The sequence below is a fragment of the Populus alba genome, chromosome 10 (genome assembly GCF_005239225.2).
Source record: "Populus alba chromosome 10, ASM523922v2, whole genome shotgun sequence".
Lineage (NCBI taxonomy): Eukaryota > Viridiplantae > Streptophyta > Magnoliopsida > Malpighiales > Salicaceae > Populus > Populus alba.
The window spans coordinates 10682065-10824819 of NC_133293.1; the positions used below are offsets into that span (position 1 = coordinate 10682065).

General features: G+C 33.7%; 13 protein-coding genes and 1 pseudogene across 18 annotated transcripts; 7 read left to right on the forward strand and 7 right to left on the reverse strand.

Moving 5' to 3' along the window:
• The first annotated feature begins 8075 nt into the window (after nt 1-8075).
• Nucleotides 8076-12056, forward strand: LOC118046586 (uncharacterized). The gene is made up of 7 exons (XM_035055559.2): nt 8076-8336; nt 8558-8675; nt 9012-9100; nt 9237-9283; nt 9409-9497; nt 10061-10194; nt 10923-12056. Exons 1-7 carry the CDS (start codon nt 8226-8228, stop codon nt 11616-11618), a joined length of 1284 nt encoding a protein of 427 aa, XP_034911450.1. The 5' UTR covers nt 8076-8225; the 3' UTR covers nt 11619-12056.
• Nucleotides 12057-15097: 3041 nt separating this feature from the next.
• On the reverse strand, nt 15098-16341 carry LOC118046585 (glucan endo-1,3-beta-glucosidase). Its single transcript, XM_035055558.2, has 2 exons — nt 16238-16341; nt 15098-16074 (listed from the first exon to the last, which is right to left on the reverse strand). The coding sequence occupies exons 1-2, from the start codon at nt 16308-16310 to the stop codon at nt 15113-15115; spliced, it is 1035 nt and encodes a 344-aa protein (XP_034911449.1). The 5' UTR covers nt 16311-16341; the 3' UTR covers nt 15098-15112.
• A 1403-nt stretch (nt 16342-17744) lies between these two features.
• Nucleotides 17745-21592, reverse strand: LOC118046584 (heat shock 70 kDa protein 8). Of its 2 annotated transcripts, XR_012170880.1 has the most exons (3): nt 21283-21592; nt 18217-20032; nt 17745-18130 (listed from the first exon to the last, which is right to left on the reverse strand). XR_012170880.1 is itself a non-coding variant. In XM_035055557.2 (2 exons), exon 2 carries the CDS (start codon nt 20028-20030, stop codon nt 18312-18314), a length of 1719 nt encoding a protein of 572 aa, XP_034911448.1. In that variant the 5' UTR covers nt 20031-20032; nt 21283-21592; the 3' UTR covers nt 18154-18311. The 2 variants fall into 2 exon arrangements, 1 of the variants encoding a protein (XP_034911448.1); XM_035055557.2 differs by lacking the exon at nt 17745-18130 and having other exon boundaries at nt 18154-20032.
• Nucleotides 21593-26591: 4999 nt separating this feature from the next.
• On the forward strand, nt 26592-32793 carry LOC118046583 (amine oxidase [copper-containing] alpha 3, peroxisomal). Its single transcript, XM_035055556.2, has 5 exons — nt 26592-27543; nt 30487-30871; nt 30969-31082; nt 31188-31726; nt 31840-32793. The coding sequence occupies exons 1-5, from the start codon at nt 26768-26770 to the stop codon at nt 32045-32047; spliced, it is 2022 nt and encodes a 673-aa protein (XP_034911447.1). The 5' UTR covers nt 26592-26767; the 3' UTR covers nt 32048-32793.
• Nucleotides 32794-33377: 584 nt separating this feature from the next.
• LOC118046582 (amine oxidase [copper-containing] alpha 3, peroxisomal-like) lies at nt 33378-34624 on the forward strand (annotated as a pseudogene).
• A 761-nt stretch (nt 34625-35385) lies between these two features.
• Nucleotides 35386-38718, forward strand: LOC118046581 (primary amine oxidase 1). The gene is made up of 4 exons (XM_035055555.2): nt 35386-36546; nt 36623-36736; nt 37220-37764; nt 38314-38718. The coding sequence occupies exons 1-4, from the start codon at nt 35422-35424 to the stop codon at nt 38474-38476; spliced, it is 1947 nt and encodes a 648-aa protein (XP_034911446.2). The 5' UTR covers nt 35386-35421; the 3' UTR covers nt 38477-38718.
• Nucleotides 38719-39096: 378 nt separating this feature from the next.
• On the reverse strand, nt 39097-46217 carry LOC118046580 (primary amine oxidase). Its single transcript, XM_035055554.2, has 5 exons — nt 45432-46217; nt 40477-40861; nt 40262-40375; nt 39638-40176; nt 39097-39539 (listed from the first exon to the last, which is right to left on the reverse strand). Exons 1-5 carry the CDS (start codon nt 46214-46216, stop codon nt 39335-39337), a joined length of 2028 nt encoding a protein of 675 aa, XP_034911445.1. The 5' UTR covers nt 46217; the 3' UTR covers nt 39097-39334.
• A 2735-nt stretch (nt 46218-48952) lies between these two features.
• On the reverse strand, nt 48953-55327 carry LOC118046624 (primary amine oxidase). The gene is made up of 5 exons (XM_035055618.2): nt 54517-55327; nt 50292-50676; nt 50079-50192; nt 49455-49993; nt 48953-49353 (listed from the first exon to the last, which is right to left on the reverse strand). Exons 1-5 carry the CDS (start codon nt 55299-55301, stop codon nt 49149-49151), a joined length of 2028 nt encoding a protein of 675 aa, XP_034911509.2. The 5' UTR covers nt 55302-55327; the 3' UTR covers nt 48953-49148.
• Nucleotides 55328-64558: 9231 nt separating this feature from the next.
• On the forward strand, nt 64559-68564 carry LOC118046623 (thermospermine synthase ACAULIS5). The gene is made up of 10 exons (XM_035055617.2): nt 64559-64990; nt 65989-66055; nt 66172-66266; nt 66393-66495; nt 67113-67201; nt 67303-67459; nt 67560-67635; nt 67750-67808; nt 68022-68158; nt 68246-68564. Exons 1-10 carry the CDS (start codon nt 64845-64847, stop codon nt 68382-68384), a joined length of 1068 nt encoding a protein of 355 aa, XP_034911508.1. The 5' UTR covers nt 64559-64844; the 3' UTR covers nt 68385-68564.
• Nucleotides 68565-92027: 23463 nt separating this feature from the next.
• On the forward strand, nt 92028-94452 carry LOC118046622 (uncharacterized protein C24B11.05). The gene is made up of 8 exons (XM_035055616.2): nt 92028-92188; nt 92283-92348; nt 92452-92549; nt 92637-92674; nt 92787-92874; nt 93007-93216; nt 93330-93395; nt 94067-94452. The coding sequence occupies exons 1-8, from the start codon at nt 92128-92130 to the stop codon at nt 94238-94240; spliced, it is 801 nt and encodes a 266-aa protein (XP_034911507.1). The 5' UTR covers nt 92028-92127; the 3' UTR covers nt 94241-94452.
• Nucleotides 94453-98247: 3795 nt separating this feature from the next.
• LOC118046621 (photosystem I reaction center subunit II, chloroplastic) lies at nt 98248-99152 on the reverse strand. The gene has a single exon (XM_035055615.2). It carries the CDS (start codon nt 99018-99020, stop codon nt 98415-98417), a length of 606 nt encoding a protein of 201 aa, XP_034911506.1. The 5' UTR covers nt 99021-99152; the 3' UTR covers nt 98248-98414.
• A 1239-nt stretch (nt 99153-100391) lies between these two features.
• LOC118046620 (probable linoleate 9S-lipoxygenase 5) lies at nt 100392-104969 on the reverse strand. 3 transcript variants are annotated; one of them, XM_035055613.2, is made up of 9 exons: nt 104571-104968; nt 103800-104089; nt 103089-103329; nt 102548-102886; nt 102357-102442; nt 102164-102271; nt 101740-102044; nt 101382-101645; nt 100392-101286 (listed from the first exon to the last, which is right to left on the reverse strand). In XM_035055613.2, exons 1-9 carry the CDS (start codon nt 104812-104814, stop codon nt 100518-100520), a joined length of 2646 nt encoding a protein of 881 aa, XP_034911504.1. In that variant the 5' UTR covers nt 104815-104968; the 3' UTR covers nt 100392-100517. The 3 variants fall into 3 exon arrangements, with proteins under 3 accessions (XP_034911504.1, XP_034911505.1, XP_073267926.1); XM_035055614.2 differs by having other exon boundaries at nt 103800-104086; nt 104571-104967; XM_073411825.1 differs by lacking the exon at nt 102164-102271 and having other exon boundaries at nt 104571-104969.
• A 12317-nt stretch (nt 104970-117286) lies between these two features.
• Nucleotides 117287-122639, forward strand: LOC118046612 (vacuole membrane protein KMS1). Of its 2 annotated transcripts, none has more exons than XM_035055604.2 (8): nt 117287-117822; nt 118296-118507; nt 118798-118876; nt 119318-119617; nt 120699-120844; nt 121380-121496; nt 121806-121985; nt 122154-122639. In XM_035055604.2, exons 1-8 carry the CDS (start codon nt 117756-117758, stop codon nt 122328-122330), a joined length of 1278 nt encoding a protein of 425 aa, XP_034911495.1. In that variant the 5' UTR covers nt 117287-117755; the 3' UTR covers nt 122331-122639. The 2 variants fall into 2 exon arrangements, with proteins under 2 accessions (XP_034911495.1, XP_034911493.1); XM_035055602.2 differs by having other exon boundaries at nt 117288-117822; nt 120687-120844.
• Nucleotides 122640-127781: 5142 nt separating this feature from the next.
• Nucleotides 127782-135158, reverse strand: LOC118046610 (protein TIME FOR COFFEE). 2 transcript variants are annotated; one of them, XR_004687206.2, is made up of 13 exons: nt 134777-135158; nt 134206-134682; nt 133941-134122; nt 133536-133848; nt 132987-133389; nt 132826-132886; nt 132616-132705; nt 132234-132492; nt 132017-132083; nt 131854-131920; nt 131380-131739; nt 128412-131283; nt 127782-128081 (listed from the first exon to the last, which is right to left on the reverse strand). XR_004687206.2 is itself a non-coding variant. In XM_035055599.2 (12 exons), the coding sequence occupies exons 1-12, from the start codon at nt 134871-134873 to the stop codon at nt 128884-128886; spliced, it is 4776 nt and encodes a 1591-aa protein (XP_034911490.1). In that variant the 5' UTR covers nt 134874-135158; the 3' UTR covers nt 128235-128883. The 2 variants fall into 2 exon arrangements, 1 of the variants encoding a protein (XP_034911490.1); XM_035055599.2 differs by lacking the exon at nt 127782-128081 and having other exon boundaries at nt 128235-131283.
• Between the last annotated feature and the right edge of the window lie 7597 nt (nt 135159-142755).

The window sequence follows — 142755 nt, forward strand, 5'->3', positions numbered from 1 at the left end:
TTTGCCTTTTACAACGTTAGAAAACACATGGCTTCACCCTTTCCGCTGCAATTCAGAGAGCTATAATGAAGAAAAAGAAAAAAAGGAGAGGAAATATGGGCCAATTCCATCAGAAGGATCACAGATATACCTCTATAATTCTCACGAATATCATGTAGCTGGTTATAAATACTGTATTACATGGAGGTGGTCATTTCTCTCTCTTGAGCCATGCATGGAAGTGGTTCTGTCATCTGGGGAGATTTATCGACTTTTTGCAGGGGTGATTGCTTGTCATGTTTGTATGTTGGTCGGTGGAAAAGCTTTGCGTAACTTTTATTTTTCACTTGGAGGTTTTACAATTAAAATTTTGGGGAAATCTTAAAAACCGCTTTCAATCACATCAGTATTTTTAATTTTGTCCTCTCTGGTTCTTCTATCGATTTTGTCCTTTAAGTTTGAAAATTTTTCAATAAAATTTTGTTATTTATATTTAATCATAGACCCCATTCAAATCACGCATTTCTAAGAAGGAAAAAAAAAAACCTTATCATGCACGCCTGTTACTCCCGCGGTATCTTACATGCTCACTGGGTTTACAGGATGTTCAGTGAGCTGTGAAATTAATCGTGGTGCGTGTAAGTTGGCCCGGATACCCATGTATATATATATATAAAAAAAAACGTCATTTTATAGAGAAATTGGTTTTTTTTTTTTTTTTTGTCAAGGAACTCTGATAGAAGGACGCCCCAATGGAGTGATTAAGATTATTTAAAGAAAAAATTGATATAAAATCTGTTTGGTGACAAAATTGATGGTAATCCAGTTATTGGAAAACATTTTTGAGGTTTGCATAACATTACAGTAATTCAATGTGATAATCCTCATTTTCTTTTAATTCTAACCTTAAATCCAAGCCAGTTAAACACTCATTAATTATAATATTTTATTAGAAGTATTTTTGAAAATTTTTAAATTTTAAATTTTATTTATTTTTTTTGTTTTAAATTATTTCTTTTGTGTTGTCAACTGGTTTTAATGTATTAATATTTAAAATATTTTTTAAAAATAAAAAAATATATTATTTTAATAAATTTTAAAAATAAAATAAAAATTAAAAAACACTTCCACTGCACTTTGATATGTACTCCAGCCGTATATCTTAGGAGATATTTTTTACCCATGTATAGCATATAGCTAAACAGACTCTGACAACCTTCCACGTTAAGTTTGCTGGTCTTGGAGCTTCGCTTATAGAGTCCACTTTAAGAAAACAAAAAATGTACACGGTCCATTTATTTCTTTAGCAGATAAAATCACTAGCTTTCATTATATGTCCGTTGTAATGTGGTTTTTGATTATTTAAAATATTATTTATTTAAAAATATATTAAAATAATATTTTTTTATTTTTTTAAAATTATTTTTGATATTAACATGTTAAAATGATTTAAAAAAACTAAAAAAAATATTAATTTAAAGTAAAAAAAATAAAAAAATTTAATATTTTTAAAAACAATTTTAAAACATAAAAACAAATAATATTTAAAATTTGATAATAGCAACGTCACGTTTATGTTTTCGTTATTTTTTTCATTACTTCTCAATAGTTTTTCACATCAACAACAATAGTTCGTATTAACTAAAACTCTAAATTCCGTTGCAAGAAATCACAGTATATTCACTATTCGTCGTTGTAGCAATGCAATGACTCTTGTGCCCTTCCAAGAAAAAAAATGATAATTTTATAAATCAGAGGCAATTCGATCTTTTTGCATGACTTGTTATGGGATAAATATTTCAAATTTTAAAATATAGTGAAATCCTGGAGTAAAAAAAATAAGACGTTCACGGGTCCTTTTATCTTCTTTTTTTTTTTTTTTTTTTTATTAATCCCAGAACCTCCAGTAGTAATTTGATTTTTTAAAGTTAATTAATTAATATTAAAATTTAAAAAGTTACTCGAGTGTGGTATCAATGCACAACTTCCCTTTGGGTTGCATGTGCGGTTCATGTTGGCGCAGATATGCGATTTATTTCTAATGAGTTTTTTTTTTCTTTCCTAAAAAAAAATACAGTATAGTCTTTTTTGTTTTTGATATTTTAGTTTTCATCATTATTTTTTATTTTTTATTTTTATTTTTGATCCTTTTATATTTTATTTATTTTTTATTTAGTCCTTCAATTTTAATTTGTCATGTATTATATTTTCCAATACAGTCCTTGTTCTTTTGATTTTTTATTTTTTCCCCCGACTCATTTGTAAAAAATTTATTGGTTTTTAATATTATCATTTGATTCAAGTTTATAGTCTATTATTTTTTCTAATTTGATCCTCGTATTTTTTTTTTTTTTCTTGTTGAAGTTATTTTTCTTTTCAATTTAACCCTTCAATTAAGAATTTCCTCTATTTTATTTTGATTTTCACCCTTGTTTGTCTAATCTTGAATCTTTTTGTGCAATTGATTTTTCCTCTTATAATTTCACCATTCAACATTTGATTTGTTAAAAATTAGGCTTCATGGCTTCTCCATTTACGATTTTTCTTGTCTAATAATTCAGGTCACTGATTTAAAAAATTAAAGCAAATTGACATTTTTTAAACTTATTTTCTTCTTTTTTTGATTCTTCAGCATCATTTGTTTTTATAAGATTGGCTTTGCGGGTTTCTTCAGTTTTTTTTCTATCAGATTATTCTAATTTCATGATCTGGATAATGAATTTTATGAGTTAGCCCGAGTTTGCTCGCCCATTATTACTTAGTTAATATGTCTATTATATTATCTCGAGTTGAATAAGGCTAATTTTTCAATCAATTTTTTTCATTTAATTTTGTACTTTTCATTTTTTTAATGTAAAAAAAACATGTTAGAAAAGCTTTTATATTCATATTTTTTGCTTGAAAAAATAAACTATAGTGAAACACGGGTTAAACAATTAGTCAACAAAACACTAAAAGAGATGACGGTTTCTCCATGCACTACCTCATTAAGTATTATCCATTTCAATAGTGCTTTGAAATTTTATTTTTGGATGTTTAATCTTCATTTCACCAGTTGATTAAGAATATTATTTTATAATTTATTTTAAATAAATTTATTTTAGCCTCATAATCCGGATTACAATTTTAATAGATTAATATGATTTATGTTTTTAACTAAAATTTTATGAGGATTTTTTCAGTCTTATTATTTTTGTCTTGAGTTTAATAGGTTATTATGAGTTGATTGATGTTATATTTTAATGATATTTTTTTAAAATTAAAATTAAAATTATAACCAGTGGCAAAATCACGGATTAAATAGCTAGCATGATCTCCGTTTGTTGTTTCGTTTCCTGAATATTTTCTGCGGAAGGGACATCAGGGGTCAGAACGTGTTTTCATGTTCGGGCATTGCAAATTTCAAAACCAAAATAATGCTCTCACACTCACGCACTCCCTCTACTGTAGTTGATTTGAATAAAGACCCCGTACTGTTTCTGTGCATTGATTTGCATCCTCCGTAAGATGAAAACAATGAAAAACTTTTAAAAGACCCTTTCTATAATTTTTCATACACTTAACACACATCTCTGCATTAACATTTAAAATCAAGGAATTGCCTCCATTTATGCCCAAATAGCCCAACAATCTCTATAGTTACACACACATATATATACACACATTCATCCCTCTTCAAACCAGTTAATTCATAGCCAAATTAGCTGTCTAAAATTCTTCCCAAGTGAGTATTCGTGAGCACGTAAGGGTCAGTTCAATGGTGTTTTTATTACTTTTAAGGATGATTTGAGATGTTAATTAAGTGCTCACCTGAGCAACACACGAAAGATAGGTGAAAGTGGACATAAAGGATTTATTATTTCTTTTTGCAAAGTAACAACGGGGGTTTGTGGTCTTTATCCAAACTGTCTACAAGTTCAGGGAATGGATGCTATAATTTTCTTGTTTTAAAGAAAATAATAATACCCTATGCATATATAATTAATTTTATTAGAAAATCCCCACTTCGTTCGGCCTAGGAAACAAACAGGACCCGTCCATTGTCCGTGCTGTCCAGATCAAACATAACAGAGGACAAAAAGCCCGTAGCAATAAATCTGGCTAATGGCCATTCTTATTATATATTTGCTGACATCGTAGAACGGTTTATAAATGTGTTCCAAATGGTTTTTTTTTTATTAAATTTTAGATTATTTTTATTTTGAATTTTTTATTTATATTTTTGTATTATTTTGATATGTGGATGTTAAAAATAAATTTTTTAAAAAATAAAAAATTATTATTTTAATATATATATATATATATATATAATATTTTACAAAACAATCATTACACTTTATAAAAATCATCGTAAAAGGGTATTGAAGCGGACAAAGAAAGAGAAGGTAGAAGCCAGAGAGGGAAGCACTGTTGTGTAACATGTCGTTTGAATTTAAAAGGTGCAATGATTCATCCATGATAAAAACGTAACTATATTAGTTGGGGTCGTGAGGGAGGGAGGGGATGGCGTTTCAAAATTTGAAATCCCACAGAAAGTAGGTGAATGAAAAACAAGGATTAAGGAAGAAACTTTAGGACAATAGGGCCACGTGGGATGGGTATGAAGGCAACAAAATCATATCCCAAAGTCATCATGCCCCATGTAGCCAACCACACACGTACTTTAATATGCAAACACAACTGGTTTATTTACTTTAAAATAATGGGAGAGAAAAAGGCCTTAATTAGGTGGTAGGGAGGGAGCAGTGGAATCTCTCCCATATTTGAATGAATGTAGACAAACGACAACGAAACAAATCTCTCACTAAACAACACTTTGATATTTAATTAGCACCATAAAGCTTACACCTCACTTTGGAAAGGCCAATTTACCAGCCTAAACTACGCTTTGGCTATCTTAAGCCCCACATCCCCCCCACCCTCCTCCTCTGTTTAAGACGACTGCTTGCTTTTTCTTGTGGAATCGCATGTTTCAACAGCTAGCTAGTTCCTTTCTTTCCTTTTTTTTTTTTTTTTTAGTAGAAACTCTTGTAATGTAACGACAAGGACTAATTTTGGGTAATTAAGTTAGATAACGTCAGTGGCGGAGCCACATAGTATATTAAGGGGGCAATTGCCCCCTTAATTGTTTTTGAATAATAGTTTTGAATAATAGGTATTAATTTAATTATTTTAAATTAATTAAAAATTATATTATTTTTAATTGAATTAATAAAGATATGGAATTAAATTTTTTCATGAGATGAATAAGCAAACATTTTAATTGTTGTTAGTGAATAAAGATTGATATTTGCAAAATTAAAGATTGGTTTTTTTTTTTTTTTAAATAAATTATTTTTTTGTTTTTAAAAATGATTTATCATGATAAATTTAAACTATCAATGTTGATCCATATCCATGCATTATATACAGCATGTTATATGGTAACGGGTGTTTGAAATAAGTTTTGATGAATTAATGTGTATTTTATCATGAATTTCATATGAAAGATTTATAATTATTATGTAACTGAACTTAATTTTATTATTATGCAAATTTTAAAAAAATGATTAAAATGTAAATTTTTTTTTATGTTAAAAGTATTTTAAAATTAATTTTACTTTATATGAGTTAGTATATTTATTTCGAATTAATTTTTTATACATATTCATATAATATATTTGCCCTCTCATTTAAAATATTCTAGCTCCGTCACTGGCTAACGTCGCCCTCCCTTGTCAAACCTTTTATTTTATGCATGCACTCGCTCGGACTAATAAAATAAAACCATGCCGTTTTATGCATGTAGGATATCAGAAATTTAGTATGGAGGGTTAATAAACTGAGTGCTTTCTTCATGTTTTGTTGTTTCATATGTTCAGTACTTCTCATTTGCATTTAACTCCGCAATCATATCTGTATCTAAGGGTTTTAATCTCTTGTTTAGGTCTTATTGTTGATATTGTTGTGATGTATATTCCACCATTTAGGTAGCTAGGACCTGAAGGAAAGGTGCCGATGTAGATTTTGTTTCCACAACAATATATTAAAGGTGCATTTGAAATTGTTTCAAATGTTTAGGTCTTTTTTTTTCCTTTAGTACCTGCCAGGTTGCTTCTTGAGCAATTTATTGATTGCATGTTAGAGAATAATCATCATCTATATATATATCAAGATTCGTGGCATAATTTTTATTCTATTATTTTTATTAAATGGAAGAAAGATCATCATCTTCATTCGCTCTATGTTAATTCTTGGAGTTGAAATAAAAGCTTGATCAAACACCAACATGGGCAATTGCTAGTGTTTGTGCCGTTTTTATCATCATTTCTGTTCTCTTGGAAAAAAATTCTTCACAAGATTGGAATAATAAGTTTTCATGTGCCCGTGTAAATGTTGTTTTTAATGCTTTTCTTTAAAAAAATTTATTGTAGAAAGTTGATGTTCTTAATATTATTTATTTTTATTATAAATTGAAAATCACTGACAGAATTGCCGATTATTTTTTTTGTCTCTTCAGCTATTCCATCTGTATCTCTATAAATTCTTAGTCGGTATTTTTAAATATTGACAAAATTGCTGCATGAATGACAATCTCTAACAAGCAACATGTTGACAATAGAATTTCATCGGAAAATTCGTTGGCATTTAAATTGCTGATATAACTCTGGCCCGAGAAAATACCCCGTGTATGTTTTTGTTTGTTTTTTTCTAGTAGTGTAACATGTTTTTTTAATATATCAGGTAAAAAAGATTATAGACTTGGAGAATTTTCAGGATTTAGTACTTGTCTTGAGCTAGAGGCAAAATGTAGAGAATTAATTAGGTCTACGCCGTAACAGAAACGGACTTAGCTATTGTTTCATTAATTTGTTGCTATTTATGGACGACAAATATCAAGGTTTTGACTTGTGGAATTATGTGCTTAATTAATTACTTGCATTGGATTGTATAATAAATCTTGGACTCGACGCCTCGTCGTGTCTGGCCACTTAAATAACAGCTCGGTCAATTCCATCTTACAAATATCAAATTTGTTCGATGTATATCTTTATTAATAAGAACTGCATAAAACCTTCACGAACATCATACAAACATCGCTTGAACGCAACACACAATTATTCGCAAAAGAAAAAACAACAAGTAGTTTGCATCTCTCGCAACAAAAAACACAGCACAAGGTTAAACGTCCGATTCTGTGGAGGACAAAAGCATGGCAATTTCTACACTGCAATAGTTCAAAGAGGACACCCCCCCCCCTATAATGATAAGGAAGCAATATTTTTCTTGTCTCCGATCAACGACAATAGCCCGTCAATCAATACTACCACTTGCTCGTCCTTTCAAAATAACAGGCCAAATTGCCACGTCTGATTTATCGCTAAAACAACAAAACATATCCCTCACTTTCTTTCCTTGTTTTCTGCCGAACAATGCTGGATAAATGCATGCCCTCTACACTCGAAAAAGAGAGAAGAAATTAAACAGAACTAAGCTGTTCTATTACCCCAGAAGTGGCAAGTTTGTGCCAACAATAATGTTCTCCATGGACCAAAAACATGCATCCAACCACTGGAACTATAGCATGCATGATGCACGCCATAGTCGGCAAAGAAATATCATTGATCTAGACCTCCTATTATTCCGAAATATCCTCTCACGGGAGTCCTTTGATCTCACTAGAGTCCATAGCTAAAAAAAACTACCAAAAGTTATGAAAACAACAGTATCGTACTTGTGTTTCATTAACTACACTGCACCTTTCCTCAAATTTGCTCTTACATTTCTTTTTCCAAGTAGCATGCAGTCAATTCCCCATAAAAGAACTCTTCAAGGGACCTATATAATAAAGAGATACCGATATTTTACTCAATCAAGTGTGAAATTAAATGCATGTCCTAAAAGGAATAAAGCTGGGGTACTAGACAAAGAAAGAGTAGTGATAATGAGAATATTAAAGGATGGTGGCGGTGACGTTTTCCGTTGCGAATCGCTATCAAAATCATAATGAATAAACGGAATAAAATAACACCCGTAATAATTTTTTTCTCACTTAAAATGCATAACGGCGTTATCTGCTATCGTTTGCTATATATAGGCCTCTAAGTCCCTCACCCTCCTTATTCAAAGTTGCCAGTTTCTAGTTCTACCTTAACAACTCTCTCTCTCTCTCTCTCTCTCACTGCAAGTGCAAATTTTTAATGGTAGCGTGAAGCAGAAGTTTGGTATATTGGTGTGTCTTTTGATCTCACATTGTTTTTCTAGAAATGGGCAAGAAAGAACAGCAACATCAACCACAGAAAGATCACAAAGACAATGATAGAGGTGAAGCTGTTCTCGAGCTTCTAAGAAAACATGCTCCACTCACTGTTAAACAGGTGGGTTTCAGTTATTTCACTGTTTTATGCTTCTATTCCTGCGTTTAAACCAAGTGATATTTCACTGTTTACACTGGACTTTTTTCTACAGTACTGAGATCAAGTTTGTTTCTTGATTTTCTTTTTTCAAGCGTATCATTTTGTTGTACTTGATCTGCGGAGATCTCTCTACGGATCACTGTAAATTAACATCTCTGATATATGACACTATTAATTGACAGGAGAAGTTCTGCAACAATGCTTGTGTGGAGAGGTTTCTAAGAGCAAAAGGTGATAATGTGAAGAAAGCTGCTAAGCACTTAAGGGCCTGCCTTTCTTGGAGAGAGAGTATAGGCACTGGTACTATAACCCTCCATTTCTTTTCTCATCTTCTTCTATTCCTTCAAAAAGTTTTCTCTATTTGTCTGCTAATACTCTCTTTTCTACAAGCATATTTGCTTTTTGTTTCGTTATGCCAGTGGAATCTTGCTTTTCTCTGTTTAATTAGTTGAATGTTTGAGCGTTAAAGTAAATACCCTTGTAATTATTGATTCCACTTATATTTCAAAATAAAGAACATAAATTTTGTCACCGTTCAATTTTTTTTTCTTTTTTTTTTGCACAACAGAAAATTTGTCATCGTTCAATTTTTTTTTCTTGTTTTTTTGCACCTAATTCTTGGTTTTGAATGTACAGAGAATTTGATAGCGGATGAGTTCTCAGCTGAGCTTGCTGAAGGAGTTGCTTATGTTGCTGGTCATGATGAAGAATCCAGACCTGTTATGGTGATTTTCAACTCCCCATCTCTCCCACTTTAATAACTCTTTTTTTCTCTTCAAGAAAATAATGTAAAGAGTGAAGAAGCTTGGACAAATTAATTAATAATTAATAAGTTATATTTTTTTGGCACTTTTGTTGTAGATTTTTCGAATCAAGCAAGATTACCAAAAGTTCCATTCACAAAAACTGTGAGTATATCTAACTAAAAACAAAAAAACATACACAGCACTTCTTTTTCTTGGTTTTAGTGTAAAATTTGAATTAGCTTATTTATTTTATTTCTCGTCTTTTTTTTTTGTTTAAAAAATATTAGGTTCACTCGGTTGCTAGTGTTTACACTGGAGGTGGCAATAGGGACCATGCCAAAAAACACGGAACAATTTGTTCTCCTCTTTGATGCAAGTAAGTAGTAGTAGCAGCAGCATCAACTATTTACCAAGCTTTGATTTATTTGTTTTTGATCGACCAAACTTTGAAAATTGAGAAGGCACTTTTGTTGGGGGTGCACGCCGGTAAAGCAGGAAGCTAAGTTCATTAATGAGACCCCAGGCACTCAGATATGTCGGAGAACCGGCAGAGATCTGATATATTCTCAGACAATGTCCGGTCTGCCCCTGAAGTGTCACCTTCATGGTTGCACTATTGGTCAGTTTTTGTAGGGGTATTATCGGGAATTGAAGCCTGTCACGTTATATACTCTCCTAGAAGTGGTCAATTTTGCACTCTGACTTCCTTAAATGTCTTGATCCTCACACAGATGGTACCCAGGATTCTCCTTTTTTGCATCGGCAAATGCCAGCACCATTATTAAATATAATTCCCTGCAATGCTCAGGCTTTAATATATTTAATAGTCATAATAATTGACTGTTCACATTTACGCTTTTTTTTTTTTTGTCAAGAAAAAACACGACTCCCTCATATGTGCTAATGAATGTGCATGTTTTTTTACCCCCAAATGTACAGGCTTTTTCAGGTCAGCATCGGCTTTTATGAATTTATTGCTCGGAACTCTGAAAATTGTGGCTGAGTACTACCCAGGCAGGCTTTACAAGGCTTTTGTAATCGACCCGCCTTCTCTCTTCTCTTATTTATGGAAGGTAAAAATTCAAAAAATCTTGTTGTGTTATGTTTTATGTGTGTGCACGTTTTGGCCGAAATATACACTGTTCTTCCCCCCATTGTTTCTTATTTCATGTTTAATACTATTTGATAAGAAGAAAAAAGGAGAGTATAATACTGTTTAACCTGCTGGATCTGGCAGTAGTGTTTGACCAACTTGTCCTGTGCCTTTCTAGTTACATGGGCCACCAAGCTTAAGTCAAATCTCCTACAACTTTTCAGTACACAAGCTAGTTTTCACACCTGTTTTTCTACCGTTAACTGCGACCTTAATTCATTTTTGTAACTGCTGCGTAAAGAAAGACGAGACGGATAAAAATTCAATTTTAGAGGTTAAAAATATATTATTTTAATATATTTTTAAATATAAAATAAGTAATTGCCATTATATTCTTGCACTTATTATATATATATATATATATATATATGCAACTTTTTAAAACTAATTATATGAACGTTCGAACTACCTGATGTTATAACTTATTGGCATTTAACTAAAAACATTAATTTTTAACTTTAGCATTGAGATGGGGTAAGTTAGAAATGAACAATATAGTTAATTAGGAATTGTGACCTTTATCTATCCCTAATGGTATTTCTATGTGAATTTGAAAACACAGACTACAATTAGGTGCAACTAGTATTGACTAAGAGTGACCTTACTTTAAATTTCCACAAAAGCGTGACTATACTGTCATGGTTGCAGGGTGTCCGTCCTTTTGTTGAGCTGTCAACGGCCACGATGGTGGTATCATCACTAGACTTTGAAGAATCACTGGAGTTCAATGACTTTTCCTCCTACCCTCGAGCCTCCTCCCTCCGATTGGATGCTTCGTCTGTCAAGTCAACGGCTAAGATTGGCTCATGCTCTTCCTCTAGATTTTCCTTCACCGTGTCCCACCATTTTGACTCCCTCAAGCCTTGGCACCTAACTTTGACTGACACGTCGGCATCAAAAGTAGGACCAACAAACCTCTCTTCTCTGGGCCCGGCCCTCATCTCTCCCCTCAACGCTAGATCCTTTTCTTTTGCATCACCAGTTGCCAGAACCCCACGTGGCAGCATGAACGGTGGCAGCTACACTCGGCTAGCCCAGAAAAGTCTCTTCCCATCAACCCCGTTGCCACAGCGTGTCACCACGAGTGACACACTCAAAATCTCTCAACCGCGGACCCCACGCCCCTCGTTCCTCCAATCACCTGCCTTGTTTTTCAAGAAGGAGTGCCACGTCAGCAAGGCAGACAGGTCTCGAGAATCGTTCGTGCCATTTTTGAAGTTTTATAGGAGGCCGTACGATGAGATGATTTATAGGTCAAAGATGCGGCCTCCACTCGGTGGACTCATATCCATTGTCTCACCTCACATCAAACGGCGCCACATGTCAGTATCTCAACGGTTTTAAACATCGCGAAAAAGGCAAAAAAGCAAGGAGAAGAAAAGAGAGTACATAGGCCTCCCACCACCACTACTTTTGCATTTAACTATTATGTGTCAAAAGGTCAATGGCAAATGACACTAATACAAATAATTTGATTAATTATTTTTTTTCCAAGTTAATTACGGTGCATCGATTGACCCAAGTTAAAAGAAGAGACTACGTACGAGGTGGGGTATCAAATCTTGTGCACCATGTCTAATTTTGAGCTTTGTGGCCTAGCAAATTAATTCTATATATCTATATATATATTACGAAGTCTTGGGAGTTTGGGTGGTTAAGCATGGGAAGGAGATAGCGTGGTCGAAACGGTGAACATTATTGCACTGGAAATTGTATGTCACTGTACGGTGAAGCCTAGCATGCTGGAAAAAAGAAATAAATATATATACTCTACCAAGAAAACCATGCAAGCGTTGAAAAAACTCTCTCTCTCTCTCTCTCTCTCTCTCTATATATATATATATATATATATATATATATATATAAATGAGAATCTAGGAATTGTTTTTTGGGTTGGACTTTGTTTAGTTATTATAATTTTGAAAACTTTCATCACGGATTCTTTCTTTGTTTAGCTAGTCAGTTTTGCATTGTTTAATTATGTGATTGGTTTCAACGATGGCAGAGTTGGTGGTAGGAATGTGTGTCGTGCTTTGTTTTTTGAGAAGTCAAACTCAAGATGGAGCTTATGTTTCTTGTTAGATAGCGTGGATTTAGAGAGAAGTAGCAGTGCGTGTCTTGGGAATTGAACTTAACTTGACAAAGCATATTATGCTCGTACATATGTATATGTTTTGGGATATGGAGTTTGTCATGTAATCTTTGTCGTTGAGGTCTCAAGGGTTCTCTTTACTTAGAAGTGACGTTAGAAAGAGACTTGGAGTCTTTCTAATTGGATTCTAATTAATTTCTCTTCACTTCTCCCCATTTTGTTCTTGTTTTTAAGCTTGAGAACAGGTTGGATGTGGACAAATTGGAGGCAGGGTGCTCAGGGCAGTGTTGTGTTTTTGGAGTTTATTATTTGTCCTTCTGGGATTTCAAAGTGTCCCTTTCCTTTGTCTCTTAGGGTTCACAGAAGCAGTAGCCGGTGTGAAGGATAGGCCAGAGATTTTAGCACCCTTATGAGGGATTTTGTTTCTGAGCGTATGATATTGTATATACAAAGAAGACAGTCCAAAAAAGAATTTAGCACAATATCATCATCAATTGGGATTATTATGGTCATTGTCTTGGTCCTATCCCATGTGGAATTTGGGCAGTATAAATAGGTTTCTTGTACTCTTTTTTTATCACCTCTTTTCTTTTTTGTTTTCTTTTTTTGTGGGGTGGGGTGTTTTTTCAACCATATATATAGTTGCTGTGGGATGGTGCGTTAGAACTACGAGGAGATGAGGCAAACTTTGAGGTAAATTTCATAAATTATATATATAACGCTTCACACCACCGTCCACATTTTTTTTTCTAAAAAAAAAAAAAAACATTTATTACTAAATATACAGACAAAGGATTGCTGATATAAATGTAATCTCTAGTACGAACTGGTGGAGATCGGAAAGTAACGGACGTGACTGCCAATATGTCCCTCTGTCCACCCTGCTCACTTGTTTTTTGCACAGGGTGATATGAATTAACCACTAAAATGGGCTGGCAGGCTTTAGAGAGCAGAATGCAGTGCAAGTCACATGAGCCCAATTAGAGAAAATCAAAGCCCATTTGTACTGGAATGGTTAAATTAACAAAAAAAAAAAAGAAAGAAGGGGAAATACTGTAGCATTTCTATTGTTTATCCTTTCACAGTTCTTTGTAGATTGTAATAATGTATTTTTTTTTAAAAAAAATTCATCCTCAATTTTTTTTTTATGTGATTGGCCTATTTTGAATCCAGATTTGAACCCAATTGCATGCTTTTTTTGGAAAGGAATGGTTGAATTGAAAAAAATATAATTAAAATAAAAAATACAGGTAATATAAAAGATAATTTTTAAATTTTTTTTGAAAAATTCATTTTCTTTGTTTATTTTTTTAGCTATTAAATGATTAGTTCCTATAATTTTTTTAAAAAAATTTGGTACCAAATTTTATTTATTTTATTTTTTAGTTTTTTTTTTTTTTAAAAAAAAAAGTGAAATCACTCGCTTTTGGTTTAGAAAGAGAACATTGCTATTCCAGCCATACTGATAGCCTAGTTCTATAAGTTCCAAATGACACGTTGTCTATTGAGGAAGAAGGGCAAACAATATGTTGTCCTCCTATTGAATTAAGAAAAAATATAAATGCCATTGCACAAATCTTTTCTTGATAGGTCAATCGTTTGGCCTTGTTTTTTTTTTTAAAAAAATATTTTTTTTATTTATAATTTATTTAATACCTCTTATCTATGATTTTTTTTCTTTTTTATCCTTTCTTAAATAAGTGATTATTTTCTAATTATATTGGATGTGTTTAATTCTTTAGAAGATTGATATGATTTATCTGTAACTTTTTTTTTATATATTTTTGCAAGGATTAAATATTTATTTTTTATAATATTTTTAATATTTGCATTCTTGCATAGTATTTTTTTTTCCTTTTATTTTATTCAATAACTTTTATATATGTATCGATTTCTATTACAAATAGATTTTAATAAATAAATTCATTTAACACAACTAATTAAATCACCTGTATTGTGATATTAGATATTTTAATCAACATTTATTTTTCAATTTTTTATTTATGTTTTTATTTATTGTTAATGACTTTTTTCATATACTTATACAATGGTTTGTGATTTATTTATGTAAAAATATACATTGAAACATTTTACGTGTTCAATTTTGTTTTTATCATATATGAGTGTTTTCAATTTGATCCTTATTTTTATATTGTTTTATTTTTCATTTCAGCATTCAATCTAAGTTGATGTTGCATTGTTTTTTTTTATTCTTCTCTTTATTTTTATTTTCATTTTTTTATTAATACCTCATTTTATATGTTTTTTTTTTAAAATAAATTTTAAATTTATGCTTTAATTAATACCTCTTCCCTGTTATTTTTTAGCCTTTTTTAAAGAGTAATAATTATATTATATATGTTTAATTTTTTAAGAAGTTAGTATGATTCATCTATAATTGTTTTTATATTTTATATAAATTAAATATTTTTAATTTATGATATTTTTAATTTATGCACCCTTATATTATATTTATTTTTTTATTTAATAATTTTTTATTGATCAAGATTATCCCGAGTTATTGAATTTCTTTTATTTTTTTAAAAACACATATGCTACGTTCAAATATTTTACTTAAACAATAATATGGACCCGCAGTATATGCATTCACCATTTAGTTGATATATAAAATGTGCGAAAAAAACAGCAATTGAACATGCAATCGCTTAAGGAATAGAAATGGTTCTTTTCTTATTTCATACAATCAAGATCAATACAAAGTTACTTCGTTTTCAAAATTAAGAACTCAGCGCCACAACTGATATACCTCAGTGAGGTTGGGATAAAAAGTTCCAAAATTTCTCTCAAACTCGTCCGGTTGCAGATTCTCATTGAACATCTCCGAGATGTAAACTTCCAAATTAATGTCCGCCTTTCTCGGCGTGCATCCCTTTTCAATGGCATGCTTCCTTAGATTAAGGTTGTAGATTCGAGCATTCTCGGTGCAAGCATACGACCCAACACCTGCAGTTGGCCACCCGGTCTCGGCGACGACAAGTTTGACATCCTCCTTTTGCACCACCCTTACCATTGCTGCTACAAATGCATCCACCATAGCATCAAAAAGATTGAAATACTCTAAATCCCCATCTGTAAACACTGGCTTTTGGGTCTGAAATAAGGCATAGTCTAATGAAATATGTTGTGGCTCCGAGACCAGAGCATGGTAAGGGTACAAATTGATCAATAATGGGGACCCTGTATTATACAAATAATTCGTGAGGTTATTCATAATTTTGTCGACCCCATTCACGAATCGACCAGCTGAGGGAGGATAGGAGCTTTCCAGAACCTTACCCCCGACTGCAGTTGTAACATAGATATAATCTACGCTTGCCTTCCTTACTGAATTGTAGAGATTAATAATTGCTTGTGGTACGAGAGATTGAACAACACCAGGAATTGCCTCATTGCCAACACAAATATATCGGAACCGAACACCCTTGTGAACATAAGTAAGTACGTGGTCTCGAAACCATTTGTCTGCAGCTTCCTGGCTAGAAGCTACATGGGCAATTGCTTCATCTGGAACCCCGATGGTTACGACCAAGTTGGTTCCACTTAGAGCTTCTAAAACTTCCGTATTGGCATCATAGACCCGCACTAATGAAATCGCATAGTTCATGTCCTCAGTGAGAAAATCAATTACTCTTTTAGGGGATGGGAGATTATCTCCATTTCTTCCATAAATAATCCCAGCATCCCCACCTGAAAATTGTCAACGGGAAGCAAATTAATACGGTGATATAATGTAATTGCAGATAAATGTGTCACAGATCCAGAGGTTTTAAGGGCATGATTCGATCGTTTCTTAACACGATTAGAAATCGTGCTTATATATGCTCGAGGATTAGTGGGGAATTACTCTCACCTAAGACCATCGAGATGTGAATTGCAGCCACTGTTAGCACCATGATCCACATAGCAATTTTAGGTGTTAACATCTTGAGTTACTGATCACCTGCTTAAACACACTAGAGCAAACAAATAGAGGGAATAAAGTAAAATTTCACACTGAAATTACTCAAGAACTATTAGTAAATAGCAATACGAAAACCTCGACCGCTCTCAAACCCTAGCTAATTATCAAACTCTTAATTAGCAGCCCCCTCCCACTATTTTCCTTACAAATATATATCCTTTCTCACAAATAAAAATCTTCATGAAATATTTAGAATGAGATATGGTACACTAAATTCGACTGGGAAAGAATGTATATATGATGTTTTATACTGGGAAAGAATATAAATCTAATAAACAAAATTCCAAGTTCTTATTTTTTTTGTGGTATCTACAATAATCTCTGTCAAGCAACTATCAGAATAACAAAAACAGTTATCAGCAGTATTGTTACTTACAGAGCAACGAGCTTCTTTCCTTGCAAGGATATATATTCTTCTATGGTAAAGGTCAAAGCATTACGTTTATAAAAGAGGATTTGAATTAGTTCAAACAAACCATTTATACAAGAAGAAGAAGAAGAAGACGAAGAAGGTCAAACAAACCGTTTCAAAATATAACTGCCTAGTCAGATTTTTTGACTTTCGAATGATTGAATGTTTGCCACTTCTCAAATGATCATAATTTTATTGCCAAATGTGAAGAGCTGCTGCATGTGACAGATTAATTCTCGTGAGAAAACAATCAATGAGGAGTTATCTGCAATGAATTACATTAGCTATGTATAACCATGGCTTTGCTAATTCTACAGCAGATTAGATATCATAACACTACCTGTTTTGTACAAGAATACATTAAGATGGGTAATATGCATGCACTTTTGCAATAACAATTACACTTTAACCGGCAATCCATCATGAGTTCTTCATTCCTCCTCATGAGATGTGCTTCGGACGCTCAAGTCCTCGTATTGCGCATGATTCGATGCCATCCGCAGGTCATGATTTTGGCACCTGTTCGAGTAGAGAATTGCACTGCATACGATGAAACATATCAACTACCCAGATAATTATAAAGAGAGGCACCTCTGATTCTCAAGATTAATTTCTCTTTGTACTGTATTAAATAAATAAATCTATCTGTAATTCAGTGTTTTTTTTCCCTGCCTCGGATTCTCAAGGACTTCATAACAAAAGAAGTTCAAAAAATTTGGATAATGGTCCGCACAGTAGCTCACTCCTTTTGTTTTGGATTGAGGTGACAACTGAATGTGCTCTATTATTTACTCTTAATGATCTTTTTGATCCTTTCTTTTATAATAAATGAAATTAAGTGAATTGAAAGTATACAGACCAAGTTGGAGTCTGCAATCTATCCAGCCAGTTAGAAGACTAATTATGAACAATAATGATCACTTTAAACTATTAATCTATACTTTCTAGGCCTTGTTGCAGTTAAAACATATATTTATACTAATTCCAGAATCAGACACCAGGCAATTTTATTTTTTAAATTATTTGAATTTTGTGAGAACAGGCCCATAAGAACAACTCGTATTGGCCTCTTGTGCTTCGTCCAATTTGAGGGGTATAAAATTCAGCCATGACCACTTATATCTCTTGACCACTAATTACTCTGAGATGGACCGTTGTTATTCCCTGTTTCTCTTGACCTGACCCTCACAGAGTATAATGGCGAAGTAGATACAGCCCAGAACATATAACTCCTTCAGAAACTACCCACAAAATTGATGCTGCGTGGTGACAATGATCAAACTGAAACTTCTAACTGTACTTCAGATCCTTCTCCCTTCCAAACTCGTTGAGTCGATATGTCGCAGCTAGATTTTATCTCTATAACGTTCCTGAATCATTTATGTTTATAAGAGATTGAAGGGAAACTAAATAACATCAAAGCCAAATTCTATACATGTATTATTTTATTACTTACAGCAAGCTCACTTTCTTGTGAAAAGTAAACAACTTTTCATTTCGACACTCTTTTATCATCCTAAACGGATGCAGTCTAGAATATCACCCTCGCCTTCACATCTTCTTCTGCACAGTAACCAGATCAAGAGTCGACCCATATGACCGGTTCAGGGCTTCAGCACACCAGCCATGCCCATCATCAACTGTAGGCATCCTGACTTCCATAAACGGTGCCATTGGCTGATCAGTTCCTGGAATCACCACTCCAGCAAAAACTCTGAGCGTATTTGAGGCATCAATGTCCATGCACACATTTATCTCTGGAACTCCTTTGGGTGCAGCTGGGATTCCCACGATCTTGAAATAACCCAGAAGATGATTCTCTTCCACCTTTGTCCCCTCACCTTCATAGACAAGTATTAGAGCTTCGGTTTGGTTATCATGGGTGGTTGTGAATAACAACTCTTTCCTTGCTGGCATTGTGGTATTTCTAGGTATGATTGGGACAAAGCAGTTCCCATCTGCTCTAATTCCAATGCCAAGGGGGGTAGCTTGGATTGTTAACAGATCCAAATTTCCAAAGGGGTCAATGATTCCTGATGCAACTGCTCCTTCTAGTGCTGCCCCACAGACTGCAGCTTCCAATGGATCTATTGCTTTGTAAAGTTCCTCTCTTTTGCACACAGCCTTGACAACGTTTCTTATCTTTGGGATATATGAACACCCGCCTACAAGTATAACATCAGTCAAATCCTCTATGTCTACCTTTGAGTCACGCAAGCACTGTCTTACGAGGCTCTCACACTTTTCAAACACCTTAAGGTTCACTTGCTCGAATTCCTCCCTAGTGACCACCTTATATATCTTGGATCCATTTCCCAAGTCAACATTCACCTGAACACTGCTCTGCGAGGAGAGCTGATGGATTGCATCTTCAGTTGCTACTCGAAGCAACCCCAACGATTTGATCTCGTTGACTCTGTGGTTCAGGAAAAGGCTCTCTGAGTTTGGCAAGAGATACTGCATCATGTTCTGCAGTATGTCTTCGCCTCCAATAGCAGCTCCTGCTAAAGCCTTAATCTGTGAAACTCCTCCAGCAGTGGCAGTAACAGCTACATCACAATACCCAGCACCCATGTTAAATATAAGGGCGTTCTTCTCACTTCCGCTTCCCATATTCTCATGCACAGTCTGTTGCTGCTGCTGTGCATATAACAATGCCACAGCCGTCGGCTCAGGCATCAACCGGAGGATGTGGAGGCCAGCCATGGCACAAGCACGTTCAATCCGTGTCAATTGAAACCTGCTAAATGACACTGGAATGGTTAGAACAACATTTCTTATGGGCTTCTTCAACTGAAGTTCAGCCATGGCTCGAAGTTCAACCAGAAATATTGCAAGGACTTCTTCAGGCGTGGTGGATCTCCAAGCATTGTTCACTAAAGCTGCAATAAATGGGCGAACACCAATATCCAAAGTCTGAACCAAAAATGGAAGCCTTTTGCTTGCATGAACCACAGGATCAGTATCCACTCTACCTATCAGTCGTTTCATGTTGAAAATCGCAACGCCAGATAATATTTCATATTCATGGGAGATCTGATTGCTGACTCCACCTGAAGGGACTTCTTCCTTGAAGGTAACATATGATCGCATCAACTTTTGGTTTCTGGTGTTCTTTAGGAGCTCTACCTCGGAGCCATTCCAGACTGCAATACTGCACTGTGAAGTCCCAATGTCAATTCCAATTGCAATTTCTGCAAAAGCCGGTGAAGATTTCTCCTCCCCAGTGGTTTCACTATCAGATGCCACAGTGTATTTTGGTTCTTCCATTCCTGTATTTTGACGAAGAAATAAGGAAGTTGCTTGTCAAAAACTTGAAACAGATACCCACCCACACACGCAAACGCATATATATGCCCCCGCGAGCGTGCAAGACAAGGATGCTGAGGCAAAATGCCTGAACTTTGAACTTTAACCGTGACATAATTTTTATGTACAGAATCAAGATGATATCAAATCCAACAAAAACATCCACAAAGAATTCCTGTGTTTTTGGTCTATCTTCTGAAAGATAGGTGAGTCAGACACCCTTTTTGATCATTCACGTTAGTATCATTATCTTTCCCACCAATTTTAACAATATGAAAAAAGATGAGGGTATCTTGAAAAGCATTGTCTACTAATCCCAGTTCAAGTTACATATAATGAGGGCATTTAGGCTCTGAAACCAAATAAATAAAGAAAACAATCTCACCAGACATGAAAAAAGTTCTAAAATGAATCATTTCGTGCTGGAGAACCTTTAGTAAGGTAAGAGTATGCTTCGTAGACAATGCAGACATTGTACCTTTTCATTGTAGAACAAAACGAAACTGTACGAAATGAAGCCAAGTTGGTAGCATATGTATATATAAATAAATAACTGATTTCTATCACCAAATAAAAATAATGTATATTAATCCCAAACAAAGGAAATAACTAACTAGTATCTAAAGAGACATCAAGAGCGAGGGCATAATTGATTTTTGAAGGGTAAAATTGCAAACCCGAAAACAATTGAGCCTTTCCTGGCAAGTGGGTTCTTATGAACAATTCAAATTTGAAACTGCAAAAATTAATTCAAGCTTTCAAACATGTAAAGATAAAGTACAGTTCGCGTGGATTTGGTATTTCAGCAAACACCTTTAAGGCATTCTTCATCTATTTAAGTAAATAGACATGAAACGATGAAACACCTAAAACCCATCTAAAATATGACTTACAAAAAACTTCAATATCCCTTGATAGTTGAACATTCATTGTAGAAGAAGCATAAGCTTGCAACCGATTTAAGAGCAGATAAATTCTCACGAGAAGTCATATTTGCTACGATAAACAAAAACAAGCCAAACCCGGTGGCCATTTACTTCAAGGACTTAGGTTGATTTAGTACGTTAAATTTAATAAAACAAAAATTAAGAGAGCAAATACGATCACTAGTTACTTGATGACAGTTTCAGGAAACTAATAAAAATAAGAAACATGGATTGTAGCAAAGTAAAAAAAAAATACAAAGAAGATAATGAGTTCGAGAGATGCTAACCTGACTAGTTTTTCTTTATAGAAAAATAATGTATGCGCAAGAATGTCACAAGGAAAAAGAGAAACGCTGTTGCTATTGATATTGGTAGTAGAGGCTACAGAGGGAAAGAGAAGCAGTTAATAAATAAAGGGGAAGAAAAGTAAGGAAGGAACAATTTAGAAGAGACCAGAAGGACTGAGTCCTTCTGGACTCTGGTGATGAAATGAGAGGGCATGCAAAGGTGGTGAGGTGTCTCCCTCATGTTCTAGACTTTCCCGGAAGGTCTAGAAGCTTTTGAGCCAGATGAGCGTCTTCTTCCCCTCTCTTCTCTTTTAGTTTAACCTTTACGTCTGGGCCTTTGGGTTTGCTTGTTGTGACCAAATTAATCAATGTTCATTAATAGGCCTTTTATCTTTTTATTTTTCTTTTAAAAAAATAGTTTGGGCTTTAAACTAATTTATAGGCCTTTAGTTTTGTTTTCTTATGTTGTTATTTGCGAAAAGCTATTTTTGTGTTATTGGTATTTTTATTTAATTTTACTTATGCATTAAATTTAATATTCTTTATAAATAGTGAAATACGTGAAGTTTTTTTACCTACTCTCGAATACAAATTTATATTTCCCGGTGTTTTTCACTTATGCATTCTTTTAGCTTTGTGATTTATCCCTTTATTCTTCTTGCAAATTTAGCTTTTTTTACTTCTTCTTTTTTCTAGTATAGAGCTTCCTATTTTAGATTTTCTTTAAAATGAAAATCTTTGTACTTCATTGGGTTTTTCGTAAAGGGCCTAGCCCTCTTCTAACTTAGCTGGGCAGGAGGCCTTGTCTCTGTCATTTTCCTGTTTCCGCACAGTTTCATAAGTTGCCATTGTTTCGATGCATTGTATCAGGTGGGCCAGTTGAGATATTCACCTGAGTTTCAAAGCTCGAGCAGGCCCAATAACATCTTTAGCATCAATAATTGATCATGAAAAACAAAAGTTCCGTCGAGCTCTGTGTAAAGGATTAATTTGTATCGGAACTCTTCGTGCCATGAATGAAGAATGGCACTGTAGAACATATTTTGGGTTTGGTCAATCTGCAGTCCCGTCCAAGAGGTGTAACGTGATGATAAAAAGGTTGAGATCTGCACAGTAGATCTCGAGTTCAAGTCAGGATATGCATCTCTTGTTGCCGGGGTTTTACTTGCTCACCTAGGCCCACTAAATATGTTTTCTAGAGAGTGGGGTTTCCTCAAATCCAAAAAATAAAAATCTGCAGTGCCGCTTGAGCCACTTAGGAACTTTGCTGGCCAAGATGCATGGGATTCCCACCTGTGAAGATACATAAAGTTGTTCGCATCTTTGAGAGGAATACTGGAGATATAATGTGGTGGCACAAGTAGACAGCGATTCCAGGCGTAGATGTTCGTGGATTTTAGATGAGGTTTTAAAATAAATAAATTAAAAATTGCTTGGTATCGAATGAATGATGGTTTTGCACAGTAGAAGACTTTAGACCAGAGGTAAGCCTGGTGGTGAGAATGGTGTCAACTGTTGCCGATCATGACGACATTAATGATTTGGAGTTTAAGCGACGTGGTTCGATCAAAGTCACGGCAACTCGTTGATTTGTGAAGCTTATTTCTAGCCTGGTGATATTGGTCACTTGAATATTAATTTTTATTGGTAGTTTGATATATTTTTTTTTTTAGACAGTCAAATTTGGATTTATTGGACAACATGCAATATTTTTTTTTTTTTTTGTATTTTCTTATAAAAAGTAATAATTTATTATAAATCCTTAATTTTATCAAATAATTTTTTAATAATCTTTTTTACCATCATTCCACCAAATTATTTATAAGAAATAGGTAAACCTCAAGTATAATATTAAATTATTGGAATAACATCAATTTCATACCCGAACTATCGTATCAATTTTGTTAACAAATTATTTTTTGATTTCTCAATACAAAACTCTTGTTATATTCCGATGAAAAAATATTAAATCTTGTATAAAATGAAGTTTTTTCTTGTTTAAAAAAATTTAATTTTGATGGAAAGCTTTTAAAATAAACGGAAGTCTTTAAATAAGACTAGACTTTTGATAGTAAAATTAATATAAAAAACAGCTTGGATGAAAAATTGAGATTAAGGGTATTTTTAAAATCTACCCATGAAAACCTGATTTATCGAGGTGAAAATATCATTTCAATATAATTACAAGAGGAACATTTTTGGTTAAGCAACACGCCCTTTATATGGATTTGGATACTTCACCCTTTTTTATTTTATTTTTTATTTTTTTTATTCACATGAAATATTCAAATTAGCTTACGCCGTACCTTTCACCCCTTGCTTCGTTATATGAGTGCTCTTCGATGCCATTCCCAGGGGAAAATGTGATGCTTTGTTATACGAGATAAATCATCACGGATTCAATGATTGATGCAAATAATGGGCATAGGAAAAATCAACGTGGTTAACGCCGTCATGGACGTAACATCAGGCGATGTTAAAAATGGGTAGCATAAGTTTGGTGGGACGTGAAATATGCGTCAGCTATGATAAATTACCGATAAAATTGAAATTCAGAGAGGCCTACGATGAGACATCGAGTGTACTTTGATATCATCGAAAACGTCATTGATTGCCAACACAGTGCTGACATACCTGTAAGTATGCAGACCTCTGACAGATGCGAGAGACGTTTCCAGTCTTGTCTATTCAGAGTCCGTTATTTGAGGTTCCTTTTTTTAGTATAGTAAAATAAAAATAATACTGTCTAGAAAATACTCAGATAGATAATATAATTTAAAGAATTGAATATAAAATCTTTTGTGTCCATTTTTTTTTATCCCTCTTCTTTTCTTTTCTTGTTATAATCTATAAAGTGAAAAACAATCAAAAATCTTAAAAATACATTTAAACTTTAATAACAACATCACTTTTATCATTAAAAATATCTCAATAAATAATTCTAAGAGGTAACTCAACTAATCAGGTCTTTAACTTGCTCCTCAATGATAACGAGTTCGAGTTCTTTTAGGACAAATAAAGGCTTGCATTATTATTAATTTCAGGGTTTGTAAGATTAGCCGAAGTGTGCGTATGTTGGCCCGAATATCCACGTTATATATATATATATAAAACAATACAACAACATAAAAAAAGTTAATAATGGTGAGCAGAAACTACATAAAGTGCCCAAAGGTAAGTCAATCCTAATACTTTTGAATGACTTGTGTGACCCATTTTATTTACCGTTAATGACTTTTATTGAAGTTATTAGATTCATTTCATTAAAATTTTTTTAAAAGTATATATGATGCCATGATAAAAGTTTTAATGTGTTTTTTAGGATCTCTTTCTTTTCTTGTTTTTTTTTTTTCTTCCTATCCTCTCTTTATTATAAACTATGTCAGACTATCTTACAATTTAAAAGGGTAGTATATGATATTTGCCATTCATGAATCACAAGTAGTATCTACAACTCTTTAAATTATATTATTTTTTTAAATATTTGTTAATCATGTTATTTTTTTTCAAAAAAAAAATTATGCTAAAACTATAAAAATTCCATTTTTTTTTAGTATCTATCGGTTTTTTTTTTTTCAAGTAAAGAGAATTTGATTGAGATTGTATAAACTGAAATTTCGATGAATTTGTTCATGTCTTGTTTGGTTGCGTTTCATTTTTTAGCTTCGTGGCCATCGTTGACTCTTACCTGTACGGTGAGGAGAAGTTTTGAGAGCATGGATTTCAATTTTGTTTGAATAATCTAGAATGAAACCGGTATGTTTGCTTGAGATTCTATTTCTGGGTCAAATTCTTAATAGTCAAGTTGCTGACTCAATTCATCAGTTTCTTTTTTGTTAATTTAAACAGGTTTTTATATTTATTTTTCACTAAAAAATTCTTAATTGATAAATACTTTAACTGTTTCATTTTTTTATATATAAAAATATGGTGTGAAAAATAAAAGATTTTTTTTGTTGAAAGATGCAGTTCAATGCACACGTGTTGCGTAATTATGAGAATTATTGTTCTATATTGACGAATCTACCATTTAGTGGGTACATTAAGTAGCTGTTTGAGAGTGTGGCTAAATGCTGTTTGGTTAACCAAAATAAATTGCTTTTTGATGGTGGGACCCATCAAATTATGAGCCGCACCAGAACAGTGGAGCATGGCTCCACTGTTCACTGAACAGTGGAGCCATGCTCCACTATTACAGTTTTAGTGTTTTTTTTTTTAATTTGAAAAACATTGCAATAAGTTTAGTTTTTTTTCTTGAAAAATTAATGCAATTAATTGATTTTACTCGTATTGTTCACGTGAACATGAACAATATTATTTTTTTAAAAAAATTAGTTTAAGGTGAATTAAATTTACTCGTATTGTAATCTCAATTTTATTCCTTATAATATTTTACTTAATTTTATTGCACGCTCAAAAATTATTTTTTTTGTAGTTCTTGTCGAATGAATTTTGTACATAATAAAATTGTAAATGTTTTTTAAAAAATGTGTTTTACTTGAAAAACTAGTATTAATATTATTTAGTAACACTACATAAAAAGAAATTCAGTTTTTATTTTTATTTTAATTGTGTTCTATTTTAAAAAATTAAAAGGAGATCGCTGGATGACGTAACAAAAGATTCAGTTTTGGTTGTTGCGCGCTTAAGAAACCATGAAAAAATATAGTCCTTATTGGATAGATTTCGCATGTGATGACATTGCACATAGTGTAATGGAATAATAAAAAATATTTGATATCAATATTATTTATTTCATGATGTAATAACAGTAGTTAAATTTACAATATTTTAAATTAAAAATCATTAATATAAATATATATATTTTTAATTATTTTATAACCTCAATTTGAAAAGCATTTTTATTAACCAAACACATTAAACTACTTTTTCTTCAACCTCAATTTCAACCACAGTTTTAACCAAACACCTATTTTTTCAAACCAACCTCAACTAAAAGTACTTTTTATAAAACAATTTTTTTTAAAACCACAACCACAAAAGCTACCACAATACCAAACATAAGTAATTTACAGAATTGGCGGGACTAAAACAGTTACCCTTTCTTCAATAGAGGGAGTTCAGTGAAACATTTTGTAGCAGTCAGTATATTTTACCTTCACAGGGCGCAGTAGTAAGTAGAAGGTTGATTATTGTTTTTTAAAATGTTTTTTATTTATAAATATATTAAAATAATAATTTTTTTAAAATTTTATTTTTAATATTATTACATAAAAAATTTAAAAATATATACATATAAAAAAATCAAAATTTATGGAAATTTAAGTCTTCAAGCAAGTCCAATAAAAAACATTATTTTTAACACCGGTCGAGGACAATAGCATTAGTGGCAATTTCAAGCAACTTTTTGGTGTATTTATTTTCTTGTACAAACGAGGACAAGAGATTGAGGCATTGGTCGGGGAGCCTCCAAGTCTTCCATTATAAAACTACTTGACAAATGTATTTTTCACCATCCTGATCTATGGCTTTAATCCCCAACAGTCTAATTCTCCTTCTCCTCTCTACTCTCTTGATCATCATCCCCACTCACCAACGTCAACACCCGCTAGACTCCCTAACCCCAGCCGAATTCTCCAAAGTACGAGCCGTGGTCCACAGCTCCTACCCCATACCGAGCCACACCACAGCCTTTCACTATGTAGGCCTGGAAGACCCAGACAAACTCACCGTTCTTTCATGGCTAAATGACCCCACCGCCAAAACCCCACCTCGCCAAGCTTTTGTCATTGCACGTATTAACCAAACCACTCACGAAATCATTGTTGACTTAACAGTCAACAAGATTGTTTCGGATAAACTTTATGATGGTTATGGCTACCCGTTGCTCACTTTTGAAGAGCAAATAGCCGCCGATGCGTTGCCGCTCAAATACGCACCGTTTTTGGAGTCCATTAGAAAGAGAGGGCTCAAGATTGAAGAGGTTGTCTGCGGGAGTTTTGCTGTTGGTTGGTATGGAGAGGAAAGAAGGAAGAAAAGGATTGCCAGAGTCATGTGTTACTGTTTAGATGGTACTGTGAATGCGTACATGAGGCCGGTTGAAGGAGTTACTGTCACCGTGGATCTTGAAGAGACGAAGATTATAGCATTTAAAGACAGATTAACGGTCCCGATACCAAAGGGAGATGGGACTGACTATAGAGGATCAAAGCAAAGCCCGCCTTTCTTGGCACAATTAAAGGGGATCACCATGATTCAACCTGACGGTCCAAGTTTTACTATCGACGGACACAGAATAAGGTAAGTTCAGGGCAGAGAGCCCATACTTTCTCTTGACTTTATATTAAAAAAAGAAAAAAAAAACCTGTGAGAGAATACGTTTTTATTTTACTTTATAAAATTATTTATTAAAATAATATTTTTTTCATGTTAATCTAAATCAATTTAATATATTATTATTTTAATAAAAAAAATATCACTTTAATATTTTTTAATCAAATTATATTTTTATAAGTTATTCAAATTATTTTTGGGTTTACAAAATTAACTAGATCATATTGGTTCAACCCTCACTTAATTTATACTTTTTTTTCACTAAAAAATAACATTAATAATATCTAAATATTTTTTTATATTCAATAAAAATTAACTCATTTTTTCTAGCTAGTTGTTTCAGCATACACCTACCTCATTGTTGGAAAAGTATGTTTTATGCCTTGTTTGTTTCACGGAAACTGAATTCCAGGAATTCAGTTTCCTCATTTTCCAACGTTTGGCAACCATCCGGAAAGTTAGTCAAAGGAAAGTTAATTCCTTAACTTTTCGGTCAACAAGGAAATTACTTTCACCCGCAGGAAAGTGTTTTCCTTTGCTTATCAAAAAGAAAACACTTTCCTTTATTGATAAAACACATCTTCTTCTCTCTCTGTGTCCGAAAATAATTTATAATTCACTGCTACAGTAGCAGCGAATTATAATTCGCTGCTACTGTAGCAGCGAATTAAAATGCAAAGAGTTGGTTTATTTTATTTAAGTAATGGGTTTTTTTTATTAAATCAAAGTTTAATTAACTTTTCAATTAAACTTTTGATTTTATTAATTAAAATAATCTAAAATTTAATTAAATCAATTCTCCAATTAAACCCTTGATTTAATTAATTAAACCCTTGATTTAATTAATTAAACTAGTCAAGAGTTTAATTAAATTTTTAAACTTCCAATCATGTTACCCTTAACCCAAATTTTAATTCATCCTTCATTTATTTTATTTTTATTTTTCATCATCTTATTTTTTAAAATAATAAAAAATAAAAAGATCAAAATTGGGTCATGACAATTGTAAGTGATTAAATATTTTATATATATTAGATAAATTTGAAAAAAAAATTAATTCATTAATAAATTATTTTCCAGTTCATTTTCCATAACACAACCAAACACTGGAAAGTGTTTTCCAGTTCATTTTCCATAACACTACCAAACATCGGAAAATACTTTCCCGGAATTCACTTTCCAGGAATTCATTTTCCCCGGAATTCACTTTCCAAAAGGAAACCACTTTCCTGCAAACAAACGGAGCATGCATCCTATGGTCAAAAAAGCATTGTTTAGTCTTTATAGTATTTGTTTTTTTACATTTATTTGATCCTTGTAGTTTTTGTTGTGTACATTTCTACTGTAAAACTTCATTTTGCTAATGCTTTAATCCCTAGATGTTACAAGAAATTTAATTTCATCCTTGATGTTTTCAAAGAATCTCAATTTAGCTCCTAAAGTTTTTGATATTTTCATATCCGGTCCTTGTAGCTTTGAATATTTATGTTTTAGTCTTAAAACTTTATTTTCTAAACATTTTAGCCCTTGACTCTTGTAAAAAGTTCATTCTGGCCTTTTAAGTTTTCATGAAAGTTTAATTGATTTAAATTTTTTTTTTTCATTTTTTTTTTGTCCTTCAAGCTTTAGATTTTTGTCTTTTGATCCCAAAACTATATTTTTTTATGTTTTAAGAAATAAGAGAGAAAAAAAACGATCGTTGTATTAAAGAGTTTGTCTTATAAATAAGAATTCAATAAATATAATTTTGCTTTTTAACCATGTTAAAAAAATTGATCGAGATCTGTAATTTTTTTATTTGGTTTGATTTTTACATTTTGTGATTAAATGGTGTTTTAAGATTGAAAATATTGTTATTGAGATTCATAGGGTTTTTTTGTGTCTAGGTGAAAACAAGTTGAAATTTGTATTTTGAGATATAGAAATTCAAACTTTGGTTTTCTAGTCCCTCGTATCATAAGATATGTCTTGGCATACTATATGTCATACACTTTATTTTAAAAAGAGCTTTAATATATCACATATCATATGCTCGTTTTTCTTGCTTGGAAAATAAAACCAGGCATGCCTAGGTTTTATTTCTTTTAGGCGAGGCAAACAAGCCTAGCCTTTTTTTTTAAAATAACACATGTAGTCCTGACCTTGCATATCTAGACACCCTTGGACCATCCTTTGAAGCCTAGAAGCACATGGGCTTTATCCACTTGGTCCTTGAATTCTTTTTATATATGTTAAAATAAAACCCTCTTTATATTAATATTTTTTAATCATATGATTATATTTTTCTTTTTTAAATAAAATCTTTTTATGATAATATTTACAAGTATTTTGTGGATAATTGTATATGAATATAATATTTTTGTATATAAATACTGCACATGAATATTTAATGAGAATAAATTATATAATTTTTTTATCATGAGTTTTTTTATATAATTTTCATGAATTAATTATTTTTATTTATTTTTTCAAACAAGCACATAAAAATTATCAAGACATGATTTTTTATTTTCTTATTTAAAACTTTCTTTTCAAATCATGATAAGTTTTTACTTCTAAGCTTCTAATATAAGAAACATGCTTTTATAATAAAAATAAAATAAATGAATAGTAAAAATGAGATTTTAACTAATAGAATACATTTTTTTTTTAAATTTAGATTATTAAAATTCCTACAGTCATTTATTTTAATTACCTTAGTTTTTTATTGAAAAAATTATATTGTTAATACAAAATACATGTTTCGTCAAAACAAGAAAAAAGTGTAGATAAAAAAAATGAGGATTGTAAGATATATATATATGGTGGGCCAATTGGGATATTAACAAAACATTCTCTCGTCGTCACCGGTTCAACATCAAAATCTCCGTCACTTTTGACAGCATATTAATAATTTAATATATGTATTAGGTGGGCCAATTGGGATTTTCATCTGAGTTTCGACTCTCGAGCAGGCCCAATTATATCCTTGGCATCCATATTTGATCTCCAGAAGCAAAAGTTTCGTCAAGTTCTGTATAAAGGGTTTGTATCTGAGCTGTTCGTGCCCTACATGGACTTAACTGAAGAATGGTACTACAGAATATTTTTGGATGCTGGTGAATATGGGTATGGTCTATGTGCAGTGCCGCTCGAGCCATTTAGGGACTGCCCTGAGAATGCAGTTTTCATGGACGCCTACTCTGCTGGCCAAAATGGGATGCCTGTGAATAAGCCTGATGTTTTTTGCATCTTTGAGAAGTACGCCGGAGACATAACGTGGAGGCATACGGAGACTCTTATACCAGGCAAAGAGGTTAGCCATTTTTCCTGTTTCTTGGCTTGTTTAGTTGGGGCTTTTCATTTTTGCCATGATTTTGTTTGATCGTTTTGACTGAATGGTGGCGGCGCAGATAAGAGAAGTGAGGCCGGAGGTGACCCTGGTTGTAAGGATGGTGTCTACTGTTGGCAACTACGATTACATCAATGACTGGGAGTTTAAACAAAGTGGTTCAATCAAAGTCACGGTAACTCATGAATTAAAAACGAAGTTTTTTATTTTTTGAGAGGAAATGACAAGCGAAGTTAAGGAGCAATGTAGTTAAATATATAATTGATGATTTTCCTTGCAGGTTGGGCTAACCGGCTTGCTAGAAGTGAGGGGGTCAGTATACACCCGCAATGATCAAATAAAGGAAGAAGTCTATGGCACACTATTAGCAGAGAATACAGTGGGCGCACACCATGATCATTTTCTTACTTACCACCTTGATCTTGATGTGGACGGTGATGCAAACTCCTTCGTCAAGTCCAATCTGCAAATGACCCGCGTGGCTGATCAAATGTCGCCTAGGAAGAGTTATTGGAGGGTTGTCAGTGAGACGGCTAAAACAGAGTCTGATGCGAGGATCAGGCTTGGAGCAGAGCAAGGTGACCTGTTAGTGGTTAATCCAAACAAGAGGACCGATTTGGGGAACTCCATCGGCTACCGTTTGATCCCGGGGTCTGTTACTCATCCCGTCTTGTCAGACGATGATTACTCACAAATTCGAGGAGCCTTCACCAAGTATAATGTGTGGGTTACACCATATAACAAGTCTGAAAAATGGGCAGGAGGGCTCTACGCTGATCAAAGCCGAGGGGATGATACCCTAGCAAGATGGAGTCTCAGGTACTGCTATGGTATTAGTACGACGCCGATAATCTTGATTGTTTCTTCTTAACCTCAAAATTACAGTACTAAATGTTAAAATTTTGTTGGGTCAATATTTCTTGTTAATGCAGGAATAGGGGAATAGAAAATAAGGACATCGTGTTGTGGTACACATTGGGATTTCACCATGTGCCATACCAAGAGGATTTTCCAGTGATGCCGACAATAAGCAGTGGGTTTGAGCTCCGGCCAGCTAATTTTTTTGAGAGCAATCCGGTTCTCAAAGTTAAACCGCCTCCAACTGTCAACTGGTCCAATTGCTCAAGAAAGTATGTATAATTGGTCTAAATCAATGGATTTTTTTTTGCCTAAAAAACAAACAAGAACAACATAAAATAAAATAAAAATCCTTCTTCCTAATTGTTTCACCAAATCTATGATTGAATCTGTTTTTTTTTTTTCTCGACTTTTATTTGGGATTTAGGAATGACAATCTTCTTCTTCTTCTTCTTCTTCTTCTTTTGATGAGAGAATTGTCAGTTACCGATATAATTCGCATTCCATGTCCTTTTCGGAACAGCAAAATAATATTATAAATCACATCCATAGTTGAGATTTCTTCGTACACATATATGCTTTGTGTCACCAATCTAGGGCTTGAAATAGAAAAATATTCTTGAACTATATTAGGGCATTCGGTTCGTGGAATTTTCAATTCTGTTAACAATGTGACAATTATTAATTCCAGTTTTCAACGATTTCCATCCAAAGGCAATGCCTTTTGATTGATTTATTTACACCGACATTATGGAATGTTCCCACAATCAAAACGCCCCCCTGCAATAATCGGATGATTTTGCCATCATACAAAAAATAAAATAAAATAAAATCATAAACACTATCTGGGCACTATTTTCTGTCAAGTTTTTGAACTTTCCATCTACTGTTGTTCCAAAGTGTGTCCTCATTAACATCCAAGGCTTCAATCTCCAAGAGTCTCATATTTTTTCTCCTCCCTGCACCATTTTTGGATTCAATTAGAAAGATATAGCTCAAGATGTAAGAGGTTGTGTGTAAATATTTAGATGGGAAAGTGAATTTGTACGTGAGACCAGTTTGGGGAATTACTGTGACCGTTGATCTTGAGGAAATGAAGATCACAGGTTTTAAAGATAGATCAACTGTGCAGTACCAAAGGCTATAGAAGTTATTTTATAGTCTTAAGAGACTAATAGAAATTGTAAAATGAAGTATCCATAAGGTCCAAGATAAGCCTATAAAAGTATTTTGAAAGTATCCATCCTAAATAACCTTCTATTATCTGACAATTTTGGATATGTTTAAGAAGTATTTTGAAGAGTATCAAGTCAAATTCGCGTTACATATGAATTGAATATGAGTATTTGGACGGCTGGGCCATCCCATTTTGTCAATTATTTTGTTTTCCTAATATTTTGTCAATTATAGAATTTCCTTTTGTTTTGATAGTACCACACTGTTTATCAGGTCGGCGAAGTGGGATTTTCATTCGAGTTTCGATGCTCGAGCAGGCCTGGTTATATCCTTAGGGTTAGCATCAATACTTGATCTTGAAAAGCAATAGTTCCGTCAAGTTCTGTTCAAAGGGTTCCTATCTGAGGTCTTCGTGCAATATGGACCTAACTGAAGGATGGTGTCTTCTGTTGGCAGCTACGATTACATCAATGATTGGGAGTTTAAGCAAAGTGGCTCTATCGAAGTCACGGTAATAAACTCCTAAATGATGAAGATTATTTATCTAATGTTTATTCGAGGCCATTGTATTACGGACTTCTCAAACTGTCATAAACCAGCATCACTAATTGCATTGCATTAAAGCTAGGTTTGATTCTAACAGCAAGCTACCCTTAACAGCAAAGTTGCCCATTCTTGTGATTTTTTTGGTGATCGTTGCAAATGACAAGGTTGTATTTGATTCTGTTGGTAAATGTTGCTCTTGAAAATGGCATTTTCTCTAGACGGGCTAGACCTGGCAAACTCTCTCTCTAAACAGAGCTTATTTCCCTCCAGCTTGGTAATAGTGTCCTTCGATGACCTCATGATTCATGATTTTTCTAACAGGCTGGGCTGCCTGGTTTGCTTGAAACGAGGGGATCAATGTACACCCATAAGGTTCAAATAAAATTAAGAGGAAGCTTATGGTACATTCTTACCATGGGCGCACACCATGATCACTTCTTTACTTCCCATCTTGATCTTGGAGTGGCTGGTGATGCAAACTCCTTTGTCAGGTCTAGATTGCAAATGACCTCAGTGACTGATCACAGTCGCCTAGGAAGAGTTGCTGGAGGGTTGTGAGTGAGAAAGCTAAAACTGAGCCTGGTGCAAGGATTAAGCTTGGAGTTGAACGAGCCGATCTGTTAGTGGTTAATCCAAACAAGAGGACCGATATGGGGAGCTTCGTTGGCTACCTTTCAATCCCTGGGTCATTTGCGGGCCCCCTCTTATCAGATGATGATTATTCACAAACTCGGGGAGCCGTCACCGAGGATTATCTGTGGATTACCCCATATAACAAGATTGAAAAATGGCCGGACATTTTGTTGATCAAAGCCGGGGAGATGTTACCCTGGCAAGATGGAGTCTAAGGTACTGGGCACGATACCAATAATATTGATTTGTTGACCTCAACGTAACAGCAGTTCGTTCTAATACTTTGCTGGGCCAACTGTTCTTGTTAATGCTGGAAAAGGGGGATAGAAAAGAAAGATATCGTGTTGTGTTACACATTGGGAGTTCACCACTTGCCGTACCAGAAGATTTTCCAGATGACAATACTTAGCGGTGGATTTGAGCTCCGGCCCGCTAACTTTTTCGAAAGCAATCCGGTGCTAAAAGTCAAACCACAATTGATTTTTGTTGAAGAACCATGAAAAACATCAATAAGGCCATTTCCCTTCTTTCTAAAAGTCCAATGTCCTTGAAAATCTCACCATACAATTTAAGGAATTTGAAGTTCTGCAACTAAATGTCTGGCCGCAAAATTTAGAAAACAATTGGATAAAACTGCTGACGATGTGGGATCCTCCATTTCAGTTCGATGTTAATATGTTGCTGAAAAAACAATGGCTAGCATAAAGCAGCTTACAAAAACATCATTACATCATTACACCATGTGAAATGTGTAGTTCTGGCTTGCTGACAAAGTAGTATTCTAGGATTTTGAACAGCCAAATTCAGCAAATCTTCCAAATCCCAAGTGTTGTGAGATGCTTAGAAGTCTCAACTGCTGCTTTAAGACTCAATGTGGTGTTCACGTTATAATTTAGTACATGGGATTCGCTTGGTGGTTGATTTTAATCGAAACTTTGCTTCGTTAAGGCGGCTTGTAAAGTTGAAACTTCAAGCATTTGACTGGGTTACGAAGAGCAAATAAAGGGAAGTCTGCAAGTCATTATACTCTTCACGATTCAAAAGCAAAGCAAGTCAATTATTCTTGCTCTCAATGCAAGGAAAGGACTTGTGCAAAGGCACTCTGTTTCTGTGTTCCCCTCTTACGAAGTAAGATTAAAAGAATGTAAAATGGGGGCAATCCTTTTTTTAATAATATAGAAGTTTCCAAATGTAGCCTTTACACGGAAGGGGTGATAAAAAAAATTTAAGCCACGTCTCCTAAAGTATATATGGTGTTAAACAGTGAATTGTCTGGTGCTTCCTTTGTTAAAGCAGCATCCATGACTATGAACTTGCTACTTCTAGTTTTTATCCTACAATGCTGCTTGGTAGCTAGCCTTTATCATCCCTTAGACCCTCTCAATCCAAATGAAATTGATCGAATAAGGCTTATTATTCAAAATTCTAGCCTTGGCAATCTTCCGAATCTAACCTTTCATTTTGTCGATCTTGAAGAACCAGAAAAAGGAGATGTACTCAAGTGGCTATCTTCGCCTGAACAAAATAAATCTATTCCTCCTCGTCATGCCAAGGTGGTTATTCGAGTTAGAAGGGAGACTCATGAGCTCATCGTTGACTTGGCCACAGGCACTATCACATCGGACCGTCTCTACTCCGGTCATGGATACCCTCCTCTCGCTTTTATTGAGCTTTTTCGAGCTAGCAAATTGCCACTGAAGTATCCCAAATTCATCGAGTCCATTATGAAAAGGGGCTTGAATTTGTCCCAGGTTTCTTGCGTACCATTCACCGTTGGTTGGTATGGACAAAATGTTACAAAACGAGCGCTTAGAATTGCATGCTTTTACCGAGGGGGGTCAGTTAATGTGTTTGCGAGGCCTATTGAGGGAGTAAGCATGCTTGTTGATGTTGATTCTATGCAAATTACCATGTACACTGATAGATTCAAGGCCCCTCTACCTAAAGCTGAAGGAACAGATTTCCGTTCAAAGAAGCAGCCTCAGTCTATCGCATCCAACGTATCAGATGGCGGGTTTACCGTTGATGGTCACAGGGTTAGATGGGCAAATTGGGATTTTCACGTAGCGTTTGATGCTCGGGCAGGAATTACTATATCAACAGCCTCAATATTTGATGCAAAAGTAAAGAAATTTCGTCGAGTACTGTACAAAGGTCATGTATCTGAGACATTTGTTCCTTATATGGATCCTACCAGTGACTGGTATTTTAGGACTTTCATGGACATAGGTGAATTCGGGTTCGGCCGATCTGCTGACACCCTCCAACCACTAGTCGACTGCCCAGCCAATGCCTTTTATTTAGATGGATACGTGACCGGGGCGGATGGGCAGGCACAGAAAATGCCTCAGGTCATCTGCATTTTCGAGAGATACAGTGGTGATATAGCATGGAGACATACAGAAATTAATGTTCCTGGAAAAGTGGTAAGTTCCTAGTCCAGCAAGTACTTTGTTTGGGGGGACTTCCCTGAATTGTGATTGTAACTAAATTGTTTTGCAGATCAGAAGTGGGGAGCCGGAAATCAGTTTGGTGGTAAGGATGGTGGCTACTGTGGGAAATTATGATTATGTTCTTGATTGGGAGTTCAAGAAAAGTGGCAGCATCAAAGCTGGGGTAAGCTTCTATATATATATATATATATATATATATATATATATATATATATATATATATTGGTGTTCCATAATTAACTGACCTTTGCATTTTATCTCTCTTATTTTTGCAAAGGCACTGTCAAGTAGTGAGTTTTTTTTAAAAATATTATAATTATTATTTTTTAAGAGTGTTTTTTATTTAAAAATATATTTAAATAATATTTTTTTTTATTTTTAAAAATTTTAATTTTAATATCAGCATAAAATTAAAAAACTATATATATATAATATTATTTAAAATAAAAAATTCGGTAATAAAAATACAATAATTATCCCAAAACTTTTACTTCTGTTTGAAACATCAACTTTTTATTTTTTCTTAGAAGCATTAAACTAATGCTACTCAATAGATTTTGATTGAAAGTGTTGGTCTTTTTCTATAATTACATGATTAACAATTCGAATTAAAACATCTCTTCTGCTTCTGCTTCTGCTTCTGTAGGTGGACCTGACAGGAATATTAGAGATGAAGGCCACCTCGTACACAAACAACCACCAAATAAAGGAAGAGGTCTACGGCACCTTAGTGACGGAGAACGCCATTGCCGTTAACCACGACCACTTCCTCACGTACTACCTTGATCTTGACGTTGACGGTGACGGCAACTCATTCGTCAAAGCAAAACAACAAACGGCAAGAGTACCCGCGTTTCACGCTCACTCCCCAAGAAAAAGTTACTGGACGGTCGTCAGGGAAACTGCCAAAACTGAAGCTGAGGCACGGATTCAGCTCGGCTTGGAGCCAGCTGACCTCTTAATTGCGAATCCAAATAAGAAGACAAGACTTGGAAATCAAGTGGGCTACCGGCTAATTACTGGACAGCCAGTTAATTCTCTACTGTCGGATGATGATTATCCACAAATCAGGAATGCTTATACAAAATATCAAGTGTGGGTGACTGCCTATAACAAGTCAGAGAGGTGGGCTGGTGGGTTTTATGCTGATAGAAGCAGAGGAGAAGAGGGATTAGCTGTTTGGACCCGCAGGTAATTTTTGGGACATGCATTTTTATATTTTCCTCGGTAAACGAATTAACAATGCTTTAGAAACAAATCATATTTGGTTTTCATATTTGATATTTTAGGTTCTCATTACTATTAATTTATCATATTTTATGTTATTCTTCAATTTATTATTTTGATAAATATTTTCATATAAATTAATGAAAATATTTGCATATAAAAAAAAACTCATACTATATCATATTTATTAAAAATAAAAACGAAAAATAAATGTTATGTTAGAATTATTTTTTATTTTTATTTTTGTAATAAGTCATGTCTGGTTTGAGTTTTTTATGTGAGGCTATTTCAACTAGTTTTGATGAGAATATATGATGGAATTCCAGAAAATCTGCACTGGAATTCAGTCCTTTATTGAGAGCTTCACTTTTGAGAAATCATGTTGAACGATGGCATGTTTCTGTTTTTTCTCTCTCTTTTTTTCCTTCCTGTTTTATACTGTTTTTAATCAATTATTGTGCGACAGTGGAAAACGTTATCGAATGATTCAACGAGATGTTATTTGATGTGCAGGAATAGAGCGATTGAAAACAAAGACATTGTTCTATGGTACATCGTCGGATTCCACCACATTCCATACCAAGAAGATTTTCCAGTGATGCCCGCACTTCATGGTGGATTTGAGCTTCGACCTGCAAACTTTTTTGAAAGCAACCCATTGCTCAGACAGGAGTAACTTATGCTAAGCAATCCTTTAACATGCTAAAGAATTCTTGGCTTGCCCCCTTGTTAACAATACCAAATTTCACTGTCGTCCAAAAACCAAAAAGAAAGAAAGAAAACCTGACATGGTTGTATTCTTGAACTCAAAACATTACTCAAATGGACAACGTATTAATTCTTTATGAAGCATCAAGTGCAGAAACTAATAGATGCCCTGCTTATATTCACATCTTTTGCTTTGGACGTCTTCTTGATCGGCAGTGTTTGTTAAGAGAATTTTGGTGATAATCTGCAACATTTGCATATTAAGTTGATAATTTCCTGTGGAGATTTGACCATCAGTTTCCAACTTACAAATTAATTTCGCAATACAGTTCGTTTTTATTTCTGTATTTGGTCGTCAGGCTTATTTTTAGAAGTTGGAATGAGACATATCTACATTTAATTTTGTGGTCTTTCTTCTGACCCCACAGCACATAGTGCACACATATAGGAAATAGAAGCCTGGGTTGTGGAGCCTTTTTACCTCAGCCTGAGGGGGGAAAGTGGAATTAATAATAGCAAATGAAGCTACTAGTCATTTGGTTGGCTGGTTAGAATCTCTATTTCAGCAGTTAAAATTTGAAGCCAGCCTTTCTTCTTAAAAAAAAAAGGGAGTTCTTTAGCTAGATGAATTACTTTGTTGGAAACCATATGATTTCTAACAAAACATTGAAACGTTCTAGTTCATCGAGCAGAGCTCTTGCAAGCTTTCTTGTTTTCGATACGGAACTGCCAATAGCAAAGCTCCGCACCACAAATACAACAACATGCAAGCATTAAAGTAGAGACAAATTTATTTGGCATTTCGAGAAACACGGAAGAAAATAGACTATGGTTTGGCGGTGCAGTTAGGCCAACGTACAGGCTTAGGAGGCAACACCTTGAGCACAGGATTGCTTTCAAAGAAATTAGCTGGTCGGAGCTCGAATCCAGCACTCAATGTTGGCATCACGGGAAAATCTTCTTGGCAAGGGGAGTGGTGAAACCCTAAGACATGCCATAATACTATGTCCTCGTTTTCAATCTTTCTATCCCTGCACATCCAAAAACAGAAAATTGGAATAAATTTCGAGATTGAAATTAAGTTAATTAATGACATGATCTCTACTGTTTTAGATTAGCAATGGAGTACCTGAGGGTCCAAACAGCTAAAGTATCTTGTCCTTGGCTTTGATCAACATACTTTCCTCCTGCCCATATTTCAGACTTGTTATATGGGGTGACCCACACATTATACTTCGAGAAGGCTCCACGAATTTGTGGATAGTCATCCTCTAGCAGAAGGGGGTGTGTAGCTGCCCCTGGTATCAAACGATAGCCATGATGGTTTCCAGGTTTAGTTTTCTTATTTGGATTCACAATTACCAGCTCAGATGGAGGCGTCCCTAAGCGAATTTTCGCCTCCGATTCAGTCTTGGCTGTTTCACTAACAACAGTCCAATAACTCTTCCTTGGCGAGACATTATCATTCACATGTTTGGTTACCAAATTTTGCTTAACAAAGGAATTGGCAGCACCATCAATGTCAAGATCAAGGCGGTAAGTCAAGAAATGATCATGGTTTAAGCCGATTGTGTTGTCTCCCAACAATGTACCGTAAACTTCTTCATTTATCTGATCCACGTTGGTGAATGTTGTTGACTTCACTTCAAGAATTCCACTTAAACCAACCTGTTGAGGCATAGAACGTGTTACAAACTTGAGGACATGATCAAGGTTAATTATATATAGAGCCACGCCATTGTCGACAGCTTACCTGAGCTTTGATAGAACCACTTGGCTTGAATTCCCAGTCTATTATATGATCATAGTTACCGATCGTGGCAACCATCCTCACTACTAGGCTCACCTCAGGCCTGGCCTCATTGATCTGAAAATAACGAACACATTTTTCAATCCTATGTATACATATATTAGCTGATGAAATCGAAATCAATGGCTCTAAAATATAACGTCACAAAAAATGTTTACCACTCGGTTTGGAATCCCCAACTCGGTATGTCGCCACATGATATCTCCAGCGTGCCTTTCAAATATGCAAAAAGCATTTGCTACTTTCACTGCTGAACCGTCATGTGCTGCGTAGTAGCCGTCCATGAAGACTGCATTATTTGGACAATCGGCCAGGGGCACCAATGAAGCCGCATTTTGACCAAACCCGAATTCTCCGCAATCAAAAAATGTTTTGTAGTAATATTCCTCGGTTGGATCCATGTAGGGAACAAAGAGTTCAGATATGTGCCCTCGGTACAACACGCTGCGATAGGTGTGCTTTTCTGGATCGTAAATTGATGCCAGAGATATAATTGGTCCAACTCGGACATCAAATGCCAGATGAAACACCCAGTTGACCCATCTGGTTGGGATCAAATTTGCAGTTAGTTGTTTGTTAAGCTTTTCAAAAATATATTAAAATAAAAGGAACGACAAATAATTAATTATCGAATCAGGAAATGCCATGGCCAGCTTCATGTTTTGTTTTTACTTTATTACACAGTAGGGCAAGGTTCGATTAACCAAAGCCGATTGCGAAAAATGCCAGAGATATACTTTTCCCCCCCATTGAAATAACAAAAATAAATCAAGTCATTTTGTACCTTTTCACACAAGAAAAGGAAGAAAACGTGTTTCTAGCTGCGACATGTGGAGAAACTAACATTTCTGGGAAAAAAACAAAGGGATATTATCTTTATTGTATGATTTTAATTTTATTCTATTTTGAGAAGTGAGTTATTGATGTGATCATTAAATCCATTGCTTTTGATTTCGTAAAATTAATCGACAAATTATAGCTTAATATAGGAATTGTTTTAGTATAGTAGGGTATAATTTAATCATGGGGATTTAAATGTTAACCTCAGAGTGGAAAGGGTAAAGAAATTTTGAAGACTGGAAGATTTTGGATCTAAAACACTGTTAATTTGAATTTGTTGACTCTTTAGATATACTAGAAGTGTTCAAATAATCAAAATGATGCCAATTTTTAATTTCCTAAAGCAAAAACAGCTTGAAAAAAATGAAATTCCGTTTTCAAAAAATAAAATATTAAAAAAAAAATTCAAGCCGTTTTTAATATTTGTAGATGAAGGTATTTGTGTTTTTTACATTCTAAATATTTTTAGTTAATATATTTATTTTTAGAAAATAGACACTGTAAACAATTACTGACTCAATATATGACACGTGTTTGTATCAATTTAATTTGAATTAATTTTTAATTTTTAAAGCAAAAAATGCTGAAAATAAAATTCAGTTTTTTAAAATTTCAAAAATTATATTAAAATATGTTAAAAAATGCTTTAAAAAAAATTGTATCATATTCTTTTATTCTACTGTTTATTAATTAAAACTGTACAAGCCACTAAAACAACGGAATAAAACCATATAAATATCATTATTACAACTCAAATATTTTAGTTTAATTATGTATTTGGTATTGTAATAATACATAATGATTTTTAAAAATACTTTTTATTTAAAAAAAAATATATTTTTTTTCAATTTAGATATCAGCATATAATAATCATAAAAAAATATTTTAAAAGATTAATTTAATATTTTTTCAAAAAAAATATCTAAACATAATTTCAACAAAAAAAAAAATTATACCAAATTGAAACAGCCCAAATGAAATCAAAGTTGAAACTAGTGTATGATTTGTCTCTTATCACGTCAGTTTGATTCCTTGAAAGACTTCTAAACTTTTAAAGCAATTGTATTCTCACGAGGACCACGATAAGGGAATTGCGACTTTGCCATCCCTGGACGGCTAGAAGTTTGAGGAACAGCTAGCAACACATCACCATGTACGATATCACGTGCATACTTTGTCTTTCGTACGAGTATTTCGTGGACATGTAGGAGCAAGGGGTTGATCAAAAACAAAACAAAAAAAAAAAAAAGAAGAAGAAGAAGAAGAAGGTTAAAATTATCAATAAATAAGTTAAAAACTATTTTTTCATGCTTAGTATGTTTTGTTTCTTAAGTCAAAAGTTTGTTTTTTCATGTTTAAAAAATAAAACATTTTAGTACTCACATATGTTAAAATTATCAATAAATAAGTTAAAAACTATTTTACAATCATCACAAAACAACACTCAACTGGGATTCGTATTAATAAATAGATTAAAAACACTCTTTACAAAAAAAAGTCTTTGACTATTTGCATAAAAAAAATGATAGCGGCGAACGTCGTTAGCTGTTTATTTCCTACCTACGTCCATCTTTTCCATGCCTAACAAAAATAGACAGATTTTTTTTAGCAAAAACAGTCAAATCATTTTTCTGCAGTACTTACATAGGTTGGATTTCTATCTCACTTCTCCATCTTTGTTGGTGTACGTGATTATCAAGTGAATAAAATTTACTTGGGTTATCGTTCCCCAACCAACGCGGATGGTGAACTCTCTGGTTTGATCATGTGGCTGTTTTTTGATCATGTGGCTGTTGTCAGCCGAAACACTGTAATTTAAAGACACAGAGGATACTTATTTATGGCGGGGACCTTGAGTTGCGGGCTGACATGGCGATCCATTTATAGCCCCAGCTGCTACAGAGCTTAATCAATACCTCCTAAGCTATAATACCAAAGCGTGCATTCTCGCCCTCGGACTGTTGATTGGAAGTTACTTAAGGATAGCTAAACGAGGAAAGAAGCTACGGTATACTGGTCAATATTCTAATAGAATTGGAGGTGTTTTCCACACTTCACCCCAAATTATCAGCTAAGATATAAAAAAAAATTAAGAAAAAAACAATACCAGCTAATGTCACAGCATTTCTAAAATCTATATATGTGAGAGCTCCAAAGGGTAGAGAATTTGTTCAATAACGAAGTGCAAATAATTCATTCAAGGAAAGCAAAAGAACATATTTAGTGGTCACAACAACTGAACTTCAGGCGTACAATCAGCATTGAATTCGGAGGATACCTTCGAGTTTTCTAATCTTTGTGATTTGTGATGTTCGAGAAACGCCTATTGCTTTTTCCAGTGGTCCTATATTTATATATGGTCCTATATATATATATATATATATATATATATATATATATATTATTGTTCCAGTGCTTCTCTGTCTTCCTCGTTGTCATTGTCTACCAAATGAATGGCGATGGAGAAAAAACATTCCCATCTCTTATCTATATTTTTCACTTTCGGTGAAAGTCTTGATCCCAAGTCTATACTTAACCATATTTTTTACTTTCGATGAAAGTCTTGATCCCAAGTATATATAGTGTAATATTGGTGAATGATTTCCATTCAAAATTTTAAATTAATTAATAGATGAGACTTTAAAATATAATTTATATTATTTTTTAATAATATTTATTTAAGTAAAAATATTTTAAGTTTAAAATTTAAATAGATTTACACTTTGAATTTATTTTTTATATATAAAATGAGGGCAGCAAAATTATATATTTTTTTTCTGGTGAGATTAGTGAAACTCAAATTCTAGATCTAATTAACTTTTTCTTTCTTAAAAGAACATTATTTAATTAATGATTTAATTATGAAAGATTTAGGACATTACATTTTTTATTTGCAGCTTTCAAGATGAAATATCAATATTTTTTCTTCTAGAATCTATTTACCAAATATTTTATTTTATTGAGCCGCAACATTTTTAATTTTTAAACGTTAGGCAGAAGCTGTTTAAATTTTAAGCACAAGAGAGATCGATCAAATAATAATAATAAATTCATAAATACAACTATTTCAGTAAGATTAAAATTAAAGTGGAATGCTTTTAGTCTTCAAAATACCACGAATATAGAGTAGTTTTCAAGATTTGTGTATTACTGAAGTACCAACTAAACATCAAACTTGAATTATAACCCATAAAGGAAAGAAAATAGAAAAACAGGTGCTTGTGGTGTGGGTGATTGTCTTGACACAAGCAGTCAATAAATGTTCTACTTACATCGATAATTATTAGGGACACAACGATATATATGGAGTCAACATAGTTCAAACTCCCAGCATGTATATACATATTTGATTTGATATTTCTCCCTACATATGGATCGCTTTTCGAATATATCCAAAATTAATAAATAATAAAATTGACATTAGGATTGCTTTTCGGATACTTGGGTATGCTCTTAAAATTCTTCCGTAGACATATTTGATACCTAACTAACCTCATTAATATAATTTCACTTATTGTTACTATTGAAGATATTTAATAGTTTCAATAGCTTCTACATTATAATATCACCAAAAAAATACAATCTACTTCGATAATAATTGATGAATACGTACTATAAAGAAACAGAAAATATTGCTTTAACGTTCTTAATTATTGCTAGTATATTTTTTCACACGACGTTTTAACAACTTATAGTGTGGTCTAAAACCAATGCGATATAGAGGTTTTTCCATTAATCTAAAAATAACTGAAATAAAAATGCACACTAATCACGACTTATAAGTCCGAAGATGGGCTTTGGGTAATTAGCTTATTTGGATTAGGCTCCTGTCTAATACCTTGCAACTTGACCTACGCTATTCCTTAAATCTAGTGTTTACTTTTAAAATAATATTTATATTAGATTTCATTAATCTGAATATATATATATATATATAGTATTTTTCAAGCACAGAGTGTGTGAATAGATATTAAATTCCTTCATTAATTGAGATCTGAATTTTAAAAAACTGCATTTTCAAATTTGTTTTGTAACCCTAATTTTTAAAACCTGAACGTAATCTTCATATTTTACGTCATATATATACCATGGCCTGATTAACTTAACTTGCTTTTACATTCGAATAGTCATTATAGAACAAAAAATGACAAGTTCTTTCTCCCTTTTTTTTACATGGCCAAATAATTAGAACAGAGGTGTCAAGATGAGTGAAATAACGATGAGAAGAAGAAGAGAAACAAAATATGCACAGAAAGAATAGAAGAAAAAAAACCTGATAGTATGGCCATCAATCTCGAAGCCTGGTCCATTCGTTTGCATGATGGCTGCACCGTTGATACGGGGGCCGAAAGGGGGGTTCTGCTTGGAAAATCTGTAGTCGGTTCCCTCAGCTTTTGGTACCGCAATCTTGAACGTGTCACTGTATTCAACGATCTTCATTTTATCAAGATCGACAACTATTCGTATACCCTCTATTGGCCTGAGGTACAAATTAACGGTGTCCTTGTTATAAAAACATTGAACCTTTACCACCCTTTTAGTTCTCTCAACTCCTCCAAACCACCCCACTGTAAATGTAGAACAAACAACATATGAAACGTTAAGGTCTCTCTTTTTAGTTGATTCGATAAAGGGACCGTACGTTAATGGCAACTGAATCGCAGCTACTTGCTCGTCAGCTGTAAGTAAGGGATAGCCGGGTCCCTTGTAAACTTCATCTTCTACAATGATGCGTTTCGACAAGTCTACAATAATTTCATGGGTTTGTTCATTTACTCGAGTAAAGACTAGGGCCCGGCGAGGAAGGGTTTTGGTGCTGGGTTTCGATAGCCATGACAGAACAGTTGGTTTTTCTGGCTCATCTAACCCTACATAATGGAATGATATGGTGTTGTTTGAGGTAGGGTTGTATGCTTTCTTGACAATGGTTTGGACAAGGGTCAACTCTTTCGGGGATAGAGGGTCTAGTGGGTGCTGCGCACCCTTGTAGCCAGAGATAGGCGAGATAGTAAAGCTAGAGAAGAGTAACAAGAGCACCACTTTCAATGTTGAAGCCATGGCTATGAAGGAACTATGGAGCTTCTTCATCCTTAAATAGGCATTTTGGACTTTTTTTATGAGTGCACGTACGTATTCAGAAAAAACAATATTAGTTGCAATCGTACTTAATTTTCAAATTAGACTAATGTTGGTTGACGTAATGACCCGCCTAACTATGTTGAGTTTATAAGTATGGGACTGGAATTAATGATTTAATCAATCTATAAAATTCAAAAGATCCAATTAAAATCCAAATCTAGATAATCCAGTGAAACCAGTATCTAGCTGTTAGAATATTGTGTGTGAGTGTAAACCGTCCAATTAATTAGTACAGTAGGAAGGATGAGGTTCGATATTAATAGGTTGATCATGTATTAATTACAAAGTTCTAATGAGGCGACAGCAAATCCTGTCAAGAAATGATGGAAGTGTTGAGATATTTGCACAGTTTATTCTAAATATCCAGATTAATTAATTTGAAATAAAGTATTAAGAATAAAAGTGGATCATTCTTTTAAGGAAAAAAAAAACATAGAGATAATGTTTAATATGAAAGGGGGCGTGCTAATATGATTGCAATAGTAGTAGATATAAGACTTTATAGTGAATGATTTGAGGGTTACTCGAGACTCAGTCGAGGTTATGCCAGATAATAACTAAAATATACTCTTTCATATTAATTACACAAGATAAATAAGATTGAATGATCTATGCTGATGAGTAGAATACGACCGTTATTAGGAATAAGATAAACATATATATATATATATGTTTCCAACTGAGAAATCGAAAATTGGATCCACGCCCATCATCCTCGAGATTCCTTATCTCTAAGCTTATCCCCATGTTAATATTATAATATGTATCTAATGTAATAATTTATTGAGAGCCAAGGCAAGCAGTGGAAGAGCGCCAAAACACAGAGAGGCTACTGCATTTATGGCAGCAGCGATAGCAGCCATGAGTAGCAGCTTGGACGGGTGACAAAGGTGATGCTTATTTTTATGTTTTAAAAGTATTATTAAAAATTTTAAAATTTTTTTTGCTTTAAATTAATAATGTTTTTGGTGTTTTAAAATTAATTTAATGTATTTATATTAAAAATAATTTTTAAAAATTTTTAAAAAATTATTTTAATATATTTTTAAATAAAATATATTTTAAAAATCAATTACAAACCACTTGAAATATGAGTGATAAAGAGAGAGGTGAGGCAATTACAAGAGACTGCAGGTGCCAGCTTTGTTCTGTTCTCCTGTTTGTAATTTCTGGCGTTTCTTCTATCCAATAATACTATCTGCCCCGTGGATAATAACAAGTGGTTGAAAACATTTGAATAAAAAATTGTTATTTTTGTATTTTAAAAATATTTTTTTAAAATTAGTATTTTTTAATATTTTTAAAATTATTTTAATGAGTTGATATCAAAAATAATTTTTTTAAAAAATATTATTTTAATATATTTTTAAATAAAAAATATACAAATAAATCTAGACAAAAATCAATTATCCTTCACAGTCCTAATAAGTGCTGTCAGTGCCTTTGGTGTTCCAACAAGTTTCAGAACTAAAAAGAATTCTCATGCTTTTAAATTTGTTTTTTTTTACTATCATAATAGAAAATAATTATTTTAATTTACTTTTTTTCTAAAAAGATTAATAATTGAGAGTAAAACTAAAGTGATGAAAGTAACAACTATACACACACACAGAAATTTTGAGCATAAAAAGGTTTTGCACAAAAATAAGTTAATTAAAGATGAATAAAGGGACCGGATGATGAAATGAGGTAGAAAAAAGAAGGAAAAAAAATTGATATGTGAGTTTCACACGTGAGACCTGTATGAAATAGTAAAATTATACTAGTTTGGGAAAAAAGTTGTGTTAGTCTCGAAAATATAATTTTTTCATTGTGTTACCACGAGAAAAAAACTCCTAATTCTTTGGCTAAAATTGTATCATTGAGTACAAATCTCAATGATACATTTCAATATCCTTAATAATCACTGTTTGTTAATTTATTTATTGTTATTATTTTATTATATTATTTAAATTATTATTTTAACTAATAACTTGAGATTTACATTTTTTTATATTAAGAAAATTATTTAACTCGTAGTAAAGTGCCCATAACATATAGTTATGTTTAAAACCAGTTTGATAAATTATTGAAGCTTAATTGTTTTTTTTTTTCTTTGTTGACATGGTAAGGGATTGCTAAATGAAGGTTTCAGTTCACTCTTATAGATTTTTTACATATGGATTAGCTCAGGCAACACAGGAGGATTTAACATCGGAAAAAATCTCCACCAACCGGCAATCCCAACTGTTCTAATTGACAGAATGTGGTTTTCAGGACGCACATGTCTCTTTTCTTTTTTCTTGACCACTGTCCTCTCAATCTCCTTATCTATCCTCTCCTAATCCCCAGACACAAGCCGTTAAGCACAGTCATCTTCTTCAGAATCCGCCTCAGATCAATTCAAAATTAAAAAAGAAAACGGGGGACCGCCACAGTTGGAATGAGACATATCTACATTTAATTTTGTGGTCTTTCTTCTGACCTCACAGCACAGTGCACAGATATAGGAAATAGAAGCGTGGGTTGTGGAGCCTTGTTACCTCAGCCTGAGGGGGGGAAGTGGAATTAATAATAGCAAATGAAGCTACTAGTCATTTGGTTGGCTGGTTAAAATCTCTATTTCAGCAGTTAAAATTTGAAGCTAGCCTTTCTTCTTAAAAAAAAAAAGGGAGTTCTTTAGTTGGAAACCATATGATTTCTAACAAAACATTGAAACGTTCTAGTTCATCGAGCAGAGCTCTTGCAAGCTTTCTTGTTTTCGATACGGAACTGCCAATAGCAAAGCTCCGCACCACAAATACAACAACATGCAAGCATTAAAGTAGAGACAAATTTATTTGGCATTTCGAGAAACACGAAAGAAAATAGACTATGGTTTGGCGGTGCAGTGAGGCCAACGTACAGGCTTAGGAGGCAACACCTTGAGCACAGGATTGCTTTCAAAGAAATTAGCTGGTCGGAGCTCGAATCCAGCACTCAATGTTGGCATCACAGGAAAATCTTCTTGGCAAGGGGAGTGGTGATACCCTAAGACATGCCATAATACTATGTCCTCGTTTTCAATCTTTCTATCCCTGCACATCCAAAAACAGAAAAATATTGGAATAAATTTCGAGATTGAAATTAAGTTAATTAATGACATGATCTCTACTGTTTTAGATTAGCAATGGAGTACCTGAGGGTCCAAACAGCTAAAGTATCTTGTCCTTGGCTTTGATCAACATACTTTCCTCCTGCCCATATTTCAGACTTGTTATATGGGGTGACCCACACATTATACTTAGAGAAGGCTCCACGAATTTGTGGATAGTCATCCTCTAGCAGAAGGGGGTGTGTAGCTGCCCCTGGTATCAAACGATAGCCATGATGGTTTCCAGGTTTAGTTTTCTTATTTGGATTCACAATTACCAGCTCAGATGGAGTCGTCCCTAAGCGAATTTTCGCCTCCGATTCAGTCTTGGCTGTTTCACTAACAACAGTCCAATAACTCTTCCTTGGCGAGACATTATCATTCACATGTTTGGTTACCAAATTTTGCTTAACAAGAGAATTGGCAGCACCATCAATGTCAAGATCAAGGCGGTAAGTCAAGAAATGATCATGGTTTAAGCCGATTGTGTTGTCTCCCAACAATGTACCGTAAACTTCTTCATTTATCTGATCCACGTTGGTGAATGTTGTTGACTTCACTTCAAGAATTCCACTTAAACCAACCTGTTGAGGCATAGAACGTGTTACAAACTTGAGGACATGATCAAGGTTAATTATATATAGAGCCACGCCATTGTCGACAGCTTACCTGAGCTTTGATAGAACCACTTGGCTTGAATTCCCAGTCTATTATATGATCATAGTTACCGATCGTGGCAACCATCCTCACTACTAGGCTCACCTCAGGCCTCGCCTCATTGATCTGAAAATAACGAACACATTTTTCAATCCTATATATATATATTAGCTGATGAAATCGAAATCAATGGCTCTAAAATATAACGTCACAAAAAATGTTTACCACTCGGTTTGGAATCCCCAACTCGGTATGTCGCCACATGATATCTCCAGCGTGCCTTTCAAATATGCAAAAAGCATTTGCTACTTTCACTGCTGAACCGTCATGTGCTGCGTAGTAGCCGTCCATGAAGACTGCATTATTTGGACAATCGGCCAGGGGCACCAATGAAGCCGCATTTTGACCAAACCCGAATTCTCCGCAATCAAAAAATGTTTTGTAGTAATATTCCTCGGTTGGATCCATGTAGGGGACAAAGAGTTCAGATATGTGTCCTCGGTACAACACGCTGCGATAGGTGTGCTTTTCTGGATCGTAAATTGATGCCAGAGATATAATTGGTCCAACTCGGAAATCAAATGCCAGATGAAACACCCAGTTGACCCATCTGGTTGGGATCAAATTTGCAGTTAGTTGTTTGTTAAGCTTTTCAAAAATATATTAAAATAAAAGGAACGACAAATAATTAATTATCGAATCAGAAAATGCCATGGCCAGCTTCATGTTTTGTTTTTACATTATTACACAGTAGGGCAAGGTTCGATTAACCAAAGCCGATTGCGAAAAATGCCAGAGATATACTTTTTCCCCCCATTGAAATAACAAAAATAAATCAAGTCATTTTGTACCTTTTCACACAAGAAAAGGAAGAAAACGTGTTTCTAGCTGCGACATGTGGAGAAACTAACATTTCTGGGAAAAAAAACAAAGGGATATTATCTTTATTGTATGATTTTAATTTTATTCTATTTTGAGAAGTGAGTTATTGATGTGATCATTAAATCCATTGCTTTTGATTTCGTAAAAATTAATCGACAAATTATAGCTTAATATAGGAATTGTTTTAGTATAGTAGGGTATAATTTAATCATGGGGATTTAAATGTTAACCTCAGAGTGGAAAGGGTAAAGAAATCTTGAAGACTGGAAGATTTTGGATCTAAAACACTGTTAATTTGAATTTGTTGACTCTCTAGATATACTAGAAGTGTTCAATTCAATAATCAAAATGATGCCAATTTTTAATTTCTTAAAGCAAAAAACAGCTTGAGAAAATGAAATTCCGTTTTCAAAAAATAAAATATTTTTAAAAATAAATTCAAGCCGTTTTTAATATTTGTAGATGAAGGTATTTGTGTTTTTTACATTCTAAATATTTTTAGTTAATATATTTATTTTTAAAAAATAAATACCGTAAAAAATTACTGAAAATATATGACACATGTCTATATCAATTTAAGTTGAATTAATTTTTAATTTTTAAAGCAAAAAATGCTGAAAATAAAATTTAGTTTTTTAAAATTTCAAAAATTATATTAAAAATATGTAAAAACCAATTCCTTTTTTTTAAAAAAAAAAAAACTTTTGTATTTTATTCTTCTGTTTATTAAGCCCGTACAAGCAACTAAAACAGCGGAATAAAACCACCCACAGAAATATCATTATTACAACTCAAATATTTTGGTTTAATTATGTACTTTGTATTGTAATAATACATAATGATTTTTAAAAATATTTTTTATTTTTAAAAAAATATAATATTTTTTTTCAGTTTTGATATCGACATATCATAGTCATAAAAAAAAAATATTTTAAAATATTAATTTAATATATATTTTTTTAAAAAATCTAAACATAATTTCAAACCAAAAAAAACATATTATACCAAATTGAAACAGCCCAAATGAAATCAAAGGTGAAACTAGTGTATGATTTGCCTCTTATCACGTCAGTTTGATTCCTTGAGGACTTCTAAACTTTTAAAGCATTGTATTCTCACGAGGACCACGAGAAGGGAATTGCGACTTTGCAATCCCTGGACGGCTAGAAGTTTCAGGAACAGCTAGCAACACATCACCATGTACGATATCACGTGCATACTTTGTCCTTCATACGAGTATTTCGTGGACATGTAGGAGTAAAGGGTTGATCAAAAACAAAAAAAAAAAAAAAAAAAAGGAGGAGGAGGAGGAGGAGGAGGAGGAGGAGGAGGAGATTAAAAATTATCAATAAATAAGTTAAAAACTATTTTACAATCATCACAAAACAACACTCAACTAGGATTCGTATTAATAAATAGAGTGTTTGGTATTAAGTTATTGTAATGGTTATAGTTTGAAAAAAATAATTTTATAAAAAGTATTTTTAGTTGAGGTTGATTTGAAAAATTATATGTTTGGTTAAAACTGTGATTAAAATTAAGGTTAAGCAAAAAGTAGTTTAATGTGTTTGGTTAATAATGCTTTGAAAATTAATGTTATAAAATAATTTTAAAAAAATAGATATTAATATTGATGATTTTTAATTTAAATATTATAGATTTAACTATTGTTATTGCATCATGAAATAAATAATATTTTATATAAAATATTTTTTATTATTCCATTAAACTATCTACAATTCCATCACGTATGAAATACATTCAACAAGAACTATAGTTTTTTTTGGTTTCTTAAGCCCGCAATAATATAATTTAAAATACAATCAGGAACAAAATTGAGATTGCGATTAAATTCTGCAAATGTTATGTCATCAAGCGATCTCTATCTAATTTATGTAGTGTCATTAAATAATATTAAACACTAATTTTTTGAATAAAATAAATTAAAAGAATATATTTTTTATTTTTTATTTTACTAGATACTATTCAGTTAACAATATGTAGCAATGCTACACTCTAATTTTAGCATACAATGTAGCAATACATTGTTGATGCTAATTAATTAGCATTTTTTTTGGAATAAGTCGATATATTAAAAGGGTGCTAATTAATTAGCATGAATACGCCCTTGGACTGTAATCAGTACCTCCTAAGCTATAGTACCAAAGCGTGCATTCTCGCCCTTGGACTGTTGATTGGAAGTTTACTTTACTTAAGTATAGCTAAACGAGGAACGAAACTACGGTATACTGGTCAATCTAATAGAATTGAAGGTGTTTTCCACCCGTCACACCAAATTATCAGCTAAAATAATATTTTTTAAAAGAACAAAACAATACCGGCTAATGTCACAGGCATTTCTAAAATCTATTTGCGTGAGAGCTTCAAAGGGTAGACAATTTGTTCAAAAATGAAGAGCAAATAACTCATTCAAGGAAAGCAAAAGAACATATTTAGTGGTCACAACTGCACTTAAGGCGTACAGTCAACATTGAATTGGAGTATACCAATCGAGTTTTCTAATAATTGTGATGCACGAGAAAAATCCAGTGCTTTTTCCTGTGGTTTTACTAGTATATTTGAAAGTATGGTTATGATTTTTTTTAAAAATATTTTTTATGTCGAAATACATTAAAATTATATTTTTTTTTATTTTTAAAATTAGCACATCAAAACGATTTAAACATAAAAAAAAATTCTAACAAAAAAAAATTAAAAGTTTTAGAAACGTTCCAGTGTTTCTATGTCTTCCTTGTTGTCCTTGTCTACCAAATGAAGGACATGGAGAAAAAACGTTTCCCATCTCTGCTACATATTTTTCATATTCGGTGAAAGTATTTATTAAAGGTTTTAAAATATAATTTATATTATTTTTTAATATATTTTATTAAATAAAAATATTTTAAACTTAAAATTTAAACATGTTCATATTTTACTTAATTTCTATTCAATAAAATAAACAACTTATATTGTTTTCTAAAACAAATTCGATATAGAGGTTTTTCCATTAATCTAAAAATAACTGAAATAAAAATGCACACTAATCACGACTTATAAGTCCGAAGATGGGCTTTGGGTAATTAGCTTATTTGGATTAGGCTCCTGTCTAATACCTTGCAACTTGACCTACGCTATTCCTTAAATCTAGTGTTTACTTTTAAAATAATATTTATATTAGATTTCATTAATCTGAATATATATATATATATATATATATATATATATATATAGTATTTTTCAAGCACAGAGTGTGTGAATAGTTATTAAATTCCTTCATTAATTGAGATCTGAATTTTTAAAAAACTGCATTTTCAAATTTGTTTTGTAACCCTAATTTTTAAAACCTGAACGTAATCTTCATATTTTTACGTCATATATATACCATGGCCTGATTAACTTAACTTGCTTTTACATTCGAATAGTCATTATAGAACAAAAAATGACAAGTTCTTTCTCCCTTTTTTTTACATGGCCAAATAATTAGAACAGAGGTGTCAAGATGAGTGAAATAACGATGAGAAGAAGAAGAGAAACAAAATATGCACAGAAAGAATAGAAGAAAAAAAACCTGATAGTATGGCCATCAATCTCGAAGCCTGGTCCATTCGTTTGCATGATGGCTGCACCGTTGATACGGGGGCCGAAAGGGGGGTTCTGCTTGGAAAATCTGTAGTCGGTTCCCTCAGCTTTTGGTACCGCAATCTTGAACGTGTCACTGTATTCAACGATCTTCATTTTATCAAGATCGACAACTATTCGTATACCCTCTATTGGCCTGAGGTACAAATTAACGGTGTCCTTGTTATAAAAACATTGAACCTTTACCACCCTTTTAGTTCTCTCAACTCCTCCAAACCACCCCACTGTAAATGTAGAACAAACAACATATGAAACGTTAAGGTCTCTCTTTTTAGTTGATTCGATAAAGGGACCGTACGTTAATGGCAACTGAATCGCAGCTACTTGCTCGTCAGCTGTAAGTAAAGGATAGCCGGGTCCCTTGTAAACTTCATCTTCTACAATGATGCGTTTCGACAAGTCTACAATAATTTCATGGGTTTGTTCATTTACTCGAGTAAAGACTAGGGCCCGGCGAGGAAGGGTTTTGGTGCTGGGTTTCGATAGCCATGACAGAACAGTTGGTTTTTCTGGCTCATCTAACCCTACATAATGGAATGATATGGTGTTGTTTGAGGTAGGGTTGTATGCTTTCTTGACAATGGTTTGGACAAGGGTCAACTCTTTCGGGGATAGAGGGTCTAGTGGGTGCTGCGCACCCTTGTAGCCAGAGATAGGCGAGATAGTAAAGCTAGAGAAGAGTAACAAGAGCACCACTTTCAATGTTGAAGCCATGGCTATGAAGGAACTCTGGAGCTTCTTCATCCTTAAATAGGCATTTTGGACTTTTTTTATGAGTGCACGTACGTATTCAGAAAAAAATATTATATAGTTGCAATCGTACTTTTCAAATTAGACTAATGTTGGTTGACGTAATGACCCGCCTAACTATGTTGAGTTTATAATTATGGGACTGGAATTAATGATTTAATCAATCTATAAAATTCAAAGGATTCAATTAAAATCCAAATCTAGATAATCCAGTGAAACCAGTATCTAGCTGTTAGAATATTGTGCGCGCGCGTGTAAACCGTCCAATTAATTAGTACAGTAGGAAAGATGAGGTTCCATATTAATAGGTTGAACATGTATTAATTACAAAGTTCTAATGAGACGACAGCAATCCCTGTCAAGAAATGATGGAAGTGTTGAGATATTAATAGGTTGGTTTGTTTTTTTTTTACTATCATAATAGAAAATATATAATTATTTTAATTTACTTTTTTTCTAAAAAAGATTAATAATTGAGAGTAAAACTAAAGTGATGAAAGTAACAATTACACACACACACACAGAAATTTTGAGCATAAAAAGGTTTTGCACTAAAATAAGTTAATTAAAGATGAATAAAGGGACCGGATTATGAAATGAGGTAGAAAAAAGAAGGAAAAAAATTGATATGTGAGTTTCACACGTGAGACCTGTATGAATAGTAAAATTATACTAGTTTGGGAAAAAAGTTGTGTTAGTCTCGAAAATATTTTTTTTTCATTGTGTTACCATGAGAAAAAACTCCTGATTCTTTGGCTAGAATTGTATCATTGAGTACAAATCTCAATGATACATTTCAATATCCTTAATAATCACTGTTTGTTAATTTAGCTATTGTTATTATTTTATTATATTATTTAAATTATCACTTTAACTAGTAACTTGAGATTTTAAAATTTTTTAATTTATTAATTTTTTTACATTAAAAAAATTATTTAATAAAACGCGCGTAACATATTTAGTTATGTCTAAAACCAGTTTGATAAATTATTGAAGCTTAATTGTTTTTTTTTTCTTTGTTGACATGATAAGGGATTGCTAAATGAAGGTTTCAGTTCACTCTTATAGATTGTTTACATATGGATTAGCTCAGGCAGCACAGGAGGATTTAACGTCGGAAAAAATCTCCACCAACCGGCAATCCCAACTGTTCTAATTGACAAAACCTAGTTTTCAGGACGCACATGTCTCTTTTATTTTCTCTCGACCACTGTCCTCTCAATTTCCTTATCTATCCTCTCCTAATCCCCAGACACAAGTCGTTGAGCACAGTCATTTCCTTCAGAACCCGCCTCAGATCAATTCAAAATTAAAAAAGAAAACAGGGGACCGCCGCAGTTGGGTTCACATGGCCACTGACGAGGACGTCAAGGTAGAAAGCCATTAAATTTTAGTCTCAAAAAACCATTAAAGTTTCTTAGATTGTGAAAGGCAAGTGTATTCATCATTTTTTTTCCTTCTAAAATAGAAATAGATAGGTGAGTTAAGCAATGTCATTCTCACAAACTGATGGATTATCAGCTCTCGATGATTGTGTTGCTGGTGTTGTTTTGCTGGGCGCTAGCCCCACTCTTCCAAGACTTTTAATTACCTGTCGACATTTCTGTCTTCTTATCTTCTTGCCTCGTTTCTTTGACAATATGCTCTCACTTGGAGCTTGGACCTTGGGATTTGATAAGTATTCTTCTTCTTTTTTCGAACTCAAATATCAATCTATACCTTCTTTTTTCTAAACTAAATTGCAATAAAAAATTTAATCAAATCAAACGCTGCTAGCATGTTAAAAATAGCCTCTTCGCTAGAATACTATTAAATCTAATAAAATGATTTAATTTAATCATATATAAAAAAACATATGGAGTCTAAAGAAAAAATATAGAAAAAGAACTCTTGCCGAGGAAAATAAATTATAAAGCTTATTCCAAGATAACTCAATATTAAAAGGCAAAAAAAATAACCTTGGCCTAATCCGAGTTAGCATAAAAAAATAGTGACCCTCGTCATGAGATCAGGCCATTTAAAAGAACATTTAGTTGAAAAGATGACCTTGGTCATGATAATGAAACTCAATTTTTAATAAACCTAATGTTAAATAATAAAATTAAAAAAATTAATTAATGTAAAAAAGATATATATATATATATATATATATATATATATATATATATATCTAGGTTAACATTTCATAAACATGACCAGAGCAATGAGATTAGGATCACCACACCAAAAACAAATTAAGAAATTCAATTCTCAATCAATTTAATATTAAATGATAAAATTAGAAAAAAAAAATTAATTTTAAAAAATAAACCAAAGCAACACCAAAAAAAAAAAAAATTAAGAGAATAAAGACCAAACATAAAAATAAAATGATGAGGGATGGAATTGAAAAAAAAAATTTAATTAAGAAAATGATATAAAAAAATATCAATAAAAAAATAAAAACCAAATTTGATATAAAAATCAAATATAACCAAATATTTAAAGATGAAATTTAGAAAAAAAAATTTAAAAAAACCAAATAAAGAGCAATAAAAAAAAAGGATTGCAATTGAAATAAAAATGAAATGGGAGGAAAACTTTTAATTTTTGCTATGCCAGCATGAATCTTGAAGAGATGAGAGAAAAATATATAAAAAAAAAATTCAAATGCCGAACCACCTTATACACGTCACCCAATTAGATGTGCTACCACTCAAGGTTTCAGAGGATACGGTGGCTGGTCATTTTTTGTTATAGAAGCTACATATATTGCCAAAAGAGTGCGGGTAACTTTCATATGCTTAACGCGTGTTACACAGACACCAATAGTTTTTTAAAAATAATATTTAACATTTTTTAAATATTAAATTGTCCGTGAATTTACTTGTTAAATAAATTTTGTTATTTAGTAATTGTAGCCCAGGTTAATTTGGTAATAGCAAATTGATATAGTGAAAAATACCGTATTATCCCTTATGAAAAGTTATGTGAGTTTTTTTAGAAGATGAAAAATATTCTTTATCCTAGTGATCCACAATAAAATCTGATATTTTTTAGCTTATTGTTTTGATATATAATCTGTCCCGATGCTTCTTTATAACCAAATTCATTAATTTAAACTCCTAAAAGCTTTGATGGCATAGCTAGATAGAAAGAAGTCTTCTACCATTAAATAAGATAGAAAGCTCACTGATATTCTATAAAGATTGAATCTCAGACGGTTTGATACATCCAAAGCCATTTGTTATACTCGAATACACTATCTTATGGTCAAATATAATTTAATTGTCATATTCAACTACGACGACAAAATGTATTTGCACTGGATGGAAAAATACCCCTTCGTCACATGTTTCACAAAACTCAAAACGAGAGAAACTTTTACAATGACTTGTTGTCATTTGGGACATTTGTCCTCAAGTTATCCAAAATCATAGGTTATAATTAAAACACATTATTGACCATATCTTTTCATAGATAGATTCAAAACTCTACAAACAACCTTGAATCTATAAGTAAGCAATATTCTCTTTTAGGTTCAGTGTTAGCTTAAGCACAAAAGGATCTATTTAAACTAATAAAAATATCTGTTTTGCAGGTATTCATCTATCCAAGCCTAAGCATTAGCCTATTAAAGATACCAAGCCTAAGCATTAGCCTATTAAAAGGATGGCTATTATCTCATAAAATAAGGGTTTAATTTAGTAGTTGATTTTATTTTTTATCAAATATATAATTTGGTGTCCAATGAAAAGGTACCAAGCCTAAGCATTAGCCTATTAAAGACCATGACCGGTTCAGAAAAGGCTCAACCAAGAAATACAAGAATGTCCAATCTAATAGTCAATAAAAGAAAAGGAAGAAAAGAAAAGAACATCTTGACGGTGCATTTATTTCACGCTTATGTGTTTTGCGTTGGGAGGCTTTCTCTGTACCTGTTTATGGGCTGGACAACCCCACGAACGAGTCTAGGAGCGAAATTTAGGATTACGGGGAATCTTTTTTATTTTTTTTTAATATCTTTTTATTTAAAAATATATTAAAAAAATATGATATTAAAAATTTTAAAATTTTCAAAAACATGTTTTACACGTAGTCATCTCTCTTTATTCCCGTCTTTCCGGTTCATTTTTCTTCTTCTTTTTTCCCCATCCTTTTGGCGCTGAAGAATTAAGAAAGAAGAAGAGAGCTAAGCAATGGACAAAGACAAAACCAGGAGAAGGGACCATCCAAAAAGTATTCAGCTTGCCATGAAATCAGCATAAGCAAGACATGATGCGCGCGTGCTAATCTTTTAGTTTTTTCTTCCAAGAAAACCTCATCATCTTTGCCTCTCCTTCAAGCTCTTTGAATTACCAACTTCATTGAGAGAAAAAAATAAGATTCATCTCATGTATTGTATTAAAGTCTAAATCCGAGGCGCCTCCACCTCTTCCTTGCTATATTTTCTTTTGTCAATGCTGAGTCCTGGCATTGTTTATATATATATATATATATATATATATATATATATATATATATATATATATAATCATTCAGTAAAACAAGAGTTGTACTCCATATATATAAAGTAATACTCTTAATATCTAATAATTTCTCACATATGCTCAGATTTTCTAAATATTTATTGTATTTGACAATGATATCATGTGTTTTGCCAGTGATTAAATTGGCGCAAATCCTGACACATGCATGACACCTTGACTGCTCTCATTTCCTCTCCTTCCACTTCTCCTCTTTCTTTCATGAACTCGTTTACTTTTCTTTATTTTTTTATTTACTACAAAATCTCTTCAACTTAACTTATCAACTGGTGTTCTTTCTACTAAAACCCAAATCACAAATCGTTTTTCTATAGTTTCTTTCTGTTTACTGGGCTCAAGGCTGGCCTAAAAAGCTTGAGATCCAGAACGATTGACTGGATGGGGTCGGACCTAGGCCAAGAAAACTACATCGAGCCTGACCTCAGCTCGCACCGAACCTAGCCTTGCCTTTGAACAGGCTTGGCTGTTTCGTGCTTGCTTCTAGCGTGAATTAGGTTTCGTGCAGCAACCAGCAACCTCGACCACGATGCCTCATTGTTTGTTTATTTTTTTAAATTAGAAAAATAAATTAAAAATATTATATAATTTTTTAAAAGAAAAGAGTGAAATAACATAATTTATATATGTTATGTTTGGAAAACATTATCTTTATAAATTGTTGTTATTCATAATATTGACTTTTAAAAAAATATATGAAATTGTTAGGAGAAAAAAAAATAACAAAAATATATCAAAACTCCAATTATAATACAATCACTACTATCAAAAGAATATTGTCTAAATAAATTCAACGTACCAAAAAAAGATAATCAACACCCTATTTATCGGCAAATACAAGTAAACCATGTAACATATCCTCGTTATTGTTATCATTATTCGATTTAGAGAGTTTAAGGCATACAGCATAATACTATAAATTAAAAAAAGGTTGGGCGTACATAAAACTCGTGTCTAAAAAATAAAATGCAACAAATATTAAATTTTATTAAGACAAGAGATATTAAAATCTCTAATGCATAGGATTATTTGCAAGGAATCAATTATTATATATCTTGATTCTTTCTTTTCCGACGGTACTTGGAGACTCAAATCTAAAAGAGTAAAGTTCTCTGCAAGAACGCAAATGAAGATTTTAAAATCTTTGTTTAGAGCGCGTTTCTTAATGTGCATTTAACAAACGACAAGTTTCTTAATGTATTTGATCCATCCTGGTACCAAATAAATAAGATTTAAGTTTAATAACCGGTATAAAAAAGATTGAATAAAATTAAATTTTTAAACCAATTAAATATTGAGATATTTATTCAAAAAAAAATCTTAAATCAATTCAGGTTAATCCACCAAACTTACAAATCAGGTTTAAAATCATAATAATTATATAAAAAAATTGTAAAAAACAATCATGAAACCCAATCCTTAATAAACATAATACTGAATGATAAAAATAAAAAAAAACATTTGTAAAAAAAAGACTTGAAAAAATAAATCAAAGTCAACTCGAGCTAACTTTTCAAACTTAAAGAAATTATCATGAAGCTAAATTCTCAATCAATAAAATACTCAGGGCTAAAATTGAACAAAAATAATAATAAAAGTGATTCAAAACAAAACAAATAGCAATCAAATGAATGATGATCAAATTTGATATAAAAATTAAAATGATGAAATTAAAAAAAAAATCAATTCACAAAAGGATTCAAAACAAAACTAATAAAAATCAAAATATTAAAGATCAAATCTAACACAAAAACAAAAGGACATGACAATTTTTAATCTTGAAAGGCCTCACTAAATTCTCAAAAAAAGAAAAGAAAAAAAAAGGAAGGGAAGAAAAAATAGTAGTCATCAACACTATGTATTGACCCAGATGGAAGAGCTCGACACAAAGTTTTCAACATCAATGCTAAAACCAATGCTTAGCCCCGGGAGATACCTCATACGACCCAGTGCGTTAACATCAAAATTGTTTGATTCGACTCTTTTTCTAGCTCAAGTTTGAATTTAAATAATGTGAAAGTTGTTCTGATATGACTTAGTCAACTTGACTGATCTCAAGACAACTTGGATGACCAGTAAAAAAGATGACTTAGTTGACTTAGCTGGCCCAAATACAACTCAATCAACCGGTAAAAAAAGTTTAATTTAAGGACAAATCCGAGGAAAAAAAATCTCTTAACCCAACTTCTTGTCTATTCGAGTTTGAGTGCAGATAATGAAAAATTTTCAAAGATGAAATTGAAATAAAAATAAATAAAATGAGGGATTGAATTGGAAAAAGAAAAAATAAAGAAAAAGGATGAACACTCAAGCTCCATAAAGAATTACAGTTTTTTTAGTACAAATTAAAGAGTAATTGTCTTCTAAAATCTTAGTGTTTATCACATGTTAGCACTGTACAAGGATAATCTAGGAATTAGTCTATTGTTCTGTGTAAACGATCCTTGAGATTTTTTTACTTGATTAAGTGACTTCAAGCTTGCTAAGTATAATAATTCTTTCAGGTCATGGGGTGGGCAAATCGAGTAAGAGATTAGACGAACAGTGACAAAGAAGCCAAAAGCTTATTGGTCTTTGGGACCCAAGGGGCATTGGGACTATCATCATAACTTTCCAAAACAAGATGTGGGTGAATCCATCATCACCCCCTCCAAATTCTATGGCTCTCTGAGTTCGTATAGTAATAGTTGGCCGGCGTGAGCAAAGACCACCAATCCTCCTCAAGCGACCCTCCTCCTGGAGGGCACATCATGCTGATGCGAGTATTGCCCGTGCTGGACCCCACATAAAGGGGTTAAAAGATGAGATGAGAGGTCGACACCTGGCAAAACAGGCATGATAATATAGAGGTAAGTGGTGAGCTCAATAGTGTAAGAGGGGTTATTGTTCGTTTTTATCATGGCGGGGTCGAAGATTTTTAATGTTGCTGGAGTTGTGGATTGTTGTTCTTTGATGGTGACGGTGGTCATTATGAGTGCGCCTGGCATGGCACGCCCCCTCCTCCATCTTTTGAAGCAAGAGAATATGATGATGGTTCCGGCTGCACGCCCTCCTCTCTCTCTCTCAAACCAAGATCATTTGCACACATTTTCGAAGAAAATAACATGGCCAGAATTTTCGGTAATTGTCACTCCTTACTAATCATCATCTTTTATCCTTTCCCTTGACTTTTTCTTGTTCATTTTCCCTTCAAATCTAAGATGCATGTAGCTGCAGTGACATTGTGATCATGTTTCAGGCAATTTGCAATCCTATTTCCAGCATAATTTTACGTGCCATATAATTAAGACATTTGCAAGGAATGCTTTTCGACATCTTGAAGGTATTTCTCTTGGAATGCTCTTTTTTTTTTTTTTTAGAAACAGGTGTGATATCTTTCATAATAATTTAATTAGAAGCCAGGAGTGATTCTAAATTATAATACTGATTTTTATAAGTGACAAATTAATACCATAATGGTCTCTGGTTAGACAGTGGGATCGTCGGGGTGTGTGTGTGTATAATTTTTTAAAAACACTTCTTAAGAATATAACTGTATTACGAGTTTTTTTTTTTTTCATTTTCTTCAATTAACATGAAAAAATAAATTTCTCAAAATAAAATATATATTTTATATAATTTAATAATTTATAGAAATTAAGAAATTTACGAATTTGAGTAAATTATTATTAAATAAACTAACCAAAGAGTTAATTTTATTAAAAAATATAAGAAGAAATTTATTTATTGAATGATTGAGTTTTTCAGGAATATAATTATAAAAAATAACATTATTAAAATATACAAAGTATAGAGAAATACAAATTGGTCATGTTCTAAAAAACAATTGTGAAAAATAATGATCTTATTTTATTTTATTTTAAGCATTGCAATTTTAATTATAATATATATCAAGTATAAACAAATGTTCCTGTATTTTTTTATGTGTTGTTATTCATTAACAAAAAATAAAGAAATTAACTTTGTTTTATATACCATTACCAAACACAATTTTATTTTTTATTTTTGTTATAAGTTCTTTTTTACTTTCTCTATTCTAGCTATCTTCTATTCTAAAATAGTAGTCAAACACTAATGAGTAACAAGAAGAGGATTTGTAAGGAATAAAATTACTTTCTACCAATTACTTTTTATCTTTTTATAATAAATAATTCAAAACAAATTATTAACTTTAATTTTTAATTAACCCAATATTAAAGAATGATTTAAAAAAAAAAATTAATTAAAAAACATAAAAAATAACTCGAGTTCACTCGAGTTAACTAGCCAAACTATAACCTAGGTCATTAAATAGAGATATACTCATAAATAGTAAACCAAAATAAATTAAAAAATATAATTTTTAATAAATTCAATGTTTAATAATTAAATTAAAAAAAAAACTAATTAAAAAAAATCTAAAAAAATAACTCAAGTAAATCAGTTTAGCCCTTTAAATTTACAACTCGAGTTAAGAGACGGTGTAAAACTCATAGGTGGTTGTATGGAATGTTTTTAAGATTTATGTCAATTTATTTTAATTATTTTTTAAAATATTGCAATTAGTAATTGCGATTTTTTAAAATATCGTTATCTTCAACTATGATATTTATCATAACGTTTTACTGAGTTTTTTTTCGTAGGCTAGTTTGGCAAATTGTTAGAAAGCAAAATTGCAACCACGCCAGCAAATCAACCTTAGAGATCACGCACTTTCGACCTTTTCTTTGCTTTTTGTGTGCACATATTTTCGAAAATCCATGAGGATATCTTGTCTATAGCTCTACTTTTCAGTCCTGAGGGACACACCCGCTTCGATAGATTTCACTAGCTCTCCATGCCAAACCAAATCATGCCCTTTTCGATTTTCCTGCCACCTTCCCATTTATATTGTGCAGCCCTGCTACCCTTCTCTCCATCCTTCACTTGATTACTCGCCTCTTTCCTCTATCGCCTTGGCCTCTCACTCTTTCTTGGCTTCCTTGGAGATACAGAAGAGAGAACAATGGGTGACATTTCTTGCTCTAATGGCATTAGCAGTGGCAATGGTGTGAATGGCAAAAGCCATTCATCACAGAATGGTTATAGGAAGAGCTGTTGGTATGAAGAAGAGATTGAAGAGAACTTGAGATGGTGTTTTGCTCTCAATAGGTACATATGAAACCAACTGCTCTATCATCATCATCATCATCATCCTCATCATCATTCAAATTAACAAATTGAAATGGTCGATTTTCCTCTTATTTCTTGACTGGTTTTTTCGAAATTAGGCTTTAGTTTTTAAAATATCTTTATATTTTCTTTACTTCTCCCCCTTCCTTTTATCTTAACTCTCGTGTTCTTAACTTGAAAGGGAAACTTAATTTCCCATTCTATAAGAATAAGTATATCACCGTATCGAAACACCCCCCCTGCATTCTGGGCCATGATGATTCAATCTCTAGGGCCATGCCCTTCCCTTCGAAAGAAAGTAAATAAATAAAGAACCCACTGGTTTTTTATAGTCTCCTCTTCTCTCTTATTTAGTGACTGGGTTTTGCGGTGAAACATGTTTTATTTCAACAAATTTTATGATAGAATTCATAAGACAGTGTCACAGGAGAAGCTTCATGAATAAAAAAGGAACCAATACCTTTTTATTGTGCGAGACAAGGCGAAATTATAGAACAGTTATCATATTTTTTGGTTCATCAAAAGGTCTTAAGTGTTTTTGGGTATCCAAAAGAGAAAAAAGAAACTGAAGTTACTCAAATCTGCTTCAATGCGGAAGCCATTAGGCTAAGGCTATTTCTAAATATAATATGTAATAATACTCTGATATGTTCCCTCTGGTCTCGTTTCAAGGATTTGGTTCTCCTTCAAGCTTATTTGTTTTTGTGTTGGTATGGTGGTTGTTAGTTAGAATAAAAAGAAGGAACCTTAAAAGTTAAATAGTTAATCAATAGGCCAAAGCGGTACATTGTATTTTTTGATTAAAAATATATTAAAATAATATTATTTTTTTTATGCCAACGTATTAAAACTATAAGAAAAACATTAATTTCAGATAAAAAAAAAAATCAAAAACAAACACTCCAAAATCTCCCTTTTCATCGTTGATTCAATTCACATATTCGAGCATTGACTATCGTTCTTCATTTTTGTCGCAGTATTCTGCACACAGGGGCCTCGCGGTATCAGGACATCGCACTATTGGACACAAAGCCGTTTGGCAAGGTCCATATTTCAAAAAACTTCTACTCTTAAGAAGAAAGAGTGCTTTGTATATGTCCAGCTTAAATAATTTTCCAGTATTCTATCGTAAGATAAATTATTTTTGTTCTGCTAAACAGGCTTTAGTCATTGATGGAAAGCTTCAAAGTGCAGAAGTGGATGAATTCATCTACCATGAATCTCTTGTTCATCCAGCATTTCTTCATCATTCAAGGTAATTCTTGCTTCTGTTTTTTATTATTATTGTTGTTGTTGTTGTTTTTGGAGGATTGTAGGGTCCCTGTGTGGTACTCTAGCGTTGCTTAATTTGTAGCGATTGTTTTTCTACATTGGCTTGCAGTCCAAAGACAGTCTTTATCATGGGAGGAGGTGAAGGTTCCACTGCAAGAGAAATACTAAGACACAAGACAGTGGAGAAGGTTGTCATGTGTGACATTGATGAGGTAATTCAATTGACCCACTCTTTGTTTAATCCCCTACTTCCATTACAAGGAATTTATAATGTTAAATAGTTTATGAATTAATCTAGCTATCGCCCACTCCGCTTCGATGAATCAGAATTATCACTTTTACTTTTACTCTTTTTTTTTTTTTCTTGATCGAGTAAGGCTATCTATAATCATTAATCCCTTTTTTTCTTGGTCCCCAAATTGAGGGGACAGCATAGTTATTGATGGCTTAGTTTGTCCAAAAAACTTTATCAAGAAAATGATTATCTATCATTATTATGTTTGTGTTACACTGAAATGTTAGACAATTTCTTTTTTGATCCTATTTTTCTTCCCTTGCTCTTGATTGAAGCTTGTTTGGGACTTGTAGCTCCGCTACATCAAGGAAAAGGGCATGTCGTTTAGGTTCATGGCCAATAAATCAAGCACTCTGCGTTCTCCTAACCACCAATAATAATGTATTGATGAAAATATCAGTTCAACCAAAAAACAAAATAATTATAAGCCATGTGTGACCAAAGACCAGAGTGCTTTATTCACTGCCATGTAATGTAAGGAAATCGCCAGGAAAATTTTACAGCTCGTAACCCAGACTTGTGTCATGGAATCAGGAGGTGGTAACCTTCTGCAAGGCATACTTGGTTGTGAATAGAGAAGCTTTCTGTGATCCAAGACTAGAGGTCATCATCAACGATGCCAGGTTTGACTCTCGATTCTATGTTTTTTGCTATTGTTGTTAAGAAAAAAGTTATATTCTCGTTTCTTCTCGCTCATATATATTGCTGCTGTGAAATGTTGCAGAGCTGAGCTAGAAATTGGAAAGGAGTGCTATGATGTGATAATAGGAGACCTGGCAGACCCAATAGAGGGAGGCCCGTGTTACAAACTCTACACCAAGTCCTTTTATGAGCACACCGTTAAGCCCAGACTCAATCAAGGTGGCATATTTATCACACAGGTACATAATCGTTTCTGGTTTTTGGAAAGGGAGAGACAGAGGGGAAGAGGGAGGATGGAAGAAATAATCATTCACCATTCATGTCCTGTGGATTTTGCAGGCAGGGCCAGCAGGAATTTTCAGCCATACAGAAGTGTTTTCATGCATCTACAACACTTTAAGGCAGGTGTTCAAATGTAAGTAACACGTAAATATTTTCTTACATTTTGTTTCTTTTTTATAAACCAACAAAACTGAAACCAGATTAATGGCCTGGCCAATTTTATTTTTCTTTATTTCCCAACGTGCAGATGTGGTGCCTTACTCAGCTCATATCCCTTCCTTTGCTGATACCTGGGGATGGGTCATGGTATTATACCTAACACATTCTCTTTCTGTTTTAAAAACAATTAATCCTCCACTTTCCAGGCTTCTGAAACGTTCTTCCAGCCTTATGATGATCACTTTAATTAAATAGTTTCAGCACTCATCAGTTCCCTGCAATTTTTACTTAGACACCAGTTTTTAGGCCTTTATTACTGTCAATCAAGACTATACACACAGCTTGTCTTTACCATGACAGGCTTCAGATTCTCCATTTATGCTGAGTGCTGATGAGTTAGACACCAGAATTAAACAGAGGATTAAAGGGGAAAACAGGTATCTTGATGGTAAAACATTCTCATCAGCCTCGACATTGAGCAAAGCTGTCCGAAAATCGTAAGGCCCATGAATGTCATTCGTCTCCTACCTTTCTCTTCTATAATAATTAAGCTCTGTCTAACTTGGAACATTACTTAATGGCAGGCTTGACAGCGAAACTCATGTCTACACAGAAGGAGCAGCCCGGTTCATTTATGGGCATGGCAGCGTCCACAAACAGAATCAACCTAAATTAATAAGAAATGGATTAATGGAAGAAGCGCCTACCAAGAGCACAAAGTGAATTAAGAATGCAAGCAGCACATGTTTTTTGAAAATTTACTCTTGTTCTGTTAATTATATGTTTTTCCTTTTCATCTACCAAGTCGTGTATGTTTTGTTTTCTTTTTTTTTCTTAACTCTTGCTTTTGTAGTTACCTAATGAAATGATTATATAATCGTAACGGGTGGATCTTTGCTTTTATTTTGTCTCAATTTGTTTTTCTAATATGATGGTAGAATGAAATCCTATTACTGAAATTGTACGATTCCAAGAGGCAAGGCCGAGACAGGAGCTTGGTAGGGCCCGGCCGTTGTAAAAGAATTTTTTTAAAATTTTCAGAAAATGTTTTCTGACTAGATATTTTAACTGTGTATTTTTTTATTCTTCAGCTCATATATATATTTTTATAAATTTAAAGATTAAAAAAAACACTTAATAATCATTAAATAAAATCATTTGATACAAACATCAATCATTTTAATGGACAAATTGATGTCAATGACATTTCTTTTTTTAGCATCGAAATTCGGTGATTTCTTTCTCCTCTCTAAATTAGAAACTAAAAAATAATAAAAATAAACTTTTTGTATCAAAATTGAATTTGAAAAAAAAAATTGAGGCATCAAAATCATATAATTTGCATTATTATGAAAATTAGGGTATCAAAGTGTATCTTTCCCAAAATTTATGGAACATTACTTATGTTTGACGTCTTTTTCATGTCGATTTTTATTTTTTCAATCCCATCAATAACTAAAAAATAAAAAATAATTGATGTTAAATTAAGATTAAATTATCTAAAATAAATTTTAAGGATCAAAATAATTATCAAAAAATAAACATGACATCTACAATGATTTATGTGTGTGAACATTGTTAGCGTCTATAGTAAATATCTCACATGTTTTAATATTTAGTATACTTTGACCTCCAGAATAAAGTTTCCTGCTCCGCTAATTGGTGAATAAGAATTAAATTATCAAAAAGACGAAGACACGCTTTAATATATTGTAGTAAAAAAGAGCAGTTAATTACTTGACTAATTCATCATTCAAAAGGTCAATATATATCCCATTTCTTCCTCACCTTCTTGAAGTTTCCAGCCTGTTTCCAAGAAGCAGCGGGGCATGAAGAGATAATTTGACCATCACATGATTATCAATTTATCAGCCAAGAAAAGACCCTTTAACTCGTGGGTGCATGAAATTCCAGTTTGTAAATTACATATTCAGGTGCGGTTTGTTTTTTATTTCCAGTCGCGACTCTAAAATATTTTGATTTTTTCTTTGATTTAAAAATAAAAATAAAAAATTATTTTAATATATTTTTTAAAAAACATTTTAAAATATCATACAAACATGTGTTGTTAGACTAATATGTTGTAAATATGTTATGTTAAGAAAATGAAAGTTTAATTTTCTATACAAGATAGAATCGTGACCCGTCAGTATAGACTTTTAATTAAGTTGGAAATAATGTCCATCATTATATGAAAATTCTTAACATATAGACAAGATAGAATCGTGACCCAACAGTATAGACATGTTTGTTTTTGTGGTAGAGCTGTGTTTTTTTAAAAAAAAAATCTTTAAATTAATATTTTTATTTTTTTATTGTTTTAATATAAAATATAAAAAATAAAATAAATTTATTTTAATATATTTATAAATAAAAAATATTTTTAAAAATTAATCATAATCATAATATCTAACACTATCTAAAAATGTAGGAAGACAGTTGTTGCCAGCTACTTGACAATATGAAATCTAAAAGCATATAAGAAAACATATAAGAAAACTAAAAAAAAAACCCAAATAAAAAAATACAGGTTTTTCCTGTTTTTATGATAAAAAACTGAATCTAAATTGATTTGTTTGAAACCAATTCTGGTTTGAATTTTTTAGTTTTTTAAAATTTTATTTTGTTTATATTTTTTAAAATAAAAATCAAACTAAATTGAAAATGATCACATCTACTAGCATGTAAAAAGCTGCGCCGGCATTTTTTTAAAATAAAAAAAAGAGTTTTAAAGTTTGATTTTATTTTTGGTTATTAAAAGAAAAAAACTAAAATCAACTTTGAAGCTGGATATGGATTTGTTAACTGTAAGGATAGTTTTATATAATATGTTTTTTATTTAAAAATATGGAGTTCGTTAATTTAGGGATTGGTTTTATATAATATGCTTTTCATTTAATAAATAAACATAAAGTGAGTTCATCACACGAAAAACATAAACTTTTTTTATTTAATAAAAAAGACAATCGATATTTACTACTCCTTTTAACTTACTTGAAGTTTTTAATAATGATTTTATTAATGGTATTTAACGTGTTTCTAATTCGGTTATGTTTTATAATAAAATAATTTTCTCATAATAGTAAATTTGAGAGAAAAAAAAAAGTGAACATTTATGGTTTTTCTTTTTATTTGAGAGTGAAAGAAAAATACATGAAATAATATCAGCTAAAATTTAAAGGTCAGTTGAGTAATAGTTTAAGATTTATATTTAATAAAAGATCTCAAAAATAAATAAATATACTTATTAATTTTTTTTATAAAATAAAATTTATCTCCGCTTGTCAAAAACTTTAAGTGCGACACAAACTTCTAAAAATATTTTACTATGTTTATTTTTAAAAAAATTAAGTTAAAAGTATAATATTTTCAGTTAACCCGTTTTCAACGAAGAAGGGGTTGAAAATATTTGACGCTGAGAAGAGCGCGTAAAGTATTTTTCGAATCTCTCTTAACGTAAAACAAAAACAAAAAAAAATCGCTCTGTCTGCACCCTTCCTCTTCGCTACCTCTACTCTCTTACGCCTTGGGCTCTAATTCTAACCAGTGAAGAGAGATCAACAAGTTTTCAATCTCCAGGTAAATCTTCCCCCTCTCTTCCTCATGCTCTTTCTTTTGATTTTTTGTTGTTTGAGACTTTTTTCCTTTTTTTGATTCATGCTAGATCTGCGCTCTAAAACCCTCTCTTCCTTTTCGAAAGGCACGGATCTGAAGCTTACGCCATTGCTCATAAACAAACCATTGTTAACTTTTCAACCTCCACAGCTCCATTTTTGCACGCCTCTCTCTCTCTTCAGCTTTACTAAATATGATAACTGTGGTTTGTATTTTGAGAGTTACTAATTTTTGCTTGATTTCTAATTTAAATGGCTGCATTCTTTGTGTGTTCTGTTTGGTGGCGTAGATTATTTACAGAAATAGAAAATGCAAGAAAAGGAAAGTGGGTAATTAAGTATTAATTAACAAATATAATTCGCCGGCTAGAATTTGTTTCCTGTTTTTCTGTTTGGAACAGAGCATCCCAAAATAACAACTGATGATTCGTTGAACTCTGATATAGAGCGGCGTCTAACACAGAGAGAGAAGGAAGCATGCTTGAGTTCCATGATAATAGTTATTTGAAAAGGCTTGAAATTATTCTATACAACTCTGACAGTGTGCAGAATTCCAGTTTCGGCATGATTTGCAAATACATGAACGCGATTCACGTACAATCGAATATCATAGTTGAAAATCTTATATGGCATTTCTTTGAAGAAAATAATAGTCATAGTAGCCTAGACACACTGAAAAAGTATGGCTATGCATCTGTTCAGCGCAAGTAATAAAATAATGGATGTAGATATGGAGTTGATTCTTATAACAGTCATGATGATATGTTGAGATTTCATAAAAACATAAAACTGATATCACTATTTGATAATTCCTGATGGCACCAGGTCGATCTCAGAAACCAACCTTTCAACATTTCTTGAAGTTCAGGATCCAGGAAACAGTTCTGGTGATTGGAGTTTTCTTATTGTCTATCAGGTGGCAGTTATTAATGGGAAGATGATAGAGAAGTCTGTTGTGGAACAATCTGCAGAACGTTGCTCCAGGGCTACAAAGAACCATGGCTGGTCTGAATTCATGACCCTTACTAGTCTTTTTTCCTTTTCGTTGTTTTTTTTTATATAGGATTAATTAGCAGTAAATTAGCTGGAAAGAAAACTACATAGTGGATGGAGTAAGATATAATTTTTGACGACCAAAGTCCCACATTGGCTAGAAGTGGGGAGGATCATGGGTATATAAGGATGGACAAATATCTCTATTGATACGAGGCCTTTTGGGTATAGCCTAAGAGCAAATCCATGAGGGCTTAGGTCTAAAGTGGACAATATCATACCAATATGGAGATAGGTAGTGTCAATAGTCCCTACAAGTGGTATCAGAGCCATGCCCCAGAGTTAGCCATGGTGGATGAATCCTCGGAATGCCGACAACGGTGGTTGGCCCCAATCAAATCACGATGAAATCCATGGATCAACTCTATTAGTTAGGCGGTGTGCTCCAGATGCTTCATGGACGTGTCCTGACCCTAACACAGCAAAGAGGAGTTGACCTAGAAAGAGCAAACTCTCAAGTCAGGTAATGCTCTACGGATGCTTCATGGACGTGTCCTGACCCCAACACGGTGAAATAAAGAATGAAGAATCCTAGTTGGTAGAGAGTGGATGGATGAATGATCATTTGAGGGGAGGCTTAGTGGTCCTTTGTTCGAGGGGAGGATTGTTGGGTATAAGACCAAAGTCCCACATTAGCTAGAAGTGAGGAGGATCATGGGTATATAAGGATGGACAAATATCTCCATTGGTATGAGGCCTTTTGGGTATAGCCCAAGAGCAAATCCATGAGAGCTTAGGCCCAAAGTGGACAATATCATACCAATGTGGAGATAGGTGGTGTCAATAGTCCCTACAAGTGCCATGAATGTACCGTAGAATCCACTTAACTGCTTGCCAGTGACCCTTTCCCGGATCATGCATATACCTGCTCACTATACTGATAGCATGTGAGATATCTAGTCTTGTACAAACCATTGCATACATTAATGCACCAACTGCATTTGCATATGGAATTTGAGCCATATGTTTGCGCTCTTCCTTTGTGCGTGGAGACATTGAAGCACTTAGCTTAAAATGAGGAGCTAAAGGTGTGCTTACCGGCTTGGTCTTACCATCTACCCCAAATCTCTGTAGAAGTTTCTTCAAGTATTGGGTCTGTGTCAAACAGACCGTGCCTTTTCTTCTGTCTTTTTGAATCTCCATGCCAAGAATCTTCTTAGCTTCTCCAAGATCCTTCATTTCAAACTTAGTTCTCAGTTGAGCTTTCAGTCTATCAATCTCCACCTTGCTATTTGATGCAATCAACATATCATCCATATATAAGAGCAAATAGATGAAAGAACCATCAAGAAGTTTGCAAAAATATACACAATTGTCAAACTGACTCTGTGTGTATCAATGTTCTGTCATGAACTTATCAAATCGCTTATACCACTGGCGAGGAGATTGTTTCAAGCCATACAATGACTTCTTCAGTTTACAAGCCCAATTCTCTTTCTCAGTGACTTTGAAACCATTTAGCTGAGACATGTAAATTTCCTCTTCCAAATCTCCATATAGGAAAGCAGTTTTCACATCAAGTTCGGCTAACTCCAAATCAAATTGTGCAACTAAGGCTAGCAAAATATGAATTAATGAATGCTTAACAACTAGAGAGAATACCTCATTATAATCTATCCCTTCCTTCTGAGCATAGCCTTTTGCTATCAATCTTGCTTTGAATCGGATGTTGTTTTTTCCAGGATTACCTTTCTTCTTGGCATATACCCACTTGCAACCAATTGTCTTCTTTTCCTTAGGGAGTTGTACCAAATCCCAAGTCTGATTCTTGTGGAGAGATTTCATCTCTTCATCCATTGCATTTTTTCATTTTGCACTTTCTACACTTTATACTGCTTCTTTGTAGGTGTAAGGGATTCCATCATCAATCACTGGAAGTGCATAAGCCACCATGTTACAATACCGAGCAGGTTTCTTGATAACTCTTTTCGGTTTACTCGTTGCAATGGATTATTGTTGTGTGGTTGCTGGATTTGTTGCATCTTCATATGAACTTTCATCTAAATCTCCTTCAGTAAGGATTGTCTAAACAGTCTTTATAGGGATGACTGAAGTCTCTAACTCCACCTGTTGTGCATCACCAGACTGTTTTTCCTTCTCCTGTGATTTCTCTTGCTGTAACATGCTAGACTCATTAAAAGTGACATCTCTACTCAAAATCACTTTCTTTGATTCAGAACACCAGAGTCTGTAACATTTTACTCCTCCATTAAAGCCCAAAAATATAACTTTCTTGGCTCTATGATCTAGCTTGGACTCAGTAACATGATAATATGCTGAGAAACCAAATATATGCATAGAGTCATAATCATTTGCAGGAGAGCCTGACCATACCTCCAAGGGGGTTCTTCCATTTAATGCTGCTGAAGGTAGCCGATTAACAATATGATGGGCATAGCTTAATGCCTCGCCCCAGAACACTTTGCTTAGTCCCGAGTGTGATAGCATACATCGAACTTTCTCCACCAATGTGTGGTTCATGTGTTCTGCTACTCCATTTGTTGTGGTGTTTTGCGCACAATAAAATATCGCTTAATCCCTTCATCCTAGCAAACTTCAAAGAAAGGATTTGAAGTGTACTCACCACCATTATCTGACCGAAGAGTCTTAACTCTCCTTCCCGTTTGAGTCTCCACCATTTTCTTCCATTTCAGAAAGATATCAAGGACCTCATCCTTGTGTTTCATCATGTACACCCATACTCGCCTTGAGAAATCATCAATAAAAGCATTCTTTGAAGGTCCCCATACATCTGTGTGAACATAATCTAGAATCCCTTTTGTGTTGTGTATTGCAGTGCCAAACTTAACCCTTGTCTGTTTTCCAAGAACACAATGCTCACAGAACCCATGTTTCCCAGTCTTGGCGCCTTTTAATAGACCTTGCTTGACTAGCCCTTGCAAAGCCTTTTCACCAACATGCCCTAAGCGCATGTGCCAAAGTCTGGAATTATCTGCTTCAGCATCTTCTAAGCTTTGGGAAACAGCTGTTGTACCAGTAACGGTAGATCCATCCAGGAAATATAAGTTTCCCATCCTCGTACCTCTTAAGACAACTAATGCACCACGGATTGCTCTGAGAACTCCACTATGCATGATAATCTTATAACCACTGGATTCTAGGACTCTAAGTGAGAAGAGATTTTTCTTCAAGTCAGGTACATATAGTACCTTTGTTAGTGTCTTGACTACCCCATTATGCATCTTCAGATGGATAGTCTCAATCCCTTTGATCTCAGAAACATCATCATTTCCCATCAACATAACTCCTCCATCGAACTCCTCAAGTCTCGAGAATAAGTGCTTGTTAGGGCACATGTGATAGGAACATGCACAATCAAGAATCCATTCACCAGAATGGTTTTCTGGTGATGAGACCATGAATGCAGAGTTTCGTTCATCTTCATCTCCATCTCGTGCAACGTTCACAGTTGGTTCATCTTTTTTCTTATTACCCTTGATTGGACAATCTTTCTTCTAGTGCCTTTTTTTTTGTGACAAAAGGCACACTCATCTTTTGCAAGATATCGCCTGTTTGATGATTTTCCTCTGGATTTTGAGCGAGATCTCCCTCGCCCTCAAAATCTTATGGGGTTTGTTCTGCCTCTAACTGTTAATGCTTCTGACATTGACTCCTTGTGAACAATTTGGTCCTTCTTCCGGTACTCATTGTTCACCAAAGCATTGGACACATCAATGAATTTAATCTTTTCTTTACCATACAGTAAAGTGGTGACGAGATGTTCATATGTGTCAGGCAGTGAATTCAATAACAGTAGAGCTTTATCTTCATCATCAATTTCCACATCTAAATTCTTCAAATCAGCTATCATTTTATTGAAATCATTCAAATGCTCATTCATGGAAGTACCTTTCTTGTGTTGAAAATGGAAGATCCTTTTCTTTAAGTAGAGACGATTCTCTATACTCTTTTTCATAAACTTGTCCTCCAGTGCTTGCCATATTCCTTTGCGGAGTTTTGTTCTGATCCTTAACAAGACAAAGTGGGATGGAGCTGCAGGCTAACCGATTTATCCTCTCCCAGCTTTTCTCATCCAAATCCTTCGGTTTATCTTCTAGAGTGAAATCCAAATTCATTTGGACAAGCATATTCATAACTTCACATTTCCACATGCCAAAATTACCTTTCCCGTCAAACTTCTCCACCTCAAATTTGGTACTCGATACCGGGGTGTATTGTGGAGGTATACTAGCATTCCCTGCTGATCTTTCTTCTGAAATATCAGCCACTAGGACACCTTTAGATTACAAATGGACTCCCGAAATTGTTAAAACACGCACTTTTATGCTCAAAAAAGCCAAAACAGTAACTTCAGTGTGCTGTTTCCCAAAACAGACACCACGGTTGCATCCGGAATGGTTGAAAATGCTAGGAACAAGCTTGACTCGGCCAAAAACGGGCTACAAAATCACTGAGTTGGCCAAAAAACCAATCTAACCGAGTTGACTCAGGAAAGGAATATTATGTCTCTGATAAAGAATATTTTGTCACAGCCAAGGGAATATTATGTCTCTGATAACGGAATATTGTCATTCTGTCAAGAGAATATTCTGTCACTGCTAGTGGAATATTCTGTCTCTATTAGTGGAATATTTTGTCTCTGATGATGTGTCTAGTGACGTGGCTGTGTGGACCCCTATTGATGACGTGGATGGTGACTCAGCGTCGAGGTGTCGGATGACGTAACTGTCTTCTCAGGCTAGAATTCCGGCAGTGTTTGGTTTTCCCGGCAGATTTCCGGCGAAACTTCAGCGAGCTCTACAGTGCTCGTTTCAACTCCGATTTTGATGATCTTTATATCGCCGGACTCGTATTGACGAGAGGAATCTCTGCAGCTGGTCAAAATCAAGATATGAGAACTTTGAACATAGAGCTGAAAAAACGTGTTTTTCTGTGTTAAGCTTCCCTAATGCTCTGATACCAATTTGTTGTGCATACTAGACCGAAAGCAAACACAAATAAATAACACAAACAAGAAGATTTACATGGTTCCCCAAAATCAAGTACATCCACGGAGGCAGCAGATTATATATTATTGGAGGAATGATACAAACACTCAACTCAACCCCAATACAATCCCAAAACCCAGTGTTTCACTCTTCACTCGATGTTCTCTAAAATCTGCTCACAACTCTCAAAGTTGCACTCACTGCACACTTCCTCTACTCTTCACTCTTGCTCTCTCTTTGTCTCTATTTATGGGAGAAACGAGAGCTTTGGCAGCAACCCTTGTGCAGCCCAATAAATGCCAGCCAACTACAGAATATTACAGCTGACTTTAGTGTATTTTTCATAAGTGATGGTGGTAGGAAATGTTGACATTAACCTTGGTTGGCAGTTGGAGGTTGACATTATTGTCAAGAAAATCTAGACAAATCTCCACCTTAGTAAGATTTTTCCATCCAATCCTCGTGATCAATCAATACTGCCTCCAATGCGCCATATGGCACTGCACCCTAAAGGTGCTTAACACCGAGAGATGTTGATCAAGTCTAAACAATGTTGGAAATTGATCCTTGAGACACATTTTGTGAGCATATCAGCTGGATTATCTATTGTACCGATCTTTTGTAGTAGAATATCCCCTTTATCCATAATTTCTCGAACAAAATGAAATCAAACATCGATGTGCTTGGTGCGGGAATGATGAACCTGATTCTTTGCAAGAAAAATAGCACTTTGACTATCACAATGGACATCCACGTGCTCTTGAACAATTCCCAAATCTTCAATCAACCCATGTAACCAAATAGCTTCCTTGAAAGCTTTTATTACTGCCATGTACTCTACCTCAGTTGTTGACAAAGCTACTGTTGATTGTAAAGTTGACCTCCAACTTACAGGCCCTTTAGCAAGTGTAAACACATAGCCTGTTATGGAACGACATTTGTCTAAGTCACCAGCATAGTCCGAATCCACATAACCAACTAAATTTTGTTCGAGTCTATCATCCCTCTCAAACTTCAAACCAATATCAGTTGTGCCATGAATGTATGCAATGATTAGTACAAGACCAGATATTTCACATGCTGTCAGTATGGTGAGCAGGTATATGCATGATCTAGGAAAGGGTCACTGACAGGCAGTTAAGTGGATTCTACGGTACATTCATGGCACTTGTAGGGACTTTTGACACCACCTATCTCCATATTGGTATGATATTGTCCACTTTGGGCCTAAGCCCTCATGGATTTGCTCTTGGGCTATACCTAAAAGGCCTCATACCAATGGAGATATTTGTCCATCCTTATATACCAATGATCCTCCCCACTTCTAGCCAATATAGGAATTTGGTCGTATACCCAACAATCCTCCCCACGAACAAAGGACTACTGAGCCTACCCTCAAACAATCATTCATCCGTCCACTCTCGACACGTCGGCGATGAGTCATCATTCACGTCATCAACAGGGGTCCACATAGTCACGTCATCCGCCACATCACCTAACAGTGACAGAATATTCTCTTAACAGAATGAGAATATTCCACTAATAGAGACAGAATATTCCACTAGCAGTGACAGAATATTCTCTTGACAGAATGACAATATTTCGTTATCAGAGACATAATATTCCCTTAGCTGTGACAGAATATTTTTTATTAGAGACAGAATATTCCTTTCCTGAGTCAACTCGGTTAGATTGGTTTTTTGGCCAACTCAGTGATTTTGTAGCCCGTTTTTGGCCGAGTCAAGCTTGTTCCTAGCATTTTCAACCATTCCGGATGCAACCGTGGTGTCTGTTTTGGGAAACAGCACACTGAAGTTACTGTTTTGGCTTTTTTGAGCATAAAAGTGCGTGTTTTAACAATTTCGGGAGTCCATTTGTAATCTAAAGGTGTCCTAGTGGCTGATATTTCAGAAGAAAAATCAGCAGGGAATGCTAGTATACCTCCACAATACACCCCGGTATCGAGTACCAAATTTGAGGTGGAGAAGTTTGACAGGAAAGGTAATTTTGACATGTGAAAATGTGAAGTTATGGATATGCTTGTCCAAATGAATTTGGATTTCACTCTAGAAGATAAACCGGAGGATTTGGATGAGAAAAGCTGGGAGAGGATAAATCGGTTAGCCTGCAGCTCCATCCCACTTTGTCTTGTTAAGGATCAAAAGTATGCCTTTTCAGAACAAAACTCCGCAAAGGAATATGGCAAGCACTGGAGGACAAGTTTATGAAAAAGAGTATAGAGAATCGTCTCTACTTAAAGAAAAGGATCTTCCGTTTTCAACACAAGAAAGGTACTTCTATGAATGAGCATTTGAATGATTTCAATAAAATGATAGCTGATTTGAAGAATTTAGATGTGGAAATTGATGATGAAGATAAAGCTCTACTGTTATTGAATTCACTGCCTGACACATATGAACATCTCGTCACCACTTTACTGTATGGTAAAGAAAAGATTAAATTCATTGATGTGTCCAATGCTTTGGTGAACAATGAGTACCGGAAGAAGGACCAAATTGTTCACAAGGAGTCAACGTCAGAAGCATTAACAGTTAGAGGCAGAACAAACCCCAGAAGATTTTGAGGGCGAGGGAGATCTCGCTCAAAATCCAGAGGAGAATCATCAAACAGGCGATATCTTGCAAAAGATGAGTGTGCCTTTTGTCACAAAAAAAGGCACTAGAAGAAAGATTGTCCAATCAAGGGTAATAAGAAAAAAGATGAACCAACTGTGAACGTTGCACGAGATAAAGATGAACGAGACTCTGCATTCATGGTCTCATCACCAGAAAACCATTCTGGTGAATGGATTCTTGATTCTGCATGTTCCTATCACATGTGCCCTAACAAGCACTTATTCTCGAGACTTGAGGAGTTCGATGGAGGAGTTGTGTTGATGGGAAATGATGATGTTTCTGAGATCAAAGGGATTGAGACTATCCATCTAAAGATGCATAATGGGGTAGTCAAGACACTAACAAAGGTATGATATGTACCCGACTTGAAGAAAAATCTCTTCTTACTTGGAGTCCTAGAATCCAATGGTTATAAGATTATCATGCATAGTGGAGTCCTCAGAGCAATCCGTGGTGCATTAGTTGTCTTAAGAGGTACGAGGATGGGAAACTTATATTTCCTGGATGGATCTACCGTTACTGGTACAACAGCTGTTTCCGAAAGCTTAGAAGATGCCGAAGCAGATAATTCCAGACTTTGGCACATGCGCTTAGGGCATGCTAGTGAAAAGGCTTTGCAAGGGCTAGTCAAGCCAGGTCTATTAAAAGGCGCCAAGACTGGGAAGCATGGGTTCTGTGAGCATTGTGTTCTTGGAAAACAGACAAGGGTCAAGTTTAGCACTGCAATACACAACATAAAAGGGATTCTAGATTATGTTCACACAGATGTATGGAGACCTTCAAAGAATGAATCTCTTGGAGGTAATCGTTGATTTGTTACTTTTATTGATGATTTCTCAAGACGAGTATGGGTGTACATGATGAAACACAAGTATGAGGTCCTTGATATCTTTCTGAAATGGAAGAAAATGGTGGAGACTCAAACGGGAAGGAGAGTTAAGACTCTTCAGTCAGATAATGGTGGTGAGTACACTTCAAATCCTTTCTTTGAAGTTTGCCAGGATGAAGGGATTAAGCGATATTTTACTGTACGCAAAACACCACAACAAATGGAGTAGCAGAACGCATGAACCGCACATTGGTGGAGAAAGTTCGATGTATGCTATCACACTCGGGACTAAGCAAAGTGTTCTGGGGCGAGGCATTAAGCTATGCCCGTCATATTATTAATCGGTTACCTTCAGCAGCATTAAATGGAAGAACCCCCTTGGAGGTATGGTCAGGCTCTCCTGCAAATGATTATGACTTTATGCGTATATTTGGTTGCTCAGCATATTATCATGTTACTGAGTCCAAGCTAGATCCTAGAGCCAAGAAAGCTATATTTTTAGGCTTTAGTGGAGGAGTAAAATGTTACAGACTCTGGTGTTCTGAATCAAAGAAAGTGATTTTGAGTAGAGATGTCACTTTTGATGAGTTTGGCATGTTATAGCAGGAGAAATCACAGGAGAAGGAAAAACAGTCTGGTGATGCACAACAGGTGGAGTTGGAGACTTCAGTCATCCCTATAAAGATTGTTCAGACAATCCTTACTGAAGGATGTCGCACCGTCGCGGTGGAGCGGCGACCAATCGATTGAATTTCGGGGTCTTTTTGTTTTATTGTGAATAAAGGAGTCGCCACCTAGTATTATGGTCACTAGGAACCCTAACTGTTCTTTCAAAGATTCTAAGGCAAGAGACTGGTTGCGTAAAGGGAAGGTATTAGCACCCCTAGTACGCCCTACCTAAGGTAAGCTATTTGGTGTTTGGTTTGCTCTATAATTGTTATGGTGTTGGTGTTTTCTAATCCCATTAGTTTTCCTAGGTTTGATTCAAATAAAAAATTATTAGGATAGAAATCAAGAAGATTCCATGTGCCTCGAAAGCTCATTTTTTCCTTAGTATTTCAAGAGTTTGCGACTCGTAAATCGCAAGGAGGAGGGACAAAAAATTTAGAAATCTAGGGCACTAAAAAAAAACCTATATTTTTTAGTATATTATACTCTCACGGCTTGTAAACTGTGGAGCAAAAACAAATAAATTAAAATGTCCTCGATTATAATCAAGGCTTTTTTCAAGGATATGTGCGGATTTATTACTCCCAATAATATTTTGGATATTCATCCTTTAAGGATTTCTATATCCAAACATTAGCAGTGAATAATAGACGAATTCCCCCAAAATAGGATTTTTATATTTTTTGGAATATTGGTCAATACCCTTTGGAATTTTATAAACATGTTGTAAAATCCAAAAATGCAAGAAAAATAATTTTTGTTGTGTTTACGAAATCCATGCGAAACACCTTTGTCGAAACTTCAAATATTTTATATATATATATATATAAAAGAAATTCAAAACATGTTAGGGTATTGGCCGTATGCAACACACAAGAAAACTTTTAAATTTTTTTCGAAACACATAGCATCACAATTAAATGTAAACACAAAAATGGAAAATAGCAAGCCATCATTCATATTACAAGAACTACAAGAAACTTAAAAAACATTCGTAACAAAAATCATTCAAAGCCAAATCAACTTAAAATTCTATACATTGGAAAGGACTAAGCACGTATGGATGAGGGAGCCAAAGTTTTGAAACTGAAATTTTGAAATTAAAATCCTGCTACATATGTCCATGAATCATGACCCATTTTATTTTTGCCAAATCAAGAGGAACTGCCATACTTCATACAAAAAGGAAAAAAACTTGGAACGGCATGTTTGTTATAATTATATTACGAAATAAAAAACCAAAGAAAGCATGGCCGGCTATTTCAATTAAAGAGCATGGAAGGACACTAACAGAAAAGGGAGCTGATGGTGAAGAAACAAACAGCCCCCTTCCCCGGTTCCTTAAATCTGAAACAGTTAAAGAAAGAAAGAAAACGGAACACCAAAAGCTAGCCCTCTTAACATAGTCACTCATCTAAAACTCAAAGCCATGGCAGGAACAAAACAAGGCAAACGTTCATTTTGTACATAGTGAAAAAACCGAATGTGCAAATCAAAGCAAAGAGAAAAGAAAAAGGTGCAACAGATTTAAAGGCAGCAAAGGAGAAGAAAGTTAAGACTTACCTGCAGGTCTCACTGTTTTCTTTTTTGCAGAGGATGAAATAAAACCAAGCAAAACGTTGTTGTCCAGCTTTAGCAGCAAAGCTCCCTCTCCGTCTTGTCTTTTTTATTTTCTTCCCTCACGGTGCTGCCAGAACACAAACAAGAAACTCCCTTTATTCTGCGTTTTTTTTACTCTGCCTCTCTTGCGTTTTTTTCTTTTATGTTTCTGCTCCTTTTTGCTCTCTTTCCGCTCTCTTTTTGGCTCTCTCTTTTCTTGCCCCCGTTAGGTCATTAGAGGGGCTTATATATAGTCTAAATATGTCTCCATTTAGGAAGGATTCAATGCATTAATCCTAGGATGTAAATCCCTACTGATTTGCATAAAAAAAACGCAAAAGGAAGCTACAATATTCTGATTTTGTGCTGGTGCTTTACATCTGATTTCTTTCCAGTTTTAGAGGAGGGTGTGGCTGTTTTCTTTCCTTCCATAGGGTCAGCTGCTCCCTTTAAAATAAGGCAAGAAAAGACGTGGTTGCAGCTCCCAAAATCAGGCATGATGATAAAGGAAAAACAACAAGAATTTGTAGTGAAAAAAGGAAAGAAAATCAGCTGGAGGGTGCAGCTGCAAGGTCTCATTTTCCTTATTTCAGTGTGGAAAAAATCCTATCATTTATGATGATCTAGCACCCTTTCCAGCTTTCAATATCCTTCTTCAATTAAATCCCTCATTTTAGCAATTTTCAATTCAATCCTTGGTCCAAAAAAATCCTTCGAATCAGCCCCGCGAACTTGGGCTATATTCTTCCCGCGGTAGAATTTTCATCTACGCATCTAGGACTATAACTTTGATGAAGGAATCGAAGTGAGATAAAAACTTTTTACAAAACAGAAACTAGCAGTAATCTAGTTAGTCAAAAAGGTTCTTGATCTGACAATACTGAGCATACAAATCTGACTGAGAATCTGCCCTAAGAATAATGATCCCTAGGACCTAATAAAGGTGTACGTTAATTTTTCAACATGTCATGAGTGACAGAATATACCTAGGATGGTCAGATGTCATACAAAACCGAGTCAGAATCAGAGCCTAAGTTGGAACAAAAAATTGCCACAGCAGCAGAACCATTTTTTTTTAGTGCAAATTCTGAGGGATTCATTCAACCTTAAAGACCAGATAAAAAAATGAATTTAACATTATGAAGACTCCTGACCAAACTAAGAAAAAAAACTGATGATTTTGGTAGCAACGGGGAAGGATAAAAACAAAAGCAGAAAACAGCTCAAACAAGGCTTTCAAAAAAATATTTCTTTTTGTACTTTTGTCAATTTTCTAGTGAACATGAGCTAAACTCCTATACTCTGTTCAAAAGAGGCATACACCCTCTCCAGCACGTGGGGGTTCGAAATTGAGTAACAACAAAGGAGATTTAGATGAAAGTTCATATGAAGAGGATGCAATAACTCCAGCAACTACATAACAAGAATCCATTGCAATGAGTAAACCGAAAAGAGTTATCAAGAAACCTGCTCGGTATTGTAACATGGTGGCTTATGCACTTCCAGTGATTGATGATGGAATCCCCTACACCTACAAAGAAGCAGTACAGAGTGTAGAAAGTGTAAAATGGAAAGAGGCAATGGATGAAGAGATGAAATCTCTCCACAAGAATTAGACTTGGGATTTGGTACAACTCCTTAAGGAAAAAAAGATAATTGGTTGCAAGTGGGTATATGCCAAGAAGAAAGGTAATCCTGGAAAAGACAACATCCGATTCAAAGCAAGATTGGTAGCAAAAGGCTATGCTTAGAAGGAGGAGATAGATTATAATGAGGTATTCTCTCCAGTTGTTAAGCATTCATCAATTCGTATTTTGTTAGCCTTAGTTGCACAATTTGATTTGGAGTTAGGCGAACTTGATGTGAAAACTGCTTTCCTACATGGAGATTTGGAAAAGGAAATTTACATGTCTCAGCCAGATGGTTTCAAAGTCACTAGGAAAGAGAATTGGGCTTGTAAACTGAAAAATTCATTATATGGCTTGAAACAATCTCCTTGCCAGTGGTATAAGTGATTTGATAAGTTCATGACAGAACATGGATACACACGAAGTCAGTTTGACAATTGTGTATATTTTCACAAACTTCTTGATGGTTCTTTCATCTATTTCCTCTTATATATGGATGATATGTTGATTACATCAAAGAGCAAGGTGGAGATTGATAGACTGAAAGCTCAACTGAGAACTGAGTTTGAAATGAAGGACCTTGGAGAAGCTAAAAAGATTCTTGGCATGGAGATTCAGAGAGACAGAAAAAAAGGCACAATCTGTTTGACACAGACCCAATACTTGAAGAAACTTCTACAGAGATTTGGGGTAGATGGTAAGACCAAGCTGGTAAGCACACCTTTAGCTCCTCATTTTAAGCTAAGTGCTTCAATATCTCCACGCACAGAGGAAGAGCATAAACATATGGCTCAAATTCCGTATGCAAATGCAGTTGGTGCATTAATGTATGCAATGGTTTGTACGAGACCAGATATTTCACATGCTATCAGTATGGTGAGCTGGTATATGCATGATCCGGGAAAGGGTCACTAGCAGGCAGTTAAGTGGATTCTACGGTACATTCATACTGATATTGGTGATAGACTCGGACAAAATTTAGTTGGTTATGTGGATTCGGATTATGCTGGTGACTTAAACAAACGTCGTTCCACAACAGGCTATGTGTTTACACTTCCTAAAGGGCCTGTAAGTTGGAGGTCAACTTTACAATCAACAGTAGCTTTGTCAACAACTAAGGCAGAGTACATGGCAGTAACAGAAGCTTTCAAAGAGGCTATTTGGTTACATGGGTTGATTGAAGATTTGGGAATTGTTCAAGAGCACATGGATGTCCATTGTGATAGTCAAAGTGCTATTTGTCTTGTAAAGAATCAGGTTCATCATTCCCGCTCCAAGCACATCGATGTTCAATTTCATTTTGTTCGAGAAATTATGAATGAAGGGGATGTTCTGCTACAAAAGATTAGTACCGCAGATAATCCAGTTGACATACTCATAAAATATGTCTCAAATATCAAGTTCCAACATTGTTTGGACTTGATCAACATCTCTCGGTGTTAAGCACCTTTAGGGTGCAACGCCATATGGTGCATTAGAGGCAGCATTGATTGATTACGAGGATTGGATGGAAAAATCTTGCCAAGGTAGAGATTTGTGGAGATTTGTCTAGATTTTCTTACCAATAATGTCAACCTCCAACTGCCAACCAAGGTTAATGTCAACATTTCCCACCACCATTACTTATGGCAAATACACTAAAGTCAACTGCAAAATTCTATAGTTGGCTGGCATTTATTGGGCTGCACATGGGTTGCTGCCAAGGCTCTTGTTTCTCCCATAAATGGAGACAAAAAGAGAGCAAGAGTGAAGAGTAGAGGAAGTGTGCAGTGAGTGCAACTTTGAGAGTTGTGAGCAGATTTTAGAGAACATTGAGTGAAGAGTGAAACACTGGGTTTTGGGATTGTATTGGGGTTGAGTTGAGTGTTTGTATCATTCCTCCAATAATATATAATATGTTGCCTCCGTGGACATACCTGGTTTTAGGGAACCACGTAAATCTGCTTATTTGTGTTATTTATTTGTGTTTGCTTTCGGTCCAGTATGCACAACAAATTGTTGGGTATACGACCAAAATCCCACATTGGCTAGAAGTGGGGAGGATCATGGGTATATAAGGATGGACAAATATATTCATTGGTATGAGGCCTTTTAAGTATAGCCCAAGAGCAAATCCATGAGGGCTTAGGCCCAAAGTGGACAATATCATACCACTATGGAGATAGGTGGTGTCCATAGTCCTTACAAGTGGTATCAGAGTCATGCCCCAGAGTTAACCATGGTGGATGAATCCTCGGAATGTCGACAAAGGTGGTGGGGCCCAATCAAATCACGATGAAATTCGTGGATTAGCTCTATTGGATCGGCCGTGTGCTCCAGATGCTTCATGGACGTGTCCTGACCCCAACACGATGAAGAGGAGCAAACTCTCAACTTAGGTAGTGCTCTCTGGATGCTTCATGGACGTGTCCTGACCCAACACGGTGAAGCAGAGAATGAGGAATCCTGGTTGGTAGAGAGTAGACGGATGAATGATCGTTTAAGGGGAGGCTCGGTGGTCCTTTGTTTCGAGGGGAGAATTGTTGGGTATGCGACCAAAATCCCACATTGGACTAGAAGTAGGGAGGATCATGGGTATATAAGGATGGACAAATATCTCCATTGGTATGAGACCTTTTAGGTATAGCCCGAGAGCAAATCCATGAGAACTTAGGCCCAAAGTGGACAATATATTATCAATGTGGAGATAGGTGGTATCCATAGTCCTTATAGGAGTAACATATAATTTTTGAAAAAAATTAAATTTTTTTTCTTCAAATTAATACTCTGCTCTCTTTAGGTTGGCCAAACATGCATTCATCCTCCATCATAACACCTTCCAATCACAGGTTTTGTTCCATTAGGAACATTACAATTTTTATTTGTAAGGTTACTGTCATGTAGTATAATATGCAAATTATTAGGGACAATGTTGCATCGTCATTTTGGGATGGACAGTGGGTACGACTGACCGTCACCATCTAACAATGACCATGGTGCTGCTCTTTACCTGGTGTGTTTGTTACTTGATAGTTTATGTGGAGGCTTTTGCGGTTAATTAATGTTTAAAAAACAAGTTTTAAAATTTTTATAAATTATGGTTTTTTTTAATTAAGATTTTAAAAGAGATTTTTAAATAAAATTCGTGCAAAATTATAGTATATATTAATTAACTAAATATTTTAAAATTTATAATTGAAATAAAATGCAATCACACGCCATTTGTAGATGTTAAATTACATTATTGTTAACTCTGAGGCACACTTATTAACTAGTATACTAAAAGAACTGAATGATTGTGTTGTTTATATAAAAAGTGAAACTACTTTTTGTACCTTTTATTTCTATAAGCACTTTTTTTTTTCTGATTTAATGCTCTCTTTTTTTTTAATTGAATCTTTTTGTGATCCAATTCTATACGAGAAAGTTTTAAATTGTGGCAAAAAAATAATAATGAGAAAGGATCACCATGTAAACACAAAAGAACGTGTGGCTAATCTCAAATTTGTGAAAAAGTTGCTTTGGTCCACCTATTTTCCTTCCTCCTCCAATTCAATTCTTTTAGTTTTTGGAATTTTAATTGTGATTCAAAATTTATTTTATTTATTTTTTAGCTCATGAATTTAAGGGAGGAGAGAGAAAGTTATTATAAAACAATTAATGAGAAAAAAGTTGTTGATTGAATATATTTTGAATATAAAAAAAGTTGATTTTTGTGTTAATAAGTTTTATTTGACAAGAAAAATTTTATTGATGTGTGTTTAGATCTTTATCTAGTCGACAAAGTTAATCGAGGTTTTGATATATATTTTTTGTGTGATCTTCGAGTTTTTAGGATGATTTGGATGTTGTTTTAAGTTGAGAGATTGATTTATTTTTATGACAAAGATTTCTAATATGTGTTTATAGGTAAAAATAGGTAAAATATTGAATTTTTGGGTAAAAAAAAACCTAGCCTAATTTTTCAACCATGCAAGACTGGACAAGCAAACGGTGCATGCTTGGTTTTATATTTTTTAAAAAAAGGGGTTATTGAAATTTTTTTCATCCCTTTACAAGTGAAAAAAAGGTCATGCACGTGAGTCTGACCTTTTCATTAAATAGGCAAGCGCATTGAGCCACTTAGATCCAACCACGTTGTCTTTATATATTTAGGGTGTTATGATTTTTTTTTATTTCTTTATGTTTTTTAGTTGAATTCAAGAAAATAATAACTTTAAAATACACTAAATTTCAAGAATTTTTTTTTATATAATGAGTTCCTTTTTGTATTTGTTTTTTTTTTCTTAAGTTTTGTTTTCTAGCTTGTTTGCACAAATTATTTTTCATTATCGCTTGATTGCATAAAAAACAAGCTTCAAAAAGTTTTTAGTGTATTGTTTTTTATATTTTTCAATACTACTGCGATAAGATAATGAAAATAATATTTTTTTTTTATGATTTTGATAATTTTTTTCAAAAAAATAAACATTCCAGTAAAACAATTATCAAAAAATAAATCGCATTAATATGCTACATGGTTTTTAATTTTTAAAAAAACCTTTTATTCTTATTTTGAACCGTCTAGAATCTTTTGAATATTTATTATCATAACCTTAATTTTTATAGTTTAAATTTTTATCACATATCCTTTTTCCTCTTCCATGATGTATTTTTTTTTACTTTGCATTGATGTTTTATTACAATCCTCTCTCTTGTTTTTTGAATTGTTAATGCACTTTTTAAAATTGTAGTTATTAGTTTATTTTCATAATGTTTCAAGAAGATTATTTTTATTTATATTTAATTATATTTGTATTTTTATAAATAAATTACATTTTCAGGATGTATTAGAAAAATAAAAGGCATTTGTTCATGGTAAGGAAAAAATAATCTTATGATAATGGATATATAAATAAAAAATAAAATCCAAAGTTAAATACTTACATGCTCGTCGGTCTTTTGTTTTTTAAAAAACAATTAGCTTTTCATTTTAGTTTCTGATTAACATTAAAAAAAATCTTAGTTTTTATCAATTCCTATATTTTTTTAATTTATTTTATTAAGTGTAAATAATACATTTACACTTCTTAACTAGAAAGAAATCATGATATAATAAAACAGATCTATAACATTGATATACTTTTTTACTGCAACAAGAATAAACTTGGAATCCTAAATGCGGTGTATTACATGTAATAAAGCGAGTATAGAGTATAGAATGGATAAATGCGGTATATTTTATAAAGTTTATTTTCACGTAACTTAGAGTTGTCGTGAACTTAAAAAAAGAATTTATTATATATACAATATTTAACACACTATTAATAATTATTAGTGATGGGTCTAAAAATCCCCATGAACAAAAAATTTCTCTTAAAAAAACCATCCACCCAAAAAACATATCATCAAGTATGATAACCTAAATCCAACTCCTAAAAAGCATGGACTTGGATAAGGAGCTTAAGCTCTTGTATCAAGAACATGGACCCGAACATGTAGCTCGAGCCCATGCTCCCTGCAAGGATGCATAGATGTTAGTGCATCCCTTAGTACTCTGGGCTCGGGCTGTCACTCCCGGCCTAACATGTTTGGGTCTAAGTAGCATGTCCGAATTCATTTTCACTTTTAATGGACTTAAGCCTAATACTTAAAAAAAAAATATTTCGGACCCCATGTGAGTCTGTCATTGATTTTATATTGATTTGATGCATATTATTTTGAGTATAATAAAACTTAAAATATAACAAGAGTTAAACTACATTTTAGTCCCTCCTTTCAGCAAAACAGATAAAATTAATAGATTATAAATACACCATGAATCATTCAAGTCAAATGTTCACAATATTTTCTTTCTTTATTGCATATATATATATATATATATATATATATATATATATATATAGAACATCTATATATAGAATATTATTGTACTTTCTCTTTCTATAAAATTACTTACTTTATAATTAAAGAATCCCAACATCCATAAAAAGTGATTTTTTATCGGTATCAGCTACTAATTACATAGTTAACCAAATACTACTGCTACTATAATAGCTATCAGTCACCTGACTTGCTAGATATTACATGTTACCAGTTACCAATCCTGTGGATTTTTCATATTAAGTCATCAGATGCATTGATTATGAAGAATAAATCAGATTATCTAAACTAAAAAATCGGTAAATTATCAGACATTTTAATTTTTTTTCTAAGCATCTTAAATTTTAAGACTCATTAATTAAAATATTTTAATTTCAGATCCAAAATCTTTTGTATGAATTCTTAAATAAAAGTTTATATTAAAATCACTAACAAAACAGAAAATGTTAAATTTTCTGTAAAATGATGTTTTAAACAAAAGAAATTGTATAATTTGGATATAAATATAAACAAAAAAATGTTTAAAATAGGTATAAGTTCATAATATTAAAATAACCTGTATATTTTTCAAGGTTTGTTCTGAAAAGAAAGAAGTATGAAGTCGGGGTAGCAAACACCAAATTTGACGCTAAAAATATTTTTAAAAAATACATCGAAAGATCTCAATGTAGATTGGAGTCGACCGGAGAAGGACAAAACTGAATTGACTCCACGATGCTGTCACGAATGCTTCCACTTAACTTGGTATAAATCTTCGGTTTGCTGGATAATGCTATACAAAACAAATCAAAATTAACAAATTTTATACATGCCGACATAATAAATAGAGTTATAATATTATACTATTTTCTTAATCATATATATATATATATATATATATTATGTTCATCTTTATTCTTGTTTGTATACGAACACTTCACATCACAATTCACATGCTGCGTCGTCTACAAAACAGCAGCTTTACAGGGCATCTTTTACAGGGTACCGTGGAGGAGTTTCAATTTTTTTTAATATATTGATATTAAAAATAAAATTTAAAATATAAAAAATATTATTTAAATATTTAAATATATAAAAATATTTTTAAAAACAACCTTTATCGCGTAACCCAAAACACTAAGCTAAAACAAAAGTAAAAAAAAAATAATCTAATTTAGCTCATCATTCTTTGTTTTGGATGATGAAAAATAATAGGCAAAATTATTAATAATTAATATACCAAGACAGCAACAACTTAAAAATATAAAAAATTATTAATTTTTAACTAACAAAATTAAAAAGTTTTCAAAACTTCTTAAACCCGAAAAGTCGAACATCACAATTCTAAACCCGAAAAAAACGTTTCGAACGAAGGACATTTACCTGCATTGGTACAGCCGTGTGGGCCCTTTTCTACTCGGCTTCAAAGTTCGCAAATCGTGTTTCTTTTTTACTTTTTTTAAAACATTTTTAAAAATTTTATTCCATTAGAGATTTGAACCCTGAGTCAGCAACATCTGTTTCTCCGTATCCCTTATAAATACCCCCTCCTCTTCTGAAGCCGCTGTGGTTTCATCTCTCTTCGACCCCCAATCCTAATTCAGTTCTCTCTCTCTCTCTCTCTCTCTCTCTCACCTGTCACTTAGCCATGGATTATTGCAGCAAAACTTCTTGCAATCCAAGCTCTCCTTTTGATTGCCTCCTTTTTGGTACTTTTTTCTCCCATTCTTGCTATAGCTCTTCATTCTATTCTATCCAAGCTCTCTGATCACATTGTTTTGAACTGTAATTTTTGTAAAACAGATTTGGATGACACTTTGTATTCCTCTAAGCTTGGAATAGCTGAAGCTCTGAGAAAAAATATTGATGGTACAAGCCATTTTCCAATTAATCACATTATCAAAATTTAAAAAAAAAATGATTGATTTTTTTTAAGCACCGATTGGTATGATCTTTCCTTCTTTGGATGTAGAATTTCTTGTTGAGAAATGTGGATTTCCAGAGAACAAAGCTCCTAGTCACCGAGTTGAGCTCTTCAAGTCCTACGGCAGCTCTCTTGCTGGCTTGCGAGTAATTACTTTAACAAAGACATAATATAATCCATCCTTTTTTTTTTCTGCCTTGTTTAATTACTAATGGCTTAAATTTATATTTCAGGCGCAAGGCTATGACATTGATGCTGATGATTATCACAGGTTAGCAAAACCCTAACTCGAATTGTTTAATATCAGATAGACTCTGTTCCCGTTTCAGGACAAGAAAAACCTGGAATCAGTTTCTTAACCACATATATTTACTTATCAACAGTTTCGTGCACGGAAGATTGCCTTATGATTTGATCAAGCCAGATTCTCAATTACGTAACCTCTTGCGTAGCATCACTCAGAGGAAAATTGTAAGCCTCAATACGAAAACTCAAAACAGACCCACCAATTTAACTACTATTCGTGAATAAAAATAAAAACCCTTGTATTCTTGTTTATGCATCCAAGCCAATTAATTAATTGTTTAATATTTTTTACGACAGATCTTCACCAATTCAGATAGAAATCACGCGATCATGGCCCTAAAACGGTTAGGAATAGAAGACTGTTTCGATCAGATCATATGTTTTGAGACGATGAATCCAAACCTGTCTAAATCGACAAGTCCTGATGAGTTCCCTGTTCTTCTAAAGCCTTCAGTAGATGCCATGAAAGTTGCTCTTCGTGTTGCAGATGTTGATCCTCGCCGTACGGTAAGCAACCCTTTCTCAAGGGTTTTTTTGCTCGATCAGTTTTCTCCCATCATAAGTTTCTGTTTGGTGCTTAAGAAAATCCTGAAACGCGTTTCTGCTGTGTTATGTTGCAGCTGTTTTTGGATGATAACGTGCGCAATGTGGCAGCAGGGAAAGCTTTGGGGCTCCGCACTGCTCTGGTAAATTTACTAATCAATCTCCTTGTAACTGAATCAATGAAAAATTCAACCTACTCCTGTTAAATCCAACCTGTCTTTGGCTACTGAAATTTAAAACCAAAAATCCGCCTCACCCTTCCAAATTTTTATCATGCAAAAAAAAACAAAATGTAAATTTTTAACCATTATAAAACCTGATTTGGGATTGATTTGAGGTAAAATTTGAGTTATTGATCTAGAATTAAAAAAGAAATTCAAATGTTAGTGAGTTTCAACCTGAATTTTTTAATTGAATCAAACTGTTTAAGCCCGAGTTAACTGGTGTAAAATCCTGCCAAGCGAATCCGAGTTTTATAAAACGAGGAAGATGATCTCCGGCCCGAAAGCTCAAGACCCTTGACTCTGTGGTGTCAACACGTGTCCAAGAATCATGTGATTAACCGTGTTTCGCGGCGTGCTATTTATTTCATTCGCGGAAGGACAAAGGCCGTACCGCAGTAATGCTGATGCTCAATATATGGCCTGACACATTTAAAAATCTAAAAAAAGCTGCAATTGAAAAACGAGGAAAACAATGTTAGAGCTGTAACAGAGAAGTAATTGGCTGTGCTTTTGTGATTGCTGAATGTACGTTTAAAAATGTTTGGAGTCTAACACAAGTGCTATGGTACTGTCCTGATGTAATTATTAAGGTTGGAAAAACGGTGAAGAGCAAAGAGGCGGATTATGTATTGGAGCATATCCACCACCTAGCTCAGGTGATTCCAGAAATCTGGGGAGGAGGAACGGAAAGCGGTGATCAAAGGATCAGCCGGCCGAGGAGTGAAATGGACGCCATTCTCTCAGCTGCAACCGTCGGAGCCTAAATAAGACAACCAATCAAGACCTCTTTTTCAAGGACTGGGTTGGTGATCCTTACATGTCAAATCTATCTTTCATGTGCTGTGCGTATGTGTTGTTAATTAATGTATCATATGCGTGTTTATGGTTCTTCTGTGTAATATCCATCCATCCTACTGGTTAGCTGTCATTGTCGTCTTTCTAAGCTAAATTAATTGTTTGTGAATTATGGTGCCAATTAAGCTGGCTTAGCTGATAGAATAATTTAAAGTCACTTCAAAACAATCCCGACAATGAATTCCACTCGTTATACGCAGGACAAAAAAAAAAAAAAAAAAAACTAACGGAGAAATACCGTCCAATCCAATCCATTGAATTAAAAAAATAATAATAATTTTTAAGATATAACTCAATTCATCATATTTTAAATTTATTATTTATAAATCATCAGGATATTATAAATCTTAAAATTATTAAATACTTACATGATATAATTGATAATTTTGGAATATTAGGAGACTACTCAAGGTATATTTAAGTTAATCTACAAATCTATAATTAAATAAAAAAAAGAGAGAGAGAGAGAAAGGAAAAATAATTGCCCAGCGAGAAGCTTCCAGCAACGATTGAGCCCTTTAACAGCACAGAGATGGCATTGTGTTTGCTCTGTGACGTAGTTCCATCAATCATGTTTTTGGTACACATGTCACCCGAGAGGGTAGCAGATAGCGATATCTACCATCTTATTAGCTTGATAATAATGAGAGGGTCATCAGTGTGGTTAGAGACGTCAGAATTTAAAATAAAATGTGATCCACGTGGAAGCTTGTACCCATCCTCCAAATCATGGTGGTGGCTGTCTCTTTCGTTCTCTTAGATAATATCAATCACGCATGAATTTTTAAAGATCCTGTAGCGTATTGTTATCGTCGTTGTGTGGTGGTGTTGGCGATAAGGACGGGGACTGAATGGCGTGGCATTATTTGGAGCTCACACTAGGTACGAACTCTGCTTATTTATTATTTATTTTGCTCCTAGATATGTCGATGCAATCTTTCATGGATGCCTGGAACTCGAGCTGTTATTTTCCAAGTTTCAAACACTTAAATCTCTATCATGCATAAGTTCTATATATATATATATATATATATATATATATATATATATATATAAATAATTAAAAAAGAAAAGAAAAAAGGGGAAATTGCATTTTAAGGGCCTTTAATTCTCAAGGATATAGATCCAAGTTGCTTACTGGACCCGCAGTTTGCTCCCGAGAAGCGGGCCCTCTGTGTGAGATCCATAACGGGAGTCACAAACTTTAAATCAAACCGGAGAATCATTCAGGCCATCCACTTTAGCCCAAGACTAGGCCTTCTGCCATAATTAACGACTTCGCTACGTGTCATGGACGCGCTAAACAGATTAGCAGTAGCGACAGTTAACAGATGCCTTCGATTTTGTGTGTGTCGTGTGGAAAATATAGGATTTAAAATATATATATATATTAAACGAAAAGCTATTCCAAAAGAAAATATTAGAAAAAAACAATACAAAGAACTGGTATTGAAAAGGAAAAAAAACATTCGTTGATGCATGACTAACAGAACAGATTAGAAATTTTTATAATCATTTGGAATGGTTTTTTTTTTTTTTGAAAACTATTCACGCTGCAAAAAAAATCCAATTTTTTTTTTCTAAAAACAAGTTATTTTTTTATATTTGATTGGGCTAACTAGCGGTTATTTTCTAGCATTTTTGTTTGCAAGACAAATAAATTGGATATATACCTGATAAGCTGACGGTGGGGTGAAGATGAAACCACAATTAACATGATAGTGGCTGCAGTGGTGTATTTAAAGTAGTCTCTATTAATTAAAGAATGTATTGGTAACTCTCTATAAAATATTTTGTTTCTCAAATACGTAAAAATGGTCTCATTTTCTACATGATTGTAATTTTTTTATTTAATATGGTTTTTCGAGACTGTTAAACGTACCAACGTTTCCCATCAATTTTTTTTTAGAATTAAAGGCAGTAAGGGATGACAAATTGATAACTACATTAGAGCAAAACGGTATAAACAGTGGCGAAGTCAGGAAATTTTGTTCGGGTTCAAATTAAAAAAAAAAAATTACAGGAAGAGAAAAAAATTAAAATTGATTAGTTTTAGAAAAATTATTCAAGAGAAAGCATGAATTTTTGTTTAGGGGCCGGGGCCCTGCTAGCCGTGGCTTCGCCCTTGAATTTAAATCTCTTCTAAAACTTTAAATCATCTGAGAATTCATTCTTTTATTTATAATTTTAAATAAGACCTTCATTCGGTTATATTTGTTTTTTTGTTCGTGACAGCTAGTATTTTTCACTTAAAAATATATATAAAAATAATATTTTATTTATTTATTTATTATATCAAATAATACAAAAACACTAATTATTTTTTTAATAAACAAAATGCCAGCCATATTTCCAAACAAGTATGATTTTAGAGGGATGGTTTTAAAAATCACACTGCGATCAACTTAAATGATGTGATGAGGTTGGCCCCACATACTCTTCAAGTGCTTTTACCATGGCATGGGCATTTCACTTCCCCTTAGTTATTGAAAAAGTTGAAAAGTCAAAGATGGATAGGTTACGAGGTTAGTTTTGAACGAATGAACGAGATCCAACCCAAAATTAGAAGTGAGGGACATTCTCAAATGATATAAGATTCAGAGGAGCTTTGGACCGTTCGCTCAAAGATGGTGAACTTTTTGTTTATTTCTTATTTGAGTGTTAATACCTTTATTCTTCTTATTTGTATATGTGAACTTTGAATTTTTTTCAATAAAGTATTCCTATTAAATTTTATCAAATATATAATGACCTGATTATTAAGTTTATTCCTCAATATAATGACCTGATTATCAAGCATGCACAAATATATCATCTTATTTTTAATCGAGTGTTTGTACTTTTATTCTTTTCTATTTGAGCGTCCATATTTTTAATTCTTTTTTTTTTTTTGTTTGAGTGTGTGATTTTTTTATTTTTCTATATTTAAATGGTTATAATTCTAAAAGATAATATTAATGTGCATTTTGTAATCTTATATAGACCATATTTGTTCATATTAATTAAAATTAAAAATTAAAAAAAAAACAAATAACAATATCAATTTATTCAAATAAATAAAAAATAAAATAGTATGTGTAAAAAATAATTTTTTTGGTCATATTTGACTAGGTAATAAAATAAAAAAGGCAACAAAAAAACGAAATACACATAGGATCTTGATGAAAATTGATATGGACTCGTGCGGGTGTTTGCTTGGATACGTATATAAGATTTAACAAAAAAAAAAATCAACTTTGTTGTATAATGAATTTATAATTAAATTTAGTAATTGTTTAAAAATAATTATTTTTAACCTTTTAAAATTACAAAGGGGGATTTGTCTGGTTCGTTAAAAGGAGAAAGAAATCGAGTCGAAACTTTTTTTTTGTCCAAGACTTTTTTCTTTTCTTTTCTTTTCTTTTAATTTGAATAAATTATTATTCTTTTAAAAAACAATTATACGACTTGTCAAATATAGCCTACATAAGAGTGCAAAACGGATAGTTGTTAGGTTTCAAAATTAAAATCACTCAATAGATAAATTTTAGAAAGTACAAAAATTTCAATGCAATCTTTTGCCATATCTTCAATTACACACTATCATCAAATGCTGTCCTAAGATTTTCACAGTAGTTCTAGATAAAGACTAACCAATTGAAAGGCTGCTTAGACCTAATAAGAAATATACACGTCTACAAGATGGTTAAAAAATATTCTATCATTTTGTTTGTTTTGGGAAAAAGAGAGGTTAGAACTCATAATCACTGGGTTTCCAATTTAATAAAGTTGAATTGTAAGCCAGGGACTAACGTAGAATCTTTCGTGTTCGTGTGTATATATATATATTTTACTGGCAGGGTATACTCTGACGACGCTATCATCATATGGGAGAAGTCTGGCATAAAAAACACTAGAACATGTAATCCTATATAAGTTCATATGAAATGATGTAGCTAGATATATAACCATCTGAAAAGGAGAAGACAGATGTGCACCCACAGACAGGTTTTGCTTCTCTTAAGAGTTTCCTGAGGAAGAGATACAATTACAGCAAACAACCGTAGAGTATTCACGTCATCACAAATACATGATGTTACCAGATCACAAATCATAGACTTGCTTGCCTGTGAACTTGACCTCAATTGGGCTAACGTTCTTTCCGATTGACCTGAAATTTTGGCCCACGCCTTGGCGCCCTGGGTTCACCTTCTCAGGGTAGACACCATCCTTAGGATGCAAGTACTGCACCTCTCCATTGGGGAACACCCTGTAAAACTGGTACTTGATCTTGTACTTGGACCTTAGCCTAGTCCCGAGAGCCAAGCATTGCTCCTTCCTGGCCAGCTTGAGCAAGTTAGGGCCTTCCCTCATGATGGCAGCACCCCCAGTTGGCATTTCAAATATCTGTTCCTTGGGGGAGTCCCATGTTATCACATAAAACTCCTCCACCTGAGCTTTCCTCAACAGCCCACCAGTGCTTCCACCAAAAATTGGTGATGGGGTACTTGGGTCCAACTCTGGTGGAGTAAAGCCCACCGGAGCCTCTTTGACAGCTGTTTCCTCTGCAGCAGCAACCTTCATGGTTCTTTGTGGCTTAACATTAGATACTGGTAAAAAAGATGATTGTTTCCATGGAGCAATAGCTTGGCTGCTTGATTTTAGGGTGGAGAGGGCTGGAGGAGTAAAGAGAGAGGCTTGAGTTGCCATGGCCACGAGGAATTGGAGATTCGAGGGTGTTGAGTGATATGGGTCTGTAGGAGCGTGCTGGTTCAATAAGATGGAGGAGAAAAGATTATTGATGGAGGTGTTTGTGGGATTTGAGATGTGTGGTGTGTGTGTGTGTGTGAGTTTGGATAAGGCGATATGGTCAGACCAATTAATTTCTTGACCTTTGATACGTGGTCTCGCCAGCTTCTTGCGAGCGAGCGCGCGGATTTGGATACGACGGATACGGCCCAGACCAATCAAAATCCCTGGATCTGATACGTGGGGGTCCCCAACATCCCTCTTCTTCGTTCCCTTCTCTTAGCATATCTGTTTCCTGGTGATAATGTGTAGTATTTTCTTCTCTCGGGGTAAGATTATATATTCATTACGATCCATAACAACTGTCAAATGTTGGCAGTTTCGTGTAAAATATGTATTGTAAGATTACATCTTCACATGCTGCAAAAAAAAAAAAAAAAAAGGGTTTATATTATTGAAATAAAAAAGAAGAAGGTCATAGACGACCCAAAACAAAAATTGCAACGGAAAAGGAATGGACCTGAGACAATAGTGATGAATAGAAAGTCCAAAGGCTCGAAAAAAAAAAATGGGCCCAAAAATCAAAACGCACAATAAAAGAAACGGACCCCAAGGCCCGTTAACATTAGATTAGGGAGGCAAAACTCCCAGCTTTGACTTGGTGTGCACATTCTGCTTCGTGGAGAAATCTTCTGTGCTCAATACTCGACACCTGTCACATGCGTCCAGTGGGAGAGGAGACACCTTGAATCTGGTGTAGTTAGAGAGAGCATCGTCCGTTTCCTTTTAATTCTGCCAAAGCATGGCAACGTGGTCCAGTTCAATTCAAGAATGCCAAACTGGCTCTCTTTTATATATATAACCAGCGGAAGAATTATATATGAAGATTTATTTAAGGCATAAAATTTAATTTTAAATAAAAAAATTTATGCATATATATAATAAAACATATCAATTGAAGAAATAAATAATCATTACAATACATAAAAATAAAATTTTAATAATCCAGAACCAAATACAAATTAAAATATTTAATCTTGAAAGATAAAACGTTCAGCCCACCGGTTATGTTCATTAAATTTATTTATTAAAATAATTTTTTTATTGAAGTCGATAATAATAGAAAAACAAATACAAATTAAATTGTTGGAATAAAATAAAATAAAAATTATATAAAATTACATATAATAAAAATATTATTCAAAAATAATTTTATTTTATTTTTTGAAGATAAAAAAATAATTTATAGATGAATGCATTACTAGAAAGGCACACCACACATTTCCTGCTATTTGTAGATGCTTGCAGATGCACTTTACCTTCGACAAATCATCAACGAAAGAAAAACCTGAACGCAAAAAATATTATCTGACCGCCTTTTTACTTGGCCATCACACCATTTTTAAAACCTACTATCTACCTGACTGCCTAAAAGAAATACTAGTTGGATCCAATGAATTAGATTGACACGCTGTTAGGAATGCCCTTGCCGGTGAGTCCACCCTCTCTGGAGTAATCTGTGGTGTTAGGAAAGAGTAGAGTGTAAGGAACTTGTACAGGCCCAACTCTGTTTTTCCATCTCTTGTCATTGTTCATATCCATGATTTTGTTTTCAATTTCTACCAGCTTCCTTCCAAATCTCTCGAATGCTGCCAGCAGTTCACTATCTGAAGTCCACTCGGGAGTGTCTCTCTGTCCAAGGTAAACCTCATCAGTCGAATGTCTTGATAAAATCTCAATCAGTGATACACCGAGTAGGGTTTGTAGCTGGGCTGTGATTGTTTTCAGGAAGGCTGCATCTGGATTTTTCGCAAGCTCATCGTACTCAGGGGTCCCTGGCTCAGGCATGAATCGACGGCTTACGGTGGGGCGGTTAGGGAGGTAGCCAGCATATGGATATTGCCCAAAATTGACAGCTGCATGGAGGGCCGAGGCTATCCATATGATAACGGTGCATGTTTGTGTGACATCAGCGAGTGTCTGCATCTCAGGCCACCATGGTTCATCCTTCTTGTCACCATGGCCGACATTACGGATCTCTGCCCACCATGATTGGAGTTCAATATCACCTTGGATCAAATCATCTGTGGGGTAGTAGAAAGCACAATATTCCTTGACCCATGTTTCAATTGCTGACCAGATTTTTAGCCCATCAACAGCATAGGGATAATCTTCTATCAGAAGTCTGAGGCCATGTGGCTGGCTTGAATCTTGAACTGCCACTCCTCTTGATGATAGCGAAGTTGGATAGATTTTAGTTTGGCTTTCGATAAAAAGTAAAGATAAGAGCGTATTTTTATGGTTTAAGGTTCGGTGCTTTACCTTTTGATGAGATCTGCAGGGAGTGCCTGCTCGGTGAAAACCCAGTTCTTGTAAACAAAAGAAGACATTTCCATTGCATATTTGGCTGGGAAAACAGTTCTCTCCAGTACTCCACCAGCATTGATGAGGATCTGCCTAGCCAAGGCATTTATATTCATCGTGTCACGAAAATGAGGATGCAAGAGCTTGTTGATGGGGTGAATAACACTCAATTGTCTGTTTGTGGCAATTACAAATGGCTCTATTACAGCATGAGTGTTCAGCCTGCAAACATGAGCAGAATCAGCCCGGTGAATTCTTAATTAGAATAAGCTTCAAGTTATGCCATTATGAAATCCCTTTTGATTTGGAATCATACCAGTGGCTAACAAGCTGGTGGTATCCAGAATCATTTACAGCCGCATAAGCTTTGGCCAGTTGCCATACTGAGCCTTCAACACCATGTTCTGCTGGGGTGAAAACCTTGCTGACAGCGCCATGATGGTCCCCTTGTGGATGTGGTAGACTCAACTCAATTGCCAATGGCTTCAATGTCCCGTCATCTTGAAGCAACAGGATTGTTCTAGAGGCATAAGTCTTTGTGCTGGTTGAGTTTATTCGCCTCAGGTATGGTGTCAATGCATCATGATGATCCAATATATACAGCCTGTTGCTTTTGAGTGCCTAAATCAGAAAAATTGAAACATCCATTTTTCAGGTAGACAACCTTGAGTGTTCCTTGATTCTAATGTTGAATGCATAGTATAGATAAGGACGTCAAAGAAATGAATCATGATTAGTACTTGATCTACGGTTAGGCCATTCATGTTCTCTTCTATTAACTCTTTTCTTATTGAGCTGTTCTGATTTCCGTATGCTTTAGGGTCTAGCTTGCTGGCTGGAGGAAACTCCTGCAGGTATATTTTACTAATTTATCAAGCTTTAAAGATCATAAAAAAATAATCATCAGGTAGTCTAATGCAAGTTGTGTTTTACTTGGAGGCGACTAATGATAACTGGGTTGACTCCAGCAAGCATTTCCCGTGCAAACTCTTCATCTGTCCTCCAAGCAGACTTGTCCCCTGAAACCATACCATGAAAACCTCAAATTTCCAAGTACTGTATACACGAAGTGAAATTCTAATTATTGCAAGCTAACTGGGAGAAAAAAGTTTTCATTAGTGCACCTTTGATAACATCAGGCTTTGGGAATTTAAGGAGCCGCTCTCCATCATTACGAACAAGTTCCCTGAGCATCTCCCAGGGGATGTGATCCCTTATTTTATGGAGAGTGGGTTTATTTGGTAGCTTAACTCCCCCTTCATAAAGGTTTAGTACATCTTCAAAGGTGTCAAATTCGTTGATAGTTTTGTCACATAAAGATTTGATCTCCGGGGGCAATATCTGAACCAGGGATTTCAGAGCATAGGCAAGAAAATCTGAAAACTTCAAATGCCCAAACCGTTCATCTCTTGGAACATAGATGTCCAGACTTAAAAGCGGCAATCTTTTTTCAGTACGGGGGTCTGTTAAAATGGTAAAACTAAATTGCTGATTGTGAATTGACAAAAACGCATGCATCCAACATTCTTACAAAAGTAACTCAGCGAACAGATACTCTCTATGCGCTATACTTGCATGCTCTATCCTACTAGAGATTCTGAGACCCCATGTAGAGTCGCTAGATATAAATGTATGTCAAGAGTGATTTAAGTTTAGGTTTCTAACCAGTTTTTGTTTTTCTCCGACCCGTTCTTCCTCTTCGGGGATATGGATACTCTTCCGTTCCTCCAAGAATAGGGCGTGCATATTCTTCACCCTTGTCTGGATTCCCCAAATCGTTGTAGTAATCGTAGTCATAGACTCTATCCCACTCCTTCAGCTCACCTTTTCCATGTCCACGGAGATTTAAAAGCTCTTCTTCTCTATATAACCGCAATGGCTCAGGTGTTTGACATGGAAGATATGCCTGATGCAAAATCCGTCAACATGTTCATGAATCCACCTTTTTATCCAAAACCTGCCTTGATACATTCGCAAAACTTTCGGCACTAGGAGTTGGCCTGATACACAGATCATGAAGGAAGAAAAGGTACAAAAAGGAAGTGGTAGTGAAAGCAACAACAAAGAAAACAATTTAACACCATTATGAAGATGGTCATGATCGAAAGAAAAACTCAGAGTTGGGGAAAGTGCAGTTCTAGCTGGAAAATAAACAGTGGTTTGTGATTTTGCCTGCAAAAGGAGGGAATAAAATATCGAGGTTCTAAATAATTGAGGTTAAAAAGGCAACAATCATGATAAAAGGCACTAACTATACGGCCCAGATTGACATAAAGCACACATCCTGGCTCTAGACTATTCACAAAAGTAGCACAATAAAACATAATTTTCGGCACACAATCTCCTATTTATTGGATTATTCGAAAATCTAATTACCTTATTAGAGAAAAACACACGATTATACTTGTAACGATGCGACGGATAAACCCAAGAATTGCAGATGAAAAGCACCCGACCATGGCCAGGAACATCTTCTAGAGCGACTGTCTTGAGATAAAGCTGGCTGCGGTGATTGTTTTTAATGATGATGGCCCCAGGAAGGCCCATGTTTTCATCCCATTCAAAAGTAATTGTGAATACAGTCTCTCCAGCTGTTAATGGTGTTCTTGTGGTAACCCACTTCTCTACGGATGCTACTTTTCCAAGCTTCCCTCGCAAGCTATCTGCTAAACACCACAAAATTCCCAGTTTTAGCCTAATCAAACTTGATTTTGATTCTGTTATTGCAAACTTTCTTGGCAAGATTAAACAAGAAAGAATATTCAAAGCCAACTTCAACAATTATAATTTCTTAATCTCGCATGTAACTAGTAAATCCTTAGCGATCACTTTCTCAGAATAAACAAACAAAAAAATCATCAGCTACTAAAAAAACACAATTCAATTGTTTCCCCGAAGACCTGAATTTGGAGTGAAACTACTAGAAAATTCTCCATCGTGTGTTTTTTCCTCTCGGTTGTCTGGCAACAGAGAGAAGTGAACAGTGGCTAGAGGATGACGGTGAAGTTATTTGCTGTTTGGTTAAAAAAAAAGTCATTTTATCTTTATTCAAGAAGCTTCACTACATTATTCTCTTTTCCTCAAATCTTTTGGGCAATAGTGCCATTCAAGAAACTTAAGAGAGGCTGAGGGAGGGAGTAGGCTAACCTGGGTCTTGATGAACAGCACTAACAAGCTGCATAGACACACCTTTGCCCAACAGCTCATAAACCCGATCAAGAAACGAAGCTTTTATATCATGGAAGTCCAAAACGTTCTTTTTCATCAACACCACTGTGCCCTTGATCTTCCTTCTCCCTTCCACCTCATTGCCTTTGGCCTTGTTCTTAGGCTGCGTACAGAACCTTTCCATTACTTTGTGAAACATCTCTGAGACAGGGCAGAACCCCATTTGGAAAGCTCAACAAGAAGAGTAACCAAGATTCTTAGAGTAAGGTGATGTAAAGAGGGGTGGCACCTAGAGGCCAAGTTTATGGGATATATAGCCAGATTGGCTTCTGTGCGGTGTGTTTGTTGCGATATTCAGTGGTTTTTTTCTTGGATTTATTTAAGTCTTGGTCTTCCCCGAAGGATCTTAAAATACAATCGATGTTGACAACTAATAGTGGGGTCCCGAAGGAATTTAAGTATTTATCTCTTTATTAATCCAAAATTAAGGTGGAACCTTTTTTTAATGCCCACACATTCACGTGTACGCATTACTTTAATATTTATGAATGTGGATAACCATCTCAATCCATACATGATGCATCTTTAAAGATTGTTAGCTTATGAGAGTTGATGCTTTCATGCCAGCCTGTTGGATTAAGTTAAAACTAAGTTTCTGTCGGAGTAGTTGTTGCCTAGATTTAAATGACTCACCTGACCACTCTTGCTGGACAATTACTGTGGAGAAAGTATATAATTATAATTCACCAGTGCTAGGTCAGTATACAAGTTAAGGTTAGCCAAATCCAGTATAAACATATGCTAATGAGGTTTATGTATAATTGATGTCCCTCGCTATTGTGAGTTCTAAATATGTATAATTGATAGCTAGAACAATGGTTTTGTGACTTGGATTAAATTTGGTAGTGATCAAGATGAACAAGCTAGCCTAACTGGAGATCTCAGCTGTGAATTTGGCGAATCAAAGGCCTCGTATTTGGGTTTTGATTATACTTTAAGTGTAAATTACTTGCCTTTTTAAGGTACCAAGAAGTCAAGAAAAGAACTGCTACAGCCTCACGTGGCAAACATAAGCCATCCGACACACAGTAGATCGAGCAAACTTGGACAGGAGCCTGTCAATGAGCCCCCGATTGTTTGCTAGGAATCGCCACGAGATTTCCCCTCATGTGCAGGACATGACTAACCGTGCAAGAAAAACCCCGGCCTGCTCAGGGCAACTAGCCAATAATATTTAGCCAGCATAGCTTGCACGACCCGGGAAGCCAGCCGTCTGAGCTGGGTTTAGACGTCTTGTCCATGCTCTCCTCAACTTCGTTTTCATTAGTCATGACGAAGAACAACGCGATGGAGATGAAGTTTCGTGAGAAGTAATAATAGCAGTTGACAGTCCTCTCTTCTCCAGAATAGAAAACAAAAATGCGCATGCTCCATTTGGTTTTCTTGAAAAGAACAAGAAATCCGGTGAATCGATGTTTGGTTTTTGCGGCTTACCATCTTGCTGGTAACATAGGATACTCTCCTCTCCTGGTCTCATTTTTTCCCTTGGAGAATGGATTGCACTTGTGCATTAGCAGCATGACAGCGGAGGCTAAAACCCAGAAACACTCGGTGGTTGTTGTGGTTTCTGGGCCTGCCCATTATGAATTGGATGGTCAATTATGGCATTTTCTTGATTGTGAAGTAATAAGAACTGAGATTTCTAAAAATCTGGAGCAATTATTGTTAACTTTGGAGGAACATGTAAGGAAAGAATAAATTAAATGGGGTTGAAGTTAAACAGGTGAGGTTGATTGATTAATGAGCTGAAATAAACGAGTTTTTCTACCAGGATTACATAGCTAGTTCAGAAAGAAAAAATATATATAAATTCAATGATGCCATTTGGGTTTTCTTTTCTCGGTATAATCCACCGTTGCATCATTTCATAATTATTTTCAGGTTCAATTATTTTTACGGTTGAAAATTATTTTTTATAGGAATTAAATTATTATTTTTTTATTGTTTTAATTTTTAATATTAAGAGTAAATTTTAAAAATAAAAAATATTATTTTAATATTTTTAAATAAAAATTATTTTAAAAAATAACTATTATAACACTATCCATTATTGTTCTAGACCTTTTCAGTGCCAACCTTTTCATATTCCGAACTCTTACAGATATTCCTAATCTTGCGCTAATTTTTTTGTCTTCAATTTTTCGAGGATGTAAAATAAGACCGAGGGGTTCCATAATGCAAGGAGCAAATTTCCTGACATAATTAACCAACATGTTTCTGTCCCATATGGAAGTGATCACATGAGCGCGTGTAATGGCCACTGACCACTGGCCAGGCTGCCACTACTTTAAAGTGGATTTATTAATAAAAACCTGCAAGCGTCGTTTCGGCCTACCCTCGTAACCTCTTTGGCCACAAATCTTCTTCTATCAATACGCGGAAGTGCTGTCATCAAATTAAACTATACCTTCCTTTTTCTTCTTTTTCTTTTTTCTTTTTTTTTTTGCTGACATGAGATCCTTGCGGACCAAATCCAGGAATCTCCAGATGAATCAATTTTTTATTATTAGTACAGATATCAAACAATTTCCATGCTCAGCTAATATTTGGTCAACCCCCTGGGACCAATAGTGCTCACTGTTCAGAACTTGGATATGAAAAAAAAAAATATCAGACCTCAAAGATTAAGAGATATGATCCATATGCATCTTGATTTGTGAAGTTAATCATGCTAAAAAAATCGATTTAAATTAAACATATATATTAATTTGTGAAGTTGTAAGATTTATATTTTAGGGTGTTTGAGATAATAATAGTAGTTATTTTTAAAATATTTTTTATTTTAAAATGAATTAAAATAATATTATTTTTATTTTTAAAAATTTATTTTTAATATAAACAAATTAAAATAATTTAAAAATACATAAAAAATAATTTAAAGTTAAAAAAAATTAAAATCTTTTAAAATTCCAGTTCGGCAAATACCCCATCACCAATTGAACTTGATAATTTAAAAATTTTGTACAAAAATATAAATTTTTATTGTAATACAAAAATAATTAAATGATCTTTTGATTAGTGATCTTGACCATTCTTAATTTAGTAGTATTCTGTTTTTAAAAATGCATTCTTTCCTCATTCTTTACATTTACTTTTCTTTTTCTTTCTCTGTTTCTCGCAGGAGAAAAAAAATAGAAAGGGATATAAAATTGATGAAAATACTAAATTAAAAACATTAAGATTGATTACATGGTTTCTAAAATGATTGATTATTTTTATTAATTAACTCATGGGAAAAATAATACAACTGCAGACGGGATAGAAAAACTAAATAAATGTGAATCGAATTAGTCAAATCCTCTACCCTGTAGAGGGCTTTTAAACAAGTTACTAGATTGGTGTTCTGCATTTTATTGCTGGATGAGTCGATTTTTTTATAATAAAAAAAAAAAATAATATTCTGCTAGCTTTTTAAAAGAAAAAAAAGTTCATAACTCAGAGTTGTAAGTTATATTAATCTAATAAATTGTTTCATTGAATTATATGATATAAAAAAACAATTACATTAAATGGATTCAATTTTAAAATACAAAATGATAATAATGGAAAAAAAAAAAAAACACTCTGTGTTAGAAAGGACAAAAAACTATAGAGTTGAATTCCAAGATAACTCAATGTTAAACAACAAAAATTAAAAAAAATAATAACAAAATAAAGCTTCTCGAGTCAATATGAGCTAGTGTGGCAAACTTCCAACCCTAGATACTGGACAACTTCATATAAAAAAAAATTGAAAAACAATATAATAATAGACTATTTCTAACAATTCAAGTGTTGATGGATAAAATTAAAAACAAAAACAATTAACAAAAAGAAGCAAAAACAAAACACTTGTAAATCAAGGTAAGGCCATCAAACCTCGCAAACCGAATCATGCGAATGAGATAACTTAATAAAAGGGGAAATAAGAAAAATGATGAAGCTTGATTTAAAAAAAAAAAAAAAAACACTACTTTTGAATAAAAAAACTTGAGAATGATATAAAAAAAATCATAGAAAAACACTTAAGTTAACAAACCAAACTTGTTGCCCCTATTCATGAGATTAGGGTAGCTTAATTGAAATAAAATCACAAAGCTCATTTTTTAAAATAAAAAAATAATTCCAATCAGTATTAACTTTTTAAATTCGTGACCCGAGTCATTAAACTAAACCATCCCATTTGAAAAAACATACGAAGCTTAATTCCTAACAAATCAAATGTTAAATGATAAAATTAAAAAAAAAATTAATTATACAAAAGGATCTAAACAAAAAACAATAATTAAAAGAATAAAAACAAAAATTAAAAATAAAAAATAGATGAGAGGACAACTTATAATTCTGAATTTAAGAAAAAATTGAAAAGAAAAATCAAATTGACAAAAAAAATCAAAGACAATAAATAAATAAAAAAGGACTAGATTTGAAAAAAAATAACAAAATTATAATTATGGATTCAACGATAAAATAAAAAATAAATCAAATTTTGATAAAAGAGCCGGTAACAAAAACTAAAAATAAGGATAAAAATTAAAGTATTAGTTAATAACACTATAACTTTGGAATTTTGAATTATCATCAAGAATGAGAGAGAAAAGTGAAAAAGAAAAAAGAACATGTGCTTAGCAACACATATACAGAACAACATGCTCTGCCACATGTGAAAGGCGATGTTTTGATGCTTTAAACTTCGTTGCAAAAGCTATTGTTCGGATGCCGTACGCACTGTTTGAAGATCGTGAGCGCCTCCACCCGCTAGCGTGTGCAGTTTTGATTTTCAAATTATATTTTATATATATTAAAAACATTATTTATTAATCAACTCGATAATAACTAAAAAATTATGATCAAAATATAAAAAAATTATTTAAAACTAGTTAAATAAGTTTCGTTTTAAAAATAATTTAATCATTTCAATATACTTATAAAATATAAAAAAATATACTTGCACCCGATTAATTTAACAATAACTAATAAAATTTATTAAAATATAAGGGTTCATCAATTGTTTTTTAGAATATTAAATTGGTTATTACACCTCTCTTTCCCCCCTACACACGTGATATGTTTTCACCTTAGGTTACCTGATATTCTTGCTGGCTCAGCTGTTTCTTGGAATCTGGCAATATAAAATAAGATCAGATTTAGTATGATCACATGACAATATAAAGTAATTTTTATTTACCAGATCTAGACCCGTATGGTTTCAGGATACACGATTCACGACAACGCCACCTCGTTTCAGTGTACTAAGCAATTACTGGCTTTCCAATCAAAGAGGAGTAATTTCTCGGTTTTCTATTTCTTGTACTCATCTACCTACAGCGAAACTTTATTAATACATGCAGCTTCGTATATTATAAAATCGTCATGGTTTTAACTTTGATTTACTGAGTATCTATCCCGTCCTTGTTAAAATAAAAAATTCAATTAAGTCCCTTCTGGGCTATTTCAAGTTATTTTTCATATATTGAAATCAAACCCGTCTCAAAATTGTAGCTAGCTCTCATCTTGCAATCAAATTTTTTTTTCCTTTTTTATGTTACCTGAAATCAGTTTCACATATCAAACTAAATTTACTTCATCAATAGATTTCCGGTCCAGTGACGACAAAAAAATTTACGAGTTCAAATCCTTTTTATATAAGATTAAAAAATATTTTATTATAAAAACATATTAAAGTAGTTTATCATCTTTGATAGCGTTTGTTAATGAGATTGAAATTATATTTCTTAAAATAATTAATTTTTTTTATTTAAAATTAATTTTAAAAATATTTTTTGGATCGTTTTAATGTGCTGATGTCAAAAATTATTTTTTAAAAATAAAAAATATATTATTTTAATCTATTTTCAAGTAAAAAACACTTTAAAAAATAATCACTACCACACTATCAAATATCTTTTTATTATTATAATTAGTGTGCCGTAGTGACACTACTCGCATGACTTGCCAACTACACAAGGGTTTGAATGCTTGAAGCTAAAGAATTGTTGAAGTTGCGCAAACTAATTACGTTTATTGGTTGGCTAATGTTGAAATCAATATGGTTTCATGTGCTTTTGGGGCCAGGCGTTAATGGCTCTTAAAACTCGATTAGGACAGTTCAAAAAATACTAAAAAAAAAACAGAGAGAGAATGGTTTGGACGGGTTGGGTTCAATCTCCCTATCATGTGCTGGTGTGCGAGGGCTGTGGACCTTGTGGTTGTAATTTAAAGCTCCAGGTCTGTAAGGAAGTCTCTTTTATTCTATATGCACAACGTAACTAGTCTGAACTTTCTAAAAGAAAATTTTTGATCTTGATAAAAAAATAATAATAATCAAAGTAGATCATAGTGAGCCAAGAATAGCAGAGGATGCAATCATTTCTCAAAAATTGAAAGCTTTAATAGCTTGTGTGTGTTTTTGAATTCGAAAATTCTTGGTGGCTTTGGAAAAAAGAATATTAATAGTAATTAAATTACAACTGATTCACTGACATACAAAAAATAAGTTGGAAAAGTCAAATTAAAATAATAATTCAACAAATTATGATTTTTTATTCGACTATTATATCGTGTTCAATTTTTCATAAGAATTTTTTGAATCACTACTCTAGCTATTAAAAATAAATTTAGATTTCAAAAATATAATCTCCGGGGCTTAGTTTTTGTATTTTTATGATTTTTTTTAAATTGATTAGACAAATAGTTATCAATTTAAGTGTTATTGCAATTTAAAACCGTTAAAAAAATTGTTATGGTTAGTTGTGATGCACGCAAGCTGGCTCGGACACACCGGATTAAAAAAAAAAAAAAAAAAAAACAAGCATAGGAGGTTTCTGGGGTGGGTCTGTAATTGATGCATGTTCTGTGTTTTGTTTTTTTCCTTTTAGAAAAACGATGACATTATTTGTTTATATGCACCTAATAATCATCTGGTACTGTAAATTACTATTGGTATGATTGTTTTTATCATTGACAACAAAAATTAAGTTGGAAGAAGATGTTACAATCTAATTTAACGTCCCCTCTTTCTATTAGTGATGTTCCAGTGATCAATTATGGGTTTTATGGGTTATATATATATATATATATATATTCATAATCAAATATGGAACACCGGGCCCTTTCCAATGTAGAGGATTTTTTAAAAAAAAATTATCATAATAAATTAAAAGTTTTGACATAAAACACAATTTGAAAATAATTTAGTGAAATAGTTTACATTGTCGTGCTTTTAATGTGCAATATTTATAAAATATTGTTATTTCTAAGAGCAATAAGATAATGTTACATTTTATAATAGCGACATTAAAATATATTGTGTTTTTTAGGCGCGATAACTTAACATATAACTTCATTGTCAATTATCTAGTTCAACCAATCAAACTTTTCATATAAAAACCATAATCTTATAAATTTTTCTTTCAAGTATATTTTACGAGTTACAATATATATATTTATCCAAATTTTATACTCAAAACAAACTTCAAATAAAATTTTAAAAAATTACTGTTCACATAATAATTGTTCCTTTTCTTTTAGTATTGATGATATAGTTGGACTTGCGATAGTATATAATTCTAAGCAGTTAAGTAAAGATTTGTCATGACTAGATAAAAATCTGTCCTAGATAGATTAAGTAGATGCCCCAATAAATGCATTTATGGACCAGTAAAACAAGTCCACGCCCAAAAAAAGAATTGATGACGTCAAACTAAAATAATAGATTAAAAGGGTTATGATTTTTTATTCAACTATTGGATTGTGCTTAATTTTTCACAAAAAAGTTTTTGAATCACTACTCCAACCATTATAAATTTAGATTTCAAAAATATCATCTCAATGATTTAGTTTTTATATTTTTAAAGTTTTGTTTTAATCAGTCGATCAATTAGTTATGGATTTAATTGATATTGCAATTTAAAACAGTTAACTATCATTATTCACAACCATAATATTAAAAAATTTGTTATTTTCTTAAAAGAAATTTTTACTATATTAATTCATTATTTTATATATATTTTATATGCTAATTTTCCATTTTGTTCATACAAATCGCATCGCAATCTCGGTGTCAAAATGTGAACTTCAACAAAGGTCAATTACAGGCCCAGTGGGATTTTTTCTTTTTATTTTGCTCCTTTTTGAGAAAAAAACGGAAAATTACAGTCCAATCACACCAAGCCTGTTCTCTGTTTGGAACTTTGGATATGGGCAAAAGAATATCAATATTGATCCCACCGAATCTAGCTGAAACTAGATTATTTTATTGTTGCAGCTGACGGGGAGGTGGGGGGCAACAACCATGCCATGTACCTTTCTCCTATCACGTCGTCACCTGTCATCGTCCTGTAGGAGTAAAAAATTGCCATGGTTATGACCTGTGTGGGTACAACAAGCATAGGAGGTTTCCGGGGTGGGTCTGTAATTGATGCAAGAGTGTTTTGTGTTTTGTTTTTTTCCATTTAGAAAAACGATGACAATATGTGTTTATATGAACCTCATAATCATCTGTTACTGTAAATTACTATACGTATAATTATTTTTATATTTTAAAAATATATTTTTTAAAAAAATATTTTTATTTTAAATTAATATTTATTTTAGTACTTTCAGATTATTTTATTGTGATGATATCAAAAATAAATTTTTTAAAAATAAAAAATATTATTTTAATATATTTTTAATTAAAATATAATTTAAAAAATAATATTTATCACAATCTACACCACATTTTACCTAGGTCATTTCAGGAAAAATTCCAGGCCCTTGAGTTACAAGGGCTCCCATTGGCTAGCCTGAGAGCTAATACATTTGAAATGTCCTGGGCTATTTACTATGCATTTTTAGATGCTTCCTGAATATGATTTTCAGGAATATAGTTGCCGGTGATCGGATAATTAAGAATGTGATTTTATGAGTTCAGTTGGATATTGTCGGATAACAGGCCTAGCATCTCGGCTTATCATCTGCGCTTAGGATTTAGAAATTCTTTTATCTGCTAATGCTATCTTCCATCCAAGCCTGATCAATAATTTTATTTAATTTATATACACCATATTGTATATTATCAAATGCACACAGGGTATCTACCTCTATTAAGAAACTTTAAAACAAAATGTCGAGGAGATGATTGGATCGTGGGCCGCAAAGTAGTCCAACTATTAGCCTCTAATTCTTATAAATTGGATTAACTACGGGATGCACTCCAGTATTCTAGTGCTGTTTTGATTCTGATCAAGGGTATTTATTACTGTTATAATTATATTTTAAAGTATTTTTTATATTAAAATAATATTTTTTATTTTTTAAAATTAATGTATTAAAATGATCTAAAATATATAAAAAAATTAAATTTTTTAAAAATAGGAATTACCATGCATTTCTAAACGCCTCTTAAGTAAATTAAAAGGACTAAAATCAACTTGCAAAACCAAACTTTGCAATTTGCCCAGGGAGGTTGAGAGGCGAGTTGCAAGGATTAATTATTAACAACCTTTAATCACTTTGATCTAGTACTATCTACCTTTCAGGTATAATTGCAATCGAAATTCAATACTTGTACTTTTAAATTGTGGTTTAAGCAACGTGCAGGCGTTGAAGGTAAGAAAACAAAGCTTTAATCATTGATGGAATTTCAAGAAAACTTACATTCATTGATGAGAAGCTTGGTACATCAACTGGAACCTTCTCTTATATGTTCTTCAGCGAAGTTCAGAGCAGTGGAATGGTTTGGCCCTTGTTATTAGCGTGCTTTGAAATTGTGTTTTAAATCATATTTTATAAAAAAAATATTATTATTTTTAATTTATTGGATTGTTTTGATTGGCTGATACAGGAATAATTTTTTTAAAAATTAAAAAATATATTATTTTGATGTATTTTATAAAAACCCTTATAAATGCTTTGAATGCAAAAAAAAAAAAACTTAACAATTTATGATTAAAGAATTTACATTAATCTGATGGTTATTGATTTGATTACAGCCACGCATGAGAATTCTTTGACACAGAAACATGAATGGGTGTATTTTTGGTAATTTATGTTTTGTTTTTAGCAATGAAAACTCCAAAACTTACCGGATTACAAAGGAAATTACAAGTTTACAATTACAACCCTACTAATCAACACCTATAAATTACCAACTATCAAGATATTTTTACCTACAAGTTATATTTACGTGTATATGTGTATAAAAAGAATATAGACAAAATTTACATATAAAAAAATTAAATCAAGAAAATAAGAAAGAAAAATAAATAATAAAAAAATAAGGATCAAAATTTATATAAAAATAAAATAAAATAAAATTCTAAATGTTAAAATTAAAAAAAAAATCAAAATTGAAATATATAACAATTAAAAAATTAAGAATCAAATTTGCCCTTTAATTTACTTGGCTATATATATATATATATAAAACTAGAGTGAGAAGACAGAAAAACCTCTACGTCAAGGGTTGTAGTTTTTTTTTTATTCTAATAGCAGGTAGTCATTTTACCATGTCTTCAAAACTAAAAAGTCTAAACAATCTCTAAATCCCAATTTATTTATTTATTTATTTTTGCTCTTAAGAGCAGTACAATTAATTTACCGTGAAAAAAGAAAAGAAAAAAGAAACTAATTCTTCCCACAGCCCATCCACATATTTTTGGTTAGAAGGGCGAAATAATAACCTGATTGTCGCTATTACAAACACACACGTGTCTGGAGCTAAAGTAACATGGCATTGTTAAAATCCCCCTTCCGTTTTAGTTTTTTCTTTATATTCTTAAAAAACAAGAAAGGCTTTTCTGTTCTGTCCTCTTCGATCCACGATAAACACGCATATAAAATGGTTCGATGTTTTGGGGAAGCGAAAATAATTGTTTTCCCTCGAGTTTTTGTTTGTCTGTGAGATTTTCGGTGACGCGGAATAGGCCATGCTTTAAAACTTAATAGTATTTTTTAAACAAATTTATTAAATTTTTAAATTGCTTTAATATACCAAAATTAAAAATATTTTTTTAATAAATTTTTAATTAAAAAATATTTAAAACTATAATTACCAACTCAATTCCAAAACACCTAACTATTTAGCAGTTGGATGACTTTTGTTCCCAGGTGGAATGGCGTAAACGAGTCAGTATCGTTGATTAGACTGGCCGTAGTGGACATCAACGGCGAGAGGCTACAGAAACTCTTAATTATAATAAGATCAGCACCGAAAGAATTATCCTCCTTATTTTATGGCGTCTCAGGAGACTTAATCCATGTTTTCTTCTTCTTGACTTGCACGGCTTGACTTTGGAGTTTGCCCATGATTTTAGCGGTTAGCCTTAGCCTTTTATTTTTCTGCCATCAAACATGGTTGTGATCGGGAGCGAATGTAGAATAATTTTCTAGGGCTCAAAATCAGGATAAATTTAATTTTTTTTAGGGACATTTAGCCCTAGATTATTTTTTTTATATAAAAAAAAACTGTCCAGGCTCCCACTTATTCTCTGTCTCCACTTTTGACTGATTACTCGTGATATAAATTTGTTTTTTGAATGGATTTTTATATTTTTAAAATAAAAATAAATATTTTTTATCTCCTTTACTTTAACATTACCAACATGAGTTACTTCATGAATGCATTTTCTCGAATTAGGGAGGAGACTAGTGCCAAAAGGAAGGAGTTATTACCTTACAGTACTGTTACCGTGTGATAATCACAAACATAGTGAGTACCTGCACATCGAATGGTTAAGGGGCTGTTTGTGTGGCAAGAATTATGTGAAGAGTATTACATTGAATCCAACAATCTAACAAGATTATAAATTTCTATAATCCATAAATTTTGAGAAAAAAACTAAATTGAATTATATTCAAACCGTGGTACATATTCCAATGCTAATTAGAAAGTGAATGCATTTATAAAAAAAATATTTTAAAAAATAACCGCTATCATAATATCAAATAAACTTTAAATTATTTTAGCATACTTTTTTATTTATTTATCATAATAATAAATAGAACCTAACCTTAAAGAATTTAATTGAACTGTTTAAGAGAAAAATACTGTTCCATACTCCATCTACACACCTATGTTTTCTCTCTACATCGCTTGAAGAAATTAAGATAAATCCTCCATCTTTTATTTTGAGATTGAGTTTATATTTTGTGGCATTGCCTGTGGTTAAGTTAAGCCCTGTACATACATCAAGATTAAATTCACCCATCTACCTTAAAATAAAGACAAATTATTCATATTCAAATTAAAAAATTCATGAAAGTTTTACTTTCTATCACCTCGTGAGATTCGGAAAGGTGTAGTAAGCAAAAGATACTGCAAGAATCATCAAACCATCATTCGTGATATCTTTTTCTAAATTTACAATTTACAGTTTCTCCCTTGTTTTGAATATGAAAAGATTACAGCAATTATAAATGATAATTGGCAGCCATGTATTGAGTTTTTATTATATTTTATTAATTATTAATCAGATTAAAATTTAAATATTTATATTTTATTTATCTAATTTCAGATATTAAAAACCATTCATTAATTCCAGTTGATCTACATGGAATTCGATTTAAATTACCATACCTAATATAATTTAACCCTTTTCTATACTTGGCATGGGAGCATATGCTAGAATAATTATATCCTCTTTTCTCCCGGGGTATTAAAGCAATTTCGACAAGTGCACATTTGCAAAAGATTTCAGCTTTCTATTTTTAATTTGTCGTCCATCGAAACTTGAGAGAGAGAGAGAGAACCTGTGCTAGAGAGAGAACTATTTTGGTGGCGTTGCGACGGCGGGTTCTCTTATCTGAGAGAGAAGGCACGGTAAATGCTCCACTGACCAAGAGAAGAGATCTCCACGCAAAGCAAACTCCTTTCTCTCTGTTTCTTTTCTCTTTCTTAGATCTGCAATTAGTCTAGCATTTAAATATTATTATTTAGCTACCTCTACAGAATTATTTCACTGAAAAAAAAAAACCCCTTTCTTGCTCTAATTTCGTGATAATTATTATCACGGAAATTAGAACACCTTCTATTAATTTTTATTTATATTAATAGGAGGGATTTTTTTAAAATATTTAATTATAATTAAGAAGAAGACGAAGATAGAGGGGTTTTTTCTGTGATTTTGATCGGAGCATGTTTTGATGGTAATGGGGTCTGGCAAAGAAGCAACGGCCTCCTCTTCTCAAAACATGGACATGTCTATCGCAGGCAAGCTGCTTCTTCGCTCTCTTTACGCTCTTACTTTCATGATTTCGATTTCAAGTTATGTCTTTCCTTTTTTTTATTAAATTGAACTGCTATGAATTTTACGTTGATTTGAACCTTTTGGATTTTCCATGTAAGCAGATCCATGATCTAACTGCAAAAGAAAATTTTCATTTTTGAATATCTTGTGCCTTCATTTTTCGAGGTTTCCATGTGGTAAAGTTTTGTTTTTTTTTATCTGTTTTATTTCGGCGGAACAAGGTGGAAATGATTAGGTGAGCGTGTAGGTAATTTAATTTAGCTCAGCATATTGACAGTAGAAAATGTGTATGATAGGGAGAGCTCGTGTTGCTACTTGTTGGCCTGCTTCCGGTTGAAAAGGAAAACAAGGAACGCCATACAATATGAAGTTTTGAAGGAATGAATTTTTGTACCTGCCAAATTCTATGTCCTGAGAGAATTGCTGTATTTTGCAGGTCTTCACGAAAGGCATCAGCAGGAACTCGAGAATTTGACGATGACTGGACAACCCTTCAAAACATTGAAGTTTTTTGTTTTGGCTATGGTTCAATACTGTAAGAGATCAGTATTCTACCTTTTGGCTAGAGGTGGTTGGCTAATGCTATTAAGCACAGTGGTTGCAGCTGTTGGAATTGTGCTTGTGACCATTGACGGTCCTCATGAAAAGGTATTGCAGCGTATAGAAAATTGTAGGTACTTTGAGTTCACTTAAAGTTATGTTCCTATGGATGAAATTATAAGTGAAAGGTTATGTTTTGTATGTTCTTGGATTGCTACTGCCATGGTACTATAGTGTTCCCTATGGTTAAACCTTTTCACATGCATGTGAATATATTAAGATCTGCATATGCTGTTTATCTCTCTCACTGTGAGCATTCATGTTGTTCCATCATTAACCACTCTACTTGAAATTTACAGAGTGGGATTTTGCTTACTTGCTGTGTCATGTTTCTGCAGCATGTTGAGGAACTTTCTAATTATCTGCGATTTGGATTGTGGTGGATTGCCCTTGGCGTTGCATCATCTATTGGTCTTGGTGAGCAAAATTTACTTTGATGAATATAAAAAAACTCTGGCATTGGGAACAGTGAAGAGTGCCAGCAACTATATGAGTGCTTCGAATTTGGAGGCAACTTTTGGTGCATGTAATTATTGATAATGTTTTTGTCACATAAGTTACTGTAGTACAAGTTTTTTTCTTAGTTTTGTATTCCAAGGTTTTCAAAATCATAAAATCCAACATTGTAGCTGGACAAGGGACCCTTTATCTTTATCATCCTCTTTATCCTTGCCTGATAAACTCTAGTTGCATGGTAGTTAGGCTGTGCCCTGTGCTTGTAAAGTGTGTCAATTTACTTCTCACATGATTTTTGGTCTATTGTTTTGGCTTCATTCACATAAATTAATTTAGATCTGCAATTCACCGAACTTGATCTCTCATCTCTTCTTTTGTTTGTTTTCTTAAATTTTATTTCAGGATCTGGTTTGCATACTTTTGTTCTTTATTTGGGTCCTCACATTGCCTTTTTCACGATCAAGGCAATGCAATGTGGCCGAGTTGATTTAAAAAGTGCTCCATATGATACAATACAGCTGAAAAGAGCTCCTTCATGGCTCGGCAAAGATTGCAAGGAGTTTGGGGACCCAGTGTTTCCATTCTCACATGGATTGCGGGTTCCTATTAGCAGCATTTTGTTCCAGGTCCAGATAGAGGCTATTTTGTGGGGCGTTGGGACTGCACTTGGGGAGCTTCCTCCTTATTTTATCTCAAGGGCAGGTATGCGCTAAGTTTCTGCATTTGTAATACATTTATCTGGTTAAAAAAATTGCCAAGAATGAAATGCTTATCTCTGATCTTGTGACCATCCATATGCACTGAGGTTGATGTCATACTATCAGACTGAATGTCTGGATTAATATGATAGTTTGGGGTATCAGACATGATTTTCTTCACAGATTATACAGAGGACTATTTTGGTTTTTCCACTTTTGAGATTATATGAAACCTAGGATCTTAAACCCCGTTTATTACTAGGGATGACAATTTAATCCGAACCTAATAGATATCAACTTGAATAGATGGATATTTTTTTTAATGTTACTTTACTCAATGAGTAGTAGGTAAGGTATGAATATTGTCAAACCTGACCCAAAACTTGTCCGAACCTAACCCAAAACATATTTAAACACTGTATTGATATATTTTTAGAACATTTAGATTTGTTTTAATACAATATGATATATACACTTCTTAATATTAAAATAAAACACGTATATTATATTATAATTTTATAATTTAAATCTGATTATTATTATTGGATCATAAATAATAATTAGATAATGAATACCCATATAGATAACCGAAATCTGCTGATAGTTTATGGACATCTAAATTTTTTACTCGATAGGTAACGGGGTAGGGTACATATATCAAGAAATATGACCCGTGGGTACCCATTGCCACCCCTATTTATTTCCAAACATGTTTCTATTACTATCAACAACAACAACAACAACAACAAAGCCTCAATCCCTTCTAGTAGGAGTTGCCTGTAACCAAATCCACCTCAATATCAAGATGTTGAAAGAAAAAAAGAACAAATATCGTGGTTTATTATTCTCAAGTGCATATCTGATTCCTTTTTTCTTTCTTTTTTTTTCTTTATGAGACAACTGTTTGTTCTATCTGTTGCCTTTGTTGAGAGTATGGTAGCTGCCGAACATTAGTTTTGATTTAATATGTTTACCTCTCAGCATAATTGTTCTTGCAAATTGATGTATTTGATTTAATATGTTAACCTCTCAGCATAATTGTTCTTGCAAATTGATTACATCGCTTTGAGCAGCACGTATATCAGGTAGCAAGTTGGATGCCATGGAAGAATTGGATGCTTCTTTAGATGAAAATAGTGGAATCATAGCTACTCTCCTCACAGCAATCAAACATTGGCTTCTGACCCACTCTCAACATTTGAACTTCTTCACAATTTTAGTGCTTGCTTCGGTTAGTGCAATGCCCATCTATATTTTATACTAATAAGTTTTTTCTGAAAATAGCTCTGATCGTTCCATGAGAGACATTTTTTTGTTCTCTTGGTACTCATGACTGCATTAAGATCCTTATTGACTCTTCCTAGTTGAAATGTTCTGACATGCATTTAATTGCCCTTTTTAAACCTGTTTAATGTTTGTAATCTATCCTCACAGGTGCAATATTTCCTTAATAATTTGACATTGTTTTAGTGTTCATGTGGGGCAAATACCAGGTCTGATAACAAATGGGCTTGGCTTCTTACAATTTTTAAAATTTTGTTCAAATTACAAATTATATTTTTAGATAATAGTGGCTCTACTCTTGCTGTTTTCATTGTATTTATGAGGTGTGCTTTTCATGAAACATAAGAACAAAGTAATTTTATTCTTCTATGTCATCAGATACATGACATTGGTACTAACAAGTCCACGTTGATTAGTATCTGTTCATGCCATATTCATTCCTTATTAATGTGCAACTTGCTGATGAGTTATACTATATTTAGGTGCCAAATCCTCTATTTGACCTTGCTGGCATTATGTGTGGACAATTCGGGGTTCCATTTTGGAAGTTCTTTGCAGCAACATTGATTGGAAAAGCAATTGTTAAAACTCACATACAGGTTTGTGATATTTCTAAGTTTTCTTTATATCTCTCAGACCTTTTAAAAACTTTCAGCTTATAACAAGTTTTAGGTGCTTTTGTGCTTGAAACTTCAATTCTCTGATTGGTGTTTTGACCATCCTAGTTCTCTTAGTTTGGTATAAATGAATTTTTAACATTGATAATATTGTCAAGTACTTTAAAATATGGTGGGAAAATGGAAATCAAGAGTTGAAATTAATGTTGATTTGATAAAAGGTGGTGTTGGATGCTGCTTTATTCTTGAATTGCTTGTGATTGGTCTCTTGGTCAATTGTTTTTTTGGCAGACGATTTTCATTATTTCTGTTTGCAACAATCAACTTCTTAACTGGATAGAGAATGAGTTGATCTGGGTACTCGGCCTTATACCTGGTTTCGCTCCTGCTTTGCCTCACCTCACAGCAAAACTTCATGCAATGAAGGAAAAATATATGGCACCTGCACCTCCTGCATCCTCAGATATGAAGGTACCCTGATTGATAGCAATAGCTTCATCTAGATGGTTCTTGTATAAGTTGACTGTAGGGTTCAATTTATTTTTTTTTGCGTTCAAATGCTTTTAATTCTCGGCAATATTGCATTGATTGTCAGGTCTGTTTCTCATTTACATGCCCTCTTTGTTCATTCATCCCCAGGTCAAAAATTGGGATTTCTCATTTGCTGGAATGTGGAACACCGTTGTGTGGCTCATGCTCTTAAACTTCTTTTTGAAAATTGTGAACTCAACTGCACAGAGTTATCTGAAAAAACAGCAGGAAAAGGAGATAGCTGCATTGACGAATAGTGCATCAGCTTTGACACATTCAGATTAGGAGCCTGACCGAAAGAACTATGACACATGCATTTCTGTTTTTCTTCCTTTTTTATTTTTTTCCCGTTTTTTCAATTAGCTTAGGGAAGTTAAAGTAACAGCTCTCTCGTAAGTCGCTGAAAATCTGTCTACATCAGCAAGTTCCTGGTAGAAGCTTGTATAAAATAGGAACACGATGTCCAGTGTCATACTGGGAGAGGCATTATTTTGGGTAGTTGTTCACCCATTGGTAAGAACTGTTGACATGTTAGCGGAAACTTACTATTATTATTCTTTGGAAATGCAAGACAAATTATCTGGTGATTGATCATTGAGTGCTTAAACTTTTCGGATTCTAATATAACGCTGTATGGTTTCGTTAATGGGTTTACATGCCTATGCTCTGAATTTTAGCCTCTTTTACATATGGATTCACCATCTCAGAACTTGTTAGATGCCAGTGAATGTATAATGGGCGTAATTCCGCATGCTTCAGAACTTGTCAGACAGCAGAGATGATTTTCTTATCCCTTACTAAATTTCTTACAAAAACCTCTTGAATCCTGGAATGCTGTGAGAAATAAAACTTTCAAATTTTTGAGGTTGGTGGTTAGCGGTGTGCCAGCTTGACTCGGAGGAGTACCGCCCGATGGTAAAAACTTTTCGCTAATAAAATCTCTTGAACTTGTTCTAACAGTTTTATGAATCAAGGTTTCAGGATGAGAATAATCTGTCTCCTCCTCGACTGCCAAAAATCGATAATTAATGATAATAGAAATATAGAATGACATGTAATCATCAATTACGTAATGCTTCGAGTTATATATATTCTCGGTCCGAAAAGAAAAAGGAAATATAAGATCATTATCAACAGAGGTAAGAAGTTGAAATGTGCGCCGCTGGATTGGATCATGATTTAATTCCGAGCTCGGTTTCTATTGATAAAAATTATGGGTGAAAGAAATCCCTTATTCCCAACTGGGTTAGTTGATCCTCAAAATACAAGTTCGTTTATTTCTATTAAAAATAAAACAGCATGAACTTTGCAACTGGCAATAGCGTTTTGGTTGGATCGGATATAAAGTAATAATAATAATAATAATAAAAAAGTGATAAGAAATTAAATAACAAGAAACGAATGCTTAGTGAATATTTAAGAACTCGAAAGAATTCATGGTTATATGAGTTTAATTGTCTGAGCAAGCTGCATGTCCCAGCAACTTATAAAACTTACAAGAGACCTTGGAAGGTTTGAGAACATGTCTCTGTCTCTGTCCATCATTATAAAAGGTTTTTGTCTGTGAATCTGAAGGAGCAAGCTGCCGTGGTCTTTTATAAGGGTAAATAATTTAATTTGTCTTTAATTATATCTTTATGTAGGATCAAACATGTCATCTAGTCAAATATTTCTATCCAGATTGCCAGTAATAGTATTTTTCATTCCAGAACTGTCCGATATAATTCAAAAATCTCTTAAGATTGCTCAAATTATTTTAAGAAAAAAAAAAAATTTCAAAGCTAATCAACCATTAATTTTTTTTTTGAAAAAATAAAATTATATTCTTGTATACTTGAAGTATCTTTTTTCAATGAAAATTTAATTATGTTAATCTGGATAAAAAAAAACTTGATAGAAAGATATATTGAAGAAATAGATATTATACATGGACATAATAAACCCAATTAAAAATATAAAGATATTATAAAGACATTACCCACTATATGGATTAAATCATTTATTCTTTCTATAGTCAACAAATGCAATTATTTTGCATAATGATTGCTGGATTCCCATGAAAGGTCGTGTCTATGTGTTAGTCGTGTCTATGTGTTCAAAAATGAAATGAAAAGCACAGGGAAACCATCATTGACCAGAAAATGAGGGATGATAAAAAAAAGATTTGGGAAATGGAAAGAACATACAACCAAGAATAATTATAGATGAACAAAAACATTGAAAAACTAATTAAATCAAGAAAATTAAAAATATTAAATCGTAAAAAAAACGATAAATTTTTTTAAAAAACTAATCAGTTTGATTTTGATTTTATAAACTTAAAACTAAAAAAACCAAACCGAATTCAAGCCAAAAAAACCGAGTCAAACCGGAAAAATCAAGCTAAACCGGTTTGAACCACTTTTTGTCCTAAAAACCGAACCGAAACTGGTTGATTTGAACTAGTTTTAGTTTGATTTTTAAAAACATTCAATTTGATTACTTTAAAAATAAAACAAACCAAATAAAAAATAATCACTCCTCTTATTATTGCGTTGCATCAAGAACAAAAAAATGAACTAATAATTTTTATGGACTGATTATTTTTTATTTCTAAAACAAACTGTCGTTCACATGCATTTTGGAGTGAAATTCAAATTCACTCATCATAGGCAATACTCAAAAATATCTCTCACGCACAAAAATTATCAAATGAAAAAAGAAGGAAAAAAGAAGAGGAAAGCTCTCATGAGCATCTCATCTTCTTCAACGTCATAAAGAATTACTCACTATACTGTATTCTCCTTTCTCGTATAAAGATAGAATTTATGAACAACTATTATGTTGAAATTGAAATTTATGTGAGGAAAGTGAGTACAAAAATATCTAATAATTCCTCCATTTTTTTTTTCAAGAATTGTGGTTACACTCCAGATGGCTCATCATATGGCTGTGAATTTTTGTTTGTTAATGCCTATAAGAAAATGAAAAAAAAAAATTGCTTCATATGCGTAGCAATAGCCACTTTTTATTATTGTTTGAAATTGTGGTGGAGAGCATGTTTTAAAATTGTTTTTTTACTTGAATTGATATAATTTTTTTATAATTTTAAAATCAGTATGTCAAAACTATCATAAAACATTAAAAAAACCCATCAATTTAATATTTTTTTCAAGTAAAAAACACTTAAAAACATAAGCATAAGCTATGACGACACACCTGAATAGTAATCTAGTTTTTTTTTCAGCATTTTTTTAATTAATTTTTTATAATTCCATCATTTTATGAAATTATCCTAATTTCATACCATAGATCACAGGTTTCATGTGTTAACACAGCTTGACCTGACCTATTATTATTATTATTTGTTGTTGTTACTTTTTTTTATTATTATATTATCAAATTAATTGAGATTTAAGGTAACCTTTGAATCGTTATTGATTCTTTAAAAATATTATTGTTATCTAAATATGTTTTTTACATATTAAAAAAAATTGATGCGGCTCACTGTATGTTGCGTGCCACCAGTCTAGTTACTAAAAAAAAGGGTGAGACTGGGAGTGCCAACCTTTAATGGGTAATGTTGACCGCCTCCCTCCCCCTCTAAAAATCGATAAAAAAAATTCCTGAAAAATATTTAAAAACCAAAAATCAAAACCTGAAATGATTTTTTCTGTACTTTTAAATGCTATTTAATATAAAAGCCTTTTTCAACTACATGTATTGTCAAATACTTTCTACATTAACAATTGACAATACAACCAATAACAAAATTTAATTATTATTAACAAAAAGTTAATTCAGTACTCACTTCCTCACAAAGCAGTATTTTTCACTAGAAAAATGATTTGTTTTAACTATTTTTTTTCTTATAATTATGATAGTGATATCTAAATATATTTTTATATTAAAAAAAATTATAATATAACCTGCAATGAAGCATAGATCAATTATGTAATTCAGACCGTGGTATAGTAAATTATTCAAGGTAAATTATTATCTGTGAAAATGCTTTTTCTGCGTCAAGGCATAATCACATGATGGTAATGAAGAAAGAATTTTTTGCGAAAAATAAAATGTTTGGTATGATAAAATCTTCTGCTCGTTAGCTTCCAATGTTCGAAAGCAGGTGCACGAGCGCAACAGTAAAGTGGGCATTGGTGGGTTTCTCTTTCCATTTTAAAATGATTCTCTTGTGGACCCTTAAACCCTTTAAAAGGGTTCAAAATAACAAGGGACGGAAATTAAGGGGCAATAATGCTAAAAGTTAAAGAACACCTGAGATTTCAGAAATGGCCAAAATCCAAATATTCTCATCACCTTCGGACACTTGCATGATAATGTTCCATCATGTTCGGGAGTGTTTTATATGTTGTTTTTTAAAATATTATTTATTTAAAAATATATTAAAATATTTTTTTATTCTTTTTTACATTAACAAATCAAAATAATAATAAAAATTGCGAAACCCGCCTGTTCCATTTTTCTTCTTTTGAAATTTGGATTGGCCCACCTTTTCCTTTTCCAAGTTCATTTCATTAAAGAAAGTTGATTATTTTTTATTTGATTTAGTTTTTTTTAAAAAAATAATTAAATCAAAATTTTTTTAAAAAATTAAAAGTGATTCAAATTGACCGGTTTTGATTTGATTTTTTAGAATATAAACTAGTTCAAATTGATTTAATTTTTTTTAATTTAGTTTAGTTTTTTTTAAGTTTTTTTTTAATTTTAAAAACTTATCAGTTTTTTAGTATTTTTTGCTGCCGCAGCTAGAATGCAATATCACCTTCATATATATATATATATATATATATAAAAGGGACCAAGGCTCTCTCCCTCTCCCGTGAACAGACACACGGCCACTCTCCATTAAGACCTTGTTTTTTATGTCTCCGATCATGCATCTAATAAACTACAGCCCAAACGCTGCCCAGCCCCGCTCAGCCCAGCCCCGTTCTGACTTTTGCCTGTTTGGCATTGGGGCCAAACTGGTTTTGGAAAAAATTCAATTTTTTTTTATTAAAATTGAGTGCCGTTTGTATTTTTTAGATCGTTTTGATATGCTAATGTCAAAAATAATTTTTAAAAAATAAAAAAATATTATTAACATGCTTTTCAATACGAAAAGTTATTTTTTCAATACGAAAAGTTATTTAAAAAACGATCATTACCGCACTCCCAATCTAATGCTTGTAAGATGTTGCCGCGTTAAATAAAATAAAAGCTGAAAAGGAAAAAAGAGAGGTGGAGTAACACGTGTAGAAAAGAAGAGCCTGGAAGGGTGAGAAAAGAAGAGCCTGGAAGATCACCCTTCCAGGCAGGATATACACATCACATCAGCACATACGTCGCTATTCTAGAACGCGGGGCCCAGAGCAGTCTCCTAATGGGGACCACAAGCAAGGGCAAATTTGGTAGCAAATCATACATTTCGTTTACAGTATTTTAATTTCTCCCGCGAACCTTCCCTTTCCCATCCTGGGCTTTGGCTTTGGGTGTCTCAACAAAATCATCTATTCTGGACACAATTGCAACCTTAAGGTGTGATGTTTAATAAAAATCTTGAATTTATCTTACCTTCAATTATTATTTTTAATTTTAATATATTTTTAAATAAAAAATATCTTAAAAAAAATCCTACAACAATCTTAAGCGGCTGCAGACAGACACTAGATCCCGTACATGCTTCCTCCTTTCAATTTACAACAAAGATAACCACATACCACAGAGCACCGCTCTGAAAAAACAAGAAAGAAAGAACAAACAAATAAAGACAATTAGAGAGCGCAATACATTGTGAGAGATAACGTAATCACATTAGATCCACAATAATGGGCAGCGGCAACGTGTAAGATAAAGACCATAAAGTGACAAACCCCTTTTCGAGGGTAAGAGATGACGTGGAAGTAATTCACGATTTCACAAAGGCAAAGCTAGGGTTTTATGCAACATGGACAGTCACTACACTAGTAAGTTAAAAACCAAATAATTGCAAGCCAAAATCGGAGCTCTTGTTTTCAAGTTTGAACCTTCCTTAGGTAAGGTGCGCCCGTGTATCTGCAAAACAACCTCTCTCTCTGTCAAACCATCACCCCCTCAATTCAATACAGCAAATCCCATGATGTTGTATTACCTAGCACGACTAAATTGTCCCAGAAATTAAAATATGACATCATCACACACGGAACAAGGATGGAGACAAATTAAATAAAAAAAATTGGGAGGGTTTACTTTTATATGTGCAAGACATAATTCATATACACCATCCACTGCACGTAATATATATATATTGTTTTAGAAGATGCTTGCCTAATGCGCTTTCAGGAAAATAAAATTAGACCCCAAAAAAAAGGGATGGAAAATCTAGCAGTGGAGAAAATAACTGACCCAAGAGAGGGAAAGGTAGTTCTTTTTCTTCACCTTTCCACGTCCATCTTTCCTCTTTTTCTCTACAAAAACACTTGAACCAATCTTTTCCCATGTCTTTTCATTCCCAGCCTCTCGTCGTCAAACCAATCAAATTTAACTAGACCTGACCATCAACCCTGTCAGCCTATAGACACAAGTGTACAGAGAGAGATAATACGCACGGCGAGCAAGTCCAGTCAGCAGACAACATTACTGCCCTTATGGGCTCAACTTCCTTTTACCAAAATTGGGGTTCGGATCTACCTGGCGTGCTTTCCTTGAACATTTCTCACCCCTTCATTCTGCCAGTAGGTATTCAAAATGTCATTCCCTTGGCTTGTTAATTGCTTTCCCTTCATAAATTGAAAAATCCCCAATCAAACCAATCTACTAGTCTTTTTCAATCTTCTCCGATCCGGAGGTTGCCATCTAAAGCACCAGGCACATGATTCTATTCGCCAGCAGGTTGTTGTTTCTTCTCTGCCGGTTTCACCTGAACCGCAGTGGGAACAGGATGAACATAAGAGAAACCAGCGGGTAAAATCTGATGCGGCTTTCCAGGGGGCTGTGCAGCAGCAAATTGGGCATGGATAAGACCCTGTGAAGGTAAGCCACCTCCTTTCATATTGTTAGCAGCTGCCTTTGCAGGATCAGTACTACTGGTAAAGGCAAGCGTGACTGGAGGACATAATGACAACATCCCTGTAGAGGAGGTAGCTGAAGTGCCTTGTGATTGCTGCTGCTGCTGATCACTGCGGTGTCTTTGGAGATAAACCCCACTACCCACTGGTGTAGTAGAACTTGCGGCGTGTTGAGCTTGGGCTTGCATATAATTAGTGTACATTATCTGAGCCTGCTGCTGCTTTGATAGCGGCTGTTGATGTGACATTTGAGGCTTTGTGCCAGAGTTAGATGAAGAGGTGCTGTGAGGATGACCAAGGATTGATGGAATATTTCTTCCCCCAACTGGAGAAGATTTTTGCACAGGTACTGATGCAGAGTTCTTGGATTGTTGAGATGATAACGTAGAAGATTGACCACCTTTGTTACTTGTGGAAGCGGATGTCCTCGGACTTCCACCTGCACTCTTAGAAATTGATGTTGTGGGAGAACCAACCATCATCGGGGGAGATGGGGATTGGTTACTGCTGGGATTTGGTTGCCCTTGCGGCGAAGCAGATGGTTTTTGGTTAGCTGCAAAAGATATCTGTGCATGCCCTCCTTGTGTTCGGCCTTGTTGTTGGGTAAGATTTTTGAGGGTTGATGAAGCTGGCGTTAGAGATGGAGAAGGAACTTGAGAGGTGGTGGTCCTCACGGAATTTTTCCACTGGGGTGATTGAGCAGGGCTACTGCTGTTTTGAACAAAATTTTGAGGGAAGGCAGAAAGTGCATTAGGGAACTTGGTGGCCATGGCTGGTGATGATGAAATATGATCGGGATAAGCACTTCCATTGCTAGTTGCTGGGGTTTTACTACGAGAGGAAGCTGCAGCCACAAATTGTTGATGCTTCTGAAGCTGAAGAATTTGCTGCTGCTGCTGATTCCGCTGCATCTGCTGCTGTATACTTGGTGCATTTGCACCACTGATAGTAGCTGACATAACAGAGCCAGAGGTCCGAGAAGGAGTAGACCCAAGGTTAAGAGTTCGGGCTGAGCTATCAATGACATTGTTGACTGGCATTGTTGAAATGGGGGAGTCTGTTAAATCTGCCCGAGAGAACACAATTGACTGCCCGGCAGTTAATGGAGCCTTTACTCCTGTAATGGCCTTCCTCTCTTCTTCCACATTAGAAGTGTCATTTCCTCCAGTTTTCCCTTCTTCAGAAACACGGTAATTCTTCTTCTGCTGTGCTGCTTGGGCAGCAGGAATTAAGTGATATCCATGTCTTGCTGCCTCTGGGAGGCTTTGGAGAAGAGCATGATTCTGTGCAATTGAAGAAATATCAAGTCCCGGGGAAGCAGTGGTTCCATTGATGGAAGTAAATGACATGGCAAAAGCCTGAGAGGCTGAAGGTTCAGCCCCAGCCTTGGAGACCTGTGTTTGTGGTTGCCGGGGTTTCTTTTCACTAGTATTGCCACTTGCACTATGGGCACCACCCATCGGTGTGGGATTCATCAAAGCAAAGTTTGCTGGATGTATTGGCATTAAATTCTGGCCATAAAGACTCGTATTTGGACGGGAGACTTGACTGTCAGCAGTTGAAGGGCTGTCTTCACCACCTAATTCACTCTCGAGTTGACGAGCTTGGGGAGAAACAGTCTGACTTTGCATCTGCTGCCGTTGCTGGTGTGGCAGGGAATGGGGCAGCTGATTTTTAGGGCCAGGAAAACCTTTCAGATCTCCACCAACCCCATTGCCATGCAATCTCTGCTGCTGATTCTGCAAATGTTTCTGGGATGATGAGGAACCACTGGTAATGCTCGGATTGTGATGGCCTTGTTGGCTTTGTTGTGTCTGGGTGGATGGCTGCTGCTGTTGCTGAAGCTGTGAAGGATGGAGCATTTGAGAAGAATAAAACGATCCATTAAACAAAGGCATTGCCTGGGGATGGGTTCCTCTATAAGCTGTTGCGGCCCCAACATGAGCAGGGATGGGAATCGGGAATGCTCCATTCTGCAAAATTGCCAAGTATTGGGTTTCATTGCCAGGCGGGTAGTTGAAGCTCATTTGTGTAGGACCAGCTATAGCTGATGCTGTGGCACTCATTGAAGCAGAACTTGAGGCACTTGAAGAGGCTACACTGCCTGCAGCAGGAGGAGACTTCACACTTCCAGGTCGGACAGAAGCTGCTGCTGCTGCAGCAGCAGCAGCTTGTTGTTGATTCAATGGGAAGATAAAAGTGGGCCCATGCTGGAATTTAACAAAAAGAAAACTAACACTCAAAAAACCAAAACCCATGGACAGATCACAGAGTTAAGAACATTACAACTCAAGAGACGACCATACCATTATATTACTAGGAGCACCTGGGGGCAGGGCTTGCTGGAGCAAAATCTGCTTTCTCTGTGCAGCTTCTGCAATGTTGGCACCTTGAGAATTCTTCTCCTTCCCACAGGGACCTGGAAAAATGGCAAGACTCTGTCCCTTTTCATGCACAGAATTCACACCTCTACCTGCATGCAAGTCAGCGGATGGCACCACATTCATATTGCACGCTTTAGCCCCATATTGTAAAGCAGAACCAGCAGCTGGTGGCCAGAAAGGATTCATCCTTGTAAATTGCTGGTAACAATGAATATTCCTTGCAATGTAGCAATGTGTTGCACACCTTTTTGGCCGTGGTTGGCTAAAAATTAAATGAGGAGGCTGCAACAAGTTCACAAAGAACCCATCAGAAAGGAGGAGGGATTACATTTTTTTCCAGATGCTCAAACAACAGTTTAGAGAACAAAGGAAAAAAAAAAGCCATAACATGCATACCTGTATGGCTGCAGAAGACAAGGTGCTTCCATCCATGGATACAACTCCTTGTAGAGGTGCCATATATCTGCCGATACGAAAATGTCATTTCCCCAGAGAAGAGAATCTAAAGCATTGTACGGCCAAAGAATGAAAGAATCAAACAACACCCAAAAGACAATACCCCATGTGAGGAAGCCCACCGGGCCAGCCAGTCATAGACATTGGCAAAGGTAAAGAACTGGATTGCGCTGAGAATGGGACAGAAAAAAGAGAAGGAAAAAAAATTGAATCATCAACCCAATTGAAAAAATTTGACGAGAACAACAGTTCTCAATTATAAAAAAAAAAAAAAAAAAAAAAAAAAAAAAAGAGAGAGAAATCCGCTATTTTCTTTTTACCAATTTTCTCTGTGTTGGGTTGCGGCTGCACATGCTGAAGCAGCTTATTTCTACTTGTAGTAACGGTGGCGCTATCTCTATCAGCCTTCCCTAGATCAAGCTGGAGATCGATATTCCTCTCTTTATTAACAAGTGGCTTCTGGGATTCAACTTCTTCGCCAGTAACTTTTGTCTTTTTCTCTACAGGTTCCACATTTATATCTTCCTTTACAACTTTCAATGCTTTCTCATCTTCTTTGACCATCACAGGCTTCTTTTCCTGCCATATTGAACAAGCAAAAGCATAAGAACCAACATCATTAATTTTTCACAAACCGCATCATAACAAACAGATAAGCTGGTAAGTGATAAAAAGCAGAAAGTACAAGGTGGTCCCACTCACCGTTTCCCCATATGTGACCATAGATTTAGGATCTACGGCCACAAAATCAATCTCACTGTCCCTTTCTGGAGATGAACTTGATGGAGGAGCCTGTGACTCGATGAAAATAAAAAATAAATATATATGTGTGTGTATATAGATTACAATCCCGGAAATGAGTTTTCCTAGAGGAAAAGTATTAAAGTTGTAAAATTGTGAATAAATCTTCACCATCAGATCTATCTGGAACTTCTCTTCTTGCTGACAATCAATCTCAGAGACCATCAAATTCCTGTAAGAAAAAATATCCGAGATAACCAAAATCAGATCCCAGGCTTCAGAACAATGAAGAAGATCAAAATCAAACAAGCGTCCATTTAATCGATGCTCACGCTTTATTTGCTGTCAAACTCTCGCAATCATCATCCAATCTAAGACTAGGAGTAGATTCCTTCTTCGGAGACCGAGTTTCTTCTATCAGTCCACCCAAATCTCTACATTCTGATCCTTCAGTCGTGGGCTTAGAATCCGATATCGGATGATTCTCCAGCTTAACCGCCTCCTGCAGCTGCGCCTCTGTCATTGCGGGAGCAGCTTGATTAGACAATAAATCATGTGAAACTCCACCATTTTCAGCTGCAGATCCCGAGTTCTCTAAATTAGGAGAAGAATCAATTCTTGCAGGCTGATCAACGTCAACCTTGGCTATTGACAAAATGGAACTATTACGAGCAGGAAAGTTTGTGGGATGCTCGTCATCATACTTAACTGGCCGCGGTCTTTTCCTCTTAGGTGCTGCAAACCAAAACCCAAAAAAGATTATATCAACATAAAGAATGAAATCAAAATGAGGAACCTTTGCTCTGATCACATCCTTTTCCCTTAAAATCGCCAGAGCATTGAGGAAGAAAATGAAACCGCTTCTGCTCATGAAAACTCACCAATTGCAGACATGGGAGCAGCAGAAGAACTAGAATTAGATGGTGGGATAGAAGATGACTGAGGAACAGTGGACTGTGAGTTGGAGATCGGTGAGGAAACTCTGGATTTAGCATCACTAGTAGTTTTATTGTGGTTCGCTTCTCTGAAATCAAACTTGATCGAATCATTTCCCATGATTTCTTGCTTTGTAGCTCCTTGAGGTTGCCTCAGCAACCCATATAACACCTCAGCGATCTCAAACTCAATCTCATCTTGTGCAGAAGTAGATTTTGAAGAAGATTTAGGAGGTCTCTGTTTCGTTCCATTAGGTTTCTACAACAGCAAAAGCAAAAGCAATCGTCAGTTTATTGACCCAAAAATTATTAAAAGAAAAGGCAAAATCCTGTAGAAATGAAGCAACGGACCATCTTCTTTTTCACTGAAGCATTGGAAGATGATGGAGGAGAGACAGGAGCCGCCGGAGAAGCTGAAGCTAACATAGCTGGTCCACTCGATCTTACCGGAGATATTGAAGCTTGACAGGGAATTTGCTCACTACCAACTCCACCACTCGAAGTCCAACATTCATGTGACCTCTTTGTAGATGCTGCAAAAGAAAACCAAAAATCAACAATCAACTAAAATCTGAAAATTTTGCCTCTGTATATTAAATCTCTTCCACCTCTATACCTGACCGAGCTTTTCTAGGAACCGACACACCAATCATCTCATCAGGAGCCTTCCACGGTGTAACTGCAGCAGTGGTATTCGTCGCCGTCGGCGCGGCTCGAAAAACTTTTGCCTGCGGCGGAAAGCTCTTCCTATGATGATGATTAGACATAGAAGAAGAAGATAAAGAAGAAGGGTTCGGTGGGAGCATCCTCATGGAACTTCCTACAACACCAACCGCATCATCTTCATCTTCATCTTCGTCATCATTAACGCTCTCTTCGTCTGAGGTCTCGTCTCGCTCTCCATCTTCCCTATTGCTCCCGTGCATCAGTCTCTCCCCTCTCCTCCTCTTACTCCTGCCGCTAATCCGATCTCTTTCTCGGTCTTTCTCACGGTCCCGGTCCCGGTCCCTGTCTCTATCCCGATCCCGATCTCGATCTTTTTTTCGATCTCGCAGCTTCGTTGTTTCTTGCAACTCCACCGGTCCATCTTCTTCTGCAATAACGGACACCAAAACACATCAAAATTAATACGAACGGTCTTGATTTAACAGGAGCCAAAGAGAGTTAGATCTGATGAGAAATTAAACCTGGAGAGTCTCTTAGGCTGCTACTTCTGTGTCTTCTTCTAGACAAACCATTACTAGCTGTCATACCCGCTCTTCTTGCTTCTCTATTTCTATCCATCTCTTTCTTTGCCTTTCTAATAACAAATCACTTGTAACTCAGGAAGTTTATCTCATCTCTCATATCACCAAAAACCACGCATAATTGAGGGTTTTTCAGAAATACCGATGTATTTTATCTTATAGAACAAGTGATATTTTATTTTTTTTGGGTAATCAAGGATTTTCGACCAAGAAAAATTTTCGGTGTTGAAACATCCTAGCTTTCACTTACCTTCGTCTCTACTTGCCCAGCCCCCTTCACTCTCTCTCCCCCTCTTCCCTTTTGTGTTCTCGTCTTCTCGACCCTCTTTTCTAGCTATATTTCATCTCATATCACTCTGAAACTTACTGCCGAGGCCTAGTTGACGGCCACGATTTTTAGGTGTATTCCACGGTTAGATCTAAACCATTATTGCACGACACATCATACGGTTCTGATAGGCTGTCACCAACATGGCAAAATCGCAACCCTTAAATACCCTGCCTCTCTGCGACCACTTAACTTTTTATTGCATAGTATTTCCACGTGGCCGCTTTATTTATTTCTTTATGCTCAAGCTTTCCATGTTGAGTTATAATTATTTTTTAAAATATTTTTTATTTAAAAATATATCAAAATATTATTATTATTATTAATTTAAGTTATTTCTCACATCATTATACTAAAAAAAAACACGATGGCCACGGAAAACGACCTCACTCACTGCCCCGATTTTGCTATTATTTTATTGCAATGGCAATTACAACAAAAAAATTATTATATAAAACTGATTAATAGTTTAATTAATTAATTCAATGTTTGAACTTTGAAGAGTGAGAAAATTTTGTTGCCCACGAATCACTACCAAAATTGAGAGGGCCCACTGCCCTTGAATTTCCCAAAGAGATCTCGAAACTGGCTATAACCGGTCATACTGACCTTGGTAAAAGCAACATTACGATCACAGGGAATCTAGGTGACCGCAGAAAATATCGTTCCAACCGGTGAAATTCATTGTATTTCGGTTCCACGTTTTCTTATTTCCAATATTTCAATAAATTATTATTATTATTATTATTATGGCATGAGAGTAACTCAGACAAGAACATGTGGGCTCCATGTGAAAGCAATCAAAAACTGTAATCCAACGCGTAGGATTGTCATTAGCCAGGGAAACACCCTTTTCAACCGTTGGATCAAATCTGACGTGGATATGGCTTCATTTAAAACAAAATCCCAGATACCAACGAAAAAGCAAGTCCGAGCTGGCAGCACCGCACCAAAAAACATTTGTCAGCTTTCTCATTTTGATCCGTGCGCCATATCATGACTGTTGATTCTCTCAATCTGACGGCTGATATCAGTTGAGCAGCAGGGGAGGAAACTCGAGTCACGGTCACGGAACTTACAAGAGAAAGGGTGGGACACAGAAACAAACACAGTTAGCTGCCGATCTAGATACTAGAAAGAGAGAGAAATTATTTCCTCGCTTAGGTGTTGGCCTTATTATCACGTTCGCGAGATGGTGGCAGCTCGTTAGGTGACGTGTACTGGGCCCCACTTTTAGAACCAGAACCGGAATATACTCGCTTGGTCAAATTTCACCGCGCAGTTAAAAGGTGTCAAAAAGCAGCATAAAATAATAAGAGGATAAAAAAGGAAGGGGAAAAAAACAAGTTCCCTCTGATTTCCCGCTTTCTACTCCACGCACTTGTAGCGGAGAGAGTTCGTTCACATTCTGCGTGCACTAAATTAAAAAAGTAGCCGTCCAGCATGGCAGAGTCTTTTTCGTTGCGTGTCAGGGTTTTTATCTTCCACGTGTAGTTCTCTGTCACTCTCTTCACTTGTTCGCGCCTTAGATCTTGGAGTGTTTTTTCTCGTTAAAAAAAATAGTTTAAATAATATAATGTAAAAAATATTTTAAAAAATATCATAGATTAGTTCTCTTTCACTCTCTCTTCACTTGTTTGCGCATTGAATCTTGGAGTTTTTTTTTTCGTTAAAGAAATGATAGATAAAATAAAATACTATAAAAAAATATTTTAAAAAATACTATAATTTAACTAATATAATTGTTATTTATAGTTATTCAAATTACAAAAATATTACACACAGTAACCAATAAAAAAAAAGAGAAAATAAAAAATAAAAGGATTGTTGAAAACAAGTTTCGATTTGTTTGTGTGTTTAACTCCAATCATTATTGTTAATCTTTTTTAATATCATTTATTCATCTTATTAAGATTTTTTTTTTCAACAGTATCAATGATGTTATTATCGGTGTGTTTTCAAAATTATTTTTATCTTTTTTTATTTGTTTTATCTCTCTTTTGTTCTTGTAATTTATGAAATGATAGGAAAGAGAAAAATAATTACTATGAAGACACGCCAAAACCGTGATGGTAACACCATGAGTATTGTTATAAATATTTCAACAACACCAAAAAACATCACAAATAGTAAACAGACTGTGCTACATAAACCATCAAAAGATGTCGTGGTCAATTGCCCGCTTATGTGATCTATTTTGATTATTATTTATGATTTTTTTTTATATTATTGAATTTATTTCATCAAAATCTCTCAAACAATATAGGTTTTGTTATTATTAGAGTTTCAATTTGCTTCTAATATCATTTTCTTCTCTATTTTTATTGAATTTTATGTTTAATAGTTTTGCAATTTAAAAAAAATCGTATACAGCACTTATAACTCCTGAAAGACAAATATTATCCATGACTCTTAAATTGTTCTATTTTTAAAACATTTTTTATACTGTATTGTTTTATAAAATAAATTACGATGCTAGAAATCCCAAAAAACTCGTGGGTGGTGCTGTTATTACTCACCATCTATCACTTCATTTCCTCTAAATAAATATCTTTTCTTTAAATGGGAAAGGATAGAGTGACAAGAAGGTTAGATATTATTGATTGAGGTTGATAAGATATTCATGAATCCTTCGTCCACATTTTGCCAGCTGTATGCTATAAAAGTTTTTTTCTAACAATGTTGTGTCATTTACCAAGACCATGAAAAAAGAATTAATTTTGGTGGCCACGTCATAATTAGGGCCCACGATAAATGGTTGCCCCACCACAAGGGATCACTTTCTCTTCCTTTTGTTCGCTTTATATGTATGGACGAGAGGGGGGGCTTTGGCTTTCTTTCCCTCGCTATCCAGAGGAGTTGTCATGTGTACAATAGTTGGCTACGTCACTACTGCCTCCGTGGATGTCATCTAATGTTTTTTTATATTAAGATGATTTAAAATAATAATAATAATAATTTAAAATAAAGAATTTAAGAAACACGGCTCGCTGAACTCCCAAACACAACTTTAGCGACCATACGCTGAACCCTGGCCGCCAATAACTCGCTATATTTACAATTCCAGCCTATCCTTATACTTGTTAACTGTAACAGAATGGCATCGGTTTTTTAATATGCTAGAATTACTGTATACTCTCTTATAACATGTCGTGAATTGAAACAATATATATTTTTGATAATTTTACCTTGTTTCTAAAACTTTTTTTTTTGCATAATTTTACCTTTTTAAATCCAAATTAATCCTTTATTGTATATATTTTTAGAAAAAAGAGTTAAATCAAAAGCTAGGAGATTGAAATGAAAATCACAGTTAACATTAAGAACGGGTTGAAAATTTTGTTACAGCATTCATTTTAACCCCTTGTGTTTTTTAGATATTAGACGATCAACCCCTTGAATTTGAAGACGATATGTTTTCACACCAAACTTCTTTTTTTTTTTCAATATTTTTTTATTGGGAAGAGAGAGAAGGAGTTGTTAGATTCCAGCTTTAAAAAAAAGTGGACATTGGAGAATATTTTAGCTGCCAAAACAATTAATTTTTATATCAAAATATTCCATATGATAAGGGGGCTTATGTTTAGGTATTTTTTTTTTATCTTGAAAACACCTAAAACAACATATTTGGGTCCAAAAAAAAAATCAAGTGGATTTTGGGTTTCAAAGTGGTTTATTGGCTTTTTTATGGGCATAGACTGGTTTAACAAGGTCCATTTTATTTTACCTTTTTGAATCCAAATTAATCCCTTGTTGTATATTTTTTTAGGAGGAATAGTTGAATTAAAAGCTAGGAGATTGAAGTGAAAATCACAACTAACATGAAGGGTGGGTTGAAAGTTTCGTTACAACATTCATTTTAATCCCTTGTATTTTTTAGATACTAGGTGATTAGTCCCTTTAATTTGAAGACAATACATTTTGACACCTAGCTTTATTATTATTTTTTTTTCAATATTTTTCTATTGAGAGGAGAGGGAAGGAGTTTTTAGATTCCAACTTTTTTAAAAAGTGGACATTGGGGAATATGTTAGCCACCAAAACAATTAATTTTTATATCAAAATATTCCATATGATAAGGGGGCTTATGTTTAGGTGTTTTCTAACTTAAAAACACCTAAAACAACATATCTATGACGAGCATAAACTGGTTTAAAAGAAAAATAAGGTGGATTTCAGGTTTCAAAGTGGCTTATTGGCTTTTTGATGGGCATAAACTGGTTTAACAAGGTTTCTATGATGTTTTCTAGATGTGTTTGGGCAAAAATGGATTGAAAATAAGATTTTTGGTGAAAACAACATAGAATTTTTTTTTTCTTGAATCTTTTATGAAAATTTTATTATTCCACCTTTCAATCAAAGTTCACAATGCTTTTTTTTTTCGTGTTCTTTTAATTTTTGTCTTTTTGTTAATGTTGTTATTCTTTTCCATTTAACTCTCAAAATTAAAATTTATTTTTCCCTTTTGATATATTTTTTATTGCAATTTTAACATTCATTATTTTTATTGTATTTTTTTATTTTGGATTTTTGGTGGTGTTATTTTTTTTTGTGTGATTTTAACCCTCATGATTTTTTTATATATAGTGTTTTCGGTCTTATAACCCGGGTAATAGTTTAAAAAGCTAACAATAATTGATTTTTTTATCTTATTTTTTTATATTCATGTTTTTTTATTCTTGTCAAGCAATGTTCCAAAAAATTACACAAGAGACCTGGAGATGTAGAAACAGAAGTACGGAGTTATCAGACACGTGTAGGTGCTATACGACTCCGTTGCATTTGATGTTATTTTTGTCCTCCAGATTTTATGTATGGCCGGTCTTTCTCTGCATATTTATATGCTGACAATGCTTGAATAACAAAAAGCATGAACGGCGATCGCAATGAACAGCCCGCGTCCTTCTATCTCTAGATGTTTCTTGCTACTCTCCACTCATAATTAATTAATGAATGCATAAGATATGAGATCATTTCTTTATCAATACACGTCACAGCTAATAAAAAAACATAAGCATACAAGACTCGAGGGGGGTGTAGCTTTACCGGACCTAAATTTGTTCCATAACTACTTATAATTTTATAAATTTCGGAGTTATATGATATTTATATAAAGATATATGTAAACTGACTTAAATATTTGTGTGAATAAAAAAAAAAGGAAGAAATATTATCATACATAATCCCCCTTTTTATTTAGATGGTCGCTTTAAAATTTTGACGGTGCAGCGTTTAATTAAGAAAACAAAATGAAGTAAAAAAGGTCCACAAAGAGTGGGACAAAGCGTGTAGTGTATCATACAGTGACTTTCACACAACTTTGTTATCGTTTTTGTCCTTTAATTATAAATCAAAATCGAAGATTGTTATTCTCTCTTTTGATCTTATCTGTTTATAGCCGTGCTTTTAAGCCTTGGGAAGAAAAAAAAAAAAAAAAAAAACCCTGACCTCTGATCTAGATGTTGAAAAACAACATGTTGGGTTTTTTGTTTATTATTTACTGGAGTTTGAATTATTTGACCTAACCCTAGCATGACTATTGCTTCTTTATCGAGAAAAATGAATATAAATTTATTTGTGATTGTGGCACGCGACAAGCTCTCTCATGCCTCGCTACAAGGGAGAGGGAGGAGAAGGGCTAATCATTTTTATATTTAAATCACAAGATCCAAGCTTACGCTATGGACAAAAGGACCAAATATGTTATTTCAATCGAGGAATTGTCGACGGGAACACGTGTGATCGAGCCACCTGGATATGACCCCACGTGCAACGTCAGCGGGGACAAAGTGCAAATATGTGAAATTAAGGGTTGTTATCTGATCCCCTCTTCTTTCATGGCAGCGGCAGGTGATTGGTCCTTGTTTTTGTTTCCACTAGCTATTCACAATGTACTTCATGGCCGGGTTAGATATTTTTTTTTATATAAAAAAATTAAATATATAAGTTGTTGTGATATATTTTTTACATTATAAAAATATCAAATATATAAATTAAAAATTTATATAATTAAATAAATAAAAAATTATATATATCAATAAATAAAAAAATATTAACACTAACTAAATATATATATCTGAATCTTGAGATTTTTGTAATTGATAGGACCTACTCCCATGTTTCATATTCTCTGTCTGCATCTTGCTTTCCAATATTCTGTTTGGATATTGTTTTGGAAAACATTAATAATCTAATTTCCATGCATGGCAGGTTATTTTTTTTCCCGCGCCTACGAGTTCATGCTTACAGGCAGGCTCAAGTTTGAATTTTAATAATAAATTATTTAATGAGATGATAATGGTATAGACGCAGGGGAGGTCACTCCAAATACACATGGATAAAAAACATAAGGGCCTATTCACTATAACATACTATTTTCTCGTTTTATTTTTATTTTCAAGTTTTCATTTCACAATAAAAAATCAAAAAAATATATATTTGCCTATCAAATTTTTAAAAATTACTATTTGCATCGTGAACTTGTATTAACAAATAATATTCTTCCAATAAAAAGTCTTTAAAAAATAATTAATTATTTACAAAATTATCACTATATTACATTTATATATTGAATATAAAAAATTTGTCATTCTATTATTAAAAAAAAAAGAAACTAATTAAAAAGAACTTTTATCAAATTCATGGTTTTCACAATTCACACCGAGCTTTTTCTTTGTTTTGCGAGGCAAAAAGACATTTTTCTAAGGATAAAAATGTGGTGGAGACAACAGTATCTTTCGTATCCCCGGCGTCAAGTCATGATGGAATGCTTGTTTTGATAGTTTAATAACAAAAGGTATATTTGAATTAATTTACGTATCAATCAAGATAAAATCATCCTTTTTAACTGTTTGAAAAACACACCCTTGCATAGCTTAAAAAGCCGTTTTGTTTTATTTTAATGGTTATTTTGTATTTTTTTAAATTTAAAAAAATATATATTTTTTATTTTTAACTGTTTAAAAAAACACACCCTCTCATTAGCATAAAAGGTTTATTTCATATCATGATAATAATTTTTGTATATAGATAAATTAAAATGATATTTTTTGTTTTTTTATATGAACACATCAAAAACATTTAAATATATATATAAATTAATTTAAAGCAAAAATAAATAAGTTCTATATATATTTAAGAGAATTTAATTTTAATGGCTAGTTCCAGAATTTAAAACCAAAAAATCAAAGAAAAAGGTATACTTTCTTAACCACCCCGTTAATCATTTAAAATTCAACACATAGAATACTATATACTATGATGAGATCAACAACTTGGATCGGTTCACGTGGAGTAGGATCTAGATTTTGCTAAAGGTACGACTTACGAGAATGAGTGGATACATTATGGTATTTTAGCTCTATTGAAATATTTATTTTTGAAAAGAAGCAGATATCGTATTTATTTATGTAACGAATCTGTAATTAAAAAATATTCATCCACGTTCCCATACCTTCCTGAGATATTTTGTTGCTGTTAACAATATTATTGTTTTTTTTTTTATCGAGAAATTCACAGTGCTCTCTCTTGCTGGAGAACCCAACTTATCCATTACTCCAGCCTAAATTTTGGCCATCTATTAGAGGTGGAG

Coding starts and splice junctions, on each gene's coding strand:
- LOC118046586 (XM_035055559.2), top strand. CDS start 8,226: ATGGGCAAGAAAGAACAGCAACATCAACCACAGAAAGATCACAAAGAC. Junction 8,337..8,557: donor CTCCACTCACTGTTAAACAG/GTGGGTTTCAGT, acceptor ATTAATTGACAG/GAGAAGTTCTGCAACAATGC. Junction 9,101..9,236: donor AAGAATCCAGACCTGTTATG/GTGATTTTCAAC, acceptor CTTTTGTTGTAG/ATTTTTCGAATCAAGCAAGA.
- LOC118046585 (XM_035055558.2), bottom strand. CDS start 16,310: ATGTTAACACCTAAAATTGCTATGTGGATCATGGTGCTAACAGTGGCT. Junction 16,075..16,237: donor TCACATCTCGATGGTCTTAG/GTGAGAGTAATT, acceptor GACAATTTTCAG/GTGGGGATGCTGGGATTATT.
- LOC118046584 (XM_035055557.2), bottom strand. CDS start 20,030: ATGGAAGAACCAAAATACACTGTGGCATCTGATAGTGAAACCACTGGG.
- LOC118046583 (XM_035055556.2), top strand. CDS start 26,768: ATGGCTTTAATCCCCAACAGTCTAATTCTCCTTCTCCTCTCTACTCTC. Junction 31,083..31,187: donor GTGGTTCAATCAAAGTCACG/GTAACTCATGAA, acceptor TTTTCCTTGCAG/GTTGGGCTAACCGGCTTGCT. Junction 31,727..31,839: donor CTAGCAAGATGGAGTCTCAG/GTACTGCTATGG, acceptor TTGTTAATGCAG/GAATAGGGGAATAGAAAATA.
- LOC118046581 (XM_035055555.2), top strand. CDS start 35,422: ATGACTATGAACTTGCTACTTCTAGTTTTTATCCTACAATGCTGCTTG. Junction 36,547..36,622: donor TTAATGTTCCTGGAAAAGTG/GTAAGTTCCTAG, acceptor ATTGTTTTGCAG/ATCAGAAGTGGGGAGCCGGA. Junction 36,737..37,219: donor GTGGCAGCATCAAAGCTGGG/GTAAGCTTCTAT, acceptor CTGCTTCTGTAG/GTGGACCTGACAGGAATATT.
- LOC118046580 (XM_035055554.2), bottom strand. CDS start 46,216: ATGGCTTCAACATTGAAAGTGGTGCTCTTGTTACTCTTCTCTAGCTTT. Junction 40,862..45,431: donor ATTGATGGCCATACTATCAG/GTTTTTTTTCTT, acceptor GATCCCAACCAG/ATGGGTCAACTGGGTGTTTC. Junction 40,376..40,476: donor TGGGGATTCCAAACCGAGTG/GTAAACATTTTT, acceptor CGTTATTTTCAG/ATCAATGAGGCCAGGCCTGA.
- LOC118046624 (XM_035055618.2), bottom strand. CDS start 55,301: ATGGCTTCAACATTGAAAGTGGTGCTCTTGTTACTCTTCTCTAGCTTT. Junction 50,677..54,516: donor ATTGATGGCCATACTATCAG/GTTTTTTTTCTT, acceptor GATCCCAACCAG/ATGGGTCAACTGGGTGTTTC. Junction 49,994..50,078: donor GTGGTTCTATCAAAGCTCAG/GTAAGCTGTCGA, acceptor ATGCCTCAACAG/GTTGGTTTAAGTGGAATTCT.
- LOC118046623 (XM_035055617.2), top strand. CDS start 64,845: ATGGGTGACATTTCTTGCTCTAATGGCATTAGCAGTGGCAATGGTGTG. Junction 66,056..66,171: donor ACACAAAGCCGTTTGGCAAG/GTCCATATTTCA, acceptor TCTGCTAAACAG/GCTTTAGTCATTGATGGAAA. Junction 67,636..67,749: donor TTTAAGGCAGGTGTTCAAAT/GTAAGTAACACG, acceptor CCCAACGTGCAG/ATGTGGTGCCTTACTCAGCT.
- LOC118046622 (XM_035055616.2), top strand. CDS start 92,128: ATGGATTATTGCAGCAAAACTTCTTGCAATCCAAGCTCTCCTTTTGAT. Junction 92,550..92,636: donor GCTCTCTTGCTGGCTTGCGA/GTAATTACTTTA, acceptor TTTATATTTCAG/GCGCAAGGCTATGACATTGA. Junction 92,675..92,786: donor GATGCTGATGATTATCACAG/GTTAGCAAAACC, acceptor ACTTATCAACAG/TTTCGTGCACGGAAGATTGC.
- LOC118046621 (XM_035055615.2), bottom strand. CDS start 99,020: ATGGCAACTCAAGCCTCTCTCTTTACTCCTCCAGCCCTCTCCACCCTA.
- LOC118046620 (XM_035055613.2), bottom strand. CDS start 104,814: ATGGGGTTCTGCCCTGTCTCAGAGATGTTTCACAAAGTAATGGAAAGG. Junction 103,330..103,799: donor GTGTGTTTTTCTCTAATAAG/GTAATTAGATTT, acceptor ATTTTGCATCAG/GCATATCTTCCATGTCAAAC. Junction 101,646..101,739: donor CACCAGCTTGTTAGCCACTG/GTATGATTCCAA, acceptor TCATGTTTGCAG/GCTGAACACTCATGCTGTAA.
- LOC118046612 (XM_035055602.2), top strand. CDS start 117,756: ATGGTAATGGGGTCTGGCAAAGAAGCAACGGCCTCCTCTTCTCAAAAC. Junction 118,877..119,317: donor TGCATCATCTATTGGTCTTG/GTGAGCAAAATT, acceptor ATTTTATTTCAG/GATCTGGTTTGCATACTTTT. Junction 121,986..122,153: donor CTGCATCCTCAGATATGAAG/GTACCCTGATTG, acceptor ATTCATCCCCAG/GTCAAAAATTGGGATTTCTC.
- LOC118046610 (XM_035055599.2), bottom strand. CDS start 134,873: ATGGATAGAAATAGAGAAGCAAGAAGAGCGGGTATGACAGCTAGTAAT. Junction 134,683..134,776: donor CAGCCTAAGAGACTCTCCAG/GTTTAATTTCTC, acceptor CCGTTATTGCAG/AAGAAGATGGACCGGTGGAG. Junction 131,921..132,016: donor GGTGGGCTTCCTCACATGGG/GTATTGTCTTTT, acceptor TCGTATCGGCAG/ATATATGGCACCTCTACAAG.